Source organism: Moschus berezovskii, chromosome 21, assembly GCF_049115385.1.
Source record: "Moschus berezovskii isolate FMDL1 chromosome 21, NW_MosBer_1.0, whole genome shotgun sequence".
Lineage (NCBI taxonomy): Eukaryota > Metazoa > Chordata > Mammalia > Artiodactyla > Moschidae > Moschus > Moschus berezovskii.
In genome coordinates, this window is record NC_142480.1 from 12,851,951 (window position 1) to 12,996,129 (window position 144,179).

The window sequence follows — 144,179 nt, forward strand, 5'->3', positions numbered from 1 at the left end:
ACTGCAGCCCACCAGGCTTCCCTGTCCATCACGAACTCCCAGAGCTTACTCAAACTCATGTCCATCCAACCATCTCATGCTCTGTCGTCCCTTTCTCCTTCCACCTTCAACCTTTCCCAGCATCAGGGTCTTTTCCAATGAGTCGGTTCTTTGCATCAGGTGGCCAAAATATTGGCGTTTCAGCTTCAGCATCAGTGCTTCCAATGAACACCCAGGACTGATCTCCTTTAGGATGGACTGGTTGGATCTCCTTGCAGTCCAAGGGACTCTCAAGAGTCTTCTCCAACACCACACTTCAAAAGCATCAATTCTTTGGTGCTCAGCTTTCTTTATAGTCCAACTCTCACATCCACACATGACGACTGTAAAAACCAAAGCTTTGACTAGGTAGACCTTTGTTGGCAAAGTAATGTCTCTGCTTTTTAATATGCTGTCTAGGGTTGGTCATAACTTTTCTTTCAAGGAGCAAGTGTCTTTTAATTTCATGGCTGCAGTCACCATATGCAGTGATTTTCAGTTCAGTTCAGTTCAGTTCAGTTCAGTCGCTCAGTCATGTCCGACTCTTTGCGACCCCATGAACCACAGCACGCCAGGCCTCCCTGTCCATCACCAACTCCTGGAGTTCACTCAAACTCATGTCCATCGAGTTGGTGATGCCATCCAGCCATCTCATTTGGAGCCCCCCAAAATAAAGCCTATCACTGTTTCCATTGTTTCCCCATCTATTTGCCATGAAGTGATGGGACCGGATGCCATGATCTTAGTTTTCTGAATGTTGAGTTTTAAGCCAACTTTTTACTCTCTTCTTTCACTTTCATCAAGAGGCTCTTTAGTTCTTCTTCACTTTCTGCCATAAGGGTGGTGTCATATGCGTATCTGAGATTATTGATGTTTCTCCCAGCAATCTTGATTCCAGCTTGTGCTTCCTCCAGTCCAGCATTTCTCATGATGTACTCTGCATATAAAGAAAGCTGAGCGCCAAAAAATTGATGCTTTTGAACTGTGGTGTTGGAGAATACTCTTGAGAGTCCCTAGGACTGCAAGGAGATCCAAACAGTCCACCTTAAAGGAAATCAGTCCTGAATATTCATTGGAAGGACTGAAGTTGAAGCTGAAACTCCAATACTTTGGCCACCTGATGTGAAGAACTGACTCATTTGAAAAGACCCTAATGTTGGGAAAGATTGAAGGAGGGAGAAGGGGACGACAGAGGATGAGGTGGTTGGATGGCATCACCGACTCAATGGACATGAGTTTGAGTGAACTCCAGGAGTTGATTATGGACAGGGAGGCCTGGCGTGCTGCAGTCCATGGGGTTGCAAGGAGTCGGACACGACTGAGTGATTGAACTGAACTGAACTCTGCATATAAATTAAATAAGCATGGTGACAATATATAGCCTTGTTATCTGTTGCTGTTTTCTATCACCTCAAACTTAGTGACTTAACACAACATTTTTATTATCTCACAATCTCTGTGACTCGGGATTCTTAGCACAATTCTCAATGTGAGGAGATACTTGTGGCTGATTGTTATATTCATTATCTTGATTTTGGTGATAGCTTCATTGGTATGTACATATACTGACATCAAATGTACACCTTTAACATGTACGACTCTTGTATGTCAACTTTATTTCCAAAAAGCTACTTCTGAAAATATGTATTTTCTTTAGGCATTATGCTATGAAAAGCGCAAAGAAATTAAGCAAATATTCTTCCAGTCTTCAAAACCTATTGTCTAATTATGTAGAGAAGTCCTCATGTCGCCAATGAATGAGTACAATTCTGACTGTGTATTTATTGCTCTGCTTTGGTTGCATCCATTAGTGTACGTTAAATTGTGTTATTTATAACATTCCTGTCGTTCATCATTTGTAACCATAGGGTTGGTTTCAGATTCAGGAGTTTGGTGAAAAGCAGTGAAAGCATTCTGTAAGAGTCAATAGGCTCTGTGGAATTCATAGTAGAGTGTTGTCTATGTATTATTTAAGAAAACAAAGCCATGAGTTATATGTATAATTCAAGTTGCTCTGACAGTATGGTTCATAAAGATTCAGCATGGGGAATCATTTCTCAAGAAGATCATTTTCTTTCTTTGCTGCCTCTCTGTCCAAGTGAAGGATGACCCGGGAGCCCTGAAGGAGGAGGCAGGCCTTGGAGAGCCTTGAAGGATGCAGCCTTCTCTCCAGCTGCAGGCAGCTGGCTCAGGAAAGGCTCTCGCCTGCCTGGTTTGCATGTCCTTCCTCTTGGCAGCATGGGGAGTGAGGGAATGGAAAGAGGCTTTGAAACAGTGACCTCTGAGAAACGAATCCACATTTTTGACCAGAGGCCAGACCATTGAGCATTAACAGCTCATCATCTCTTGAGCTGGCTCATCTCACTAGAAGGCAAGCCAGGAGGTAGAAGATCTTCTCTGGAAAGCAGAGCTCCTACTGTGTGCCAGGGCCTGTGACCCTACTGTGTGTCAAGGTGGAGCAAGGGCTCCAAGGGTGAGGACACAAAGGACATGATTTCTGCCCTCTCCTTGTATTCCAAGTGATAGTCTTTAACTTTGTCTGATTCATCCATGGGTGTCCAGACTGGGGGCTCAGAACAGTTGAATAAACAGACTAAACCTGTGTATACAGTGTATTAGCCTGGAAAATCCCAAGGACAGAGGAGCCTGGTAGGCTGCAGTCAATGGGGTCACTAAGAGTCCGACTCGACTGAGCGGCTTCACTTTCACTTTTCACTTTCATGCATTGGAGAAGGAAATGGTAACCCACTCCAGTGCTCTTGCCTGGAGAATCCCAGGGACGGGGGAGCCCGGTGGGCTGCCATCTATGGGGTCACACAGAGTCAGACATGACTGAAACAACTTAGTAGCAGTAGCAGCAGCAGCAGCAGCAGCAGTTATTTATTGATGTGTAACAAATTACCCCAGATTTAACAGCTTTAAGCGACAATAAACTTTTTTTTTTTTTTTTAAATCATACCCAGTTTCCTTGGATTAGGAATTCAGAAGCAGCTTGACAGCTTGGATCTGACTTGGGATCTCTCATGAGGTTGTAGTCAAGGTGAAGTTAGGCAGCTGTTTTGTGCTGTGAGGCAGAATATATATCCTGAGGGAGAAAGAGCCACCACAGATAAAGAGGTTGACTCCCTGGCACCATGGAGTGCCCCAACAGGCCGAAATGAGCACCCTTGTCTTCTTCTACACGAGACAGAAATAAAATCCTATCCTGTTTAAGCCACTGGTCTTTGGTGGTTTTCTGGAGGAAGGTTCCAACAGGCAGAAATAAGGGAAGGGTGTCCTAAGCGGAGGTGAAAGCAGTATGAAGATAGGCCTAGAAGTAGGACCTTACTTAGCTGTCAAGATAGTAATGAGGGAAAAATGAGTTACTGCCTAAGAAAGCTGAAGTGCCCACCACAGAGAGGAGCTGGAAACACTCACCATAGCTCATCCTCCTCCTTTGTTTTTTGCCTTGAGGGCACGGAGTGCATCTTTTTTTAAAATATATTTTATTATTTATTTGTGCTGTGCTGGGTCTTTGTTGCTGCATAGGCTTTTTCTCTAGTTGCTGCGAGTAGTGGGGTGCGAACATCACGGTGGCTTCTCTTGTTACAGAGCGCAGTCTCTAGGAAGTGGGGGCTTCAGTAGTTCCGGCTCCTGGGCTGCACAGCACGGGCTCAATAGTTGTGGCACACCGAGTTAGTGCTCCGAAGCCTGTGGGATCTTCTCAGACAAGGGACAGAACCAGTGTCTCCTGCATCGGGGAAAGTGAAAGTCACTCAGTTGAGCCCGACCCTTTGCGACCACGTGGACTATACAGTCCATGAAATTCTCCAGGCCAGAATACTGGAGTGGGTAGCCTTTCCTTTCTCCAGGGGATCTTCCCACCCCAGAAATTGAACCAGGGTCTCCAGCATTGCAGGCGGATTCTTTACCAGCTGAGCCACCAGGGAACCCCAAGAATACTGGAGTGGGTAGCCTATCCCTTCTCCAGGGGATCTTCCCAACCCAGAAATTGAACCAGGGTCTCCGGCATTGCAGGCGGATTCTTTACCAGCTGAGCCACCAGGGAACCCCAAGAATACTGGAGTGGGTAGCCTATCCCTCCTCCAGGGGATCTTCCCAACCCAGAAATTGAACCAGGGTCTCCGGCATTGCAGGCGGATTCTTTACCAACTGAGCTATCAGGGAAGCCCCTCCTGCATTGGTAGGCGGATTCGTTACCACTGAGCCACCAGGCAAGTCCCAAAGATCATATCTTAAATCTCTGTACAGTGTGCTTGGCGAAAAAGATATTCTACCACGTTGTGGGAGAGAGGCCATGATTTATTTTGATTTCACTTCTCCTTTTGGGGCTATTTACTTCCTCTGAAAATCGAGTGTGATGTCCTCAAGGCATCTTTCTCAGGAGAAAACCCAGGGTGTGTCCTTTAGAATCATGGGTTAGCAACAAGTCGGTCAGAGTGAGAGGAAACCTGACCCAGCACTGGTCTGCTTGGCCACAGTCCCAACCTGGGCCTCTACTGCCACCCCAGGGGAGAGTCCCCAGAGGGGTGTGCGCCCTGCAGGAGGCTCCCGGGGCCTCAGGTTAAGAACACTCCGCACCGTGGACCCCGGCCCTCAGGAGCTGCTGGCGGTGGGGTGGGTGCTGAGGTGACGCGCGCTCCGGCCGCTTTGAAACCGCACAGTGCAGTTCCCTGTCAGTGACACTCTTGCCCTCTGCGTGACCTTGGAGAAGTTTCTTAGCCTCTCTGGGCCCAAGTTTCTTTTTCTGGAGGATGGGTGGACGCCTACCTCACAGCTGCTTGTGAAGACTGTTTGGAAGATGGCTCCCCGTGTGTTGAGTAGCAGGCTTGTGACAAATGTCAGTTTCCCTTCATTAACTTATTCTTTGTTTTTTTCCTTGTGCTGTGCTGAGCTTAGTCACTTCAGTCGTGTCTGATTCTTTGTGACCTCATGGACCGTAGCCCACCAGGCTCCTCTGTCCATGGGGATTCTCCAGGCAACAATACTGGAGTGGGTTGCCATGCCCTCCTCCAGGGGATCTTCCCAACCCTGGGATCAAACCCAGGACTCCCGCATTGCAGGCAAATTTTTTACCCTCTGAGTCACCAGGGAAGCCCCTTTTTTTTCCCTTATTGATTAAAAAAAACTATGTTTATTTTTGGCTGCGCTGGGTCTTTGTTGTTGAGCTTGGGCTTTCTCCAGTTGCGGCAAGTGGGGGCTACTCTCTTGTTGCAGAGCATGAGCTCTGGGTCACGCGGGCTCAGTAGTTGGTGGTGCATGGGTTTTGTTGCCCTGCAGCATGTGTGATCTTCACAGACCAGGGACTGAACTGGTGTCCTCTGCATTGTAAGGCAGATTCTTAACCAACCACTGGACCAACAGGAAACCCCTCCACCACTTATTGATTGGAGTGAAGAATGGATGCCCAGCTCCATGGACTCTGCAGTGCCTTCCACCCCATGCTCTTCCCCTGACAGGGGTGCCAAGATGTGTGTTTAAGGAAGTTTGAGTTCAATTCAGCTGCTATTAATTAACGCTGCCTCCTTAGACAAGGTGATGCTGAGGATCAGAAAGGAAGGTGTGGGGTCCCTGCCTTTCAGGGGGTGTCATCCACAGAAGCCTCGGCTATTAGCATTACAGTGTGTGACCCTCACAGGGGTCTGGGCCTAGGGCAGGGCTGGCTACACGATTTGCAGGACTAAGTGCAAAATGAAAATGTGTGACCCCTTGGCTCAAAAAGTGATACAGATTTCAAGACAATGGCAGTAGAACATTAAACCAGGCACAAGAACGGCTAAGTGTAGGATCTTCTAAGCATGGGCTCTGTGAATGCACAGGCCATACACCCGTGAGCCTGGCCCTGGCTTGGGGTGACGAAGCACCTTAGTTGGTCCTGGCCTGAGGGGTTTCCCAGGACAGGGGAAGGTGCCAGCTTGCTCGTAGCACCTCTACCCTGCTCAGCCCCTGGGAGCCTTGCTGGCCCTGCGGGCCCCTCAGCCCCCACCCCATCCAGCTCTGTGGCCCTGAGGCCCACATCAGCAGTGGTTCGTGGGTCAGGAGCCCCACAGGAGGTGCTCTGGCTCCTGGATCTAGGGTGCACCCTCTCTGTGTGCCTGGCCGTGCTACCCACCCCTGGACTCTGCTGCCCAGACAGCTGGCTCTGACCTCCATGCTCTGCGTCTCCTCCCAGAGGCCCCAAGGCAGCATGTGGCAAGTGGTAAAGAAAACAGTCTTCATGATCCTCGTTAAAGAACAGGCAGGCCTTATTCAAGGAGGGCCACCACCATGGGGTCTTGAACCTGTCCGATCTAAATAGAACAAAGGAAAGTGGGAGCAGGGTGGGAGTCAGTGGATGGGATACTGCTAAGAGGAAATATCAAGAATCAGAATGATTTTGACTAAGCTGACCTAGCAAGATTCCTACTGAAGGCAGGCAGTGCCGTCAAACATCACCTGGAGTCAGTGGGGGATGAAAACTGGATCAGATAGCGAGAATATCAGTATGGAGGATGGGGGAATCTGGCTAAACTGACTTATCAGGATTCTTGCTAAAATTTGACAATGCATCTGTGTGTTTTATTTGGCTTTGTTTGTTCATTTTGCTTTTTTTTTTTTTTAAATATTTGGCATATGAATGAAATCATATGGTGTTTGCTTTTTTCTGTTTAGACTCCTTTCACTTAACATAATACACCCAAGGTCCATTCATGTTGTCACAAATGACAAGATTCCATCTTGCCAAGGAGACCCGGGTTGGATCCCTGGGTCGGGAAGATCCCCTGGAGAAGGCAATGGCAGACCACTCCAGTAGTCTTGCTTGGAAAATCCCATGGAGGGAGGAGCCTGGTGGGCGACAGTCCATGGGGTCGCAAAGAGTCGGACACGACTGAGCGACTTCACTTCACTTCACTTATACATATGTATGTATATGTATATATCCATATATATATCCATGGATATATATATCCATGTAGCTCAGCTGGTAAAGAATCTGCCTGCAATGCGGGAGACCCGGGTTCGATCACTGGGTTGGGAAGAGCCCCTAGAGAAGGGAACAGCTACACCCAGTATTCTAGCCTGGAGACTTAATCCATGGGGTCGAAAACAGTTGGACATGACTGAGCGACTTTCTCTTTCCTATAGGTATATTTATCCCTCCTCACTTAATGGGCAGTTACTTCCATTTCTTGGCTACAGTACAAAATGTTGTGAGGAACCAAAAGGTGTATATATCTTTTAAAAATTTATTTATTTATTATTTTGGCTGCCTTGGGTCTTTGTTGCCGTGCACGGGCTTCCTCTAGTTTGGGCGAGCAGGGGCTACTCTAGTTGTGGTGGCTTCTCTTGTGCAGCACTGGCTGTAGGCACTCAGACTTCGGTAGTCGGCAGCCCTCAGGCTCTAGAGCATGTGAGCTTCAGTAGTTGTGGTACACAGGCTTTGTTGCCCAGCAGCAGGTGGAAGCTTCCCGGACCAGGGATTGAACCAACGTTCCACGCATTGCCAGGCAGATTACTAACCACTGGGCCACCAGGGAAGTCCATAGACATCTTTTCGAATTAGTGTCTTTGTAGTCTTTGAATAAATACCCAGATGTGGGATAGCTGGGTTGCCATATGGTAGTTCTAGTTTTAAATTTTGAGACACCTCCATATTGTTTCCCACAGTGACTGCACCAATTTATATTCTTACCAATAGTGTATGAGGGTTCTCTTTTCTCCACATCCTTGCCAATACCTGTTATTTCATGTCTTTTTGATAACAGCCACTCTAACAGGTGTGAGGTGATATCTTATTGTGGTTTTGATTTATTTCTGATAGTGATCGAACAGTTTTTCATGTGCCTGCTGGCTGGCTGTATGTCTTCCTTGGAAACATGCCTATTTGGGTCTTCTGTCCTTTTAAAATATAGGTTTTTTGCTGTTGAGTTGCTAAATTCTTTATATATTTTGGATATTAATCCCTTATTGGATACAAGATTTGCAAATGTCTTCTGCCATTTGGAAGGTTGCCTTTTCGTTTTATTGATGGTCTCCTTTGGTGTGCAAAAGCTTTTTAGCTTGATGTAGTCCTCAATGGCAAGCCACTCCAGTACTCTTGCCTAGAAAATCCCATGGACGGAGGAGCCTGGTAGGCTGCAGTCCATGGGGTCGCTAAGGGTCGGACACGACTGAGCGACTTCACTTTCACACATTGGAGAAGGAAATGGCAACCCACTCCAGTGTTCTTGCCTGGAGAGTCCCAGGGACAGGGGAGCCTGGTGGGCTTCCGTCTGTGGGGTCACACAGAGTTGGACATGACTGAAGTGACTTAGAAAAAAAAAAAACTTGAGTTACGTCTTATTTGGGGAACTTACTGAGGACTGCGGGGCTTCCCTGGTGACTCAGACAGTAAAGAATCTGCCTGCAATGCCGGAGACCTGAGTTCGATCCCTGGGTGGGAAAGATCCCCTGGAGAAGAGAATGGCAACCCCCTCCAGTATTCTTGCCTGGAGAATTCCATGGACAGAGGAGCCTGGTGGGCTGCAGTCATGGGGTCACAAAGAGTCAGACATGACTGAGTGACTAAGCATAATACAGCACAGCACTGAGGACTATAGCCAGAAAATCAGTCTCAGATTGCTCTGAGAACTGTTCCAAAGTGGTAAGAGAGGAATCAGAATGTATAGAAATGTTTGCTGAAAACAAACCCCAAACCCCATCGAGTTGAACATTAAATGATTACTGCTAATCTCATACACACACACACACACACACACACACACGCATATACACACACAAAAACTCAAGTTAATGATTTTAATGCTTTCCTACATATCAGAAGATGCAAGAATCTGGGCTCATTGAAATTACTCCTTTGATATGCATCTTAGCTACCTGGGGCCAGTATTCCTGTTTTTCTCCATCCTGAATTCCCCTTTAGCACTTGGCTGGCTGGATTGGTGTGGGCAACATTCGTGGTTTACTGAAATGGCAGACAACATTGTTTTCATCCACAAAATATTTGAACATCTCTGTCATATTTTCTCCTGGTTATTCACTGACTCTTTTTAAACCATGAAATGTTTGCTGTGATTAGAATGTGTCCCTGTCTGCGTGGCTCATGTGTGGGCATGATATTTCCCAGCCTGATTCCTGACTGTCCTTATCCCAGAAGGCTCAGCATGAGTCAGCATCTCCCCGACTGTAAGGATGACTGGGTACACTTTCTCTGTGCTCTTGCCTCCTGTGCTCACTCCCTCCCAGAATGTGGGGGCCCCTTGAAGTGACAGGCAGTAGGCCTCCCATCTCTTCAACCAGCAGTTGGCTTGCTGCTTGCTGCAGAGCAGGCCTTCAATACATGTTTACTGACTAAATCAGGGAGTGACCAAAAACTCTGTGCTCTTTCTAGCTTTAAGGGCTGGTCTAAAAGATATAGTACAGACACCCCAAAATTGGTGACCTTCAATGGTTGGTGGAGGCCATGGGCAAGTATATGAGACTGTTCTAGAAAATTCCAAATGCGTAATTGTCAAAAAGTATCAATAACTGAAGCAAGCTTACAGACACACACATACAAAAGATAATTAAAACAGAGGACTTCCCTAGCAGTCCATTGGTTAAGACTCTGTGATTCCACTGGAAGGGGAGTGTGTTTGATCCTCGGTGGGGGAACTAAGATCCCACATGCCATGGTATATGGCAAAAAAAAAAAAAAAAAGCTTGTTTCCAAGCTCTCTTTAAAAAAAATTAAAAAACAAACAGAAGCAAGTGATTCATTATGTCCTGGAGGCCTAGATAGTCCTTGAAAAAAGAAGTGTGGGCCCTCCTTTGCAGGAGAAGGGGGTGGGGAAACCATTTCAAGCAGAGGAAACAGTAGAGTCTCTGAGGCTAGGGAGAGTCATGCAGGAAAAAAGGAAGATAATGTCATTAAAATTGTGGCGGGTCTGAGGTAATTGGGAGCCATGGTTTTTCCGATAGTCATGTATGGATGTGAGAGTTGAACCATAAAGAAGGCTGAGCACTGAAGAACTGATACTTTCGAATTGTGGAGCTGGAGAAGACTCCTGAGAGTCCCTTGGATTGAAAGGAGATCAAGCCAATCAATCCTAAAGGAAATCAACCCTGAATATTCATTGGAAGGACTGATGCTGAAGCTCCAATACTTTGGTCACCTGATGCGAAGAGCTGACTCATTGGAAAAGACCCTGATGCTGGGAAAGATTGAAGGCTGGAGGAGAAGGGGATGACAGAGGATGAGATGGTTGGGTGGCATCACTGACTTGATGGACATGAGTTTGAGTAAGCTCCAGGAGTTGGTGATGGACAGGAAAGCCTGGTGGGCTGCAGTTCATGGGGTCACCAAGAGTTGGACGCGACTGAGGGACTGAACTGAACTTATGCGAAGAGTTGATTCGCTGGAAAAGACCCTGATGCTGGGAAAGACTGAGGGCAGGAGGAGAAGAGGACGACAGAGGTCCAGAAGGTTGGATGGCATCTTCGATACAAGGGACATGAATTTGGGCAGACTCTGGGAATTTTTGAAAGACAGGGAAGCCTGGGGTGCTCTAGTCCACTGGGTCGCAAAGAGTTGGACATGACTTAGCGACTGAACAGCAACAAAATGTTTGTAAGTTCTAGAAGAAGGAAGAATCAGATTTCTGCATTAGAGGGCCCCTCTAGCTGCGGAATGGAGGCTGGACCGGGAAGGGACTGAGGCTGGAGGCAGGGAGACCAGCTCAGAGCCTCGGCCCTGGATCACATAAACAGTGCCAGTGGGGCCCTGAAGGCTGGAGCAGAAAGGGAGTGAGAAGTTGCAAAAATGACCTCAAGGGAGAAAACAAGAAGATATCACTAGGGGCAGTGGGAGGAGCTGACATTTTGCTGATGACCGGTGAGATATTGGGGAAGAGCGAAAGGTGATTGGGGGTGGGAGGAGAGTTTGGTGATTTTCCCCAACTTTTTATTATGAAAGATTTTCAACATACAGGGAAAATCACCCTGTACTGTGAACATTCATATACCCACCATCTACAATATACCACTAACACTACCAAACTCACTGTATCACATGTCTGTCCATGACCCACCCAGGTATCTTAGTAAGTTGCAGACATCAGTATCTTTCACCCCTAAACACTTGAGCCAGGATATCATTACCCGGAGTTCAATATTTAAGATTTTCTCCCTATTGATAACCTCAACATCTCTGTAAGTTATTAAATATTCTCTTTATCCACCCGTTGATGGACATTTGAGCTGTTTCAAGTTTGGGGCTGTTATGAAAAAAATTATGCACATTTCTCTCTTTAAATAGCTGGATTATTTTTGGACTTTCTTGGTGGTCCAGTGGTGAAGGATCCACCTGCCAGTGCAGGGGACATGGGTTTGATCCCCGGTCCAGGAAGATCCCACATGCTGCAGAGCAACTAAGCCTGTGTACCACAACTACTGAGCCAGTGGTCTAGAGTCCAAGAGCTGCAAGTACTGAAGCCCATGCGCCTAGAGCCCGTGCCCCGTAGCAAGAAAAGCCACCACAATGAGAAGCCCGTGCACCGCAATGACGAGTAGCCTTGGCTTGCCGCAACTAGAGAAAGCCCACGTGCAACCATAAAGACCTAGCACAGCCAAAAATAAATTTTTAAAAAATTGGTTTATTTCTAATCGGACTGACTGTGAGTCACTTGGGAAGCTGAATAGTCCATCAGGAGGTGAAAAGTGCCTGTGAGGGGGTCTGGAGGGACAGAGAAAATTGTGGCTGGCAGTATCTATCTCGAGGGACAGCAGTGAAGCTGTTAATCATTGCTGTGTCTCGGAAGGTTGAGTTGGATCAATGGAATCTTGGTTGCACATGACAATTACCTGGGATTTTTATCTGCAAATAAGGGCTTCTCTGGTGGCTCAGATGATAAAGAATCTGCCTGCAATGCAGGAGACCCGAATTTGATCCCTGGGTTGGGAAGATCCCCTGGAGAAGGGAATGGCAACCCACTCCAGTATTTTTGCCTGGAGAATCCTATGTAAAGAGGAGCCTGGCAGTCTGCAGTCCCTGGGGTCACAAGGAGTTGGACATGACTGAGTGACTAAGCATAGCACAGGAACTTTTAAAACCCTAATGCCCAGGCCAACTTGATTGGACATTCCTGTTTTTTAAAGCTCCCAAGATTACTCCAACGGTCAGCCAGGATTGAGAGCCACCAGGTAGAAGAAACGCTTCAGGGTGGAATGCAGGTAAACACTTTCATTTAAGGAGCAGGTGGAGGAGATGCCAGGAGAAGAAAGGGAGGTATACAGAACTGGAGAACCAGAGTGAGCGCGTTTATCAGAAAGGACGTAATCTGCAGTGTTAAAGCCTGCAGAGTGGCTGAGAGGAACTAGAGCCTGGGGGTAGCATGGTCTGCAGACCATGGTCTGCATTCAGGGCAGAGGGTGGTATGGGAGACCTCAAAGGTGGCGGGTGCAGGCTGAATCTCAGCAGAGAGCTCACTGGTGGGGATGCGCACGGGTCAGAATCTAGTTCTCCACTTGGCTCTGCCTGTGGGACACCAGCTAGCAAAGTGAAAAAGTGCAAGTTGTTCAGTTGTGTCCGACTCTCTGTGACCCCATGGACTGCAGCCTGCCAGGCTCCTCTGTCTATGGAATTGTCCAGGCAAGATTGCTGGAGTGGGTTCCCTTTTCCAGGGGATCTTTCTAACCCAGGGATCGAATCAGAGTCTCCCATATTGCAGGCAGGTTCTTTACCGGCTGAGCCACCAGGGAATGGGCAAAAAAAGCCCAGGAGAAGGCTTGCTTCTCGCACCAGTGGACCATTGGACTGCCTGTACCAGCACCATGGTGAACTTGGAACTGCCTGGAGCAAGTTTTAGAAAACATCAAAAACAAGCTGATAGAGCCTGAGTTGTGAAATCAACTAGGAGACGAGCTCCAAGATTCTACCCTCTCCTATCCTGTCTGGGCAGTCCCAGGCCAGGCTGTTCAGGCTGGCTCTCATGGCGAGAGGACGAGAGACCCTGCACACAGCACACGTGCTCTCTGAACCTCATTTCCTACATCTGTGAAATGGGGATGTTTTCTGTTACTGTCCTGTGTTCCACTGGTTTTTGTAAACCAGGCACCGCCAGATGGACTGAGGGACAATGAGATACTGAGAATTAAGAACCTGAGGCTGCAGGATCCTCAGAGCTGATTGAACTGGAATTGCCAAGTCAGAGGCCTTCGTACCTTGTGGATTGACTCTTACACGGGAAAGAGTCAAACCCATCTAAATGCTCATCTGAAGTATAACTTCTCATCTGAAGTAGAACCTGTGGGGGAAGACTTTTTTAAAATATTTAAAACATTTTAATTCATTGTGGACAGATATTTCCATGAGTACAACAAAAATTGCTAGAAAGATGCAATAAAAAACCACGTTCAGACATAAAATTACTCATCATATTGCCATAAATGTTTATACTCTCAGTTCCTACACTCGTCTTGTGGCAGACGGACAACAGTCTGAGAGGCTGCACAGATGCCCAGCTCGCACTCTGCGTGGGACTGATCCCTTTCCGCTCACTTGTGTCCGACTCTTTGTGACCCTGTGGACAGTAGCCTTCCAGGCTCCTCTGTCCATGGGATTTTCTAGGCAAGGATACTGGAGGGAGTTACCACCTCCAGGGGATCTTCCCGACCTGCATCTCTTGCATTGGCAGGTGGATTCTTTACCACTAGTGCCACCTGGGAAGCCCCGGGATTGATCCATCTTCTCGCTCTTCAGCATGGACCAGCAGCACTGGCAACACCTGGGAACTTGCTGGAAATATAGCATCTTTGGCCCCATCTGATCCTGACGAATCAGAATCTGCTTCTTAATAAGACACCCACGTGACTCATGTGCATGTTAAAGTCTGCGGTGGCACTGAGGCAGCTGGGACTCAGGAAACATTTCAAATGAAGGAATTAACCAGAATCTCTCCCCTCATTGCAATTTCTCATGACACAAGAGCGATGGCATAACATTCTTTTCTAAAAATTTTTAGCAAGTAAGTCTGTGTGATTATATTGATCAATTATATGCTTTATTAATTCCAACTGGAAATAAACCTTTCAGTTAACCATGCCAGGATAAATACTAAATTATATTTCTATCCTCATGGGAAATGGGAACACAAAATCACTGTCAAATGAAGAGATGAAGAAAAATACACAGCCAGAAAATGTAGAAAAGCTGTTATTAAGGAGTGTTAGATGGTTAAAAAAAATGCTATTGTATTTTTACTGGCTTTTTTACATTTGTGAGACTAACTTTTAAAAACATGTAATCTGTTGTGATTTCTTTTCTCATTCTAAAGAATTTTCACATTCTCATTCAGTTTTGCATTCATAGGTTTGAAGACCCATTGCAGGCAGATTCTTTCCCATCTGAGCCACCAGGGAAGCACATTGAAGACCCAGCTTCCAACTTCTTTGCTTCAAGCCTTATAAACCTATGTCCTTGCATATTTTACTGTATTTAATATTTATTCCCTGCTGTGGTCAGTGAGATTGAATTTCCTCTGTTAATTAGCCATTTATGCTGCTTCTTTTGAGAATTGCTTTTTCTTTATCATTTTTCTATTGAAATGTTTTTGCCATTTTCTTATTAGCTTGCAAGAGTTCTTTGCCTAAGGATACCGATCTCTTCTCTGTTATGTATAGAATAACCTTGTTCTTGATGAGCAGGACCAGATTCATAATTTTCAGGGCCCAGGGCAAAATGAAAACATGTGCTACAAGGACATATTGTACAATCAGGGAATTAAAACATTATTTTAAAAGTATAAATGGAGTAGAACCTTTAAAAATTGTGAATTATGTTGTACATCTATAACATATATTGAACAACAATAATTTAAAAAAAAAGAAAATGTGAGGTCCCCTTAAAATAATCATTTAAGATTTCAAGATGGTGACAACAGACCCTGGGGGCTTTCTGAGTGTGAGGCCCTGTATGGCTGATGCCATGGGTGCCCTGCCCGTAAAGTTGGCTTTGCTGATGAGACAAGACAAGAAGGTTGGATCATTCTGGATTTACTTGTGCTTTGCTTAGGTAAATTATGTGGACCTCCTGGGTGGCTCAGATGGTAAAGAATCTGCCCACAATGTAAGAGACCCAGGTTCAATCCCTAGGTTGGGAAGATCCCCTGGAGAAGGGAATGGCTACCCTCTCCAGTATTCTTGCCTGGCCAATTCCATGGACAGGGGAGCCTGGTGGGCTACAGTCATGGGGTTGTGAAGAGTTTTACATGACTGAGCGACTAACACTTTCATTTTTCAAGGTAAGTTATGAGTTTCCTGCTTTGTTTTATTATCATTCATAATTAAAAAGCACCAACCCACATCCTTTTCAAAGTTTATTTTTCTTAATATGCAAATAGAAATGGTTTCCATAAATGGCTTTTATTCCAGTGTAAAGAATTCTTTCCAAAAATACAAATATGTCTGTGTCTATTAAAACACAACTGGAAGCTCTCTGTAGGGAAAGACAATTTGTGTTCATTTACTTTATTGACAGCATACAGATTTTCATAGATTGCATTACAATACTGACTGCTAGATTTCTTATAAAGGTTTAGTTCATATTTACTCTAGATTTGTCTTCACAATAAGAATAAACTCATGCCAGTGTTTAGTAATCAATAGTAGCAATTCATTCAAATTTAATGACAGTTTTATTAAACTAAGAATCTCATATCACAGAGCATTCACAGTGCAGGAGGTCACAGTTATTGAAAAAATAAATAGTGGGATAAATATATTTATTATTTACAACTTTTCAGCTCATGGCTCCTGCTTTGCCTGTTAGAGATGATGAACAAAGATGGCAGCATGCCAGAAATGTCTTACTCAGGTGACGTGTAACAACCTCAGAAGTTTTGGGTTTTGGTTGTTTCTAAGGGGGATTCCTTCTGGGCATGAGAGCTCTGGTTATACCTGCTATTTGTTAGGTAACACCTGAGCCCCAGGAATATCCCATGGCCCTGTGGGGCCCTGGGCTGGGTCAGGCCTCCCCTGCCTGTTCTTTGGCAGCTCCTGCATCTGTCCATGAGCCCGGTCCCATCTGGCTGACAGCCCTGTTTCCTCTCTAGGTAATCAAGGCTCTCTTTGTATTCAGACACCCAGCAACTGCTCTGGGCTGGCAGCAGCTGGATAGGAGACACCCACAGAGGGCAGGCATCCTACCAGGGAGCGTGTGCTCCGAACTGGACACCCAGCCTCCCAGACTAGCAGCTCCCCGAGGAGGCTCCCTTAGACCTGGCCACAGAGGATTAGCCACAGTTCTCTCCCTGGGCCTCCAGATATCCTTGGTCCAGGCAGGTGGAGAAAGTGCCAGGAAGTGTCCCATGGGTTCAGAAGGGCACCTCTGGAGGTGAGAGCAGGGATGCCCCAGTGGCCAGACGAAAAACCCACCAGAACATCTGGTTTGGAAAAACAGAGCTGTCTGGCTCACATCCCAGCCATTTTCAGTGGGAAGAAAGGCCTCGCTCCTGTTGAAAGGGGACTTCATGTTCGTCGGGATACTCCCAGGTATCTGGGACTTTTTGGAGTAGGGGTGTGGGGCTCTGTTGTCTGGGACCCTGCTTTATGCACAAAGGCTGACCAGACCAAGCCATGCACCCAGAGACCAAAAGCTGAGCCTACTTTCAATAGTTAAAAAACTACATTTTTCAGTGGTGGGATGGGGAGGGTACACACTTTCTCCAGGATTAAGGGCTTTATTGGCTACTACTGTGGATAAGTCCCAACCAATGTGTTGCATAAAAAGCAACTGTTTGAATTCTGGCAATGGAGGGAATAGGTATGGATAGGCCTGCATGTGTCACAGGGCTTTGAATAAAGCAACAGCACATCCCAGACCTATAAATCTAACGGTGGAAATGCCACACCAGCAAGGGCTTGACTTTCACATGGGTTCAGGGAGCGTTTCTAACTGTCAGAGCCCCCTCCCATGACCCTGGGTCTGTGTCAGGGTGTCCGGGCAGCAGATGCTTTCCCAGACTAGAAGACGGTAAGTTCTCAGCCCCTGTTATGAAGTGTGTGGTGGACACACCACTTTGACAGCTGGATGCCAACACCACAAGAGGTGATGGAAAGCCTGGAAGCTTCTGCAGGTGAAAGATGACACCAAGCACGTCCCCCTGCAATGCGTGAGGATTCAGCAGAGACCAAAGGAACCTGGGAACCACTGGTCAAGCGAAAAGTTAGAATTTTTAAAACCCCCCACAAAATAAACAAAGCTCTAATACAACATAGCTGGCTTCCCTGTTGTGATGGAAGAAACAGCTCCTCCTGGGTGGCGAGATGGGAGAAAACACCTCTTCTCCGGATTTCATGCAGGTACCATTTCCTTGAGGTTGGGCAGCATGTGACTTTGGATACTGACCCATCAGCTATGAGGTCTGGAATTAAGCGCATACTAAACTAGTGTCTCAATTTGGTTTTCCCTATTAAGAAGCAAATGCAACAACCTAAATGGACTGTGCCCTTGGGAGAACAGTTCTCTGTAGCAAGGCAAAGGGACTCCACAAGAACCAGGTCACAAAATCTGCCTCCCACCCATGTCCTTGGCCTTGGAGGATGGGCCTGTGCCAAGGTGCTCTTGCTCTTCCACCCACATGACTGACACAGTGCAGGATAGACCCCTTCTATATGTCTCCAGAAGGTCCTGAGAGCATCTTTGCACTTGAGGGGCTCATGAGACCAGCTGCAGAGAGAAAGGGCTCATAGCTGGAGGGGTGCCCAGATGCTTCGGGTGAATCCACACAGAGGGCAGGGGCGAGGGGTAGCACATTGGGTCCAGGAATAAATGGGGGATGATGCTCTTCTGGCCGCTCAAGAGCTGCCCAGAGAGCATTTTCAAAAATGTCTGGAATGAGCACCACGTGGTGACGAAGCTGCTGAGACGTGACCCATCTCAGGGATCCTGAATGCATCTGGTAACTGCCCCAAGGGGAGGAAGACTCACACAGAAATGATGTTCAGAGGGTATTAGAAGGACCCGGAAATATGGACTGCAGCCCACCATGGGATTCTCCAGGTAAGAATACTGGAGTGGGTTGCCATGCCCTGCTCCAGGGGATCTTCCTAACCCAGGGATCGAACCCATGTCTCTTATGTCTCCTGCATTTGGCAGGCAGGTTCTTTAGCACTAGCGCCACCTGAGAAGCCCATATAAAACACAGTGAAAGTGAGTTGAAAGTTGCTCAGTTGTGTCCGGCTCTTTGCGACCCCATGGACTATAGCGTCCATGGAATTGTCCAGGCCAGAATACTGGAGTGGGTAGCCTTTCCCTTCTCCAGGCGATCTTCCCAACCCAGGGATTGAATCCAGGTCTCCCGCATTGCAGGCAGATTCTTTATCAGCTGAGCCACAGGGGAAGCCCTTAAAACACAGTAGCAGGGGAAAATCTCCCAAAGATTTTCACCCTGACCAGCAAGCTCTTTGTTATTCAAGCAGCAAGCATTTGCTGAGCGCCTGTCATATATGCTGCACAACCATCTTTTCCCACCAGGGAGGGAGAGGTGAGGCTGAGAGACAGGCCAAACCCAATCCCTAAGGACCCACTCAGTGTCAGGGCGGATGTGGGGGCCACGAGCTCACTGGGCAGTGCCAGCCTGAGCCGAAGTCTCTGCTTCTCTGTCCTGTTACAGACCTTGACTCCGCTAGCGCATTGCACATCTGCGGAAGGAGGGGATGAATGGACCCTCTCCCAGTCCATCTTGTCTGTCCACCCCCACCTTAAGGACAGGGAGGGGCCCTGGAGCTCAGGGAGGGGAGATGCCAGGGGGAAAGGAGGGCATCAGGCCAGGAGGCCCACACTCTTTCTGGATTCCCAGCCTGTGTGTGGAGCCCAGTGTTTCCTGAGGGCTGAGCGCCCATTGATCCTGCAAGGCATGCAAATCATCCCCAAACAGGAAGAGGGGGGCTTCCCTGGCGGCCCAGTGGTTAGGACTTCCCCTTCCAGTGCAGGGGGTGCAGGCTCAATCCCTGGTCAGGGAGTTGAGATCCCACATACCTCCTGGTCAAAAATCCAAAACATAAAACAGAAGCCACATTGTAACAAATTAAATAAAGACTTTAAAAATCATCCATATCAAAAAAATCTTTAGAAAGAATTTTAAAAAGGAAAGCGGGCGTAGTTTCTTCCCTTAGAACCTAGACCCTGGGAAGCCCAGGAGGGGATCTTTGGTTGGGGTCTGTAGGCAGTTGACCCCCCCAACCCCTGGAGGGATGGGCATGCCCATCTGGCTCCTGAAGGGTTATTCTTTCCAGCTGCTTGGGTGTGTAAAAGCAAAAGATTGACAAAGAGAAGCAATGTGCCCTATCGCTGTTGTGTCCGACTCTTTGCAAGCCCATGGACTGTAGTCCACCAGGCTCCTCTGCGTCCATGGGATTCTCCAGGCAAGAATACTGGAGTGGGTTGCCATTTCCTTCTCCAGGGGAGCTTCCCAACCCAGGGATTGAACTGGGGTCTCGTGTCTTCTGCACTGGCAGGCTGGTTCTATACCACTAGGCGCCATCTGGAGAAGCAAGAACGAGTCCTAATAGGTGGGGTGAGGGGAGGAGGAACAGGTAATGAACAGAAGAAAACTCACAAGGTAGGTGCTTACGGAAGGTGAACACAGAGGTCGGGAGACCATGGGTTACAGGAAGGATGGGAATGAGACCATTCTGATCTTCCTTTCACATCAGTCTCTCACTGCAGCTGACCTAGAGCCTTCCTCTAGGGACAGGCTCTCAGGACACTGCATACCTTCCCCTTGACTATGCTCGGCTGGCAAAGGAAAATCCAAACCAGAGATGCCAGGAGCCTCCTGCTCCTGCTTCTATAGACATTTTCTATCTGAGTACAATGAGTTCATTTTTCTGCCCCCAATTCAAAGAGTCAAGTTTATTTTTCAGATTGCCTATTTTCATAGCAGAGTAATTACTCTGTGCTAATTAGCTTCAGGAATAAAAGAAAGGAAGTAACCCGGCACAATGACGAAAGCATTATTTTTCAAATGAAGGCCTAATTAATCAAGCAATTCTTTAAACTTGAAATGGAAAAAATATTTAGTTATGAAAGAGACTTCTTCACCTACAGAGTATATATAGTTTCCTAGCTACAGTAAATGCATAGATCTTTTAAGGAAGTTACATTGGCACATTGAAGTCATAAGAGGATTAACCAGGAGGGCTGGTCTACATACTAGAAACATTAGTTTTTGTCTCAAATTGGAACTGCAGCATATTTATCATCTTAGATGGGTTCTGCTGAGGAAGAGGCGGGTGATGAGGGTGCGTTCTCTGAAAGCTACACAAGGATTCAAAGACGGAACACCAGCAGGGCTCTCATCAGGGCCCATGCGGCCTAGCTAAAAATATTTTTTGATCTTTATCAGAAAATAATAGGTACATAGCATTGGGATCAATATTAGGATGGGAGATAGAGCATCCAGATGTCAGTTAGAAATGTGATGAGGTTTTGACTCAAACAATAAGGGCCAACCCCAAGGACAAGGACACATCCACACCTGCACGACCAAGGATGACCACACACTGGACTGGCGGAGCCGGGTGGCAGTCTGGGACTCAACTCCTGTTTGCAACTTACTAGCCATTGACCTAGAGTCACCTGACCTCTGCAAGACTGAACTTCCTGTTAAATGGGGAAAATAATCCCTACTTACATCACAGGGCAGTTTTGAGATTCAAAAATGGAGACAGATGCACTCTGAGTGAGGCTGTTAGAGGAGCCAGGTGGCTATTCTCTGTGGGCACAGAGTGGTTCCGACAACTCTGAAACCCTCAGAATCTAAACGTTTATGCTGATGAACCTGGGAGCCCCCTGGCCGCCCATTTAGCTCATTTCTCAGGAAAGTGACCCTTATCCTCAACTGGAAGACCACTGAGTGTCTAAGCAGAGAAACAAAAGGAGAAGTCTTGACTTAGTGTAGCTACTAACACTGATGAGGATCCAGAATATCAGCCTGGCGATGGGGCTGTCACGTCTGAGGCTCGTGCTAAGGAAATTGAAAGCTTAAACATGCCCTCCTGAAATTCAGGAGCCCACAGAGAGCACAGCTACAGATTCCACTGCGGGTTACAACCATTGTGTCTCGGGAAAGAATCAGCTATGGGATTTAGACTTATCACCCATGATTAATTGTCAGTGAATCACTAAAACCCTCCTTTCCTCATACCATCATGGGGGCGTTCCCCATACAGTCTTCTGTGCAAAATAGCCCAGTATTAAAAGTGCATCAGATCTGATAGACTCTTTGCAATAGAAACATTAGAAAAATAAAAAAGAACACCTCTCTATAAAATGAATTGTGCTTTCTTTTCAGAAACCACAAATGGTTTGTGTTCATAAATCTTTTTAATATATATTTGAGAGCTATGAAGCAGTCAAAATTGTTTAATGTTTCTATCTATTTTTCAATTAACCTCCCATCTTTGGCCTTTCATGCATAGCAAACTATAAGATTCAAGAACCTTAGCTCTAAAAATTTCCAAGTTACAGTTTCCATACTTGGCTCTAGCTCACCAGAGAGCAATTGGTGGTTTTGCAGGAAATCTCTCTTCTTGTCCTTAACCATTACTTCTGGCACACGCATTCCAGTTCAGCAGGCTATGAAATTTGTTGGGCATATAAACAATTGGGTCTCTGAACAGGGTGATTTTGAGGGCAGGGCATTAACAAAGAAATGACAAACCCAAACTGACAGCGCGTCCCATGCCACAGGTCTGGAATGAATGGCTGTAAAGCACTATCTCCACTGTGTCTCTGAGTTAGCACCCATTTAGATGTTAGTCTTCTACTTTCTCTATGTTCCAAACCAAACATCTTAGTGTCAACGCAACATGATGCACATAGGATTTGTTTCCCATAAGTATTACCTTTCTGGTCCCCATCAAGGTCCTTTGTATGCGATGGTATTTTTCAAGTATGATGATCTATAGCTGACATTTTATTTTGACTGTGTCATTGCTCATCCTCTGAATGTATCAGTGAAAATGAGAAGAGTATGCACTTGTTTTCTCTCTTTTGCTGTGAACAACTGTTTCTATTCTTCCAAATTTGTCCAGGAAAAGGGGTGGAGTGTTTGTTGACATGGCCCCAAACTCCCAACAGGTTGAGCCTCACTCTCTTCAAACCTTGAGTGCTTCCAGCAGGATTCAGAAGCTCTAAGGAGCACACGCTGCCCAAGGAACCCACACCCTCTAGTCCAGAGGGGCCCCTTGAGAACAACGCTCCTATTTTGCCCTTGTCCCAGGAGACCTTGTGTTCACCGACCGCCTCATTTCCGAAGCTGCCGTATGACAGAAAGACAACCCACATACAGAGGTCCTTCTGATCCAGGCGTCGGAGAGGAGATACATGCCACGTCCCTATGGCCGGGGGCTCAGAGGTCTGCGAAGCTGCTCCAACAGCGGCCCCTGAATCTTGCCTTTGTGTGGGGGCAGAACTCCGAGGAGGAGGATGACGCCCGGCAGCCCGGCCCGTGACCAGACACAGACCATGATGGCGCTTTCTTCCAATGGATGAAAGAACGGACGGTGGCGGCCGATGCAGGAGAGATCCGTGGTGGGGAGGGGAAGGGAAAAAGGACGCCAGCGCCAGAGTGTCCAGAACAGCTCCCAGGCGGGGGGCAGTGGCTCTGTTTTAATCGTCTTCTCGGCACATTGGCAGGTTGACAAAGGTAAAGACGTTGAACTCTATCATTATGGAGAAGCACAAGAAGATGGCATAGAGGACCAGCACGTACACCCCCAGCTTCCGGTCCAGCTTCCACTTGTTCAGATGGATGCCAAGGACCTAGAAGGAGACAGAGCGAGTGTTGGGCTCAGGGAGCAGAGACATACAAAAGGCACTTTTACTGGAGAATTACACATGAACGGTGAACCCCAGAACTTCCTCCAAACTGTGGACAAGACCAGAGGTGTGCTGCCGGGTGTGTCGCTGGTTTGATCAGAATGAGCCCTGTAGGCTTTAGACTCCTTTGATGAAAGGATGCTGACTCCAGGCATTCAAAGCAGCTGTCCTCAGGGGATCGGCCCTCCCCTGGGCAGGCACACCCCTTTCTGGGGATGCACAGGCCTCCCAAGCCTTCTTTAGTGACAACCAGGGTCTGCCACTGGCTCCTTCCTTTGCTTTAGAACTTGGCATGCTCAACCTTCTTCAGCAAAACCTTCAAGGCTCCTTTGGCCCACTGTCTGGACAGCTTCAGCTTGGACTGTGTGTGTGTGTGGGGGTGTGTGTGTGTGTGTGGGTGTGGTGTGTGTGTGTGGGTGTGGTGTGTGTGTGTGGGTGTGGTGTGTGTGTGGGTGTGTGTGTGGGTGTGTGTGTGTGTGGTGTGTGTGTGTGTGACACGGTTAGAATGCTTCCTCTTTCTACATTCATTTCATACTTGCCTACCTCCTTTTACTACCTTTCTTTTTTAAAATTAATTTATTTTGATTGGAGGCTAATTACAATACTGTGGTGGTTTTTTCCATACACCGACATGAATCAGCCATGGGTGTACACGTGTCCCCTCCATCCTGAAACTACCTTCTTTCTTATCCATGAATCAAGGCTCCCCAAGAGTTGAATCATAGTTACCTCCAATGCTGTGGGTCCTTACAGACAGACCAACAGGGGTTCAAATCCCAGCTTTTCCTATCCCTGTAGACTTCACGAAGGGAGTGGATCTGAGTCCTCATTAAAAGGTTTTAGAAATGTGGGGTCCACGAATAAGGGATTCCTTTCTAAGCAACAGCACTAACGGGAAAGTTATGGGAAACAACAATTATGGGAAATAGCCATTTCCTACCCCTGTGACCTGGGACAAGTTACTTAATTCCCGAGCCTTGATTTCTTCTGCAAAGTAGAAAATCATCAGGTGCTTGTAAGGATGGAATAAAGTAAGCTGAGGCATTGTTTACCACAGTTTGGGGCTTGTAAAATAAGGAGACCTCCATGTCACCAGGTGTCAGCCCCGAGGCCTGACCATCACGCCCTCGTGGCAGCTCAGATGGGCTGGGGGTAGGGGGAACGTGTCTCCTCCTGCATCACTGAGGGGAGACAGACCAGGCAGGAAGAAGAGAGGAAATGTAAGTCCCTCCTTCGGGGGACTTCTCAGCGGCTCAGGGAAAAGTGTAGTGGTGGATGCCAGCATTCTTGGCACAAACTGTGTCTGGGGGTATCTGAATTCATACGGTTTTCCAGCTTTATCCCTCACGGCCAAGGGGAAGAATTCAGGGACTGTGCAGAATCCGAGGAAACCATGCGTGTGTCAAACTGCCATTCTGGAATTGGAAAAACTCACGGTGAGAGCGACGGAGCCCAGCAGCAAGGCCACAGAGTAGACCAGACCCCGACTGTTGATCTTCACCTGGAGAAGCAAAGATACACGCCCTGAGCCTCTGGGCTGCTCAGGGCCCCTCTGTTCTGGGAGTCCACTGCACTTGGGCTTATCCTGTCCCTCCTCTGGAAGCCACAGGTGGGAGTTCACAGCTGAAGCACCTGTGAGCTCCAGGCAAACATGGGCTGCCCCTTGCAGGCACCCCCAGGCTGCTCTGGACGCCTTTGCACAAAGCGGCTGCTAGCCTGCATAGGAGACAGGGGCAGTGCCTCCCCTGAAGCTCTTAGCTGCAAGGCCAACACCACCCTCACTCCCTGCAATGCACAAGTGTCCGGTGTCATCTCACTAAGGAAGTGAGGCAAACTCACCGTGGACCCATAATTAACAACCATGGTCTGCAGCCCCCACGGTATGCCGAGTCCCACGAGGATGTCGAACACGTTGCTCCCTATGGTGTTAGAGACCGCCATGTCACCAAGGCCTGCGGGGGACAACCGACAGGTTATTCCTAACCCCCAATACCTCAGAATGTGATTTTATTCAGAGACAGGGTCTCTACAGGGCTTCCCTGGTGGCTCAGATGGTAAAGAATCCGCCTGTAATGTAGGATACCCGGGTTCGATTCCTGGGTTGGGAAGATCCCTTGGAGAAGGAATGGCTACCCACTCTAGTATTCTTGCCTGGAGAATTCTACGAACAGAGGAGACTGGAAGGCTACAGTCCATGGGGTCACAAAGAATCAGACAGGGGCAATCAGGTTAACATGAGGATAAATCCTAATTCAGTATGATTGGTGTTTTCATTAAAAGGGGAAATTTGTGCACAGGCCTGCACACAGGAGAACTCCATCCAAACATGAAGACTGCCACCTACAAGCCAAGGAGAGAGGCCTGGAGCAGACAGAAAGAACCAGATTTTTCCAACACCTTGATCTCTAGCCTCCAGGACTGTGGGACAGTCAGTTTCTGCTTTCCTATCTCCCAGTTTGCGGTAATTATGGCTGCCCTAGGAAACTAACCCAGACCCCTTTATTATTTCTCCTGCCAGGGGTGCCAGCCTGTGTTCTGGGATGACCCACTATGTGCCTCTACTTATTTGAGATGCCCACCTTCTCTGGGAGTGAGGGGGACTTGTCCTCGATGCATACATGTGACCCAGGCAATGGCACCATGAACTTGACCCGGATGACAGAGCAGCAGGTCTTAGGCCCGGTTGGTCTCCCAAGAGAGGACTCTTCGCCCCCAACCAGACTAAAAGCATCTTAGAGGCGAGGGGCCATGTCATTACCTTCCCCCTCCTGCCCCACTGTCCAGTCTCCTACCAGCCAAACAATCTTAGGAACTTAATAACTTGAGAGGTATCAAAAGTTAGAAAACAAATTTTTAATGCTGGCTGAAATCTGTTCTAACCTGACTCCCTAGCCCAAGTTTAACATGACTGTCATAATCTGGCCACAAACATATGTGGAAAGAACAAGCCTGAAATGCACATACCTATAAACATAAAGTTACCTTGGTCACTGAGCAGCTTGCACAGACTCAGACCAGCAACTGGACCTCACCTCTGTTTGACCACCTGCCCCCAGGTATTAGCTAGGCTACCTCCTCCCACCCCGCTGCTGTCATCCGCTGACCTCCAGAGCACAGTGTCTCCCCGAGGGCCTCACAGCTCCCTCCCTGTCTGCCTGAGCACCTATCTGAGTGCCTTCAAAATCCTGGCAGCTTAGTCCTACTGGGGGCAGTATCTCTGGGAAACCTGCCTTCCAGTCTCCCAGGATCTTGTGAAACAGAAACGTACAGCTCTTGTTTGGGGCCAGCTAGCCATCCCTGGTAAGGAGGCAGGCACTAGCTGGATGGGTCAGGAGGAACCAAGGTGCCCGGTTCTGGGCAAGAAGAGCAAGTGTGTCCTCAGGTTGGACTGCTGGGCTCTGTGTGTGTGCAGCTCCCTAAGGAATCTTACAGCAGCACTTCTCAGACTTTGAGAGCACACGACGCAAATTTCCATTCCCTCCAACCACAGTCCAAGAGGGGTTCCCTTTTCTCCACACCCTCTCCGGCAGGTGTTGTTTGATTTTTTTGAAGATGGCCATTCTGACCAGTGTGAGTTGATACCTCATTGCAGTTTTGATTTGCATTTCTCTAATAATTAGTGATGTTGAGCATCTTTTCATGAGCCTCTTGGCTCTCTGTATGTCTTCTTTGGAGAGATGTGTATTTAGGATTAGGATTGACACAAGTATACTGTGTGCATGCTCAGTTGCTCAGTCATGTCTGACTCTGCAACCTCGGGGACTGTAGCCCATCAGATTCTTCTGTCTATGGGATTTCCCAGGCAAGGATACTGGAGTGGGTTGCCATTTCCTTCTCCAGGGGATCATCCCGACCCAGGGATCAAACCCATGTCTCTTACATCTTCTGCATTGGCAGGTGGATGCTTTACCACTGAGCCACCTGGGACGCCCACATATCCACTACCATGTGTAAAATAGATAGCTAGTGGGAACCTGCTATAAAGCACAGGGAGCTCAGCTCGGTGCTCTGTAATGACCTAGACGGGTGGGATAGGGTGGGAGGGAGGTCCAAGAGGGAGGGGACATACGTATACATACAGTTGATCCATTTTGTTATTTAGCAGAAACGAATACAACATTGTAAAGTGACTACAGTCCAATGAAATATTTTTTAATGAACAAAAAGGAGCAAACAACTCACTGGGGTCTTGCTGAAAAAAGCAGACTGGTTCAGTGGGGCTGGGATGGGGCCTGAGACTCTGCATTTCTCTCAAGCTGATGCTGCCAGCCTGGACCACGCTGTGGGCTGCGAGACTTTAGGGAGCCCAGGATGCAGTCTCTGCATGTTAGAGCTCACTGCACGGCTCCTGCCCCGTGCAGGGGGCTCTGGGCAGAGGTTTCTGCATCCTCCGCCATAACGAATCGATGTTTAATGTTGTCTGCTGGATCCTGTCACTCACACCAGCATCACCCTGAGGACAGCTATACACTCCCACCCCCACGTCAGCCTTCCTCCGTTTCTGTCTTTCTACATTTCACTGGAGCCACTCTGAGATGACATCCCCACCTGTTCTTGTTCCTACAGAGCCCCTTTGGACTACACTGGGACCCTCCCTTCCAAGTTCTTAATCTTCTCGTATTATGACCCCTTTCCTGACCCACTAGCCTAGACTCCAAGGCCAGTTGTTTAAACGGCAGATTCTCTTGGCCCCTTGACCTTCCACTGTGTCCACCCAACCACCCCCAGCTCTGGATGAACTCATCTGTGTGTCGTGGGAGCTGGTACAACTCCAAATTCATGCTGGAACCCCACCCAAACTCACAATCCCGAACGTCAGCCAGGCTCTCAGGGCTTACTGGCTTTCCTTTTCCTCCCTGTACCGGGTTGAATAGCAGCCCCCACTCATGTCCACCCAAAAGCTGTGATTATAACCTAATTGGCCAATAGAATCTTTGCAGATGTGATCCAATTAAAACGAGATCATACTGAATTAAGGTGGGCCCTAATTCAATGACTGGTGTATCTTTGGGCACAGACACACACAGAGGGACGAACACCATGTGAAGACACAGGCACTGGAGGGAGGTAACCACAAGCCAAGGATTCCTGGCACCCCCTGAAGCTGGCAGAGAACAAGGAAGGATTTCTTCCCAGAGCCTCCAGATAAGTACAGTCCTGCCAACACCTTGACCTTGGACTTGCAGCCTCCAGGACTGGAGAATCCATTTCTGTTGTTTTAAGTCACCCAGTTGGGGTACTTTGGTTATGACAGCCCTGGGAAATGAATACACTCACCTCGAAGGTCACTCAGTTCAATTCCTCCCCTCTCTGCTGCTGTCTTCAGCTGTCCCCATTCTCCACGAGACTCCAGTCTCCTGCCAAACATACTCCCACCCTTCCCTTCCCCTCAGTTCATCTTTTCTCAGGACCAATCAGCCAACTTAGCAACCTTTCTTTCATCTTGAAGAAACAAAATATTTTCCTCCTTTCTGAACCCACTTTCTGTTTGGACACTTCTCTCCTCTCCTGTCTCCTGAGATTTCACTCCACTAGTTGCCCTTCCTGCCTCCCATACTTTGACACTACTGTCTACAAAGGAGGGTCGGTGGAAGTCCAGGCGCGGATGCTATCTCTCTGTCAGCAAAGGACAGCAGAGGAAGGCTGGCTTTTCATAACCCTTCTGTTCTGCCATCGAGGAGTATACCAGTGTCCCTTAGCCTGCTCACCCCCAAAGCACTTAGCTCCAAAGAAAATCCACCAAGCAAACCACAACATTACATAAGTTCTGGAATTTGGAAGAGGAATCAGAAAATAGTTGGAGACATAGGATATCCCCACTTGGCCTGCCTGGGACCAGAACATTAGTGCATTTGCTATAAAAATTCTAGGCTCCCACTCTGTTCAATCTCACATTGGTGATGTCAGAACAAGTTCATTTTTTTTTTTTTTGGCAACACAGCTAGTGGGATCTCAGTTCCTGCAGTGAAAGCCTGGAATTTTAACCACTAGGGCACCAGGGAACTCCCAGAACAAGTCCATTTTTATTCACCTCCACACAGGTGCTTTTAGAGGTCTAGAGGAGGCGATCTTGGTTGTAATTCTCTCCATGGATGGAATCTACATGATGCTTTCCAGTCATCACTGTTTCCTCCACGGCAGGACTTAATGACTGCCAGTCCTGAGAGCTATGAACTGTAACTCAGGCAGGGGGAAGGGCCCACTTGGTGGTGCTGATGGCTGGGGGCCCGAGGCCATCCGTACCTTGTCTCGCCACAATCAAGCTGGCCATGCAGTCGGGAACACTTGTGCCTGCTGCAAGGAAAGTGATGCCCATGATGACATCGGGGATCCCAAGGGTGTATCCAATAATAGTCACCTGCAGAAGAGGGGGGAAACATCAACTCACAGAGGAGCACCCCTGAAAACCCTTACAACTCAGAGTTTTTAACTTAAACATCGTACTCCTGTATCCAACAGAAAAATCTGGAATATGGTTTCTTTAAGACTGTCTTTTGAGTATTTTTTTTTTTCCAGATTACATGAGTAATCTGGGTTTACTGTTTTTAAAAAGTTAAGAAAAAAAGTCAAATGAAAATATTAGTAAAAATCACCTACCATTTCTCAAGACCCTCAGACAACCATTATTAACACTTTTTATAAGCCAGTGAGTCTTAGATTTGAAAATGTAGGAAATCCTTTAATGAGCTGTTAAAATAAGACCCGCCAGGCCCCACCCCCAGAGTTTTTGATTTAGGAGATCTGGGGTAAAGCCCAGGAATCTGCATTCCTAACAAGTTCCTAGTTGGTTGAGACCCTGAGGTGCTGGCTGGGAACCACATTTGAAAAGCCCTGTTTTAGAATATGGGCTTCCCTGACAGCTCAGTTGGTAAAGAATCCTCCCGCAATGCAGGAGACCCCAGTTCAATTCCTGGGTCGGGAAGATCCGCTGGAGAAAGGATAGGCTACCCACCCCAGTATTCTTGGGCTTCCCTTGTGGCTCAGCTGGTAAAGAATCCGCCTACAATGTGGGAGACCTGGGTTTGATCCCTGGGCTTTAGAATATATCCTTGACCTTCTTTTTGGTGTATGTATTAGAAAAAAATGAAATCAGATTATACTATCAACACATATTTTGTGACTATATGTTTCACACAATGATACAATGTGAGTATCTTGCCATCATAAATATTCATCTACAATCTTATTTTACACTGGTGCGTGGATCCCACTGCATAGCTGTCAAGTTCCTGTCCATCCATCACTGGTGGATAGGAAATAGCTTGTTTTAGTTCTTAAAATATCACCGTGTGGTAACACGTAACATTTACTGAGCGCCTACTATGTGCCAGGTCCTTTCCGAGTGTTTTCCTTTCACAGTCTCATCTGCTCTACTCACCACCCTCTGGTGAGGGAGGCACTGTTATTACACCCCAGGAAATGAGGGTCAGAGGGGGAGAAGTTACAACGCAGGTGGGCACCAAGTCGGTGAGCAGCAGAGCAGGGATTCCAGGCCAAGTCTTTCTGACTCTAAAGTCTGCACTCCAACCTTGCCATCATGCTTTTTTAATCGGATGATAACTGCTTTACAAAGTTGCGTTGGTTTTTGTTGTTCAGCAATGCAGATCAGCTGTGAGTGAATGTATGTGTGTATTTTATATATTACATATATAGACACACATACATAAGTATATATATATATATCCTTCCCTCTGGAGCATCGTGTTGTCTTGTGTGAACATTTCTGGGTTCTCATCTTACTATTATATCCTTAGGAAAAGTTCCAAGAAATAGAATCACTGGATTGAAGGATACACAGGCTTTTAAGGATCTTGAAGCATGGTCACATAACTCCTCTAATAAATGCCTGACACTCGGGAAATGGTGAGCAGCAGCTGAATGGAAAGCCCTAGAAACACTTGGACAACCTCACTCAAAACACCCCTTAGATGGCTCACCTCCCCATCTAGAAAATGTGAACAGCAGGACCTTTCAGGGTTGTTCACATCTCAGCTGATGGCTCCAGTCCCAGCAAATGTTTGGGTAAGCTAGTTTACTTCTCTGAGCCTCAGTTCCCTCAGCTGTGAAATGGGCTTTTAAATGAGGATTAAGAGAAAAGATGAGGTGACAGTGTGGGGGTTGTGTAAGACACTCATAGATGTACGTTTCCCTTCACTTTCAGTCACTCATCTTGCAATCTATGGGGGCACAGAAAATGTGAGTGTGATTAGCCCAGATGAAGTGTGCTTTCTAAGGGCAGAGCTCAGCCCTGGAATGAAGCCAGAGCTTGTGGACTAAAACGATACCCCTCCTAGGACAAAGCTTGCAGATGGGTTTGGAGATGCTCGACCCTCAAAAGACAGTGCTCAGTTCAGCATCGCCAGGAACTGGGCAGTGCGTGCGCTGACTGGCCTGCTCTGGGCTGTGCAAGGAGAAAGACTGAAGACACCAAAGCTACACAGCTGATGCATCAGTGCTTAATCCACACTGACCAAAAGGGAGGTCTCAACAAGCACAGCCTGGCTGTGGCTGATATGTTCTTAATGGGTGATACCAGATGTCATAAGTATAGGAGCTTGGGTTATTCTGGCAATAATGAAGATGCTTCCTTTGTTTTCCTTTCCTTATATCACTGGACTACCTGGCTAAGAAGCTGGAGGGTGGAAGGACAGAAGGAAGGTTCTGTGTGTGTGCACACAATGGCAACTCACTCCAGTATTCTTGCTTGGAGAATTCCATGGGCAGAGGAGCCTGGCAGGCTATAGGCCATGGGGTCACAAAGAGTTGGACATGACTGAGCGACTAACACTTGAACACAATCCAAGCATTCAGGGCCAGAGATGCTACCTGAGTATGGCTTATCCTTGGGACTCCAGCCTGGGATCCTCTGAACTCCTGATGCTGAGGTTTCAGAAAGGGAAGCAGAGCCAAGTCCAGAGCTGGGCTGATGATCCCCCTGACTTTGCTGGAGTCACACCTCCTCCTTGGTCCTCAGTCTCCCCAGTTGGGCAAAGGTGATGAGTCAGATGACTTATTTTTGAGCATCCCTCCCTTTGGATACTGACAATCAAAAATCGTTTTCCCCAAAAAGCCTTAGGGGTGAGAGATGTGAAGGATGGTGGGGGTGAAAGATGGTCCGGTGAGACTTCAGTGCTCCCTGGCGCCCCCATGAGGAAAGTAAGCGCCTGGCCCCTGGCACATGCTGCTTTCACAGAAATCAGGCTAACGTGGCACTGTTGTCTTTACCACTTTCTACTGTGGAAACCACTCAATTACTCGAAACTGAGGCAAGCTGAAGTTCCAAATCACAGGTAAGAGTGCGCAGCAAGGTGGTTCCTATGACTCTGGCCAAGCCACTGCCAAGACTCTCTTTTAAGAAGCAGGAATGGGGTTTGTAAGACAAGGTGAGGGGGATGGAAATGTTATTCAATGTCCTGCTGCTGCTGCTGCTAAGTCGCTTCAGTCGTGTCCTGACTCTGTGTGACCCCATAGACGGCAGCCCACCGGGCTCCTCCATCCCTGGGATTCTCCAGGCAAGAACACTGGAGTGGGTTGCCGTTTCCTTCTCCAATTCAATGTCCTACCTCACAGTTAATTAGTAGAACTGATTTCATAATACTGTTGTTTTCATTAATTAAAAAGAAGAAAAAATTTCACACATTCATTAATTTGATCTTCCCTAACTTTCACACCCACTCAAATGTCATGAAATACTTTTTTCACTTGCAATATTGTTTGTGGAATGCACTTTAGTAAAAGAAATTGCTGGATCCTTTTATCAAATGTAAGCATGGGCTGGCCTTTAACCCTACTCAGTAGTCATGTACGGATGTGAGAGTTGGGCCCTAAAGCAGGCTGAATGCTAAAGAATTGATGCTTTCCAATTGTGGTGTTGGAGAAGACTCTTGAGAGTCTCTTGGACTGGAGGGAGATCAAACCCATCAGTCCTGAAGGACATCAACCCTGAATATTCATTGGAAGAGCTGAGGCTGAAGCTCCAATACTTTGGCCACTTGATGCCAAGAGCTGACTCATTGGAAAAGACCCTGATGCTGGGAAAGACTGAAGGCAAAAGGAGAGGAGGGCGGCAGAGGATGAGATGGTTGGATGGCACCACCAACACAATGGATATGAATTTGAGCAAACTCTGGGAGATAGTGAAGGACAGGGAAGTCTGGAGTGCTAAAGTCCATGGGTCAGAAAGAGTTGGACACAATTCAGTGACTGAACAACAGCAACATCTTTGACTGTCATCCTTTTTGGGTGTGGGGGGATCTGTTAGTAGCTATTTTCAACTTCTTTTCTACATAAGAAAACACCCACACACCTTGGCATCTATGGGGATTTAAACCTCTATCTGAACAAGCTTGGAAGCAGTGTCGGCTGCATCTCATGGTGCACATGGTTGATATTTACAGTTATGATCAATTTGCTATGGTGCTAGCTCACACCTGATGCCTGAACAGAACCCTTTCATCTCCCAACAACCTGCAGACAGTGGCAATCATGTCCATTTTGCAGAGGGGACAACTGTGGCTCATGGAAGCTGAGTCACCTGTCCAGGTTTCATGGCTCCAGTGGGGAGAACCAGGATTCACAGCCAGTCCCATATGACCCCACAACTCTTCTTCTCCCACCAACCTGTTCCTCTTGGGTTAAGAGAATGTTGCCCTTGTGCCTCTGAGGCCAACACACACCTTTGCCCTGTGTGTTAGGTGGCAACAGGTGTTAGGAGGAGACGGAAATGACTGCATGGATACTACTTAAGTGTGAGTGGCTTGCAGGTGAAATTCACAATAGAAATGCAGAGGTTCTGTACCCGCTTCTCTCGCTGTTCACAGGCTCCCCAGGGGGGTGAAAGGAAGAGGCGGAACCCCACAAGATGATATACAGAGTGAGAAGAAGGGGGCTCCTGTTTGGCCCCACCTAGCCAGGGAAAGGTTTGCCCAGGGAGCAGTCATGTGGGGCAGAGGGGCTAGGCCAAAGCCTCTCTGCCTGAAGATTCTAAGAGCAAACTGAGAGGCCATTCAGGCGAGTGGTTGAGATCCTAGACTCTGGGGGTCAATACCCAGGTTCTAATCCGAACTCTAGAATTCAGTAATTGCGTAACTAGTTGTGCAACAGTTGTTAACTGCCTAACTGACCAGACAAATGACTCAATCTATAGGCCTCAGGTTCCTCATCTGTAAAATGGGCACAATAAAACTGCTTACCCCACTGGGTTGCTGTGAGGACTAGAACAGTTTACCTAAAGTTTATATCTGTGGCTGGACATAGGAAGGGGAGAAGAACATCCCTGGGCAGGGGCCATGGAAAGGGCTGCCTTGTGTTTGTCTCCCTCCGACTCCAGTCTCCACCACATTCCTCTATGGATGCTGAAAAGGAAGGGGGTCTAGTGATTAGCCCTCCAGAGTTCTTTCTGGAGAATGTCTGCCATCCCTACCACATTCCTCTTCCCATCACACCAGGGTGGCATGTCCCAGGCTGTCCATGTGAAGGTAACCTTCCCTCCCATGGACACTGTGGACCATGCTGTGTCTATCTGAGTGTCCCCGATACACAGCATGGCTTCAAATGACTCTGCTGAAACCCTTTCCTGCTGAGAAATAAGCCAAGGTCTTTTAAGGTAGGGGAGTTGCTGAAGGTGATCCAGCAGTGCGTGTGGTCACTCTGGATCCTAGCTCTCCCACCTCTGGCAGGGGCCGGGCAGGGGCTGTCCGTACGGTCCACACCCACTCCCACCACTCACCAGCCACACCATCAGGTAGGAGAAGACAGCGATCCACAGCGTGGCGACGACGAAGGTGAGCATGAAGAACTTCTCCCAGCGGGGCTTGCTGCAGTTGGGGATGGTGATGCACAGGAGGAAGATAAGCGGCCAGGTGAACACCCACTTGACTTTGTCCCCTCTTGCCTCTGCAGAGGGATGGGGTGGAGCCAGAAGGGGAGAAACACACACTAGGTTACACAGCTGCCAGTCTACCTGCAGGTTTACTTTTTCATGCCAAACACGAAAATGCTACGAATATGACTCCCAGCCACAGACTTGGCAGAATGACACACCTCCAGATTGTCAACCTGGTAGTGATCTCAGCAAAACAGTTGAGTGTTTGTTGACTGAATAACCACTGTCAGTCCAAATCCTTCATTTGACAGGGTGAGGAAAATGAGACCCAGAGCTGGAACAAATTTGTACAGGGCAGCTGGAATGGGATGTTGAATATGAATAGGCTTTGGAATCAAACGGGCGTTGGAATTCAAATGACCTTGAGCAACCCCCTCAACTCCACTTCCTCCTCTGATAATAACAGATGTAAGTGACAGCACAATAGTTGATGCAGGGAATATTTGCTATGTGAAGCAGGCATAATGCTAAGCATTTTGCATTTTAGTAGTTTCTTCATCTGTTAAAAGGGAACATTATCTCTTTCTTGATTGTTGCAAAAATGACATGATACAATGTATATAAAACACCCAGCACAAAGAACTTGGCAAAGAAGGCGCTCTAGAAATCTCAGCTCATTTGCTCCAAGATCATATACTCAACCAGTGGCAGATGCAAGACTAAAATGTGGCGTTCTGCTGACAGGTACGGAGAAGGCAATGGCAAGCCACTCCAGTACTCTTGCCTAGAAAATCCCATGGACGGAGGAGCCTGGTAGGCTGCAGTCCGTGGGGTCGCTAAGGGTCAGACACGACTGAGCGACTTCACTTTCACACATTGGAGAAGGAAATGGCAACCCACTCCAGTGTTCTTGCCTGGAGAATCCCAGGGACGGGGGAGTCTGGTGGGCTTCTGTCTATGGGGTCACACACAGTCGGACACGACTGAAGTGACTTAGCAGCAGCAGCAGCAGCTGACAGGTATGACCTCACTGACCCCTACCAAGGGAATCCACAAACAATTTAACTGAGGAAAAGTGGCCACTGAGTACAAGCATAGTGTAATTATCCTTAATAAGTGGCTTATCCTTAATAAGCCACTGGGTATTTTGAGCACATGTACACTCAAAACAGGTTTGTGGGTAATGACAATGATTTGGTGGAGGAAGGACCTCTGACAATTCTCTCCTCCATAAAAGCAATGAAAACATTAGCAAAAATAGTCTGAGTCAACTTGTTTTAGAACTCTGGAAATTAACCAAAGCCTTGTAGCCATCCAGGGAGTGTTTATTTAAGAAAATAATCTGGGTAAAATTAAGAACAGTGAACTTTATAGAGTCTTAACTTGCCTTATTTTCATTTTCTTTCATCAGCTTTGGAGAGTCTTGAAAAACCAGTAGCCTGGCATCCACCAGAAGGGGAAGGACAGGATTAGAGTTCCTTCCAAGTCTGTTCCCAGAGGACTGGCATTATCTGACCTGTCTGCTGGTTTCCTGGAAAACCCTACTTTCAAGGTGTCTCTATTTTACCTGAATCAGAGCTCACCTAGTATGAATAGCCTTTTCCTTGAGGGCATTTGTTGAAAACAATCAGAGACACTTGTTGAAAACTGTGCTGCCTGCAGTGGTGGAAAACAGCTGGACAAACAATAGGTTAATGAAAAAGCTTAAAAGGAAAAGTTGGGAATGAGATATCCCTAGAGGACTTGGAAAAGCTCCCAGGTAGTTCTAGGAATATGAAAGTTCATAACAGGCATAGGGCTGTTCCCAGGGTTATTTGTGTTCTTTGGAAATACTTGGCTTCCCAGATGGCTCAGGGGTAAAGATTCTGCCTGCCCATGTAGGAGCCACAGGAAGTGAGGATTTGATTCTGGGTCAGGAAGATCCTTTGGAGGAAATCCACTCCAGTATTCTTGCCAGGATAATACCATGGTCAGAGGAGTCTGGTAGGCCCCAGTCCATGTGGTCGTAAAGAGTTAGACAGGACTGGGCAACTGAGCATGCAGGAAAGCCTTGAGAACATCTTAATCTTTCACTTCTGCCTAACTTTGAGACTCTGAGAAAACAAGAAGTAAAGGCTAAGGTGGAGTTGTAAACTGCCTCACTGAGTGTTAAAGGAGTGCCCCCAAACACACACAGAACCCAGCAAAGAGAAGGAGACTTGTTTTGAGTCAGGCATCTAAAGAAATCTCTGTGTAATCATTAGTAGATATTTCAGGAGTCAAAGAACAAACAAAGTAGATTTTACAGAATTAGAAAAGTCACCAAACAAACAATAACAATAGTAAAGCAACAACAAACAGTCATGGGAAGGGGAAAAAAAATCTGATTTCTAATTATTACTTCATGTTATATTATTTTAAATGCCCATTTTCATCAACAACAAATTATGAGACATGCTAAGAAACAAGATAATACAGCCCATACACATGAAAACAGCAGCTAATAGAAACTATCACTGAGGAATTCTAAACATTAGATTTACTAGACAAAGGCTTTAAATCAGCTTATTTTAAAATAGCTGATTGAAAATGTGCACAAAGAAGTTTTAAATATGTCTCAAAAATAAATGAGAAGTATAAGAATGATTTCTCATCAGAGAATATCATTAGAAAAGAAAAAATTATAAAAAGAACCAACAGAAAGTTGAGCGGGGTTGAGAGGTACAATAACTTGAATGAAAATTTCACTAGAGGGGCTCAACAGCAAGTCTGTGCAGGAAGAAGAAAAATTTCAGTGACTTCGGAGATAGGTGAACTGAGATCTAGTCTCAGGAACAAAAAGAGAGTAAAGAAAAATGAACTGTGTCTCAGATACCTGTGGCACACCATCAAACATGCCAACGTATGCATAATGAGAATATCAAAAAAAGAGAGAGAAAAGGGGGCAGGAAGAATACTTGAAGAACTCCTGCTCAAAAACTTTGCATATCTGATGAAAAACATTAATATATACATTCAAGAAGAAGACACCTTCTCAAATTCACATGGAACATTCTGTAGGATAGACCATATGTTAGGTCATAAAACAAGCATCATTACCTTTCAGTTCAGTTCAGTTCAGTCACTCAGTCATGTCTGACTCTTTGCGACCCCATGAATCACAGCACGCCAGGTCTCCCTGTCCATCACCAACTCCCGGAGTCTACCCAAACCCATGTCCTTCAAGTTGGTGATGCCATCCAGCCATCTCATCCTCTGTCGTCCCCTTCTCCTCCTGCCCCCAATTCCTCCCAGCATCAGGGTCTTTTCCAATGAGTCAACTCTTGGCATGAAGTGGCCCAAGTATTAGAGTTTCAGCTTCAGAATCACTCCTTCCAATGAACACCCAGGACTGATCTCCTTTAGGATGGACTGGTTGGATCTTCTTGCAGTCCAAGGGACTCTCAAGAGTCTTCTCCAGCACCACACTTCAAAAGCAGCAATTCTTCAGCACTCAGCTTTCTTCACAGTCCAACTCTCACATCTCTACATGACCACGGGAAAAACCATAGCCTTGACTAGATGGACCTTTGTTGACAAAGTAATGTCTCTGCTTTTTAATATGCTATTAGGTTGGTCATAACTGTCCTTCCAAGGAGTAAGCGTCTTTCAATTTCATGGCTGCAATCACCATCTGCAGTGATTTTGGTCGGAGAAGGCAATGGCAAGCCACTCCAGTACTCTTGCCTAGAAAATCCCATGGATGGAGGAGCCTGGTAGGCTGCAGTCCATGGGGTCGCTAAGAGTTGGACATGACTGAGCGACTTCACTTTCACTTTTCACTTTCACACATTGGAGAAGGAAATGGCAACCCACTCCAGTGTTCTTGCCTGGAGAATCCCAGGGACGGGGGAGCCTGGTGGGCTGCTGTTTATGGGGTCACACAGAGTCGGACATGACTGAAGTGACTTAGCAGCAGCAGCAGTGATTTTGGAGCCCAGAAAAATAAAGTCAGCCACTGTTTCCACTGTTTCCCCATCTATTTCCAGTGAAGTGATGGAACCAGGTGCCATGATCTTAGTTTTCTGAATGTTGAGCTTTAAGCCAACCTTTTCACTCTCCTCTTTCACTTTCATCAAGAGGCTTTTTAGTTCCTCTTCACTTTCTGCCATAAGGGTGGTGTCATCTGCATATCTGAGGTTATTGATATTTCTCCCAGCTATCTTGATTTCCAGCTTGTGTTTCTTCCAGCCCATCTTCTCATGATGTACTCTGCATATAAGTTAAACAAGCAGGGTGACAATATACAGCCTTGACGTACTCCTTTTCCTATTTGGAACCAGTCTGTTGTACCATGTCCAGTTCTAACCGTTGCTTCCTGACCTGCATATAGGTTTCTCAAGAGGCAGGTCAGGTGGTCTGGTATTCCCATCTCTTTCAGAATTTTCCACAGTTTATTGTGATCCACACAGTCAAAGGCTTAGAAGGATTTAAATCATGTAAAGTTTATTCTACAACCTTTCCACACTGGAAAGAAATTAGAAATTAATAACAGAAGGAAAACTGGAACATTTACAGATAAGTAGATATTAAATAACACAGTCTTTATTTTTTGGGCTCCAAAAATCATTGCAGATGCTGATTGCAGCCATGAAATTAAAAGACGCTTACTCCTTGGAAGGAAAGTTATGACCAACCTAGATAGCATATTAAAAAGTAGAGACATTACTTTGCCAACCAAGGTCCGTCTAGTCAAGGCTATGGATTTTCCCGTGATCATGTATAGATGTGAGAGTTGGGCTGTGAAGAAAGCTGATCGCTGAAGAATTGATGCTTTTGAACTGTGGTGCTGGAGAAGACTCTTGAGAGTCCCTTGGACTGTAAGGAGATCCAACCAGTCCATTCTAAAGGAGATTAATCCTGGGTGTTCATTGGAAGGACTGATGCTAAAGCTGAAACTCCAATACTTTGGCCACCTCATGCGAAGAGCTGACTCACTGGAAAAGACTCTGATGCTGGGAGGGATTGGGGGCGGGAGGAGATGGGGACGACAGAGAATGAGATGGCTGGATGGCATCACCAACTCGATGCACATGAGTTTGAGTGAACTCTGGGAGTTGGCGATGGACAGGGAGGCCTGGCGTGCTGTGATTCATGGGGTCACAAAGAGTCGGACACGACTGAGTGACTGAACTGAACTGAACTGAAACGACCAGTGGTTCAAAGAAGAAATAATAACGGAAATTAGGAAATACTTTGAGATGAATGAAAATGAAAAGAGAACACACCAAAACATATGGAATGCAGTGAAATCAGTGTTTAGAGAGAGATTTATAGCTATACATTCCTATATGAAAATGGAGGAAAGGACTTAAATCAATGACCTAACTTTACACTTTAAGAAACATAAAAGCCAATTAAGTCCAAAAAAAGAAGAAAGGAAATAATCAACATTGAAGCAGAAGTATGTGAAATAGGAAAAAATCCCAGAACAAATTAAATGAAAAATTGGTTCTTAAAAAGATAACAAAATTGACAAATCTTTAGATAGAGTGACCAAGAAAAAAAGAGAGAAGATTCAAATTACTAAAATCAGAAATTAAAGAGGGATTCCACTATGAATCTTACAGAAATAAAAAGAATTGTTAAGGAACACTATGAACAACTGTGTGCCAAAGAATTACATAACCTCGGTGAAACAGAAAAAACATTCCACAAAGACAGAAACAAACTGACTCAAAAAGAAAAAGAAAACCTGAATAGACACATAACAAGAAACTGAAATAGTAATCAGAAAACTTCCCTTAAGGCAAAGCCAAGACCAGATGGTTTCATGGGTATTTCCACCAAGTGTTTAAAGAAGAATTAGCATGAGTCCTTTGCAAAGTCTTCCAAAAGATAAAGAAGGAGAGAACACTTCCCAATTTGCTCTATGAAGCCAGTAGTACCCTGATACCAAAGCCAGACATCAAGAGAAAACAAAACTACACACCAATATCCCTTATGAATATAGATGCAAAAATTCTTAAAATTCTGGCAAACTGAATCCAGCAACACATAAAAAGAATTATACACCAGTTCCAAGTAGAATTTATCCCAGGAATGTAAGGTTGGTTTGACATATGAAATTCAATCATAAACCACATTAATGGACGAAAAAGCACAATCCTCTCAACTGATACAAAGTCCAACACTCTTTTATGATAAACACTTAGCAAACTAGGAATAGAAAAGAATTTCTTTAGCTTGATAAAGGGCACCTACAAATACCCAACACTTAACATCACATTTAAAAGTGAAAGGCTGAAAACCTTCAACAAGATGAGGATGTCTGGTCTCAGAACTTCTATCGAACACTATTTTGGAAGTTTGAGTCAGGAACAGTAGGCAATTCCTCAATCAGATCAGATCAGATCAGTCGCTCAGTCGTGTCCGACTCTCCGCGACCCCGTGAATCACAGCACACCAGGCCTCCCTGTCCATCACCAACTCCCGGAGTACACTCAAACTCATGTCCACAGAGTCGGTGATGCCATCCAGCCATCTCATTCTCTGTCGTCCCCTTCTCCTCCCGCCCCCAGCCTTTCCCAGCATCAGAGTCTTTTCCAGTGAGTCAACTCGTCGCATGAGGTGGCCAAAGTATTGCAGTTTCAGCTTTAGCATCAGTCCTTCCAATGAACACTCAGGACTGATCTCCCTTAGAATGGACTGGTTGGATCTCCTTGCGGTATAAGGGACTCTCAAGAGTCTTCTCCAACACCACAGTTCAAAAGCATCGATTCTTCGGCGATCAGCCTTCTTCACAGTCCAACTCGCACATCCATACATGACCACGGTATACATCCCGCAAAAATCTGTACTTAAATATATAGAGCAGCATTTTTCATAACAGCCCCAAAGAGGAAACAACCCAAATAACCATGAGGGTATAAATGGATAAACAAAATGTAGCATCTAAATCAGTGGAATGTTTCCCATGCATGAGAAGGAATGAAGCATTGATACTACATTGCATGGATGAACCTATAAGACACTGTGTGAAATGAAAGAAGCCAGGACTTCCTTGGTGGTACAGTGGATAGGAATCTGTCTGCCAATGCAGGGCCCATGCAGCAGAGAAGACCCAGTATAGCCAAAAATAAATAATTAAAAAATTATATGGTGGTGATGTTGCACAACTTTGTGAACACTCTAAAAAGAAATTGACTTTTATACTTTGTAAGTATGAATTTTATGGTTGATAAATTACAGGTCAATAAAAAAGAAATTGCGAAGTAGGCTGGCAAAAGCAGTTTTAGCTCTGAATACCTGTGCTTGAATCTTCCTAAGGCACTAAAAACATATTTGCTAAGAAAAAACACCCAGCCTGTTTATGAATCAATAAAATACAGTTAGCTAGAAATCAGCAAATTCATTCTAGATGCTACACCTAGAAAAACGTCTGTTTTCCCAGATCTTCCTCTACATATACCTTTCTGTATTTTGTAATCCTTGCACAAACAGAAGAAAGTTTTCCTGATTAGTTTGTCCAAAATTTCAACCCACATCCCAACTCATCCAGGCTGCCAGAGAAGGAGGGCATCCCCATAAATGACCTAAAACCCTGCATATGAGGGAAGGATTCACTTTGGGGAATTGTAAACCTGGATACTTACAGGCTTAGGGGTGTCTTTGCAGGTATATATACATGCCACAGCAGAAGGATAATTTCTTATTTTCACAGGCACCAAATTGCATCTGATGTCAGTTTGCCTAGTATGGATTTCACATCTCGTTTGGACATCTGATCTGGCCCCACTCAGCCAGCAAGCCTCAAGGCCCACAATTGTTTACTAAGAGACAATGCTCCATTAGACCTGTTCTATGGCTATTTTTCAACTGTTGGATGAGACCCATTAGTAGATGGGATTGTGAAATCAATTAAGCGGGTGACATCTAGTATTCCCTTAAAAAGAAAAAAAAGTACTATATATATAGTGAGCTAAATATTACTCTGAAGACTTCTGTTTTCTTTTTATAGATATCCATGTATGTGTGTGTGTGAGCTACTAATATATAGTGAGCTAAATATTACTCTGAAGACTTCTGTTTTCTTTTTATAGATATCCATGTATGTGTGTGTGTGAGCGCACAAGATATTTATTACTGTGGGTCATGGTCCAAGAGTGGAAAACATTCACAGTGATCATGCTATGCCCCTTCCCCCCAGCCCCTACCCCCACCTTCCACTGGTCTTCAGCTTCTCCATTGTTTAATCAGGCATTGTAAGATACCAGACACGGAAATGATTACTGTGGTTTCCAGGAGCAAATGCAAGGCAGGGTGAGCAGGCTTAGGATTGGCTCATTTGAACAATCTCAGGAGGTTCTTGGGGACAGGGCTGTCTCCAGTTATCTGGTACTTGACCATGGGTGATCAGGGTGAGGGAACAGAGCCTCCTGCAGTGAGAGAGCCAGATGGGACCCTGGTTGATCAGCACCAGGAAACAGAGCCTCCTGGCATGTGAGAGCCAGATGGAGGCCGGTGATTCAGAATACTGGGCTCAGGCTTGGTTAGTCTGCATATGAAAAGTGTAATTCTGGATGGGTAGTTTCCTATCTCTAAGAACTGGCTAGCTGGAGTGATGCTCGGTTGTGCTCGGCATTTATTGTTCTTGTCTGCCCAGCATCCATTCCCCCTTACTGGTAACAGCAAGCTAATATTTTTTTTTTTAGGGAACCGACCCTTCATGCCACATCATTGTGGTTTGGAGGGCTGACTCTACTTCCTAGCTCTATGGGTGGGGTGTGCGAGTCAAGCATGGCTAATCGTGCATTCCATAAATACTTAGTGTGTTCATTCTCTGTGCTGGCACTATTCTAGGTTCTGAGAATTTACCAGGGGACAAGTCAACAACCCTTGCCTTTGAATGGCTTACATAGGTTTGGGTTTGAGTGGATAACCCATTTAGAGACCTATGTGTGGATTTTGCTGAGAATCACTGTCTATAATATCCATTATCCCTTCCTCCTTATTAACAGAACCTTATTTTGCTTTGGACAGTAGGTTCCCAGCTAAAAACCTTAATTTCCTAGGCTTCCTGGCAGGAAAGAGCGGCCATGGACAGTTCTGGACAATGAGATGTAAGTAGATGCCTATGTGGTGGGGTTTCCAGAAATGTGACTATCTTCCTGTTAAGAAGAGACAGTTTATTGACACAACTCTTGTCCTTTCTTCTTCCTCCTTGTTCCTGCCTGAAACATGAACATACAAGCCACAGGAGCCACCTGGCAAACTTAAAGACAAAACTCACCTGCTAAGGATGGAAAAAGCAAGAGAGTTCCAGAAAAACATCTATTTCTGCTTTATTGACTATGCCAAAGCCTTTGAATGTGTGGATCACAATAAACTGTGGAAAATTCTGAAAGAGGTGGGAATACCAGATCACCTGACCTGCCTCTTACCTATACGCAGGTCAGGAAGCAACAGTTAGAACTGGACATGGAACAACAGACTGGTTCCAAATAGGAAAAGGAGTACATCAAGGCTGTATATTGTCACCCTGCTTGTTTAACTTATATGCAGAGTACATCATGAGGAACGCTGGGCTGGAAGAAACACAAGCTAGAATCAAGATTGTCAGGAGAAATATCAATAACCTCAGATATGCAGATGACACCACCCTTATGGCAGAAAGTGAAGAGGAACTAAATCTTGATGAAAGTGAAAGAGGAGAGTGAAAATGTTGGCTTAAAGCTCAACATTCTGAAAACTAAGATCATGGCACCTGGTTCCATCACTTCATGGGAAATAGATGGGGAAACAGTGGAAACAGTGGCTGACTTTATTTTTCTGGGCTCCAAAATCACTGCAGATGGTGATTGCAGCCATGAAATTAAAAGACGCTTACTCCTTGGAAGGAAAGTTATGACCAACCTAGATAGCATATTAAAAAGAAGAGACATTACTTTGACAACAAAGGTCTGCTGAGTCAAGGCTATGGTTTTTCCAGTGGTCATGTATGGATGTGAGTGTTGGATTGTAAAGAGAGCTGAGCACCAAAGAATTGCTGCTTTTGAAGTGTGGTGTTGGAGAAGACTCTTGAGAGTCCCTTGTACTGCAAGGAGATCCAACCAGTTCATCCTAAAGGAGATCAGTCTTGTGTTCATTGGAAGGACTGATGCTGAAGCTGAAACTCTAATACTTTGGCCACCTCATGTGAAGAGTTGACTCATTGGAAAAGACCCTGATGCTGGGAGGGATTGGGGGCAAGAAGGGGACGACATAGGATGAGGTGGTTGGATGGTATCACTGACTTGATGGACGTGAGTTTGGGTAGACTCCGGGAGTTGGTGATGGACAGGGAGGCCTGGCGTACTGAGATTCGTGGGGTCGCAAAGAGCTGGACACGACTGAGCGACTGAACTGAAGGATGGAGGAACAGAAATGGAACACCGATGGTATAACAGAGCTACAAGACTTCCTAATCTCAGGACTTATTATGTGATTAAAAATAAATCCCTTGAGGTGAAGTCTTTGTCACTTAAATTTTCTGTTACATGCAGCCCAATGCAATCCTCAGTCAGCCAGAGGCACCACTTGTATATACACTGGGTTAACCCAATGGGATGTAAGCCTAGACGGCTGGCGGTCATCTTTGCCAGCTACCTGAGGATGAAGCCAGTGCAGGGGAAAGCCTTGCTGAGAGATGGACAGGGTCTTGTAACCACTTGAGCCCAATGTTAAGCTTTGCCTGAAGGTAGATTCTCCTGGTGAATCTGCCACTGTGGGTCCTTTGGCTTAAACCAACCTGGGTTGGATTTCTCTAACATCAAGCCTAGACTAATTTATGGGGCAAAGCGATAAGAGTTTGGGGGGCTATGGGGTGACAGTGTTTATCCTGAGGGACACTCCTCTGACACACAATGAGCCCCTCCCACACACTGCCAACTGTTGTCCTTCAAGTGCAATGTCAAGGACATCTGAGAGATGCTCACTGTGGACTCTGATGTGCAAACATAAGCAAGAGAAAGAAGAGCTGCTGGTGTTTCTTTCCTTCTTAGATTTCTTTTTTGAAGCAAGAAATCACAATTTAATTATGTGAAGAAAAATCTTTACAAATGAACTCTAACAAAAGAGATGGCTAATCATACTGGTGCAAAAAATTAAGAACAGATGCAGTTGCTAATGAAAAACTTCAAACAAAATAATGTGGACAGTTAACTACATGGAGTGGTTAACTTGTGGTATGAAGGGGTGTGTGCTACTGGACAAAGTAGATATTCGTGGGCCCTAAACTGGGAGTGTTTACACGAGAGCATAGGTCTAAGACCAGTGGGTCTTAAACTGGAATATAAATCAGAATCCCCTGGAGCTAATGATTGGGCAGCTTTGGAGTTGGTGGGGGAGGTGGTTGGAGAATCTGCGTTTGTAACAAGTTCCCTGGTGCTACTGATGATGCTTCTCTGGCTTGAGAAACACCATTCTAGACTGACTCCGTTTAAAAGCTGAGATAATAAAGATAACATAAAATTCACCACCTTTAAAGTGTATGATTAGGTGGTTTCAGTATATTAGAAAGCTATATAATTCCAGAAGATTTTCAGGACCCTGAAAAGAAACCCCATCCCTATTACCAATATTCCCCATTTCTCTTCCTCTCAAGCTCTATGAATGATCTAACCCGTCTCTGTAGATTTGCCTATTCTGGACATTCTATATACCTGGAATCATAATATGTGACCTTTCATGCCTGGCTTCTTTCACTTAGCAGAATGTTTTCAAAGTTCATCCGTGTTGTAGCATGAACAGTGTCTCATTCCCTTTTATGGCCAAATAATATTCCATTATATGAATATATTATATTTTGTTTAACCTGTTCATCACTTGGATATTTGGATTATTTCTACTTTTAAGCTACTATGAATAATACTCTTATGAATATGTATGTACAAGCTTTTCTGTGGACATGTTTTCATTTCTCTTGCATATATAACTAGGAGTTATAACCAGAATTGATGCACCATACAGTATGGTGCAGTATGGACATGAGTTTGAGCAAACTATGGGGAGATTGTGAAGGACAGGGAAGCCTGGCATGCTACATCCACTGAGTCGCGAAGAATTAGGACACAACTGAATGACCGAACAACAGTGACTTTACATTTAACCTTCTGAGAGCCTACCAGCCTGGCTTCCAAGATGCTGCACCATTTTACCTTCCCATCAGCAGTATGTGAGGTTTCCAGTATACCCCCATCCTTGCCAACACATTAGTGTTCTCTCTTAATTATAGCCATTCTACTGAGGGATGAGTGGTATCACACCGTGGTTTTGATTAGCATTCCCCTGATGACTAGTAATGGTGAGCATCTTTCATGATTTATTGGCTATTTATAAATCTTGGGAGAACTGTTGACTCAAACCCTTTGCCCATTTTAAAGGCTGGGTTGTCTTTTTACTGTTGCGTTCTAAGAGTTCTGTAGTTCTATATATAGAACTATATATTCCAGATACTAGATCCCTATCAGAAATATAATTTACAAATATTTTCTCCCATTCCAGGAGTTTTTTCCACTTACTTCATAGATCCCATAAATCCCATAAGGTTTTAATTTTGATGAAGCCTGTTTTTTAACTTTCATTTTTTGGCTACTTCTGCTTTTGATATATATAAGAAACCATGGTCACAAATATGTACACCTATGTCTTCTAAGAGTTTCATATTTTTAGCTACTACATTTAAGTCTGTCTCATATTCAGCTTCATATGTGGTGTGAATTAAGGGCCCAACTTCTTTTTAAAAAATATGGCTATCTAGTTTTCCTAGCACCATTTGTTAAGAAGATTATTCCTTCCCCCATTGAATTGTTTTGGCACCCTTACCAAGAATTATTGACCTTAAAGTTCTTTTTCTTTTAATGCTCAGTTGTGTCCAACTCTTTGTGACCCCACGACTGTAGCCCGCCAGGCTCCTCTGTCCATGGGATATTTTAAGCAAGAATACCAGAGTAGATTGCTATTTCCTCCTCCAGGGGATCTTCCCGACCCAGGCTTTGAACACATGTCTCCTGCATCTCCTGCAATATCTGGGCATATTTCTGAACTCTCAGAGGTGAGAGGTGTCTTGTTTCTAATCTTAGGGGGAAAGTTTTGTGTCTTTCACCACTAAGTGTGACATTAATTTGGGGGTTTTTGTAGATGCCCTTTATCAGATTGAGGAAATACACTCTATTCCTAGCCTAAGTATTTTTTTTCGCCCATTAAGAAAGGGTGTTGGATTTTGACCAATGCTTTTTCTGTGTCTGTTGAGATGATTGTGCAATTTTTTGGCCTTTATTCTAATAATACTGAGTGTCTTACTGTTTTTCACGTGTTGAACCAACCTTGCATTCCCAAGATAAATCTCACTTGGTTAACTGTTTATAAAGAGGAAACCCAAGTCCCATGAAGGTTAATGAACTGCCCAAATCTCACAGAAAATCAGCGGCAGAGCCACAAACAGAGCTGGCATCCTCAACCAGTGACCTCTGAGCTGGTCCTTGTCAGGAGGTAAGGGGATGCAGCTGAGGGTGGAACATTGTCCTGGGCGGGTTAATGAACAGTCCCGTCACCATTATTCAACATTTGTGTTGTGCCTAACACATTTCGGAGGCGGTTTTCACAAACACTATTTTTCATATCAACTTGGGGGAGGTATTCTCCCCATTTCATAGGTAAGGTTTGGTGAAGTTCAGCGACTTAACCATCACAAGCTCAGAAGCAGTACCGAGACTTGAATGCAGGGTTAGAGCCTAAATCTTGAGTCCTCTGTACTACACTGCTTGCCTGCCATTTGAGTCCCATGATTTCAAAGCCTGTGAAAGTCCTTTTGCTGCCCACTGGTGGACAGCATCATCAACTGTCAGATTAGAGCCTTATACCTTGAGCTCATGGCTGTGATCTAAACAGAAAAATCCTCTTAAGTAGGGGAACCATTAAAGTTTTCTTATTCCTTGGGAGTGAATGAATCTTACCGTCAATTTTTAGTTACTTTTAATACATTTTTGTTTTATCCTTAAACTTACCATTAAACTGATTGCTCTCTGAGGGGCATAGAAACTTCATGGTTAATGACAGCTAGATTGTCAGGTTCAGACTCCAGTTCTGGCATATTCTACCTCTGTGACCTTAGCAAAGTATTTAGCCTCTGGGCATCTCAGTCTCCTAAACTGGGAAATGGGGATAACAACGCTCTTACCACACAGTGCTATTGTGAGACTAAAATGAGCCAACACATAAGATGCATTTAGCTCACACTTGGTGCAGAGTATGCACTAAATTTTAGCTTTTGTTGATAATAATGATTAATTAGGTTCCACTTACTGAGTACCTACCACTGTCAAGCACTGGGTTGGGTGCTTTTATGGAAACTAAAACAGGTTTAAGACCCTGACGCTGGGAAAGATTGAAGCGGGAGGAGAAGGGGACAACAGAGGATGAGATGGTTGGATGGCATCACTCACTCAATGGGCAAGAGTTTGAGTAAACTCCAGGAGTTGGTGATGGACAAGGGAGGCCTGGTGTGCTGCAGTCCATGGGGTCGCAAAGAGACACCACTGAGCGACTGAACTGAACTGAAAACAGGTTTCAAGAAGTAAGCTGTCTAGCCCAAGGTCACATAGCTAGGAAGTGGCAGACCCAGAAGTCCGATACGAAAGCCTCTTAATGACACCACGTTGAACTCTGGAGCATGGGTTTTGCGCCTAAGGGCACTAGAGAGACGAGGTGGGGACCCTGTGGGAAGTAGGTAAGATCAGGGTTGTCACTCAGCTGAGCTGCCGAGCTGAGGTTTGGGAGGAAAGGGAAGTCAGAAGGGGAGCATGTGAGGGAAAACAAGGGCTTCAGCGAGGTCAGAGGCAGGGCCTGCCGGGGGCTGATACGGAGACATGGGCAGTCAGGCCTGAGCGCACAGGGACCAAAGGCCCAGTAAGAGACGCCCTGGCAGCCCAGAGTGGAGCCTGGAGAGCTCGTGGGGGGCTGTGAAAGGCCGTCCCCAGGGAGGCAGCCTTGGATTGGTCTCCCCCTCTCACCACAGCCTCGTACCATGGTTCCGCCTCTGGGACCCTGTTCATGCTTCCCCAAGAAGTGTTCCTCCTCTTGGAAAGGGGGAGAGACCACACATGCAGGCCAGGACCCCCCGGTCAACACAGAAGCCAGGCCCAGAGTTCCCTCAGCGGGCGCAGACCCCAAGGACCCACACCCCAGCTCTGCATCCATGCCTGCAGCCCCCACCAAGGCCAGCTTCTGGACTGGATGTCAGTGGGTCCCAGAGCTGAGGTCGGTGAGTCACCTCTCTTGTTCTAAAGATGACCCCAAGCTACGGCCAGCTCTGCACTCCACTGCAGGAACCTCAAAGCTTGGGGCTAAAGAGCTGTCTGTCCTCCGTCACTCGTGACTGTGTAACAGTGGGTGGACCTTCAACCTCTCTGAGCCACCCCGTCCTCAGCTGTGACGTGATAACTTCCCCCATCTCATCCACCCCAAGGATCTACGGGGAAACAAAAGAAAGGCAAGAAGTACGAAGCTGACCATCCTGCCTCTGAAGGTGGCACCTTGAGTCTGGAGGCCCTGGGGAGTGAAATAAGAGTCAGGAACGCTTGCTGGTCCTCCTCCCAGTGGCAGGCCCTCTCACCTTAAACATCCAGCAAACATCCAGGGCGGGGCTGTCGGTTCCCAGTGCTTACAAACCACAGCTGCCTCCTCCCCTTCCTTCCTGCCGTCCCTGTATTCCAAAGCACACACTCCAGCCTGGCAGAGGGCCCTCCTGGCCAAAGTCAACACTGGGACCAGGCCGAGGACAGCCCTCAGGGGTCAGGCAGACCTGGGGTACCAGCCCTGCCTGAGGCCCTTATTAACCTGTGTGCAGTTACCTGGGAAATGGGGACCACGCCAGACACGCAAGCAGGGCTGTGTGCAGACTCTAAGCATCAAATATAAGGTGTGTATGGCCCAAGCTCCATGAAGAACATGTCTGCCAAGCTATAGGTCAGGGCCCAGCCCCCTCCTCTCCCTCACTATGTGAATGGAAGCCACATGAGCCCCTCATCAGGTCTGCTCTGGTCTAAGTCATCAGCAAAGATTAGTTTCACTGCTTTTTTCCAGGCGCCCCTGCAGCTCCCTTGGGAGTGGACATGCTGAGCCGGCCCTCAGCAGCCCCCACGCCAACCTCCTCCTAGTGTGTCCATAGAGCACTTCCCAGACTCCCTTGCAGTTGAAGTTCTAGACTCCAATTGGGCTCCTTATTTTGAAAAACAGACTGAGGAGGGGCTGGGCCACCTTTCTGCTGCTTTTGACGCACTGCTGTGAAGCAGGACTCTGGGGATGATGTTTTGGCTATAGCAGCACATTCCTGCCCAGGAGCTAGCTGAGTGGGCACCAGGGATGCCTTCTCAGGCCTGGTGGCAGCTGCTGGTGGTAGTACAGCTGTGGCAGTGGCCTCCCAGTCCCTGGGTCATGACTCTGACAGTGAGTTCTTGAACATTTCACACACCCCAGACCCCCACCTCCTTGATTCTGGGAGAGGTGGTGGTAGCCGGTTCAGTGGGAGTCATTGCTGGTACCCAGCCTGGAGTGTCCTTCCCACCACTGCATAAGGAACCCACCTAGTAGGTCTATCAATTTCTATTTCTCCCACATCAGTGATCAGCATCCATTATCTCCTGATAACGCCCGAGGCACGTGTCATAGACCTACAAGGGGTGCGGGCGTGTGTACTCAGCATCTCTTCTCTCCAAGCAACCCTCCCAGGGGCCACCAAAGCCATGCTGGCCAGCATGGCTACTGACCAGGGGTGGACCCCTAACCTCTGGGCTGATAGCATTCTCCCTCTTAGGACTCTGGAATTCAGACGCAACACTAGGCAACCAAGTGAGGGAGGCAGGAAATAGCAGAAGTCAGTCTGCGGCCCGTGGGAGGCCACGGTCTGCCATGGGCACTGACAGTGGATTTGAGAAAAGCCAGTCTACAGCCAAGGAGCAGAATGAGACAGCCAGGCACGTGAAAGGAAGACAAGAGCCAGGAAGAGCCTCAACATGCATGGAGGAGCTGAGTCCAGCCCTGGGTGAGTCCAACTGTTCGCGGGACCCACAACACACCCCTATATCCTTATGATAACAAAGGTCCCCTTTTATCTCAAAGGAAGCTCATGTGGGCTTCAGTTGCCAGCATCCATAGACACTTCAGGCCCCCAGCACATACCCAGCTCATGACAGGTCCTAAGCCCCTTCACCTCCCACTTCCCAGTTTGGACTGTACTGGTCTGACTGTGGGGTGATCACAGAGTAGATTCCAAGGCAGGTGGCCCAGATGCCTGGCTCCATCTGGTCATTACTGACCCCTGGGCAAGCCCCGACCCCTCAGTTTTCTGCTTTGGAATACAAGAAGGCTGGTCTAAAATTCCCCAGATTGCTTTTAACCATAGTATTCAGAGACCACTCAGAGACCATCTGTTGTTAACCACAGAGAATTCAGAGGAATATTGCTTTCATTTAGATTAAAAACAACCCCCCAAAAAGCTCTCTTTCTCTATTATGCGTTAGCAGCTGTTTTTATAAACCACTTATCACCAGAAAGCAGAAATAATCCACCTGTTCATCCACTGATGGAGAAATGTGGTACATCCATACAGTGGACTATTATTCAGTCATGAAAAAGAAATGAAGGACCAACACATGTCACAATGTGGATGAACCTTGAAAACATGCTAAGAAGCAGACTCTGGGAGACAGTGAAGGACAGGGAAGCCTGGTGTGCTGCAGTCCATGGGGTCGCAAAGAGTCGGACATGACTTAGCAGCTGAACAACAACAAAGAAGGCAGACACAAAGGCCATTTATTAAATGATCCCGTTTATATACAATATCCAGAATAGATCAACCCAAAGAGACAGAGTAGCAGTTGCCAGGAGATGGGCGGGGGACAGAGAATAATTGCTAGCAGGTAGGGGGCTCCTTTGGGGGTGCTAAAGAAAACCGATTGTGGTAGTGGTTGAACAACTTTGTAAGTAGATGAAAAACCACTCAACTGTATACTTCAAAGGTGTGACTATTACGGTAAGTTACACTTCAATAAAGCTGTTATATTAAGAAATTACAGTGCTCAGCCAGTGTTTGTTCTAATTAGGTGTGAGCTGACACCTCAGGGCTCCCAGTGACTGACAAGGCCACTTCTTTGAAATCCTGACCTTAACTGACGAGACAGTGTACCAACTGTGTGATTCCTCTGGCGGCTCCCACAACCCAGGCAAGAACAAATTATTTTTACCATGAAGTGCCATGTGTCTCTGGGGGCCTGGAGCAGACAGAAATTGGGTGTGGAATTTCACATGTACGTGAGCCCATGGCACCAGCAGCTTCTCCTCTGTGTTCCCAGCTATGTCAAGCAGCTGAGAGGAAAGAGCAGGGCAGAGTTTTCTAGAGCTCCATTTCTGCAGTCCCCCTTACTGGGCTCAGAGAGACTAATCAGACCCCTCTTCTTCCAGCCAGCATGGCTCTCTAGTTCTGTGTAGGACAGAGGAAGAGATGGGGGTGGGGTGGGGAGAAGACCTCCTAGAAACTTCCCGAAATCTTCATATGGCTTGTGCTGAGTTTTCTGATGAAGAAAATGTTTAGCTGTGTCATGAAGAGAGCATGCCGGGTCCCCAAAGGCCTATAATTCAACTCAATTTAACATGGTTTCTTAACACAGACAAGTTCCTTGGCACCTATGTACCAGCTAGAAGACATCATGGACAGAGACAAACATTTTCTTAAAGATTCCACAGGAAGAATGCAGAAGAATCCACTGGTTGGCAACAGTATTGTCCCTTAAGCACACCTGGGGTGAGAATGCCAGTGTGGGCGCTGTCCCTTCTTCCTGTGTGATGGTGGACAACAAAACCTCTCTAAGCCTCAGCTTCTTCACCTGGGAAATGGGGATAACAACAGTACCCACCCTCCAGGGTGTCCTGAGGACTTAATGAGTGCGTCTGTGTGAACCACCCTGCCCAGTCCATAGGAAGCACTCAGTAAACTTTACCTCCTGTTACCATTTAAGGGCTTTCCTGGTGGCTCAAATGGTAAAGAATCTGCCTGCAATGCAGGAGATCTGGGTTCGATCCCCGGGTCAGGAAGATCCCCTGGAGAAGGAAATATCTACTCCAGTATTCTTGACTGGAAAATTCCATGGACAGAGGAACCTGGTGTGTTACAGTCCATGGAGTCACAAAGAGTTGGACATGACTGAATGACTAACAGTTCAAGAACCTCCAAGGGCCTAGATTTCTGCTCCTGACTGGACCAGCCCGGGATGGCGTTTGTAGATCAGGAGACTCAGGGTGGAAGGGTGGCTCCCCACATAATAGCTGTGTGACCTGGGAAGTCTCATAGCCTCTTGGAGCCTCAGTTTCCCTCTCTGTAAAATGGGGATAATCGTAATGCCTTCTTCTCAAGATAGCTGCAAGGATGGAATGAAAATGCACGGTACAAAGAGTCAGTGGTTAGCCTGGGCCACCCAGGTTGGAAACCCTTGTTTTCCACTTAGTAGCTGGTGACTGTGGGCAAGGCACTGAACCTCTCTGTGCTTTCCTTTCTTTCTCCATAAATTGGAGATGATCATTGTCCCCACCTCGTGTTGTCGTGAGGATTAAACGAGGGAACACATGTAAAGCTCTTAGAAAAGGACATGGCACACAGAAGCTCCAGAAGAGCCCCGTAAGAATTCCCTATTCTCCATTCAGTGCCCGACACACAACAAGACCCCAGTAGATGCAGCCTCTTATAATAATGATGGACACAAGGGCCAGCATCCCGGACACAAGATGTGATTTCCTTACCCTTATGGGGGCAGGAGGAGTCCAGTTGGAGGGCAAGGGTGTGGCCCATGGGGCAGGAGAATGTCCCATCAGCCACAAACAGTATGTATTAAGGGTTCTCCCCTGCCAGTCTGGGGCTCAGGGTCACTGGCTGGCCACTGCAGGGCAATGCCTTCACTGCAGACCACAGTTCCCATGGGAGAAAGAGTTCCTTCCCCTTCTCCTCTCTCCCAGCCAACAGCTGGCCCAGGAGGCCCAATTACCAGCCTCTGTGGCCTGAAGTGGGGAGAGCACAGCTGCACCGGGTGTAGATGTAAATCCAGCCATCAGACCGGGTGGGCACCTGAGCCAGGCTGCGGCTGGGTGCCCTTGGGGTCTGGTCTACAAGCCCAGTGACACATCATGTGGGTGGGCAGAACCTGGGGGCCATGGGCTGGCATTTCCACTACCCACACCCTTCAGCTGTGTGGTGAGGGCAGGAGATGATACATAAAATGTATTGTGCAATCATCTGCTTAGATTTAACCCGCATGCCTAGAAGCTCCCAGAGTCCATGGGTGTCCTGTTTCTACCTGGATCACCAAGGCCCACAAGAGTCTGGTACCCAAATATTTACTGACTGAAATAATCATCTTGTCTGCAAAGTACCTGAAGCCCAGTGCCCGGCACAAAACAGGTGGATAGCATAGTAGATACCAGTTCTCTCTTCCTGACTCTGGGAATTACCATGGTGCCAGACCTCCAGAGATTCTGACACCCATGAACTTTCTAGAACATTGTTTATGGTCCAAGCAGGAGAGAGCGTGAGAAGTTGGGTGTAACAGAAACCATGTGATTAAAGCATGTTGTCATCCCAGGTGGCCCTAGTGATAAAGAACCTACCTACCAATGCAGGAGACATAATAGACAGAGGTTTGATCTCTGGGTCAGGGAAATCCCTTGCAGTAGGAAATGTCAACCCATTCCAGTATTCTTGCTTGGAGAATCCCATGGACAGAGGAGCTTGGTGGGCCACAATCCATGGGGTCGCAAAGAGTTGGACATGACTGAAGCGACTTAACATGCACACCCATCATCCAAACGAACACTTACTGAGCACCCGTGTGTCACACAATACACAGAAGGGGTGCATGAAGACCTGTGTGCTGCTTACAGAGGATGCCTTCATCCCATTTTGCGGATGAGGAACTGAGGTTTAGGAGACGAAACAGCTTGCCCAGAGTCACATAGCTGGTGAGTAGTAAAATGAAGATTCCAACCCAGGACTCCTAGCCTCCAGCACCTGCCTCCCAGCCTGTCCCCAATCACACAGAAGAGCTGCACACCAGACAGCAGCCTGGGCTCACTCCTTGATACCTGCAGCCACGCTGGTTCTTTTTTTTTTTTTTCTGGCTCCAGACAATCAAACTAACATTTATTGAGCAGCCCGTCCCTCGGGCCGGCACAGTGCTGGACATGGGATGGCAGGGGCACCCACCCCCAGCCCTGAGAGCTACCGAACCCCAGGAATCGTGTGGCAAGCCCACCAACAAGGGGAAGCCGGACCCCCAGGCGGGCAGCAGAGGTCTCCCCCAGAAAGTAACCATAGGGTGAGGGGGCAGATGCCAGGTCCCCTGGGAAGGATTCGAGGAGGAGGAGGAAGAGGCCAAGTGAAGACAAGGGCTGAGACTGGGAGGGTGAGGCCACAAGCCAAGGGGTGCACAAGGCCACCCGGAGCTGGACGCGGACAGGAAGGACTTTCTCGGAGCCTCCGGAGGGCCTGGCCCTGCCCCGCCTCCATTTCAGAACTGGAAAGGATTAACATCTGTTGCGGTTGTTTTGTTTGGGTGCCCACAGGAGGCTGACCAGGCATGGCCTGTGGCCTGGAAAAGCTGCCACAGGAAGAGATGCCGCAGAGCCAGTGGAGAGGGGGCTGCCTGAGGAGACCGGAGGGATTTCCAGAGGCAAGGGCCGGGTGGAACAGAGGAACCAGCAGGGACGCCCCCACGGAAGGAGGGGTCAGAGCCTCGGGGGGCCCACGCTCGGGGAGGGTGACATGCCGGAACACGGCAAGGGGCAGAAGTCCTGCTGGGGGAGCCCGGGGCCGCGGAGGTTTTGAGGGTGGGCCTGGGTGGCAGGCAATGCTGGCGGCACGTCTGGGTGATGAACTGGACTGCGGCCAGCAGAGGCTTGTGACAGTCACTCCAGGGGAGCGGGTACAGGGCCCGGCTTCATGGAGAAGCGACATGGACACACGACAGGAACTGGCCGACGGCTCAGCCACGGGTGGGAGGGCCAAGAGGACTGCGCGTCCCCACTGCCGGCATCTGAGGGCCGACCACGGGGAACCGGCCACAGGGCTGTGGTCTGGGGGTGGGGGGGCATCACCGATCGGCAGGCCGCCCCCCTCGGTGGCCTGGGTGCCCGGCCAGGAGCCGCAGCCCTGCCGTGAGAGCCCACTAGGTCTGCAGGCCCCGCTGGACCCTCGCCTGCAGCAGCCGCCTGGCGCTCGCCTCCTCTTCCTCCATGGCCCCGGAGTGGGGCCTGGCCCTGCCTTTCCCAGGGGCAGAGGCCCTGGCGCCTGGCCCCATGCCGCCCAGAGCAAGTACCCGGGTGTCCTTATCTTGGCTGCTGGCCCGGAAGGTCAGTTTATCTCTCTTGCCCACATGGTCCAGAGGAAGCCCGCGGCCTGCACGGGCCGCTCGGGCACAGACTGCACAATAGGAAGACGCGTGGGTGTGGGGCCCTGGGCACCGGCCGCCTCGCACGGTCACTCCTCTGCTGGGCACCATACACCCTGGGGTCCCCAGGATGCTCCTACCCAGAGGGCTGCCTCCCAGCGGGCATTGGCCCTGCTGACCTGGTTACCTGTCCGCAGGGCTCTCGGGGGACTTTGTGGGCGGCAGCTGGCAGCCCACGGGGTGGATGCTGCTCTTCCTGGGCTCAGCTTCACCTCCGGCTCCATGAGGATCGGGTGTCCCTGACTCTGATCCACCGTGTGAGTGGCGGGGAGGGCACAGGCTGCGAGGGGGGCCCACCTGCCCACCTGCCGTGGCGCTGTGTCCGCCCAGGGATGACCCTTTCGCTCATCGGGGCGGGTGGGCCCCCCTGCCAAAGCAGCCCCTGATGAGCCCAGGGCAGCGGGCCGGAGCCCAGCCCTCGCTGGTCCTCTGGGCCTCCAGGCGTGGGGACAGCCTCAGAGACGCGGCATCAGGGGGCCAGTCAGCCTGGCTGCCACCATGGGGAAGGCATGCCCCTGGCTGCCTGCAGCCGGCCCAAGGTCAGCTCCCCCAGGCGTCCGCGAAGCAGCGAGGGAAAGGAGCTTGGGGCTGTGCCTTCCCTGGTTTCGGTCTCCCTCCTTCCACAGACACACAGGGACACACAACCACGAAAAGCCTGGATCAAAGGTGGCCTGGGAGCCCAGAGCAACGCACGCATGTGTCACCTGGGGGCTTCCGGGGCCCACTCACTCGGTGGACCCTCACCCTGCTTCTCTGACCAGGCCGGCAGCCGGCTGGCCACGACCACCGCCGGGTCAAAGGTCAGACTCCAGGGCCCCAGCTCCCAGGTCTTGTGCCCGGGACTCAGAGGGCATGGTCTGAGCACCTTCCTGCCCTGTTTATGCTGGTGGCTGATCAGGGCTTTCACTCAGGGGACATCCCTGGGGGTCTGTGAGGAGGCCAGGGTGACCCAGGGTCCTCATTTTTAGCCTCTACCATAGCCTGCTCTACCCAGTCGGAGGGTGGGGGGAGAACCGCGGTCTCAAGCAGTCCAGGGTGTGCCACGCTAGTTCTAAGTGAACCAGAGGGACATAGATCTTCCCCTCTTCCCAGTGCCCCACCCCTTACCCCGCCCCTGGCCCCAGCTTCCTTCCCGGCCCGGTTTGGGGAACACTAGCTCCACCCTCCCCTAAAGCCCCTCAGGGCCTCCCCACGGTCTCAGATCATTGTGTTGCCACAACCAGCTGTTTAGTCACTCAGTCGTGTCCAGCTCTTTGTGACCCCCTGGACTGTAGCCCACCAGGCTCCTCTGTCCATGGGATTTCCCAGGCAAGAATACTGGAGTGCGTTGCCATTTCCTTCTCCAGGGGATCTTCCCAACCTAGGGATCGAACCCATGTCTCCGGCAAGTCTCTTGCACTGCAGGCAGTGTCTTCACCCCTGAGCCACAACCAGAGACGAGCTGAAAAGAGGACGAGGATGAGCGGGTGGACGGATGGCCTGCAGCTGGCTCTGCGGAATCTCTCCCAGGTGCTGTGTCCCACTGCCTGGCTCCACATCCCTGTGAACCCCTGTCCACACTGGCCTCAACTTCCCTTGGCCGCTGGACACACCTAAACAGGCAGCTGCCACACAACCCCGTTCCCCAGCCCCCGCTTCTCACATTGAGGTTAGAGGAGATGGAGAGGAAGTACTTGTGGTTTCCCAGGGCGCCACCTGGAAACACTTCCGCAGGGACACAAAGGGAGCTTCCGCAGGGACACAGGAAGCCCCGGCCCATTCCAGAGGCGAGCCCTGGGCGGAAGCTCTGCTGAGGGCCAGCCCAGGGGAATGTCCCGGAGCCTCTGGCTTGAAGAGGAATGTGGGACCAACTTCAACAGGAAGTTCCCACCCGCCAGGAAAGGCGGAGCTCCCTGGGAAAGGGTTCGTGGGTGCAGAGAACCTGGGAGCGATCTGGTCCCAGACCTTGCAAGAGGACAGCATTCTGAGCTCCTCACTTCAGGAGGTGACCTGCCCAGAGTCCCTGCAGGGAGCTAGACTCGGTTTCCCACAAGCCACTTGTCAAAGGAGCATCAGATTCTGGCACCACGATGAGAGGAGTGGGGTGGTTGGCCCTGGGGACCACCCAATGCAGTCCTGCCAAACTCAAAGCTTCAAGGAAATGGAAAGATGAGTTGCCCTTACATGAGGCTGCCTCCCTTTACAGAATGGCAGCTGCCCCAAAGGGCAGGTCCCTTCCCTGGTTTCCTGCAGAGCCCTGGACAATAACCGGGGTCAGGAGCAGCATCCAGAGGAAGCGGCAGTAGCGGGTGGTGGTAATGATCGTGTCAGGCCCCACACCTGTAAAATGGGGATTCCATCCACCTCCTGGGGCTGGAGAACAGAACCCCCAAAGGGTAGCTTCTCCTCAGTCCGAACCCCCAGCAAGGTAGGCTGTTTCCTGGACTGTGCCTGCATCCTCCTCCCTGGGACCACACTCCCTCGCCTCTCCTCTCCCCAACCCAAGCCATCTCCCAAATCAGGTGCCATCTGTGAGCCTGCTGTTAAACACAGAAATCTTTTTGGAAAAACATCAAGTTTTGGGCTTGAAAATCTTGGAATTCTGCCGCCATTCAGGATGGCAGGACACCAGGAAGAAACCTCCAAGATGGGGCTAAAGAGCTCAGGCCTTTATTCCCCATCATGGACTGCAGAGGAGTATGGCTAAAGATGGAGACAGACTGGGTGTGTCTGGGGATCCTCTCACACACAAATTCCTGAGATCATTCACCTGATGGACATCTACTAAGCACCTACTATGTGTCAGGCTTGGGCACTGGGGATACAACAGTGAGTGAAACAAAGATACCTGGTGGCACGGAGCTGATATTTTAGCCGGGGAGACACACAAGGTAAAAGATATATATACAAGATACTTAAATTAGCGTGGTCAGAGAAGGCCACACCGAGAAGGCGACATTTAAGCAGAAACCCGAGGAAGGTAAGGAAGTGAGTGATACTGGTAGCAGAACAGAGCGCGTTTCAGCAAACGGCAAGTGCAAAGGTCCTGGGCAGGAGCATGCTTGCTACTTTCTGAGAAGGACAGTGAGGAGGCCCGTGTGGCTGGAGCAGAGGTGAGGTCAGCGAGGAGCTGGCAGTCAGATGACACTGGGGCCCATCCAATGAGATGGGAGGACACTCAGGCTTGGGCCAGAGCCACATCTGCTCTAACTTATTTATAGGTAGGAGGTATCGTCAAACACATAAGGTGTAACTGTCTAAAGATCATGTGTGGCTTTAGCATATCCTGTCCCAGCACATATGCAACACATGGGCAAAATGGCCTGCCCACACTGGAAGGGCTGGAGAGTCTGAGCATGTCCATAAAAATAACGTATGCGCTTGTTTTCTCTCACTGCATGAGAAAGCCCAGCTGCCCTGGGCATTTGAGTGTGGTTTCTAGGGGTTACTGGGTCACTTCCCAGGCCTCCACTTGCCCAGCTGTCCCCCACCCCAGGCTCCCCAACCCTGGGCAGTACCTGCTTCCTATAGTGGCTCTAACCCACAGTTCAGCACCGAGGAAGTGTTCATCGAGTGACTTATTGTTAGACCCTGCCCTCCTGGGTCCAGCTCTCCATCCTGAAGACCCAGGCTTGGACCCTCGGAGCCCCCAGCAGTGTGACCCGAGAGCCCTGGCCCCCAGGACTCACCAGGCATGGAGAAGGGGGACAGGAAAGCGGCCTCCACGGGCTCTGGCTCCGGGGGCTGCGGCGGGGGCTCTTGGTCCCGCTGTGGCTCTTCCAGGTTTTCCACGGGCACGTTCCCGTTCTCGATGCTCTCGTGTCTCCCGTTCTGAAGCGGCTTGCTGCTCACGCCGTTGGCTGAGTTGATCAGCCTCTGCCTCTGTATGGACAGGAGGGAAGACAGACACCCAGGCGTGTGACGAAGCTGCACCCTGTTGCTTGGTTCCTCACAGGCAGGTGGCCCTGAAGCATTTCTAGAACAATGCCCCTGGCTTCGGGTTTGCCTGAGAAACGGCTCCAGGACCTTAGAATCCAGCTAAGTTTGCACATTTCCACTCGGACCAGTATCAGCAAGGGGATCGGTCAGAGCCCAGGGTTTCTTCTTAGTGTCAACCTGACAAACTAGGCCATGACACTGGATAAAAGCAATCATTCTGCCTTTCCCAGTGGATGGTCATAAACCACCAGAAGACATTCACAGGAGAGGCTTTGCATAGTTAAAAAATCTTATTTCAGGTATATCATGCAAAAATTGCATTTACATATTGTATAATGGGCCAGTGATGGTTCATATTAAGATGTAGAACATTTCCAGCCTCTCAGACAACTTGCTAAGGGTCTCCTCTCTCCAGAAGTAATTAATGTAACCCCATTCTGACTTTTATACACAACAATTAAGTTTTTCCTGAACTTGAATTTCCTATAAATGGATTCAGAGAGTACATACTATTTTATATTTGGCTTCTCTCACTCAACCTAATATCTGTGAGGTTCATCCATCTTGTTGCATGAATCAGTAGTTCGTTATTTTCCAGGGGTTTATAGTACTCCACGGTGTGAAAAACACACAGTATGTCCTTTGTCACTTGATGGGCATTTGGGTTATTTCCTCTTTTTGGTTATCAGGAAGAATGCCACGACCGTGCCCTTTTGTGGACATATGCACTCATTTCTCTGGGGTATTTATCTAGAAGTGGGATTGTGAGATCGTAAGGTAGGTGCAAGTTGAACCATTTCACACTTGTACCAGAAACGGGTTATAATTTCAGTTGCTTCCCATCCTTGTCAATGCTTGATGTTGTCAGTTCTTCCCATTTTAGTCATTCTGGTGGATGTGCGGTGGAATCTAATTGTGGTTTTAATTTGCATTTCCCTTTTCATTTGAGCATCTTATAGGGTTAGTAGACATTTGGAAGGCTTCTGCTGCCCAAATCTTTCGCCATGTGTAATGGGTGTCCTCTGAACCAATTAGACCTCTTCCCTCCCCTGTTTCCTTATAGCTGTTGACCAAGTCTGCCTTCTTTCCACCCAAGCAGAAGCCAAGTCAGCAGGTTTCTACTAAACTGGAGAAAGGCAGAAACCACATACCAAGAAATTAACAGGTTTCCATGTTTCTGAAAATCTGTTTGCCTTTGCACAGCTCATCTTTATCTGGCTCTCATTAAAAATATTTATGCTTTAGGATTAAAGCCTTGTGGGTAATAATCATCACACATGGACACATATCTCCTTCCCAGTTACATCAGCAGGAAACCAAGAGTCAGTACACATGCCCCCAAGGCAATACTCCATAACTGTGTGCCTAACACTTATCCTTGTGGTTACTGGAAGCAAAAAGATGGGCAAAAAAGTCATTATGACTTAAAATGGAAGCATGTTATTTTTTCCAAAAGAAACAGGAATTGACCATTAACTGGCTTCAAATTGGTTTCAGGCAGGGACTCCTAAATCATGAAGTCTAAGACTGGGTGGAAATCTAAAACTTTTTTTTCCTACAAACATGTCCACAACATTTAGCCACCTAAAAGAGAAAAGTGATCTACATCTGAGACGCATGCCCAGGCATAATATTTTACTACCCAGAAAGGGTTAAATGAAAGGTCTTCCTTATAGTCAAAACAAAACAAACAAACAAAAAACCCTGCAAAGAGCTGTGTTGCAGAGAAGAACCAGTTCTGACTCCATGATGGATCTGTTTGACTTTAACCTTTGAAAAATTACATTTTTCACCTGGAGCCCACTAGGCTCCTCTGTCCATGGGCTTCTGTAGGCAAGAATACTGGAGAGGGTTGCCATGCCTCCTCTCCACCTCGCTCCGGCAAAGGGATCTTCCAACCAGAGTTTCTTATGTCTCCAGCATTAGCAGGTGGGTTCTTTATCACTGGTGCCACCTTTTGTTATTATAATCATACATAATAACATGCTTCAGGGAACCCTGGGCCAGGAAGATCCCCTGGAGAAGGGAATGGGGCCCCTGGAGAAGGGAATGGTCATCAGCTCCAGTATTCTTGCCTGGAGAATTCCATGGGCAGAGGAGCCTGGCAGGCTACAATTCATGGGGTTGCAAAGAGTTGGACACTACTGAGTGACTAATACTTTTCAGGGAACCCTGACCCTCTTCCTGAAGAGATTAACACATTCTCTCCCTAAAGGCCTGCCTCAGGGGAGCCTGCCCCTTTGATTAAGACATCACCCCTCTTCCCCAGGTTGGCCAGTCCAGGAGATTTCTGCAAGATAAAGGTCTTTATCTACTCAACTACCCCCTCCCCACCTCTGTCCTATTGAAACATTAGTCTGCCATCTTCTCAATCACTTGCTTTCCAAATAATGTCCTAGTCATTGCTTCAACACCTAATCTCTCAGTTAATTGGCCTGTCCTGTGGTGAACAGACCAAGTTTGGACTGAGCAACAGCTGTGCAAGGACAGACTTTTAAGCAGGTGGGGCGTGACTCAGTAGGAGTATGAATGGTAGCAGTGGGAACGGGGTCATGACTCTAGCTTTATGGGAATCAAGAGAGAATTATCCTTGGAAAAAGAAGATCTGCAGCTACCTTGAGGTTGCATTAAAAGAGACATAAGTTATAACACTGGTAGCTCAGCTGGTAAAGAATCTGCCTGCAATGCAGGAGACCCTGGTTGGAGTCCTGGGTTGCAAAGATCCGCTAGAGAAGGGATAGGCTACCCACTCCAGTATTCTTGGGCTTCCCTGATGGCTCAGATGGTAAAGAATCTGCCTGCAATGTGGGAGACCTGGATTCGATCCCTGGGTTGGGAAGATCCCCTGGAGAAGGGAGCAGCCACTCACTCCGGTATTCTGGCCTGGAGAATTCCATGAACTATATAGTCCATGGGGTTGGAAAGAGTTGGAAACAATTGAACGACTTGGGCTTTCACTTCACTTTCCGTTATAATAAAGGAGGTAATGGATCCACATGCTGAGAAAGATAAACCAGAAGGCTTCTATAGTCTTTCAGTTTTCTTCTAGAGTTGCTCTATCCATAGAGAATAGGTGTGTATTCTTTTTTTTTTTTTTTTGCCCTGAGTAACATTTAAAAAAAAATCTGTACTTCAGACCAGTCTTTCTCCAATTAGTCTTTCTCTAGTACTTGACAAAATATTTAGTGGAACGTGGCAGACATGGTATTTGATTGCTACCTGCCTTAAACTCCTTCCTGATAGGATCATTTGCTGCCTGTGGGTGCTGTCTGGGCTTCCTTGCTTCAACAGGTGTGGTGATAAACACCAGCCCGGCAGAGGACACTTCAGGCCCAATGCCAGGAAATGTCCTGACAAGCCAGAGCTTCCTGCAGTGCTGGAACCCACCCAAGGCCTCAGGTTCACATGGTCTCACGGGCCTTGAAGGAAACTTACCTCATTTATTATGATCCTGCTGGCCATCCGCAGACGAGTCCTGGGCCCAAATTTATTGGTGATCATTACGCGTAAGCCTGCCTCTGGGAAGGTGAACTTGGGAGGGCTGGAGCTCATGACCTCGTCCACCATCACCACTGGGTTTTTGTTGTACTGCGGCTCCTCCTTCACTATATTGAACACAAAGCCATGATTAGTGCTGAGAACCCCCAGGGCAAAACCCCAGGGCTGGGGTGACTGACATCCCCCCGAGGTGCAGACTTCTTGGGCTGTGGTCTCAGCAGCTGGTAGCCACATGGGAGCCTGGCTGCAGATCCTCCCATTAGTAGAGCGACCCACCAGGGTCTGAACCACCCACAAGTATTGAACAGATCCCCAGGGTCCCCCTGTTACAGGACCGTATACACATCTCTAGGGCTAGTCCCTCCGCTGAGTGATGACCCTCTCTTCTGGGGCCCAGCCTTGGCTAAATGCAAGGGTCTTTCAGTTCCTCGCCTAAGCCTCACGGGGCAGCCCCCCTACAAAGTGAACTGGACCCCTGCCACCTCTCACCAACGACTCTGAGGGGGACCTTTCTTCCCCACCATTTACAGAGGCTCAGACTAAACACATGGACAAGGGCCCCCTAAAGGGAAAATGCTGGGACGTAACAGAGAGCACTGGTTCTAAGCTTCCTGTGAAGCTACCTGCTCTGTCTTAGAGGAACCATCTCCACCTGGCACACTATGCTTCCAAATTTGTTCTCCATGAGGCGGTAGGAGCGAGGTCAAAGATCTGACTCACAGGCCCTGACGAGGCAGCTGAGACCCAGGAGAGGAGCCCGTTTGTGAGGGGTGCACAGTGAGCTGCTGGCCAAGACCAGTGTCTCCAGTGAAATTAGCACCCTCCAGCAGGGAGGCCACTCTCTCTGACCCTTTGCTTCCACTCATGAGGCTGAAGAACAAATCTCCTTGGACCCTGGACCTTCCCCACCACCTGTAGGAACATGTTCTGGGCTGGAGTCCCTGGGGGGCTTGACAGTTAACTCCAGAGCCCAGGAGGGTCCAGAAATAGAAACACTCCTGAACACAGCACAAAGAAGCAGGGGAGCCTTTCCCCTCTGAGGGGCTGCCAAAGCAGGTATGCCCGTCCCTCTCCACTGGTCACCAGCTCCTGATGAGTGTCCTTCCTGGATAACAGGGTAACTAGGAGCAGTCAGAGCAAACCTGCATGAGAGTTAATAGCACAAACACAAACAAAGGCACACCAGACACACACACCCTCACCCAACAGGCAGCAAGGCTCAGCAGACAGGAGGCACGTGGTTAGAACCAAAGCCGGGAGGACCATGCATTTGTGGGAGACAAATACTAACCGCCAATGAGGCGTGCATTGGACTCGTGGGTGTTTCTTAAATGCATGTGTTATTGCTTGGGTCAAAGCAGATTACTTACAATTTAGAAGAGGAGAAGTGTTAAGGAGACAAAGGCCAACAGAGATTGCAGAGATGATTAGCGTGCGGTGGACGCCGGGAGTCTGGGGCAGCATTCTTGATGGTGGCCAAGATGCCGGGGGTTATGTGAAGGAGGGTGTTAGTAGGGGGACTTCAGTGCTCGGGATCTCTGGCCTTGGGGATGGCCCCTCTCCTGGCTGAAATCCACAGCTCTGTCCCACCCTGAGGAGCAGAAGCCCTCGTGCCCGAGGCCCTGCCCTGCTGCAGGAAAACTGGAATCCCTCTGTCAACTACAAATTGGTGCCTGTGCATCTTTTATAGTTGACACCCCCGTCCTCTGGAGCCCCCACCTCCGAGGGAGGGGAAACCAGGAATATATGCATGTGCTCCACAGGCAGAGCCAGCCCTCTCAAAGGCATCACCTTAGGAACAATTGGGCTTAGGAGGAGGAAAAGGCCATGATACTTGGCTTCTTGGGCATCTCATCCTGGCACCACCCACCACCTGCTTAGCAGGTAACCCAGCCAGTGTCAGCATGTTAACCCGGAAGTTCAACCTAAGGCCAGCTCCCTTCCCGTTCCAAGCCAAAGTTGTGTCCAGGGCCAGGGAAACTTGGAAAGGTCCTACAGTGAGCCCAGCTGGTGGTCAAAATGGCCCCAGATATCGGGTCATGTGCAAGGCCACCTGACAGCCAGCAAGGAGAGGCCAGACCTCCAGCCATGGTGGGAAATGGGGTGCCCGCCTGCCTCCATCCTGGACACTTTCCTTCGTGTATTGTGCTCTGCTTTCTTGAGCAGAATTGAAGTGTGGTATAAAAAATGTGTAAAACTTTTAGGGGAAAGAAAAAAACTGTGTGCAGAACAAAACTGGAGGATGCTGTTCCCCCTAAAAGAGAACACCAGCTTGTGCTGATCTGGTGAGCTGAACTGCATGATCTTTAAGAGCATTCATGTACATAATGGCATTTTATAGGAGTAGGGGGTAAAAAGGCAATGTCTCCTTTCCTGTCAAGAGGTTGGGTTAAAAAAAGTTTGATTTTACATCTATGGGAAATACCAAAACTGCAAAACAGCAAAATTAAGGTTTTGTGTGTGTGTCTTCCTGAAAGCAACTATAAGCCAGAGATCTTTGACAACCCTGGATGAGGTGGTTTATGTGACCTGCCTGGAGACTGAGGACCAGGGGAGATGAGCTCTGAGTTTGAAAGATTCTGTGGCAACACTGTCAGAAAGGGCAAAGTCCTGAAGCCCTGTTCTCCTCAGGCCCCCGCCCCCACCCTGGGGTGTAATCTCCTGCCCCAGTCAATCTGCTTCTAGGGGACAGTGCCCTTCAGTGAGTCACAAACACTTCCCCGCTTGCCCACCCCACCCCATACCCTGTGTGCACATTGAGCCAGTATTGGATCAGCCAAAAAGTTCGTGTGGAATTTTCCTTAAGAGGGAATGGAAAATCCAAACGGACTTTTTGGCCAACCCAATCTGTTCTGTCCCGTCTCAGGTAGCCCCAGGAGGAAGGCGCCTGTGAGTGCTGAGTGAGGGGTGGATCTCTCCACATGAAAGGAGGAAGGCTGCTGGGGAGAGGGTCCCACCGAAGGAGACCCAGGAAGGAGACCTGAAGAGCACAGGCCCGAGAAGAACGGAGCAGCCACCATCCGGGGCTGCATCTCTAGGTTCCAACTTCTCCAATTCCAGGCCTACGTCCCCCAACCCTGCCCCAGCAGGGTTTCCTCCTCGGCCTTTATCTAAATGCATTCACCCTGATAAGAGCTGGAGGGAGACCTATGTCCCCTCCTTTCCTTGGCCTTAGGGGACAGTCTTGTGACTAATCTTCCAATTTTCCAGAAATTGTCCTGGACTTCGAGGTTTGGGGAAAAGCAATAAACTTGTGGGAAATCCTACTGACAAAAGTGCAAAAGTGAGGGCCACCAGAGAGCCCCTGGAAAGGCCCCATGTGGCCTCAGGGCAGCCTGAATTTGCCTGGAAGAGGAAGTACTCACATCCCTGACACACGAGCTGGGGACCAGCCTCCTCCATCAGCCACATGGGCACAGGTAGCTCCCGGGGCTGGCACCTGAGGATGCGGGTGTCTCCCACTGGCCCGAATGACTCAGCACACAGAATCTCTCCTCTCACCATGAAGGTCCAGAAGACCCCAAGAGCCCTGATCTCAATGTACAAGGATGGCCATGAAGAGCCTCTGTCTTTTTTTTTGAAAACCTGAATAGACATTTTATTTTTTTATTAATTTATTTTAATTGGAGGCTGATTACTTTACAGTATTGTAGTGGGTTTTGCCATACATTCACAAGAATCAGCCATGGGTGTACATGTGTCCCCCATCCTGAACCCCCCTCCCACCTCCCTCCCCATCCCATCCCTCAGGTCATCCCAGCGCACCAGCCCTGAGCGCCCTGTCTCATGCTTCGAACCTGGACTGAGCCTCTGTCTTAAGAAACTGTGAGGAGTGGGGGGACCCGCTTTGGAGCCACCGTGTCTGTGGAGCTAAAAATCCCAAACAGCGGCCACACTGATTCCTCCCCTCCTGACAAGGCTGTTCTGGAAACGGCTCTCCTCTGGGGCAGCCTCTCGCGTCTAAGAAACAGGCACATGGCACCGGCCTGTGCTCTGCTGGCCTCCTTCCTGGGGCCCCCAGGGGTGGGCCTGTGACCTTGGCTGCACCCATACCCTCTCCCCAGCAGCCTTCCTCCTTCCACGTGGGGAGGATCCACCCCTCACTCAGCACCCACGACAGGCGCCTTCCTCCTGGGGGTTACCTGAGATGGGACAGAAGAGATTGGATTGGCCAAAAAGTTTGTTCGGGTTTTCCACACCAGCTTCTGGAAAAATCCAAACGAACTTTTTGGCCAACCCAGCACTTGCTCAAAGTGCACACAGGGAGAAGCTCCTATCCTGACCCACCCCAGGGTGGAGGCTGAGGGGAGTGCCTAGGAGTATAGATTTCAGCCCCTATATATCTCAGCATGGGCAAACGGTCCCCTCTGAGCCTATAGGAATTAGGAATTAAAGTGACCTAAAGAGACGGTGGCTTGCCCAAGGCCATGAGGAGTAAAACACAAATACCCCTCAGGAGGCTGGTCCACGGTGCTTTCTCCTGGTTAAAGGAGACCTTTACTGACACCGTGGGTGGAACTCATCGGCAATGCCAGTTAAAGCTGTTTTTTCCCCCAGATCCTGACTCTAAGAACCTATTCAGACCTTAACACAAGTCTTGGATGGGAGAGGGCATCAATGCTCTTGGCTCCCTGGCAGAACTGCCCCCCTGGATGGAATCACCTGGTAACTGGCTGGATTAAGAATTGAGAATAGGGAATTCCCTGGTGGTCCAGTGGTAAAGACTCTGAGCTTCCCACTGCAGGGGATATGAGTTCGATTCCTAGTTAGTGAACTAAGATCCTGCATGATGCAAGGTTCGGCCAAAAAATAAAAAGAATTGAAGACAAGGTTCCCAAGGTAGTAGCTGGTCAGGCCCAGACATTTGGGGGTACTTGACAGACATGGGCTGGCTTTGGAGGCCCAGAATCCCCAGACAAGGGTCCAGGGAGAAGCTGAGGAGACCAGGTCACAGCCCCCAGGAGAAGGGACTTCCAGTGGGGATCTTGGGGGCAGGTCTGGAATTCCTCTCCAGCTCCATGGAGTCCTTCCCAGCTTTGCTGTTCCTCTGGGCAATGAGTCAGTGGTCTGTCTAGAACAGAGCTCTCCAGAACGGAGGCCTGGCATCTGAAAAACCACAGGAAACCCCACTTGCTCTGCCTTCGCAAGTCCTCAGCTTCCTATCATTGGCTTTTGACCCGGGTCAGAGATATGGTTCATTGCATGTCAGGAAAGCCAGGCAGGCCTTGAGCCTTCCTCAGGAGGCCTGGGGCGACCCCTGGGGACGTGACTGTGGACCCTGGGCTCATCCTTGTCCCATCTGAACCACAGCTTCCACGTCACTTGCTCTCCTCATGTAGGGTCCTGTGACCAAGGGAGACAGTGACAGCTTATGGTGTGTGTGTGTGTGTGTGTGGTTTTAATGGCACATTCGCCCCCTCCTGTCTGCTCAGCCTTACCTTGCCCCAGCAATGGCAGGGAAGGGTCATCAGAGCTACTATCACAGTAATCATTACCATCCTCCAGCTCACTGTTGACCGTGTTGCCGTTTGCAATGGTCTTTTGTTTGATTGTGAAAAAGGCCTGCATCTTCACATTGTACCTGCAAGTTAGTTAAGGCGGGAGGTCAGAGCTGAAGGAGAGACGGGGCAGGGGAGTGGCTGGCGGGGGGAGTGGGCAGGGCCCTCCTCCCCCTCCCCTGTGCCCCTGCAGTGAGCTTGGCCTTGGGTGATGGGGTGGGGAGCTAAGGGGTTTTTTAAAATTAATTTTTATTCGATTATATTAATAGTTGCTTTACAATGTTGTGTGAGTTTCTACCGTATAGCAAGGTGAATCAGCTCTGTACACACAGACATCCCCTCTTTTTTGCGCCTTTCTTTCAATTAAATTTATCCCAGAACAATGAGTAGGGTTCCCTGTGCTGTACAGTAGGTTCCCATTATCTATTTTATACATAGTATCAATAGCATACTTATGTTAATCCTAATCTTTTCAGCTGAGCTGACAAGAGTTTCCTGTCAGGAACCCTGGAACAATGGGGCCTGCCCCTTTTGAATGGGCTTCCTGGGGTCATAAGAGACTTTTAGCTCAAGAAAATGACTGATGCCTACTTACGCGCACCATAAGCCTGTCCTAACAAAAGCAGCTCAGCCCAGCCTCGGGAGAGGCTCGAAGCAGGCGCTCCCAGGCCTGGCCTTGCTCCTGTGGGTGCCCGGAGGCCCTGTCCCCACACCATCCGGCCAGCGCCACTGTCCCCACAGAGAGGAGACTCTGTTCCAGACCCCAGGCTGGTGGCCTCACCCAAAGGCACTCAGAGAGGAGACCTTTAAAGACAATTCTCCTGCAGTTTTGACAGCTTACCATCCATTTTTAGAAAACACGATATGTGTTTTATGTCAACGTGGGGATTCATAGTCTCATAAACCTCAGTGGTGTTTTCTTTTTTAATTATCTGCGGAGGTGTGAGGAGAAAGTTAAAAAATCTGAATTTGGCTTAGCTCATGGGGAGCTTTTTTTTTTTTTCAATTGTGGAAAAATACATCTGACATAAAATTTTCTGTTTTAACTATTTTCCATTTTCAGGCTCACGTTTCGGTGGCCATAATTACATCTCTAAGGTGGTGCAACTGTCGCCACCATCTAGTCCTCAAATTGTTAGTATCTCAAACAGAACTCTGTTCTCATTCGTCAAGGAATCATTAATGACGCCCTCCCTCAGGCACTTGGTAATCGAGCTCTCATCTGCTGCCTGCCTCTGGGAATCGGAGTCTCCTCAGCACCTCACAGAAGTGGAATGGCCCAATATTTGTCCTTTTGTGACCTGACTCCTTTCACTCAGTATGATGCCCTCAAGGTTCATCCACATCATGGCATGAGTCATACTCTCCTTTTTATGACTGAACGCTACTCGTCATGGGTAGTTCTGAGATGATTCTGACCGGGGGAAGCTTCCGGAGGGCCTCAAGGGTGCACAGCCCCCACCCAGTGTCTGCACCTGTAGAGCTACCTGCAGTACCCTCTGCAGTTGTGCAAGGTGACAGCCTCCAGAGGTGGCATTTTATGAGTCTGGAGAGATTGGAGCTGCCTGGCTCTTTTGAAAGAGTGGCATTAAATTATCAGGGGATTTATAGAGGCCGCATCAAGAGCAGCCACCCTGGGGCCAAGGCTGTGGGACATGGTGGAGAGAGGTCCTTGACTGTTATTTGTTCAGGGAGCGGCCTCACCCTCCTGCCACCAGCCACCCGCCTTGGCCCACCTGTGGATGGTGCTGTACAACAGAGTCTGAATATCCTTCCCCACCCTGGCTGCCCCAGCAGGGTGTCCCCTGGAGAAATGGGGTGGCCAAAAATGACCAAAAGGGCTGACAGAGGTTTTCTTCTGACTCTGACAAAAGGCTGCAGCAGGGTATGGAATCAGGGCTGAGACCGTCCAGGAGAGGAGAAAGGGCACTTACTTCATGATCAGGATGTAAAACACGTACAAGATGATGAGCACCAGGCCTTCCCACCTCAGAGAGAGAAAGGAGACTGGTTAGAACCAGGGAAGCCCGTGGCTGGGGGCTGGGAGTGCCTGGCACAGCGGGTGGGGCAGGGTGGGGTGTCCTGTCACCTTCCCTGACCCAGGACCCAGACCAGTGGACGAGCTGCCCAGCTCCCATCTGCCCGGCCTTCTGGCACTTGCTTGGTAACAGAGAAGCTGGGGTGGGGTCTTCTCAACTACAGGGGCTCTGCAGGACTCAGGGGGAGCTCCTCTGATCACCTAGAAAAGGGAAGAACCACCTCATCCCAGGGCTTTCCTGGTGGCTCAGCTGCTAAAGAATCTGCCTGCAATGCAGGAGACCCCAGTTCGATTTCTGGGTCAGGAATATCCTCTGGAAAAGGGATAGGCTACCCACTCCAGTATTCTTGGGCTTCCCTGGCCGCTCAGACGGTAAAGAATTCACTCGCAATGTGGAGAAATGGGTTCGATTCCTGGGTTGGGAAGATGCCCTGGAGAAGGAAAAGGCAACCCACTCCAGTATTCTTGCCCAGAGAATCCCTATGGACAAAGGAGCCTGGGGGGCTACAGTCCATGGTGTTGCAAAGAGTCGCAAAGAGTAACTTAGCACAGCACCTCATCCCAGGGAAGGGAGGGGAGTGGCCAGGGGTCATGCAGACTTGACCCTAAAGGGCCCTACGGTCACATGAGATTCCGGTCAGAGACCAGAGGAGCTGGGGGTGCAGGTGGGAAGGTGCCCTAAGAACTGCCTGAAGAGAGAGGCTGGGCACAGTAGCCTCTTGGGTAGAATGCAGGGTGGGGGCCTTTCTGGGGTGCACTCTTCCTGTCGTCCTGCAGAAGCAGTATCCAACTCCACATGTGGTAGGGATTTCTGTAGCTCAGAACACAAGCCTCTGGGCAGTCCCATGACTTAACTTGTTGGGTCATCTGAGGAATGTGTCCTGAAGCCCTACTAGGTGCCCAACATGAGCTGCAGTCATTTTGGGGAGCTCTTCCTCTGCTGACAGAGCCCAGAGCCCAGCAGAGCGACAAAGGGGTTTGTCGATGATCTGACCACTCCCCCAGAACTCCATTTACAAGTGAGGAAGAGGAGACCCAGAAGAAAGAGACTTTCTGGCTCACAGATGGGGTAGACCCAGAACCAGCATGCTCTGGTCCCATAGCATGCAGCTGCTCACATCAGGCCTCATGAATACATTCCCACAAATAATCACACACAGGATACAGATCTCAATCACTGTCAACGAAGAGAACGTTTTTATGGCTTGTGGAAGATAGTGGGTTGGCAAAAAAGTTTGCTCAGGTTTTTACCATAACATATTACGGAAAATACGATGTGATGTTGAAGCTCCAATACTTTGGCCACCTGATGCGAAGAGCTAACTCATTGGAAAAGACGCTGATGCTGCGGAAAATTGAGGGCAAGAGGTGAAGGGGGCGACAGGATGAGATGGGTGGATGGCATCACTGACTCAATGGACATGAGTTTGAGGAAACTCAGGGAGATAGTGATGAACAGATAAGCCTGGCGTGCTATAGTCCATGGGGCTGCAAAGAGTCAGACATGACTTAGTGACTGAACAACAGCAGCAATATCGTGGGGTAAATCTGAATGAACTTTTTGGCCAACCCAATACATTCATGCCTTAAAGGTGAGAGTGGAAATATCAACCTTCTCTTTAGAAGTTTGTGCCTTTTTTATCTTAATTAAGAAATATTTCCAACCTCAGTGTCATAAAGATGAGTTTTATATTCTACCCTAAAACGCTTTAATTTTGCTTTTTGCAGCAAAATCTTGAATTCATCTGGGATTTATTCTCATATTAGGTGTGAGGGATTCTACATGGATTCCTTGATTTTGCAGCATCTGAGGCTGCCCTCCTCCCCATCTCCAACTCTCTGTCTTGTCATGGTGCCCCAGCCCAGAACTGGGCCCATTACTGCGTTCTCGGTTCCATATTCCACATTCGTCGTCGTCGTGGTGAAGTCGCTCAGTCGTGTCCGACTCTTTGCAACCCCATGAACTGTAGCCTACCAGGCTCCTCCCTCCATGGGATTCTCCAGGCAAGAGTACTGTAGTGGGTTGCCATTTCCTTCTCCAGGGGATCTTCCCAATCCAGGGATTGAACCCGGGTCTCCTGCATTCCAGGCAGACGCTTTAACCTCTAAGACACCAGGGAAGTCCCAATATTCCACACTGGCCCATGTTTATTCCTGTGCAAAACATCATACTGTTTTCATTATTTTAGCTTTATAAAATATCTTGCTATCAACAATCTTTGTCACTTTGAAAGGATAGATAAAGGTATGGCTGCTTAGAATGATACCCTTTTGGGACGTCCCTGGCAGTCCAGTGGTTAAGAAGTCACCTTCCAATGCAGGGGATGTAGGTTCCACCCACAGTTGGGGAACTAAGATCCCACACGTTACGGGCAATTCAGCCGTGCACCACAATTAGAGAGCCCATGCACTCTGGGGCCACACCACAAGTAGAGAGAAGCCCGTGCACTGCAATGAAGATTCTGTATACTGCAACTGAAACTCTATACAGTCAAGAATAAATAAATATTACAAAAGAATAATAGTCTTTTTTACTTTCACAAGTTCTTATGTTTATAAAAATAATTTTTAAAAAGATTCAGTGAAACCAACAAACAAGGATACTAATGAAAAATGAAAAAGAAACGTTTAAAACTTACCACACAATTTCTTCATCATATATGAACTGGGAAGGCAAAAGAAACAAGAGTGGGGGACTGATTCACTCCAAAAGAAGAACAAACACAGACCCCTAAGTACTGTGAGGTGACGCACACCAGCTTGTTCTGATTTTCACAGAAAGCTGGCACCTCTCTCTGGGTCTGGGTTTCTCAAACGTAGAAGTGACCCTTCCTTAGTGGAAACCTTGGTCTGCAGATGCTGCAGGATGAGGCCTAGTGTGGGTCTCCAAAGAGAGCTGGTCTGGCCTTCTGATAATCCAAGTAGCCATGGGGGCCCATCTGCAGGGGTCTGCCCTCATTAATGGAACAGGGTTGCTGAAATCAAGAATCTTAAAAACTGAAAAGGTATCTCTGTATGTATGTTTGTGCCTGCATATCTATCTATCTATCCTTCCCTCCCTCCATCTTTGGTACTTCTCTGTGGGGTAGGATGGGGTAGGGTGGGGTGGAGTGGGTGGGGAGGAAAGGGTGTCATTGTCTTAAAAATAAAGAATAAGCCCTTTGGAAGCTCTGAGGAAAAAGGACCCACTTGTACCACTTGAAGGGAGGCCGGGGGTGATGGTGAGGTTGCCACAGCTTCGTTAAGAGGGCCCTGACATTGCCCAACAACTCCGCCCAGCATCCCCTATGTGGGATGCAGACAAATGATGCCTTTGTGGTCCTGGGAGGCATCCTGTAACTGCCCCGGCCAGGCCCAGTGCACACAGGAGGAGGCTGTGCCCACCAATCAGATCTTGGAGACACTGGGGTCCCTACACGTGAAGCCAGGACAGGCCAAGGGCTGCACCCTGGATCTGGGCCCACTGCACCCTCTGCTGGTTTTCAGGTGGGCAGCACACACTGGATCTGCTTTGGGAGGCCACTCGGACAGGGTCATCCTGCCTGGGCACTGCTCTGAGGCTCCCCAGACTCAAGGCTCTGAGCAAGAGGAATAGGGGAGCCTGGTATCACATCAACAGAGGGGAGCCTGGTATCACCATCTGGGGAACTTGGGGGACACTTATGGGGACAGTGTCAGTTTTTCATTACCCAGTGGAAGGCTACTGGCATTTACAGGATGAAGACCAGGGACACCAGACAGTCTCAAGTGTGTAAAATGTTTCTCCCAGAGGAGTTATCCGTATTTGACACACTCTAAATGTCCTGCTAGATATTTAAGCCAGCAGCAAAAAAATGACCTGAGGCTCGAACTTAACTCCATTTTATAAATCAAAGTATTTTTACATAGTTTTAATAAATACTGAATTTTCTAGTGAGTTAGCTATCATGCAAGTGGAGAGGGATGACTGTACTTTGCTCAGCTTAGGATTTTATCAGGAGTCATTCATAATTTCATAAAATTCCATCATCAATGTCAACACCACTCAAGGGGGGGCCAGTCCAGCATATCAGCCTGCACTGGCAGCCATCGGGCCTGGAGACTTCCCGTATGAGGGCAACAGATTACATCACTCAGCGTTCCAGCATCTTCCTGCCCAAACAGTTACACACTAGATGGATTCTTTTATTATTAATTACTTTTGTCTTTTATGATATAGTTTGGGCATATGCTGATTTGGTAAAATCATATATAGGTAAATTGTTTTACCTCTAACTTTCATTTTTGGGGGTGTGGTGGGCAGTCTCAGATACCTGACATTCAAGCTCCCCTTGTGTATGTGGCCTGATCTTAGGGATCTGCTCCTAAGAGAATATGGCAAAAGTGATGGCTGTCACGTCCGAGATTCGGTTACAAACAGACTGTGGCTTCCATCTCGGCACCTCCTCGCCCTTGCTGGGCAGGGAAGCAGTCCCCGATGTTGGAGCTGTTCTATGGACAAGACTGAGGCCTGCCCACTGCCTCACGAGGGATCTTGAAAGCAGATTGTTGCCCACAGGAGCCTTGACATAACTGTATTCTGGCTGGTGAGTACACCGATGAGAGATCCTTAGCCAGAGGACTTGGCTAAGCCACTCCCAGATTTGATCCATAGAAAAAGGGGGCAATAAATGTTTGCTGTCTTAAGCTGCTGAGTGTTGAGGGAGAATTGTTACATGGCAACAGCTAACTAATACAAAGATCATGGTTATCAAATCCAGTTGGCTCTAGATGTCCTTAGGTGGAGAACTATTCTAGAACACATTTCATACTCTGAGATCTGAGCATGCCACATGCATCTGCCCTCTTGATATGACCTGCCCTCATGCAGTCACTTGAAAACTCCTTTTGGATGGAAACTGCTCCCCTGTGGATGACATGGTCCTCGGTGTATGATGTCACCCCAGCTCTCAGGGGTTCCTGTTTCAGGCCCTCTGCCTTTTCTGCCCACATCCTTGCTCCCAGCTGCCTACCCTGAGGGCTCCCAGCTGGTTTCTCTCTTCCCAGCTCTGCAGTGAGCTAGGAAACCAGAAACTCTGCTCCTTAGGAAACAGGCTCTAAGTGAGGATCTGAAGGCCTCTGCTGAGCACATTCTTAAGCTTAACTGCATCAACCATATGATGCCTGCTTTAGCTTTTTCAAGGCCTTTCTGCCCTCAAGGTGGTAGCTGGATGTGCTTGATAACCAAGGCATCAGGTATGAGATGTTTGGGACAGGGAAGCACCATGGAGGGGTCTAGGTCAACACAACCACAGTGAGTGGCCAGCACACCCCAGGGTGGGGTGCCGTGGCTTCTCTGGTCACAGTGCCAGGGACAGGACAGCGGGGCGGGGAGGGAGCATTAACTCACGGCAATGAGCACGATGACGGACAGGGTGTAGTACACGGAGTCTCGGCACACGGCCCACCATGTCAGACGGACCACCTGCCGAGCAAAGGGCCATTAGTGTTACCAGCTGGGGAGATGGGGTACGGGGGGACACAGATGGGGGGTGTCCCATTGCCCCCAGACCCCTGCAGCTGCAGACACATGCCCTCGGAGCTCATCTTAACTGTCCACCAGGACCACAGTGTGTCTGGCTGCTCCAAGGCACCTCGCTCTCTTTGTCATATCTGGGGACAGAAATACAGCATGTTCATATTCATAAGTATTGGCAAAGCTGCCCCTTGCTCCTTCACGGTGACCACATGGCACATATACCAGGAGAAGCGCTAGAACTTTCTGGGGATGACTGGCTGCCTCCCTCTACCTCCCTTGGCCAGAAAGGGCTTTCCATGAGTCCGCCTCTCTGAGGTCAAGTCTAATGTCCCCTGTGGCTCTGAGGATCAGGAAGACATGATAGGAAATCAACAAGCCAGCTTCATGCACCCACAGGGAAGCAGAAGACAGGCCCCAAGTAAGTCCAGAGTCTAACTCACAGTCAGGGTTACAGGAAACGCTTCTTAAATATTTACTGCTGTCAAATAAACACCCCACAACCCACCCCCGAGACCAGCCAAGGGGGCAGCTGATGCTCTTTCTGCTCTCAGACCCATGGGTGGAAGGAACATAGGACATCCCTGTTACACACAAGGAAAGGGGCTTGGAGGGGACACCCCCGCTCAAAGCCATGGGGAGTTACGGGCATGGCTAAGGCTGGGCCTTGGGTCTCTCCCACACTATCCCTATGTCATTTCATGAGAAGAGAGACACCACTGACCTGCCCTGCAAATAATCCACAAACTCCGATTATACACAGGATGTTGAACACAGCAGAGCCCACGATGGTCCCGACCCCAACATCTCCGTGGGTGATGAACACGCCTGGGAAGAAAGAGGCACAAACCTCACGTGCAAGCCCAGGCCTGCCCCTTCCTCAGACCCTGGCCGGTTCCGTGTCCCCCACCCCATGAATGGACAGGACTTGTTCTTACTACCAGGAAACACCCAAGATGCTGGTGAGAATGACAAAACCAGAGGTAGAAGAGTCCTTAGGGACCTGCTACACCAATCCTCCCATTTTTGCGAACAGCTTTATTGATAATTCACGTGCTGTAAAATTCACCCATTTAAAATATCACTTTAGCATTTTCTGGTATAGTCAGAATTAAACAATCATCATTGCAATCTAATTTTAGAACGTTTCCACCACCTCAAAAAAACCCCACACCTGCGAGTACCCTACTCCACCCCACACCCCAGGGAACCACTAATTCACTTTCTCTCCACGTCTCTCATTTTACAGATGAGAAAACTGATACTCAGAGCTGAAAAAACATGCCCGCAAGAGTCTGGGCACCCAACCTGGGTTCTTCCTATATCCCGTGTCTCAAGCTGATAGGATTTCTTACCAATAACAGAGGCGAACAGCTCTGGTGTTGAGCTTCCCGCAGCCATGAAGGTGGCTCCAGCCACATCTTCGCTCAGATGGAGTTTCTGAAACAGAAGTGACCGCAGACCCTCAGGCTGTACTGCGGGCGCAGTAAACATGCCTATTGGACACTTAGGGAGAGCGTGAGGCATGGCCCTGCAGCCAGAGTCAAGCTTCAGGGCTGGTGGCCTCTCTTCGCTCATCCCGAGCACACGCCCTCCTCCACTCTGCCTGATGCTCACCCCAGAGTCCCCTCTCCCCCCTCCCCCCCCTGTCAATTTTTGTTCATTGTCTGAATGCTTAAATAGTCTCTCTTTGATGAAGACTTTTTAAAAGGGCCACCACAAGTCAGCCACTACCCCCCGGGAAGAGAAGCTTTAAACATGACTCATGCAGTGAGGATCTGAGGTCCATGTGCGTGCTTCCCCTGCTGGATAAGATGGGTCTTTTTCACCTTTGGATGCCTGGAACAGGAGCTAGGGATCATCAGGGAGTCTGCTAGTCTAGCGCCTGTCATTTCTGGGGCTCACTCAGACCTTGGGTGCCATGTGAACATCCATACATCGGGTTGTGGGATGGAGAAAACTCAGGTGCATAGCCTGGCCCCTGCATCCCAGAAGGCCTTCCCAAAGGCCATCTGGCTGCCCACTGGAATAGACCTCACCTCCTGTCCCCAGAGTTGAGTCAGTCCTGGGTAATAATTTCACTGGGGGAGCATTTTCTTCTCCCAAGCCCTGGGACAGGCCTAGAACTATCTAGGCCCACTCTGCTTGGTGAGACCATGTTCTGGACACAGAGGCCCATCCTCTGATCTGGAATTTGGGGCTGGGGGCTTTGGGTGCTTGGGAAAACCATGGAAATTCCGGGTCCCCCGAATGCCAACTTGACGGTGCCCAGCTATGGTCCTTAGAAGGCCTCTGGGAAGACTGGCTCAGAGCAGGACTTGGTCTCCTCCAGCCCCTACCTCCCAAAGCATTCCTGGGGAGCCTGGGCTCTGAAGCCACTGAGGAATCCATTCCCTGGGCCAGTACAGCCTCTTCAGTAAGCTTACTATGGAAGGATTCCTCAGCAGGGTTGGAGCTGTGGGTTTGGTGTGGGGTGAGGGCATAGCAATGACCCCCCAGGCAGAAGCCCACCCACCCTAGCCCTGCCAAAGAGGAAGTGTCACAGAGGTTTGGCCATCAAAGCACCTATGACAGCTTTTAGCAGAATCCAAACCATGCTATATCCTGTCCTGCCTCTGCCTGGGTCACTCCTTCCCTCTGGAATGACCTTCTCCTTCCACTCAGATGGTAGAACTTCTCACTTCCAAAGCCTGGACCAAATGCCACCTCTTCCATGAAGCTTTCCTCGGTTTCTCCCGAGATGCTCCCTCCCTCCTTTTGAATCCTCAGTACCTTTGATGGCTCTCACTAGGTCCCTTCCATCAGTCTTCCCTATGAGGCCAGGACCATCACCCTTGCTCCCCTCTGTGTTTTTAGGGAGATGAGTAACCTCGTCTAGCATCTCCACTGAATGTGGTCCTGTGTCCGTGGGATTCTGTCACCCCAAAGCGGGCAGGGGACCCAACCTTGTTGCTGTGACCCACAACATATTCTGGGGTGTGTATTCTGGAAAGACCAATTGACCGTTTTTCCTGAGGGCCTCCTCTGAAGAAGTGATAGCCCACCACCCCAGGGCTGCCTCTAGGTTGAACATTTAACCCTGACATCCCAGCAGCCATTTCCTGATTCTGTTCCTCCTCTGGCTCAATTCTCTCACTGACAAGTGTCTTGGAGAAGGGCATATGGTTTGATCTGAGTGGGGTGTGGGGTCAAGTGTGGAGCAAAGGGAAGGCAGGGCCTTTGCACACTTTTGCCACGTCACTCAGCACTCAGCGAACTAGGTCAAAAGCAGCCAGTCCTGCTGGAGCTCCACAGAGAATAAAGCAATGGGGGCGTGCCCACCCCTAACAATCCACGTCCAACCTGCAAATGTCCCAGCGACAGTGTGGCTTCAAATAGCTGGGAGACTTCAAGTGGATAAAGTGTGCAGTGACACCCAGATCAGTCTGCACTTGTGCATGAGTGCTAAGTTGCTTCAGTCTTGCTCGACTCTGTGCGGCCGTATGGACTGCAGCCTGCCAGGTTCCTCTGCTCATGGGATTCTCCAGGCAAGGATACCAGAGTGGGTTGCCGTGCCCTCTCTCCAGGGGATCTTCCCAGGCCAGGGACTGAACCCACATCTCTTGTGTCTCCTGCATTGGCAGGCAGGTTCTTTACCACCAGCGCCACCTGGGAAGCCCCCTGTCTGAACACAGCAGATGCTAAAAACAGAGACAGTTTTCCTTCCTTGGCTAGAAGCTGAGGGAGGAGGGGGCAGGACTGGGAAAACTTAACAAAAGAATTAAAAGGAGAAACTGTCAGGCTGCAAAGGTTAGGACCAAGGGCATTCCCTGCCATTGCAGCTCAGCGTCTTCCCTGGGGACACAGAGCCCCACCTGGTACCTGCCACTTGCAGCTGGTTTTGGCAAATGCTCCCTAACTAACCAGCTTTGGCTTAACTACCAGCACCTGCTTTGAAGCCAGAGGTCCTGGGTAATAATTGCACTGGGGGAGCATTTTCTTCTGCCAAGCTCTGGGGGAGGACACCACCCCTTAATTTTAATCTGGAGCTTCAGAGCGAGGCTTTGCACTAGCAATGCCAAGTACTTGGCCTGGCAACCTTCATTGCCAGAGTGCTCCCCACTTCTTGGCCTGGTACTGATACGCCAAGTGTCAGTCACCACCAGCCCCCAGGCTTTGCCAAAGGTCCTAAGTCCTTCCCACGCACCTCACAGATCTTCTCTAGAGATGGAACAAAGAAGTCATCACACACTATGGCCAAGGCGTAGAACATGTACAGAGCCTGCAAAGGAAACAGGGAGACAGCATCAGCCAGGACTCCCGCCAGCAATGGGCATGGCCAGGAATCCATCACGCTCCAAACCAGCCTGCTTGGGTTAGGAAAATTCCAGCACCACTGGGATGTGCTTTTCCTCAATCCCCTCACTGGCAGATGGGGCCCAGACAGGAGAAATAACCTGCTGAGCATCAGAGGGGACTAAAAGTCAGTCCACAGGGTCCTGTGTCCCTTCCTCTCTCCTTAAACAAGCAACCCTCTCTCTCCAACACACAAGTAGGCCCTTGACAGGCAAGATCCAAACCTCAAGGACCAAGAAGGAAAGTATTTTAAACCATCATCTTAAGAGTTTAAAATAATCCTCATTCTGATTTCCCCTCTTCGAGTTTTAGCAAAGGCATCATTTCCTGTCACCAACTGCCCACCTCCTGCCAAAACAGCCAACTTGAAACCTAGCATTTCCTGGGATGTTGCTTGATGTTGGTCCAGGTTAAAATACACGAGCCACTGAACATTGGGAGGCTCATGGAACAGAATCCAGATTCTAGAGCTGACCCTGGGAATTTTTTGCCTTGTGATTTTGGATAAGTCATGTCTCCAACTCTCATTTTCTTCTGTTTGATGACAGAGAAAGAACAGATCAGTAGTTTTTAGATGATGTTATCTGCAGAACTCCTCTCTGACCTGTCCACCCAACGTGACTTTACTGAGTTCATCTTGTATGCCAGGTACTATTCTAGCCATTAGGGATAAGGTGACAGGATGCCAGGAAAAGCCTCTGCCTCTTTGTGGGGGACAAATAGGCAAATAAAGTATCTATAATGGCTGGGAAACAGCATGTGGAAAGGTCCTGAGGCAGGAGTGTGTTTGATGCATTTGAAAAACAGCAAGGACACTGGTGCAGGCAGAACAGATGGAAAGTAAAGTGGAAAATGACTAACGTGAAGTTGGAGGGAGAGGCAAGGACCAGAATCTGTGGAAAGGAGATGGGACTTTATGCTAAACACTGGAGGAAGCCATTTTTTTCTTCAGAGAAAAAGTGATATGCATGCCCTATTCACAAAAGAGGGAAAGGCTGGGCTACTTCAGCTAAAATGGTGTGATATTCCAACAACTTCACAATTAATTGCATGCAGTCATGGTCAGTCAGTCAGTTGTATCCGACTCTTTGCGACCCCATGGACTGTAGCCCTCCAGGCTCCTCTGTCCATGGAATTTTCCAAGCAAGAATACTAGAGTAGCTTTCCATTCCCTACTTCAGGGGATCTTCCTGACCCAAGGGTTGAACCCATGTCTCTTGTGTCTCCTGCAATGGCAGGTGAATTCTTTACCAACCGAGCTATCAGGGAAGCCCACAAATAAAGTGGGAGATCTATCAACTGTGACCACAGCATCCAAGGCAAATGTGTACTGGAGTCCAGGTGTGGCTATCCCTGAATCTGACTCATTATCTTTTGGAGAGAAGCAAAAAGAAACAAATACTGGGGGTGTGGGAAATGTGGAGAGAAAGAGATAGGAGACACTGCTACAAATCTCAGGATCCCAGCTTAAATTCATACCCTCAGAAGCTCCCCTCTGCAGCATTTCCCAGGCAAAGAGCCTCTGGTTCCCCTGACGTCTCAGAAACACTGGAGAGAAAAGGGGGCCAAGATGGTACCACTATTTCCTTCACTTGGGCGGGAAGTTCTGAGAAGCTTCTTAGTGCTACCGACAAAACCTGGCTCCAAAGCTCAGGTTTTTTCTTGCTCTAAAGAAGGGCTCAGCGAAGTTTTTCTTAAAGTGTCTGATGAATCTTTACAGACCATACAGCCTGTCATAACTCTGCTGCTGTAGAAGAGCAGCCATGGACATGAGGGTGGTTGCCTACCAATAAAACTTTATTTATAAAAACAGGAAGTGGGCTGGATTTTGTTCTCCAGATGTAGTTGGGTAGTGCTTGCTCTAAAAGGGTTCCTGAAAAATTCCCGAAGACCTCTCAAGTTCAGAAAAAAACGTTTTGACAAGACATTGGTGAGGCAGAGGGACAGACTGTGGGACTAACTGGTCAAATCCACATCCCCTCAGTGAACAGGGAGGGCAGGGGAAAGCCAGAGAAACTAGAAAGATAACTCCATTTGAGAAATAACACACAAGACTGTCACTTGAAATTTGCCTACAATCTTCATTTTCATTAATGGTTTATCCCGTTAATTAAAACTTCACTCACCCCTTATTCTCAGGTGGCTACTATCTATGTGAGAATCCCAGCTTTCCCTTGCTTAATTATCTCTTGCAAAGATGAATACTTGGTTGGGTTTAAATATAGAAGCAGATGGTGCTGAGCAGTCAGGGAACCACATCAGGAGGAACATTTGCCGTGGTTGATCCAAAGTAGAAAATTAAACCCTGAGCACTTTCATTTCCCTGCATCACACAACGAGGCTGGCAAACTTTTTCTACAAAGAGACAGACAGAAAATCTTTTCTGGCTTTGTGGATCCCAGAGTCTTTGTCACAACTACTCAGGTCAGCCAGTGAAGCAGAAAAGCAGCCACAGATGATATACAAATGAATGAGAATGGCTGTGTTCCAATAAAACTTCATTTATAAATATGGGCAATGGCTGTAGGCTATAGTTTGCACGCAGAGAAGAGCAACTATTACCTATCATTTAGGTTTGAGCCCACTATGCCTTTTTGAACTGCTACTCGAACTCTGCTGCTGCTCACCAGGCTCATTTACTACCGAGGAGGTTTGAGAAGAAGGGCACCAAAGTCTCAAACCGCAGCTGTGTCAGGATGGTAAAACATGGGGCGGGGGGCCGTTCTGGAGAGCATTATCCCATCCCCTGCTATGTCTGAAGGATGTGACCCACGTTCGCTTGTATTTACACATCTGGGGAAGAGATGCCGTCACTCCCGATTTATAAAAAGCAGAAGAGGAGGCACAAGAAGACGCGAATCTTTGTCCTGGCTCTGGGGCCATTCACTGTGTGGCACTGAGCAAGTCACTTCACATCCTTTTCATTTCTTTGCGGTTAGAACACGTCCAGGACCTGTTCTCAGAGGCTCTTATAAGAACACGGTGAGGTCTCTGACACATTGTGCTCTGCAGACAGGGTTCCCCTGCCGGAAACTGAGGGATGTCCCACCCCAAGAGGGCCACTTACACCAAGGATATGCAGCAGGACGGCCCCGTGCTGTCGCTCGTTGTTGGAGAACAGGTCTGTGGGGAACTCATGAATCGCTGGAAGACAAGAGGACAGGGTAAGGTGTTAGTCATCCAGGAGTGTCCCTAGGGTTTGGCCATGGAACTGTGGAGGCCCCTGGTGTTGGACCTGGGGAGAGGCTGGCTATTCCTCCTCTGTTCGTGGCAGATCTGAGCTCTTAGGAAAACATTGCTGGATATAGGTTAGCCAGATATTCTAGTACCTTAGAGTTGACCATGGTTTGTATATCCCTTGCAATTAAAAAAAGAGAGCATGAAACACATCACAACCACTAGAATGGCTATAGACAAAAAGACAGATAAAAACAAGTGTTGGCAAGGATGCTGGGACCCTCATACATCACTAGTAGCAATGCAAAACAGTACAGTCATTTTGGAAAACAGTCCAGCAGTTCCTCAAAAGATTAAACAGAGTTTGACCCGGCAATTTTACTCCCAAGTATCTTCCCAGGAGGAATGGAAACATACATTCACACAAAACCTGTACATGAATGTTCATAGTGGTATTATTCATAATAACCAAAATGCGGAAACAACCCAGACACCTACCAACGGATGAAAGGATAAAGCGTGATACATCCATACAAATGGAATATTGCCTGGTGATAAAAAGAAAGTGCTGATACATGTCACAACATGGAGGATGCTTGAAAACATTTTGCTAAGTGAAAGAATTGTAAGAAGTCCATCACAAGACTACTTATTGTATGATTCCATTAATATAAAATGTCCAGAAGAGGCCAATCTATAAAGATGGAGATAGATTAATGGTTGCCCAAGGCTGGAGGGTATGGTGTTTGGGGGATGACAACTAAGAGGTACTGAGTTTCTTTCTGGGGTGATGAAAGTGTTCTAAAATTGTTTGCAGCGATGCTTGCACAATTCTAAATATGAAGAGCCACTGAATTCTATGGTTTAAACAGATGACCTATATAGTATGTGAATTATATCTCAATAAAGTTGTGACCCCAGGTGGCATTAGTGGTAAAGAACCCCCCTGCCAATGCAGGAGACAGAAGAAACTTGGGTTCAATCCCTGGGTCAAGAAGATCCCCTGAAGGAAATGCAACCTATTTCAATATTCTCGCCTTGAGAATCCCATAGATGGAGGAGCCTGGCAGGTTACAGTCCACAGGGTTGCAAAGAGCTGGACACGACTGGAGCGACTTGGCACAAAGTTGTTACCATTTATAAAAGCATAAAAATATCAAAAGATGCCAAAGAGGAAAATCAGGGGATGGTTCCTCATTCTGTCAAGGGATTCTGATCACATTCTTAGCAGAGAGCTTTCCAACTGGCTTCAAGGAACACTCAGATCTGTTACAAACACAATCCCCACCAACAGTCTTACTGAGGCTGGAGATAGTTGTCTTGCTCTGAGTAGGCTTTAAGTTCATATGGCCAAGTTCAGTTCTTAGCTCTAATATTTACAGGCTGGGTCAACAGGGACACGCTCCTGAACTTCCTTGTGCCTCGGTTTTTTCATCGGTAAAATGGTGAGATTAACTTTAATAACATGCCTTAAAGTGTTTCAAGCTCATGGTGAGTTTCAAACCAGCACCCTCACCCAGGATTCTAGAGTCCTCTTCCCTCACCACTGTCAAGGAAGAACTGAGAAGCAGCTCTATGAAGAGAAGAGGCTGGAGTTGCTTCAGAGCTCAGAGACAGATGGCCTCTTGCAAAGACCTTCTGGTCTGGACCTGTCAGTCCCTTCTCCCACCTTCTCCTCCCACCCGCAACGCATCTGTCACTCCAGGTGGGGAAGTGGTGATCCCAGAGAGGTCAAGTGACATTGTCAGGGATAGGGATGGCACTGTGGGCCAAGAAAATCTGTCCTCTGCTGAGTACTCATTCAGCAGAGCCACACAGAGCAGGGAAAATGGTCCATGGGAGGTGAGGCTCCAGGTAAGCCCTGGAAGGGGAGCTGCAGCCAAGCTGGAACAAGGGAGGGGGGGCTAGGAGCACCCCTGTATCCTGACCTCTCAGGCCCACCCCAATGCCAGGTACACTTCCACAAGTATAGGCAGCATCTCAGGTCACTGAGCACCATGTCATACACCTTTCTTTGGCCCCAAGAAAGCCCCCATGGGGTGGGTACCACCATGTGTTCTGGGCTCACGGCATTCTGGACTGTGGGGGGAGCCCTGTGAGGCAGAGAACCCTCTGCTTTGGGAATCAAACACTCAGGATGCAAGTTCCGTCCCCGACGTGCCCAAGTAGTCTGAACAACTCATCTGTTTCTTGGCCTCAAAATGTTCACCTGTAATGGAGGAATAAGTTTCTCATCATCCGTCAATCCTAAAGGAAGTCAACCCTGAATATTCATTGGAAGGATGGATGCTGAAGCTAAAGTTCCAATACTTTGGCCACCTGATGCAAAGAGTTGACTCATTGTAAAAGACCCTGGTGCTGGGAAAGATTGAAGGCTGGAGGAGAAGGGGATGGCAGAGAATGAGATGGTTGGATGGCATCACCAACTCAATGGACATGAGTTTGAGCAAACTCCGGGAGATAGTGAACGACAAGGAAGCCTGGCCTGCTTCAGTCTGTGGGATCACAAAGAGTTGGACATGTCTTAGCTACTGAAAAACAACCACTCCCAATGGTTGACCAACAGGTAAATATGCTGTCAATGTCATTTCTGCAGGTTCTCCATTAGACACTGACACATCCCCATAGCCTCACCACTGGTCCTCATCGATTCAGCTATGCTGGAAGCTTCTGGAAGGCATTGATCCACACTGTCCTGGCACACAGTAGGTTCTCAATAGACCTTAACAGTCAATTGAGAAAACAATGCTAAAATATTTGGGTGGCCAAAAAGTTCATTCCGGTGTTTCCATACCATGTTTCTGGTATATTTGGGTTTCTGGAAAAACCCAAATGAACTTTTTGGCCAACCCTATATTAACAAAAAGGGCTTCCCTCAAAGCTCAGTTGGTAAAGACTTCGCCTGTAATGCAGGAGACCCCGGTTCAATTCTGGGTTGGGAAGATCCGCTGGAGAAGGGATACGCTACCCATTCCTGTATTCTGGCCTGGAGAATTCCATGGACTGTGTAATCCACGGGGTCGCAAAGAGTCAGACACAACTGAGCGACTTTCACATATTAACAAAATGACAATGTACATCATCTCGTTAGAATGCTTTCATTACTCTTGCAAAACTCTTAAATCCCTGGAATGATACCTCTTCTGGTTCAGAGTGGACACTCAGTAAACGCTTATAAGTGCATGCTCAGTTGCTCACTCACGTCTGCCTCTTTGCAGTTCCCTGGACTGTAGCCCGCCAGGCTCCTCTGTCCATGGAATTCTCCAGGCAAGAATACTAGAGTGGGTTGCCATTTTCTTCTCCAGGGGACCTTCCCAACCCAGGGATCAAACCCATGTCTCCTGCATTGCAGGCGGATTCTTTACCCACTGAGCCACCTAGGAAGCCCCAAATGCTGATTATAAACTTCCAGGATAAAAGTCCCTCCTCTGTGAATATAATTTGGCTCTAAAAGTGATGGGTTTTCCTTTAAAACAGAAAAAAATTCTGCTTTTTAAGATATGTATCCCAATAAGACCTAGAAAACATTATTAGTTCCCCCAGACATTCAGAAAATGTTCCCACTTTAAAACAAGCAGCATTTAATGAAATATAGATTCTTTCACTTTTTTTCCCCTGTAATCAAACTTCTTTAATAGAATTGCTGCTGTCAGTTCAAGGGCAGGAGTCTGCTTCAAGGCTCGGCTCAGAGATAGAGAATTATAGAGGGAATAACTTGGCATTCTTGCATCCAGGATCTTGTTTCCAGGAGAAATGAAACTGTCTGGGATATAAGGGCAGATCAAACAGACATTTCTGCCATGAAAATTTGAGTCAGTTTTTTATTCTCCAAACCAATGATTTGTGAGCTGGTGATTTATCCAATCCTGGGCACTCTTTGAGAATTAGAAACAAGTAAGGCTGCCTTTCTGCTATAAGGACGTATCATCTGGGCTCCAGTGGGGAGGGGGATGTGGGTTATAAATGACCTTGTCCTTGGTGAGAAATGGCTTCTACTGGTTCAACCGCAGCACCTTGCTCTGTGACCCCATGCATCAGCTGGAGAGCTGTGGAGGGGAGCGAATGCCATCATGGCCTGAGTTCTGCCGGTAAAGACAGAGTAACTGGCAGAGCCACCAGCAGTTCATGACCCATCGCCCTCTGTACCTACCCAGGTCTTCTGGACACACCCTGCGCCCATGCGGCAGGCGCCACAGGCACAAATGCCCCTGTTTTCCAAATAAGACTCAGCAGGGGAATGATCTGTTCAGGTACCACACAAGCCAGGACTTAGCATGGAGACCCTCATGCAGGGTTAAGGACTACCTCTAACACGGATGGAAATCACGCAGTACCAGGACATGGAGACTTGACTTGGGTCCTGAGTCAACTACCCATAAGCTTGTGGGACCCTGGGCAAGTCATTTAACCTCTCTGTCCTTTTCGTTTCTTCTGTGGCAATCTGCTACCACACGAGGGGGTGAAAGAGTCATTGGTACTGTGTGTGGCATGCCCTGGTATGGATATCAAAGGCTACAAGCAGGGAAATGGTCACCCTGCCCTCCCCAGTTGGCAGTTGGTAACTGGGACCCATCCTCTCCCCAATTCAAGAATCAAATCCTCTAGAAACTGGCATATGGGGGGAGGGGGGAAGTGTAGAGGCCACAGAGCCAATGTATTAATAGCAGGAACTCCATCCCTCCCACCTTTGTCATCAACAGCAACAATTTTCAACTGCAGGCAGCCTATGCAGCTGCTCAGGGCTTTGTCTCCAGAAGCAGATAACTTGCAGGTTTCAGGAAGTGCCTCTGTCCTTTGTTACCTGTATGACCTTGGGGAGTTGTTGAACACCTCCTGGCTGTGACCTCATCTCTAAGTGGGGATGCTACAGACCCTGCCTGCCAGGCTGCAGTAAAGATTAAGTGATACAGATAATGTATGCACAGCACTTAGCCCAGCTAGGCTGCCATCACTCTGAGGAACATTGATGGACAGACTCCTCCCTCCACACCAGGCTGGTCCCCACTGATCCAGAGGACGAGCCTCGGCTTGTGAAAACCAAAGAGAAGACAAAGCCAGCTTAGTGGGGCAAAGGGTGAGCATGATCAGACTGGCCACATTAGGATCTGAATGCAGTTTAATCCCAGCTTCCTGAGAAAACCTTCTTCTCCCCTCTTGGGCTTGCTGGGATCATGAGCCCCTGGCCACGTTCAAGCGCAGGAGGCCTGCATGTCTGAGAGGGGCTGCGCCTGCCCTACCTGATCAAATCCTCACCAGGGAGAAGGGAGGAATCAACAGGACGCACACAAGCGGCTTTTGAGGTCACGCCTAAGCCTTTAAGCCGCAGAAATCTGGGGGTGGTGAGTGTGGGAAGGGGGAAGAGATGTGTCTGCAGGTGGAGCAGAGCTTTAGAACACCGAGGATGATTCCAGCACCATCCACACTGCGGGGTGGGGGTGGAGGAGCCTCTAGCGACCCAGCAGCCACTCCCAACCCCTCCCTTAGAAATTTTTCACTGTGGACCTCAGTGCCCATAATTGGTTTCTCCATCACTCTTGGTTTTGGACGCCCCCTCCACTGTGTGCAGGGGATTGCAGGGGGCGGACTAGGGCAAGAGGTCTTTCCTGTCAGCTGTCTTCCTAAAAACTAGAGCTTTACCCAGGCTTCCCAGGTGGCACTAGTGGTAAAGAACCTGCCTGACAATGCAGGAGACATAAGAGACTCGGGTTCCATCCCTGGGTCAGGAAGATCCCCTGGAGGAGTGCATGGAAACCCACTCCAGTATTCTTGTCTGGATAATCCCATGGATAGAGAAGCCTGGCGGGCTACAGTTCACAGTGTCACAAAGAACTGGACATGACTGAAGCAACTTAGCACGCCTCCAAACATTGGAAGGAAAACCATAAGGCCCCAGGGGACATCTGCCAACCCCTCCCCACCAAAAGCTACCAAGTTCTCTAACATAAACCAGACCCCTAGGGCACAGCTGACCTTTTTTGTTGACACACACAGTTAGATGCCATTATATTTCAGAAACCCTGAATTCATGTTGCCCTTTCAAAGCTCTGTACTTTGGCTGACATTGCTGCTAGCTGCAAAATGTATGAATTTGTTTAACAAGTATTTACTGAGCCCCCACGCGGCAGGCATTGGACTCTCTGGGAGCAGGTGGATGAAGTCCTGATGCATCTGTGAGCATCCTCAGGCCTGGCAGCTCCTCACCTTGGAGGGCGATGGGACTTCCGGAGAAAGCCAAAGCTACTCAGAAAGTGACTGGTTAGCAGGACGGCAAACACCCTGATTCTTAACAAGTACAAGTCAATACACGCTTCTTGAGAGCTGACTATGCGTCAGGCACCAGGCTAGGTGCTGAGCCTCGAGGATGGACTCTTAAGGGGCTGGTGGGAATTGGACAAGTCAACATATGATTGACAGACAGTAAAGCTTGCTGTGATAGTGAGGCATGCGGAGGCCAGGGGTTGCCGACCTGGGGGAGGTGGGAAGGGCAGCAAGCCTGTGGAGAGAGTGATGCCCATGTCAAGTTTCTCTTTTTTTGACCAGAGGATAATTGCTTTAGAATGTTGTGTTAGCTTCGCTGTGCAATGAAGTGAATAAGCTATGTGTATACCGATATCCCTTCTCTCTTGAGCCTTCCCCCATCCCCTCCCCCATCCCATCCCTCTGGGTCATCACAGAGCACTGAGCTGAGCTCCCCGTGCTTCCCACTAGCTAGCTATTTCACGCATGGTAGTAGAAGCAGAAGATATTAAGAAGAGGTGGCAGGAATACACAGAAGAACTGTACAAAAAAGATCTTCACGACCAAGATAGTCACGATAATGTGATCACTGACCTAGAGCCAGACATCTTGGAATGTGAAGTCAAGTGGGCCTTAGAAAGCATCACTACGAACAAAGCTAGTGGTGGTGATGGAATTCCAGTTGAGCTATTTCAAGTCTTGAAAGATGATGCTGTGAAAGTGCTGCACTCAATATGCCAGCAGATTTGGAAAACTCAGCAGTGGCCACAGGACTGGAAGAGGTCAGTCTTCATTCCAATCCCAAAGAAAGGCAATGCCAAAGAATGCTCAAACTACCGCACAATTGCACTCATCTCACACGCTAGTAAAGTCATGCTCAAAATTCTCCAAGCCAGGCTTCAGCAGTATGTAAACCGTGAACTCCCAGATGTTCAAGCAGGTTTTAGAAAAGGCAGAGGCACCAGAGATCAAATTGCCAACATCCGCTGGATCATGGAGAAAGCAAGAGAGTTTCAGAAAAACATCTATTTCTGCTTCATTGACTATGCCAAAGCCTTTGACTGTGTGGATCACAATAAACTGTGGAACATTCTGAAAGAGATGGGAATCCCAGACCACCTGACCTGCCTCTTGAGAAACCTGTATGCAGGTCAGGAAGCAACAGTTAGAACCGGTCATGGAACAACAGACTGGTTCCAAATAGGAAAAGGAGTGCGTCAAGGTTGTATATTGTCACCTTGCTTATTTAACTTATATGCAGAGTACATCATGAGGAACGCTGGGCTGGAAGAAGCACAAGCTGGAATCAAGATTGCCGGGAGAAATATCAATAACCTCAGATATGCAGATGACACTACCCTTATGGCAGAAAGTGAAGAGGAACTCAAAAGCCTCTTGATGAAAGTGAACGAGGAGAGTGAAAAGGTTGGCTTGAAGCTCAACATTCAGAAAACAAAGATCATGGCATCTGGTCCCATCACTTCATGGGAAATAGATGGAAAAACAGTGGAAACAGTGTCAGACTTTGTTTTTTTGGGCTCCAAAATCACTGCAGATGCTGATTGCAGCCATGAAATTAAAAGACGCTTGCTCCTTGGAAGGAAAGTTATGACCAACCTTGATAGTATATTAAAAAGCAGAGACATTACTTTGCCGACCAAGGTCCGTCTAGTCAAGGCAATGGTTTTTCCCGTGGTCATGTATGGATGTGAGAGTTGGACTGTGAAGAAAGCTGATCGCCGAAGAATCGATGCTTTTGAACTGTGGTGTTGGAGAAGACTCTTGAGAGTCCCTTATACTGCAAGGAGATCCAACCAGTCCATTCTAAAGGAGATCAATCCTGGATGTTCATTGGAGGGACTGATGCTAAAGCTGAAACTCCAATACTTTGGCCACCTCATGAGACGAGTTGACTCACTGGAAAAGACTCTGATGCTGGGAAAGGTTGGGGGCGGGAGGAGAAGGGGACGACGGAGAATGAGATGGCTGGATGGCATCACCGACTCTGTGGACATGAGTTTGAGTGTACTCCGGGAGTTGGTGATGGACAGGGAGGCCTGGCGTGCTGTGATTCATGGGGTCGCGGAGAGTCGGACACGACTGAGCGACTGAACTGAACTGAACTGAGTGCATAGGTCAACGCCACCCTCTCAATTCATCCCACCCTCTCCTTCCTCCACTGTGTCCACAAGTTTGTTCTTTACATCTGCGTCTCTACTCCTGCCCTGCAAATAGGTTCATCAGTACCGTTTTTCTAGATTCTATATATATGCATTAATATACGATATTTGTTTTTCTGACTTACTTCAGTCTATGACAGATTCATCCACATCACTACAGCTGACTCAGGTTCCTTCCTTTTTATTCCTGAGTAATATTCCATCATATATATGTACCACAATTTCTTTATGCATTCATCTGTACATTGTTTCCATGTCCTGGCTACTGTAAAAAGTGCTGCAATGAAAACTGGGTACACGTGTCTTTTTGAATTATGGTTTTCTCCAGAGTCAAATTTTGAAGGCTGTGTTACTGACCTCCAAAGTTCTTTAGTCTGCCATGTCAAGTCCTGAGAAGATCATTATTTCTGTTTTGTTGATGAGGAAATTGAGGCTCTGAGAATCTACAGGAGTCACCTGCAGTTGTAAAACCACTGTTTGACACAGGAGAGAGAAAAACCCAGGCTGGGAGCCCAACCAATGCAGGCTATTTTCACCTAAGCATTGTACCCACATCTCAGAGCTGAGGTCTCCTTTAACCAAGGAGCAGACTCCATACTTCTGGAAGCTCCGTGGGACATGGGAAGAAGTCATGCTCTCAGGGAACTCTGTTCAGGGTTAGGGCAGCCTGAATGGGAGGGGAGTATGAGGGAGAAGGGATGCTGTATATGTACGGTTGAGTCCCTTTTCTGTGCACCCGAAACTATCACAACATTGTTAATTGACTACACTCCGACACAAAATAAAAAGGTAAAAAAAAAGAAGTCATGCTCTTGAAAAGAGAAATGCATATTGTCTGTCTTAGGTCAATTCCACTTGGAGCCCAGGGCCCACCCACGCCAAGGTCTAGCCCATTAGTCCATAGATCTGGGGAAACCTATCACTCATCTCCTTGACTTCCTTGAAACAGTTAATAAAACTGACCACTTCCTGTATGTGTGAATGAACATATATATGAATGAATATATGTGTTACCTGTCTACCCATCCATCCATCCATCTTATGTCCAGTAAAATTCATTCACTGGGATGTACACTTCTATGCATCCTCAGGTCCCTGAGACAGAAGAGTTCCATCACCGTCAAATTCCCTTGTATGGCATTTTTATAGTCAAGCCCTCTCCAAGCTCCAACTTCTGATGTGTTGCCTTTTCTAAAATGTCATGTCAACGGAATTATGGAATATACAGTCTTTTGGGTCTGGCTTTTTTCATTTAACAAAATGCACTCGGAATCACCCACGCAGTCTGCCTTTCTGCAACATTCTTGCTTAGCTTCTTTGACCCCACAGTGTCTTCACGAGCACACAATCCTTTAGAGGGTCCCCTCCTCTGTGGGACCCCAAATGCTGGGGTTCTAAGGGCTTTGTCCTGAGCCCTCTTCTCGCCAGGTGACCTGGCTTTGACTTTCTGATCTCCATAGACTTCTTCCAGATCTGCCTTTCCTGAGTTCAAGATCTAATATACCCCTCCCTGGCCACCTGGTAAATACATGAAACCTGTCCCCAGTGAATGGCCCACCCTTCACACTGGTCTGGTGCCATCTTTGATGACCTTCTCCTCCCTCATGCCCTGTGATGGGTGGACAGGCCAGTTGGCACTCAGCATGTTTTGACTTCCTACCATGAGCCTTCCCATCCGGGACACTAAGTGTGGGGGTGCAAGCCAGGCACTGCATAGTTACACATACTAGTCCTACTTCACATCCTATGCAGCCTGGACAGCCTTGCAGCTGGGGTTCTGATTAAGAAGTATGTTCTGCCAATCTGGCAGATTCAGAGGACAGAAAGGAAGCAGAGACACTTCCTCTGGTAACCAAAGTTTTGGAGACCCAAGTGTTGAATGGGTCTCCTGACAATAATACTTACACTTCCCTATTTGAACATAAGATGTTCATGAGTTTGAATATTCCATTTCCAATTCCTGCTTCTTTGGCCCTTCCTGCAATTTTGTAAGAACCTAATTCCCTGAATTAAATTCCTTCCTGTTGAAAATGTTGAGAATGGTTTCTATTTCCTGCTCTAAAAGCTAATTTTGCTTCCTTGGGCCAATTCTCCACAATCATACTTCCAAACCAGCTCTTGAGTCCATCGGCTTCCTCATCTCCATCACCTGCATCCTCTCTGGCCGGACCACCGAACCCGCCTCTTGCCTGACCTCCCCACACCCATTCTCAATGTGCTCCCTTAGGCTTTCTACACAGCAGTCAGACAAGCTTTTTCACATGCATCTATGGCTTAGAACTCAATGATTTTCAACTCCTCTGCAAAGGAATGCCCAGAACCCTCTCAAGGTCCTCAAGGCCCTGTGTGGTATAGCCCTGACAGTTTCATCAGTCTGCTCCACTCTGGCTACACTGGTCGTATCTGTGAACTGCCAGGTCTTGGCACAAGGTATGTGTGTGTGCGTGTGTGCAAAGTTGCTTCAGTCATGTTAAACTTTTTGTGACCCAAAGGAAACCATAGTCCACCAGGCTCCTCTGTCCATGGGATTCTCCAGGCAAGAACACTGGAGTGGGTTGTCATGCACAAGGTAGGTATTCAGGAAATGCCTGCAGAGTCATGAGCATTTGGCCTTCCACTTCTCTTCTGACATGAACCCAGGAGCTGCTAGGATGGGCTCTGCCTGGAAGGATGACCAGGAGATGGTGTGGCTAGCAGTTCCTGGCTTTCCAAACTGCTGTCTGGATGCTGAGCCGTGATCCTTCCCTGATGGAGCGTGTTGGACAAAGATGTGCTTCCCATTAGTTGTTGATCTTTCTGAAACCTCCTAATTAGTGTATTCCCTTTAGGGAATAGAAACTGTGAATTGAATTTTTCAAAAGGAAAAAAAAAATGCCTCAAAACATGCCATTCTCTCTTCATTTTCTATCCTGGTTAAAAATAACCCCATATTCTAAGCCCTGATGTTTATTCTGAAACTATGAAAGCTAGATGGGTGGTCTGGGGAGTAAGTGAAAGAGCTTCAAATTTCTATCATTCCAGCTTCTGTGTTTTAGATATCACCCATGTGCCAGAAACCAAAAGCAAAAAAAGAAAAGTCGTGATTCCCTCCAATTCTATGGTTTAAAATAATGTTGCAAAGAATTGTATATATTTCAAGGAAAACAGTTGAAATGTATAGGTTTTATAGCATCACTCCCATGTCCCCAACAGGAGTAAAAATAATTAGATTAAATCTTTCGCTTAACCAGCATGAAAATGAGTCTAAAATCTGCTCTCTCAGTTCAGTACATTCCGAAAGAGATTAAGCACCACGAAAAATAAAAATATGATTGGAAGTTCCAGTGGAAGTATTCTTCTCTCCAGGAGAAACCACTGTGGAATTTTATGGTTGGAAGAAGTTCCAGATGCCACGTGACCCAGCTGTTCTCCACTCAGGAGGGGACCTGGGCTTACCAAAATCACCTGAGAAACATTTTCTAAGCCATCCTTGCCATCTCCACCTCCCTCCCTGCCCTGATGCTGAGCATCCTTGTCCTGCCCACTGACAATGGCTTAACCTCCCATTTTCAAGGGAAGAGAGAACATGGATTTCCAGACAGGTCAAGAGCTTTCCTCAGCATCACTGCTGGTTAGCAGCAGCAGGACAAGAGCCCAAACATACAAACAGATACTGGCCAGGCCATAGAGGACAACAGAACTTTGACTCATGTCCTCTGCAACAGCCAGTCCAGGAAGCCCAACCATAAGCCACAGTGATTGGCCCACCAGCCAGAGTAAAGGTCCAGATGTCAAGACATGATCAGCAAGGGCCAGCCTCTCTACTGCTTGTCCTGATTTCCCAACTCAATCCAACTGAATCCAACAAGAGCATTTTCCAGAAAGGCCAATAAAATATCTGAAGGGGATCAGTCATCAAGACTCCTGTTTATTACATAGCAAGGCAACTCTGAACCACTCACCAGCGGATACCACGTAGCGCTATTAAGTCACGAAAAAGACAGACAGCTTTTTCATAGGCACAACTTTTCTTAGCATGACTTCTTTCATGTACAAAACAAAAATAGCATGTTGTCTGGTCAACATGCAGAAACAGTTATTGTCTGGCTGTATATGCAGAAACCAGCAGTTTATGCCAAGTCCCAGGGACAGCGCTCTTAGTGAGCCCTCATGGGATTGGGCCAGGCTGCCTGGAGGTCTCTGATGTAACCTTGGCACTTCCACCAGATTCTGACACATAGGAGGTACCCAGATTTGTTTCCTAGGGCTGATGCATCAAAGTATCACATGTCAGGTGACCTAAAACAACAGCAATTTATACTCCTGTGTTTCTGAAGCCTGCAAATGGGAAAAACCAAGGTGTGGATGGGTTGGTTCCTTCCAGAGACTCAGGGAGAATGTGTTTCTGACTCTCTCCTGGCTTCCAGTGACAGCCAGCAACCCCTGGCGTTCCCTGACTTACAGACACATCACTCCAGTCTCCATTTCGTCATCATACAGCTTCTCCTCCGGATGTTTCTGTGTCTTCACATGGCCTTCTTGTAAGCGACCAGTCACTGGATTTAGGGCCTGCCCCCTATTCCAGGATGACCTCATCTTGACTAATTACATCTGCAAAGGCCCTATTTCCAAATAAGATCCCAGTCACAATGCTGGGCTTCCCTGGTGGCTCAGATGGTAAAGAATTCACCTGCAATGTAGGAGACTAGAGTTTGATCCCTGGGTCGGGAAGATCCCCTGGAGAAGGGAATGGCTACCCACTCTAGTATTCTTGCCTGGGAAATCCCATGGACAGAGGAGCCTGGCAGGCTACAGTTCATGGGGTCTCAAAGAGTAGGACATGACCGAGTGACCAACACTTTCACAGATGCCAGGGGCTAGGACTTCAACACCTCTATGTGGGGACACAGCTCAACACCATAACTGTGTTTATTATTTGTTGACTTGATTAACCTTTATCTACAGAACACAGAAGACCACTCTGCATTAATGAGTTCTCAAGAACAATATAATAATGGTTGTTATTGAGTCTTGTATATGCTCCCAAACCATCTTATTCACATCTGCTGCCCAACATGATTCATAACGTCCCCTTCACTCTCCCAAGTGTACCAGTTTGATGATAAATTTTATGGCTATTCTATTCGTGAAAAGTTAAGTGCCCTTTAGTAAAAGCTCATTATCAACTAGTCAAGAGAGTTCAAGTGAACCCCTGCCTATGTGCCAGGAAAGACTTCCACCATTTCCGACATAGACATTCAGTACGTCCCCTTCCTAGATGTGCTAAATCGCTTCAGTCATGTCTGACTCTCTGCGACCCTATGGACTATAGCCAGCCAGGCTCCTCTGTCCTTGGGATTTTCCAGGCAAGAATATTGGAGTGGGTTGCCATTCCCTTCTTCAGGGGATCTTCCCAACCCAGAGATCAAACCTATGTCTCTTATATCTCCTGCATTGGCAGGCAGGTTCGTTTTACCACTAGGGTCATCTGGACAGGCTCAAGCACCATCCCTGGGGAGAGACAGATGCTGGAGCAGGTTCCTGGGCTCAGAACTGCCTCCACTCCCGAGGACAAAGCTAAGGGCAGGTGAACGATTTGCCAAGAGTGAGTAGTTCAGGATCCCCCCGAGCCAGCAAGGGACTTGGAGGAAGGTTAGAATGGTCTCTCCTTTTCCTCTGACACACTCTTGTCCTGAGATCAGGGCCAGGCTATATGAGAGAGGTGATGGTTAATTTTATGTGCCAACCTGCCTAGGCAATATATCTAATCATTTAATTAAGCATAAATCTTAGGGGTTGCTGTGGAGGTATTTTGTAGATCAATTCAGTTCAGTTGTTCAGTCGTGTCTGACTCTTCGCGACCCCATGGACTGCAGCACGCCAGGCCTCCCTGTCCATCACCAACTCCTGGAGTTTACTCAAACTCATGCCCATTGAGTCAGTGATACCATCCAACCATCTCATCCTCTGTCTTCCCCTTCTCCTCCCACCTTTAAGCTTTCCCAGCATCAGGGTCTTTTCAAATGAGTCAGTTCTTCACATCAGGTGGCCAAAGTATTAGAGTTTCAGCTTCAACATCAGTCCTTCCAATGAATATTCAGGACTGATTTCCTTTAGGATGGACTGGTTGGATCTCCTTGCAGTCCAAGGGACTCTCAAGAGTCTTCTCCAACACCATAGTTCAAAAGCATCAATTCTTCAGCACTCAGCTTTCTTTATAGTCTAACTCTTACATCCATACATGACTACTGGAAAAACCATAGCCTTGACTAGATGGACCTTTGTTGGCAAAGTAACATCTCTGTTTTTTAATATGCTGTCTAGGTTAGTCACAACTTTTCTCCCAAGGAGTAAGCATCTTTTAATTTCATGGCTGCAGTCACCATCTAAAGTGATTTTGGAAACCCAAAAGATAAAGTCTGCCACTGTTTCCACTGTTTCTCCATCTATTCGCTGTTCTGTAGATGTGCATTAACAAATACCATTGGTTGACTTTAAGTAAAGGAAATCACCCTTAATAATGTGGGTGGGCCTTGTGCGATCAGTTGAAGTCCTTAAGAGCAAAAACTCAAGTTTCCTGGAAGAGAAAAAGGAGAAATTCTGTAGAGTACAGGAAACTCTACTTGATGCTCTATTGTGACCTAAACGGGAAGGAAATTAAAAAGTGAGGGGACATATGTATATGTCACTGACTCATTTTGTTGTATAGTAGAAGCTAAAGCAGGGCTTCCTGGTAGCCCAGTGGTAAAGAATCTGCCTGTCAATGTGGGAGATGCAGATTCTACCCCTGATCCAGGAAGATCCCCTGGAGAAGGAAACAGCAACCCACTCCACTATTCTTGCCTGGAGAATCCCATGGACAGAGGAGCCTGGCAGGCTACAGTCCATGAGGTCATAAAGAGTTGGACATGACTGAGTGATTGAACAACAACAAACTAAGACAACGTTGTAAAGCAACTGTACTCCAATACAAATTGATTAAAAGAAAAAGACTGCAGCATCAGCTCCTGAGTTTTTTTCAGCCTGCCAGCCTGCCCTCAGTTTTCAGACTTGCCAGGCCCTATAATCATATGAATTAATTCCTTGAAAAAAAATCTCTTTATGGATATGTACACATGTATACAGATATAGGGGCTTCCCGGTGGCACAAGTGGTAAAGAACCCACCTGCCAACACAGGAGATGAAAGAATTATGGGTTTGATCCCTGGATCGGGAAGATCTCCTGGAGTGGGAAATGGCAACCCACTCCAGCTGGAATCCTTGGGAAATATTCTTGCCTGGAAAAGCCCATGGACAGAGGAGCCTGGCGGGCTACCGTCCATGGGGTTGCAAAGAGTCAGACATGGCTAAAGAGACTTAGCATAAAGCATACAGATATAGAGTGTGTGTATCTCCTATTGGCTTTGCTTCTCTGGTGAACCTTGACTGACACACTGGATCTTGGCAAATTGGGGTTGAGATACAGAGAATGAGGAGCCATTCCTGCCCTCGATGAGGCCAAACCAGGATACCAAGGGGCCAGTCTGGCAGAGGGACCTGAAGGTTGCTATCGCCACTGGCTTGATAACCCACAGCTGTGGGTCAGAGTCACCCCACTGTGGGTCAGAGGCCCCGCCCTGTCTCTCCAGCCCTCACTCGAGAGGCTCCCTGTTTGGCCATTCTTCTTCTTGGCTTATAAAACTACCTCTCTTCCCAGACTTAATCCATGCTGGTCCCCTGAGCAGCCTCAAGGAAAGAAGCCTCTGGTCAGGACTGAGAACAAACAGAGTCTGAGGTCATCAGTTATATTCAGCAAAGCCCATTGAGACCCTCTTGAAAAGGACACAACAGCTTCTCCTTTTGTACTCATCCCAGGCAGTCCCTCGGTGGCCTTGTCAACATTCACAGCTCTAACAAGACCATTGAGCCCCTGGAGCTCAACTAATAGGGTGAAGCAAGGTGCCTTGTAGAAAGGAGGAGGCCAGCAGACTGACATATTCCTGGGGTGTTGCACATCGCAGGCGCTTAACTAAACAGTTGCTGAATGACAGACGGTTGTAATTTAGACACACAACGTCTCTATCCTAAGATCTCCGAAGATCAAAAAAGCCTGCCTAATTCTTTCTGAGTTCTATGCTTGCTCTCATCCTTAGATTCTGTCAAAAACATCTCCGATGACGAGTCACTAGGGTCTGAATTTTATTCTTGGCCTTCCTTCGTGAGCCTATGGAAAATTACTTGGCTCCTTAGTCTCCATGAAGCACTGTGAGGCTTGAGGAGGTTATGAGCTCGGTATGAACAGGAGAGTCATCGAAGCACAGAACAAACGATAAAATGAACCACATGAGTTCACTGAAACTCAGGCCCATGCTCCCCCTTCACAAATATCAACAAAATTAAGATCTGTGAGACAGTCAAGAATCAGAGAATGAGGGGCTTCCCTGGTGGTCCAGTGGTAGAGAATCCACCTGCCAATGCAGGGGACACAGGTTCGAGCCCTGGTCCGGGAAGATCTCACATGCCACAGAGCAACTAAGCTTGTGAGTCGCAACCACTGAGCCCAGGTGTCTCGAGCCTGTGCTCAGCGACAGGAGAAGCCTCCGCAGTGAGAAGTCTGCACACTGCAACTAGAGAAAGGCCCCGCTCGTCACAGCTGGAGAACGCCAGTGCGGCGACGGAGACTCAGCACGGCCAGAAACTAACTAATTTTCAAGAAAGAATTGACAGTGGTCACTGGACTGAGTCCAGAAAGTTCAGCTCTGGCCTCAGTTCTACCACTAAATGTCATTTTGACAGAGCGGCTTCAGTTTCCACCTGAGGAAGAGGAGTTACTCTCCTAATGAGACGCCTGACCCAACAGGTCCTCAGCTCAGTTCATTCATGTCTCGTCCCCTCCATGTGGGACACACCGCGTGTGGCAGGAGAGACGCTGATCACTAAGGCGGGGAAAGGAGTCTCACTTTCCGACCAGCCTCCATCACCTCCCTCTACACGTCCGCCCAGCAGTGCAGACTCCTCCCCAGCACTCCACGGACCGTTCCCGACCTAACAATGTTTCCACGCATGACTTTTTTTACTTTGCCACAGTGTGAAAGTGACACCCATTCAGCGGCAACCATCCTTCACTTCTACTCGAGCAGAGAATGAAGGTTCTGAAACCTTCTCCCGGGTCTAGAGTTGTGCTAAAGTGTGGTCTGCAAACTCTTTGTTACTGTCCGCTACAGAACAGAGCGTGAAGAAGCAATGAAACCAATGAAACACTTGCAAGTGATTTGACGTTGTGACGAACAAATATGTGATCATTTGTTGACCGATTCATTTTTCCAGTATTTTACAAACACACTTTTGGAGCATATTCAAGAGTATTGGCGAAAGTAAAGACACGTTCACCACAGGAAGTGTGAGAAGCGGCCACTGGGAAAGTGTTTCTCGACCAGGAACAGTTGTGTGCCTCTGCTCGGGCGAGCTCTGGAGATGCCTTTGGTTGGCATGCTGGGGGCAGGGATGGTACAGGCATCTAGAGTACAGAGGCCAGGGATGCTGCTAAACATCCCCAATGCACAGAACAGCCCCCATAACCAACACTGTGCAGCCCTGGAACTTCCCTGGTGGTCCAGTGGTTAAGGCTTCACCTCCCAGTACAGGGGGTGCAGGTTCGATCCTTGGTTGGGGAGCCAAGATTCCATATGACTCTCGGCCAAAAAACCAAAACATAAAACCGAAGTAATATTTTAACAAGCTTAATACAGACTTTAAAAATTGTCCCCATCAAAAAAAACCAAAATCTTAGGAAAAAAAGAAAAGAATCATACAGCCCAAATGCCAATAGCGTCTGGGTTGAGAGACACTGGTCTAGGGAGTGAAACACATTAAAATGGTGGCCGCTGTCTTTGTCCACTGAACACCGATGCCTGCCTCTTTTCTGCCTCCTATAACTGAGATGTACTCACTCTCTGCCTCTCTTGCATAGAGGGTTTACCAGTCCAGATGCTGTTATCCCTCACAGGACCCTCTCTATCCAAACTGGGTGCCCAGGAACACGCCAGAAACCTCTGCTTCTCCCCCTTCCCCCACTTAACATCACATTAAGCTAACCAATTCTGTCATTCTGTCTTACAATAGTTTCATATTTTTCTTCAGCAAGCTGCACTTTCCAATGCATGTGTTCCTATATAAGCAGCCGGTCTGTCCCTCAAACAGAAGCTGCTTCCAGATCAGACTCTGACTGCCACCCCTTCTGACAAGTACTGAGCAGGTACCATCTAGTGGGAAGGTTTGTGCTGGCGGCTGCAAGGGAGGACAGAAAAACCCAGCAGTGTTTGCAATCTAGCGGGGAGGAGAAACATGTGCCGTTTGGATGGCGACTGTAACAAGACAAACGCCGCAGGGACTGAGCTTTAGTGGAATACAGAAGAGCAAACAATTACCTCCAACTCAGAAAAGATGACTCAGGGAAAAAGTGGCAGATGAGAGAGCTGGGCTTCAAAGATTTCCTGGTCTCTCCCAGGAAGGAGAGACGAGCTTTCTAGGCAAAGGAATGAACTGGATGCTGAGGCAGGAAGGAGGGAGCCTCTGAGTCATCGAATTCTGTGCAGGCAGGACCCAGGAAGTAAGGGAGGTGACCATCAGGAGAAGCTCTGAGTGCCAGGGTGGCAATCAGCTACGTCCCCATGACACCAGCAAGCACTATAAAGCTTCTGAGCACAGGGATGACAGGATTAGAATATTTTACCCCAACAACTGGAAACTGAATTCTGTAAAGGGCCAGATAGTATTTCAGGTTTTGGGGGCCATATAGTCTCGCAAATAACTCGTCTCCACTTTGGTAGCAATGAAAGCAGGGCCCTATACACACACATCAACAGATGGGCGTGGCTATGTGTCAATAAAACTCGATGCTCATTGCAATTTGAATCTCACATAATATTTGAGAATCACAAACGATTACTCTTACACGTTTCTCTCAACCATTTCAAAATGTGGGAACCGGTTTTAGCGTGTAGGCCATCTCCAAACAGGTGGGAACTAGATTTGGCTCCTGGACCGTAGTTTGCTGATGTCTGTTTTAGAAACATCATTTGGAGTGCTGGGGAGGTGGGGGTGAGGAGCAGGGACCTCAGGCAGAAGCTGCTGGAGTCAGTTGAGGATGGAGAGGAAGGGACAGGTACACAAATACTGTGGCCGCCTGAGAAGCAGGATGGAGGTTCAAGGGAGGGCAGGAAGGACGCACCTGTGGTTTCTGGCTAGAATGACAAGAGGGCTGTGAGATGCCATGAGTATAGGCGGGTGATGATATGGAGGTGGAACGGGTCAGGAAGGCCTGGGGGCTGTGGCCCCTCACGCTGTGACCAAGAAGACAGACATGCCTGGCCCAAACGCAGGTCTGCTTGACTCAGAGAGAGCTAGATTATACCAGAGCTGGGGACTCAGTCCTGGGGTGAACGACAGGGTTGATGTCCTTGTTTTGGCCTGCTCAGCATCCTGCAACCCTTGTTCTCCTCCGGGGAACACCTTTTCCCTGTTCTTGGCCATTTGATGAGCATGGAGCTGGTCCCTCCCTAGGGCTACAAGGTCAGTTCAGAGATAGGTAAATGATCCAATGAGAGTCAGTCCCAGGAATTTGAGGGGAAGCTTTCTTTCTGCTGAACCTAAAAGTATGAAAGATGCAGGCTGTGACTTTCCGGAGTCCCTGTGTAGAGCAAGATTGGCTGGGAAGGAAACCAGCATGGAAGACATCTGGGCCCATCCTGTTGCTGCCCACAGACCCCTGGATCCAGCCATGCCTACAGCTGGCCCCAGACCTCCCAGATCAGGAGCCAATCGCTTCCCATCACTTGCTCATGCCAGTCCAGGCTGGGTCTTGGTCACTTTCAACTGAAGTCCTAAATCAGCCAGCTGCTATTAGACTGAAACCCAGGAAGGCAGAGGCCTTGATCTCGGAACTGCATGTGATAAGGTGTCCATACAAGAGGATTATTTGATGAATGGCCTCATCTAAAGCATTCACATCTGTCTCATTTATCTCTGGGCTTTGTCCCTTATACACAGCAGGTGCTCAGTGACACTGGGGCAAGAACGAAGGTGCATAACCCCAGGGCACCAACACACGGACCTGGAGGAAGCTCTCGGAAGAGAGCAGGCAGTGTGGATTTCTTGTCTTCCCCCACCAACTAAGGGTTCAGAGAACGCATGAGCTGCAGGGGCCTTGTTCTGCGCTATACAAACAACCCAGAGAGGCTCCAGCTGGGAGAGACTGGAGGGGTGCCCGTTCTCACTGCGTGTTGGGTAAGAGGCTAAATGAGAGAAGGGAATTACTTGGTCTCAGAGATGGTCAGAAAAGGGGCAGGCCTCCCACTGGGCATGGAAGATGCTGGCTATCAGCAGCAGCTCACTGGGAAAAGAGAATAAGTGGGCAACGGAGCCTACTAAGTGCTCAACCTTGATTCCAAGGCTGGGGGGCAGGGGATGTGGGCAGGCAGCTGGGGACCCTGGCCTGTGACCCAAGAGAGGCTCTGCATTATTCAGCTCAACTGTGAGTATCTATGAAATGTGTTCACAGAGAAGCTGATGAGCTGGGGTGTTGCAGGGCAGAAAGGAAAGAGATCTATCCAAGGAGTCCACACCCTCGCGTCTGAGTCCTAGTTCTGACCCTCACTGAAGGTGTGACCTTCCGTGAGTCACTTCTCCTCTCTGTAATGAGAGTGTTGGGCCCTCTTCCTCATCTGTAAATGACAGGGCTGGACCAGAGAAGTGCTCCTCCAACGGAGGGAAGGGCTCAGAGTTGGTCAAGAGGTGATCACACCCAAGTGTACTGAGTGAGCATAGGGTGAACACACCCCCACACGTGCAAGCATCAGAAATGTTTAGACCTCCACTTGGGGATGCATTTACAGTTTATTCATCAGAGTACTAAATGAACAATTACACTTGGTTATTCTGTTTTCTTGGTACGCAAAATACTGTACCTCCAAGTGTCCCCCATCTCTGCCCAGAGGCCCTGTGGGCAAGGTGGACCTCTCACCACCTTTAAATTCGGGCCTACCACTTGCTAGGGGTGTGGCCTTGGGTGAGGATCTTAACTTGCTGTGTCTATGTGTCCTACCTGTGATAAGGGCACAATATTAGTCGCTACCTCTGAGGCTTGTTCAGAAAATGGAGCAAGATGGTCTATATAAACATGTGGAAGAGGGCCCAGTATATAGCAAGGGCTCATACTTGCTACCAGGGAGGCTGGGGCAACCAGAAGGGGGTGCAGGCAGCCTTCTGGGGCCAGTAATATTTTGCTGCTTGATCTTGTGCTGGTGACCCAGGTATGCATGGTTTGGGAAAATGTATTAAGTCCACTTTCATGTATGTTATCTGTCAATAAAAAGTTCTAAAACCCAACCTACTCTCGAACAAAAAGACAGGTCAGCAGCAGCTGCAAAGCTCCCAATAATGAAAGTATTTAATGAATTTTTATTCCCTATCTTGTTCCTGAGCAGCTCCTCTACCTGCCCTGCACCTCACAGCCTCAAATGGCCTTCATCTTTGTCAGCCCTGCAGAAAACAGGCTCCCTGGAAAATGGCGCTGGCAACCCCCCACCCCAGGTCCAGTTGCTGAACAGTGCCTCCTCTTACAACCTGGAGTTGTTGACATCAGCTTGCCAGACCCCTTCGTGTCTCAGTGACCCTGGCTGAGATGCGAAAGGTCTGAGGCGGCTGAACTTGATAAGAACTGACTGGGGTGCTGTTTTCCATAGGCTGTCCTGACTCAGCCCCACCTCTGTCTGCAGAAAGTCCATCCAAATCCTCCCTTACACCCCCAATCATCCCCAAAGACTCAGCCAGATGGTCCTCAGGCCAGATTTCCTGCAGCTTCTTTTCTCTATCAGAAAACTCCAGCCCCCAGGATGTTCTATTTAGTCCTGACAATAATGCCTTGTAATCCACACATACTGGCATCAAAGTTTCCCACGTGAGGAAAAGGCATACAGTAATACATCCGCCTGAAGTTTTCCCACAGGGAAACTCCCTGTTGGCAGAACAGGTATAGATTAACCTGCTCTAAAACAAAGGAAGAGGTAAAATAAACGGTCCACCCCTAATATAATTAGTCCACCTAGAAAGCTTCCAAGGTAACATAAACTCACACGCTTGCAGAGGGAGAAAAGCTTTAGCTGCACTTTCCAACACATGGGCACTGACTCTTGCTATTCTGGGACAACCAAGTAAATAATGAAGTAAGCCACTTCCTTAAACAAATAAACCCAGAAGACTCTATTTAACCACAACAAGTACAATAATAGATTCTAATCCCAGGTCAATTTAGTCAACCCCATTTTTTCTTCCATCCTGACTCATCCCCCCTCCCCTTGTAGATGCAAAAGAAAAGAGATTTACTCTTGCAGCAAGGACAAGCTCACATGTACAGTATGAGCATCCCATTCATTACAGGTTAACACTTTGGATCACTGGAAGTCATTTCTGTCTGAAACCACACTAGAAACAAACGTAGCCCCCCCTCCCCAAAATACGTATACCAGTGGGCCGTGGTCCATGGGGTCGTGGAGTCGGACACGACTGAAATGACTGAGCACACGTGTGTATATGTATATTATATATCATGAGTATGTATGTAAATATGTATATGTGTGTGTATATATATATCTCCCTCTGCCTTCACTGATTCAGGTCACCCTGCAAACTGATTCTAATGCTGAAATCAATCCTTAATGCTGGAAACCACTGAAGTGGTTGAGGCCTATGCTAAATATTTTAATTCCAGGCACCATCTTGACCACTCAGGGGCTGATAGAAAATCTCCCACTTGAATCTTCATATTTACCACTTCGTTACAAACACAAACAACTACCACGACCTGTTCTTAAATCATGTCATTTCTCTAGAGGTGATCCAACTCCCAGCTGAAGGGCGAACTGATCAACCTGGTCTGTCTGGCTGGGAACACACAATCCCTGGGGTACGGCAGACATTTCTACAATAACCAAGCATAGGGCACAGAGTGGTTAGGTAACCTGTCTACAGTCACACAGCAAGTGGCAAAATAGGGGTTTGTACCGAGGTGATCAGCATGTCATCACTACACTGAATTCCTCTCTGCTCAGGGAGATGGACATACATAGAATCCAGGCACCAAGGGCAGTATTCATTTTTTTCCCATTTCTTTTACATTTGTGTTTAAATTTCACAGCTCACTTCTTTCTAATGCAGTCACTGAACTGAGTGTCTGACAAACCCAGAGCAAAGCTTTTTCAAACATGTTCTTTTAAAAAGGCAATTATTTCCCAGAGAAAAAGAGCTGTCAGTCAACTACATATTAATATAAATGACTCCTATCAGCTTCACCTCTTAATACTGGGCATCAGTGGTACTGAAGAGAAGGGTGGGATATAATACAGGAACAGGGATATAATTCAGAATGGAGGGGGTAGGGATGCAGTGCCCAAACGGAGATTTTCAGCGGTCTGCAGAGGAAGACATTCAGTTCAGTTCAGTTCAGTTCAGTCGCTTAGTCGTGTCCGACTCCCTGCGACCCCATGAACCACAGCACGCCAGGCCTCCCTGTCCATCACCAACTCCCAGAATTCACTCAAACTCATGTCCACAGAGTCGGTGATGCTATCCAGCCATCTCATTCTCTGTCGTCCCCTTCTCCTCCCGCCCCCAATCCCTCCTAGCATCAGACTCTTTTCCAGTGAGTCAACTCGTCGCATGAGGTGGCCAAATTATTGCAGTTTCAGCTTTAGCATCAGTCCTTCCAATGAACACCCAGGATTGATCTCCTTTAGAATGGACTGGTTGGATCTCCTTGCAGTCCAAGGGACTCACAAGAGTCTTCTTCAGCACCACAGTTCAAAAGCATCAATTCTTCAGCGATCAATTTTCTTCACAGTCCAACTCTCACATCCATACATGACCACGAGAAAAACCATAGCCTTGACTAGACGGACCTTTAGAAGGATATAAAAGAAAGAAGAGATTGAGGCAAGAAGATGCCTACTTCAAATTTTGACTAAAGGCTGGCCCTAATTGTATCCAGAAGAGATGAGGATAATTCTCCCTGATTTTTGAAGTCCTGTTTCCAGGACCTCAAACACCAGCCAGTACTCTCTGAGCTTTAGATAACCTGATGTCCAGGTGTGTGTGTGTGTGTATGTGTGTCTGTGTGTTTATCTGTCTGTGTGCGTGTGTGTGTCTCACTCACACTGTGTGTGTGTTAAGAGGTGCTCACACCCAAGTGCACTGAGTGAGCATGGGGTGAACTCACCCCCACATGTGCAAGCATCAGAAATGCCTAGACCTCCACTTGGGGATGCAGTTATAGTTTATTCATCAGAGTATTAAATGAACAATTACACTTGGCCATTCTGTTTTCTTTGTGTGCAAAATACTGTACCTCCAAGTGTCCTTCATCTCTGCCCAGAGGCCCCATGAGCAAGGTGAACCTCTCATGACCTTTAAATTCGGGCCTACCACTTGCTAGTTGTGTGTGGACTGGGGTAAGGATCTTAACTTGCTGTGTCTATGTGTCCTACCTGTGATACGGGCACAATATTAGTTGCTACCTCTGAGACTTGTTCAGAAAATGGAGCAAGACGGTCTATATAAACATGTGTGTGTCCGTGTGTGTGTGTGTCTATCTGTCTGTGTGCATGTGTGTGTGTCTGTCTGTGTGCGTGTATGTGTCTATGTGTGTCTGTGCGTGTGTGTCTCTGTGTCTGTGTGTGTGTGTCTGTATGTCTCTGTATCTGTGTGTGTCTGTGTGCCTGTGTGTTTCTGTGTGTGTCTGTGTATCTGTGTCTGTATGTGTGTGTGTGTCTGTGTGTCTCTGTATCTGTGTATGTGTCTGTGTGTGTGTGTGTTTCTGTGTCTGTGTGTGTGTCTGTGTGTCTCTGTATCTGTGTGTGTCTGTGTGTGTGTCTGTGTTTCTGTGTGTGTCTGTGTATCTGTGTCTGTATGTGTGTGTGTGTCTGTGTGTCTCTGTATCTGTGTATGTGTCTGTGTGTGTGTGTGTTTCTGTGTCTGTCTGTGTGTGTGTCTGTGTATCTGTGTCTGTATGTGTGTGTGTGTCTGTGTGTCTCTGTATCTCTGTGTGTCTGTGTGTGTGTCTGTGTTTCTGTGTGTTTCTGTGTGTGTCTGTGTATCTGTGTCTGTATGTGTGTGTGTGTCTGTGTGTCTGTGTATCTGTGTATGTGTCTGTGTGTGTGTTTCTGTGTCTGTCTGTGTGTGTGTCTGTCTGTGTGTGTCTGTGTATCTGTGTCTGTATGTGTGTGTGTGTCTGTGTGTCTCTGTATCTGTGTATGTGTCTGTGTGTGTGTGTGTCTGTGTGTGTGTCTGTGTGTGTGTGTGTGTGTCGGGGGGGATACTATTACTCATGACTGCACTGTGGTAAGGTGGTGAGGGGGAGGCTTCCTAAAGAGCCATGCTCCCTTCCACAGTACAGGGCTGCTGCTGGTATAAACTGCTGTCCACGCAGAGGACTTCATCAGCCAAACCACCAGTGTGTGCCATGCGTCACTTCTGTTCCAAAGTCCCTCAGAAGCCAACGCTTATTCTTCTCAACCCTCTCTTACCTTCCACGGGGGTCCTGGAGGCCATATGAAGATGGCAGTGGAGGCAGGAAGAGCCCGGATCCCTGTGTCATTCCCTGGAAGGCTCCCTGCCAAATGCTCACACTGAATTGCTGAACAAATGAAAAATTAAGTGCTACTGGGTAAAGCTACTGAGATTTGGGGATTTCTTGGTTACTGTTGTGGTTGTTATCTTAACATCCAAAGGAATAATATTTTCTGATTTTCCTAACATATGCTGTCAGTCTGGAAGCAACCGCCTCTGTGATCTAGAGTTGGGGGTTTTATTCATGGTCTGTGGATCACACTTAGGTGATGTGGAGGAGCTGGTATGCCCTTCATGGCTGTTCTCAAGGAGATACACCCAGGAAGTTTCTGCTACCGATATATAACTTCAGGACCATCCCAATTTAGTGGGTAGCGATACCAAATACTTCCCCAGTGACTCAATGGGTAAAGAACCTGCCTACAATGTAGGAGACGCAAGAGACGTGGGTTTGATCCCTGCGTTGGGAAGATCCCCTGGAGAAGGAAATAGCAATCCACTCCAGTATTTCTTGCCTGAAAAATCCCATGAACAGAGGAACCGGGTGGGCTCCAGTCCAAAGGGTTGCAAGGAGTCGGACACGACAGAGCACTAAGGACGCATATTAAATTAAGTTGTGAGCACACTCAGCATTCAACAATCCTGCCTGCCTCACAGAGATATTTTTAGAAGCCAGGGTAACCAGTTTTATGTCTTGCTTTTGACGTAAGGTTTACTTATTCCAGAGAACATTAATCTTGTTCAGCTTCGCCCTTGTACCTTGAAACAAGAGTATAAATTGATGAACATTATCTGAGGACCATAATCAGCAACTACCAGGTTGCTTCAATGTTATGGCACCAATGTAGCCCATCATCAAGGAAACTGGGCAGTGGACCTTGAAGATTTGAATGTCTTTAACCCATATTTCTCTTACTTTTATGAGTATTGGTGTTTAGAGGAAAGACAGAATGAGTTTTGTTGTTACTGAGTGAATTTGGCTTTTGTCGGGCCTGTACCCTAGGAAAAGGAAGGAACATTTCGTGGGGAGGGATGTGAGTGTATTAGTCAGACGAGCTGTTTAGATTCATCTGGCCAAATGGGAAAGCTTTATCCCTATCTAGTAGGTGCCAAAGATGAGGTGAGATTCAACTGCATAAGCAAGTTTATCGTAATTTAGATCCCATGGAGTGACATTTTTAACTTGGTGTATGTGAAATGAACAACATGTTACCTTTTGAGAACGCAGGTCTAGATAACTATATCTTACTGAGAATGCATTTTACCATCAATTGAGGCCTGAACAAATTAGCAGGGCTCTCAGCAGGCAGTTTAGAAGAGCACTGGTATTTAAATGTCATCTAACCAGGCTGAGCAGAATTAGGTTGTTACCGTTGTTAATTAAGATCCTAAATCTTGCTGGAATTCCCCTCTAGGAGTTTGGTGATCATCTTCAAATGCTGGATGGTTACCAAGTCTGCGGCCAGGTTTCCCCAAACTGGCTAGCCCTGGGTGGGGAGGATCCTAGGATGGGGCAGTAGCAGGCGTTGGGTGGGGGATGGGCTACCCCACAGGAAGACAAGGGTCCCTCATGTGGTAACTCCATCCAGTGTAGCCCACCCTCTTGGTGGTAATTTATGCCCAAACAGCCACAGAAATTCCCCTCTCCACATCGTGACGGTCAGAAAGGCTCTGTTTGGGCCCTATTAGGTGGGACAAGTGTGAGGGAACCTAGATGAGAAGCCCCTGGCTGGTCAGGGTCCTGGGAAGAAGCAAGGCACTTTTTCTTTCTTTTTAAAAAATATTTATTTACTCATTAAGCTGCTCTGGGTCTTCATTGTGGCATGTGAGATCTTCAGTTCCAGAATACGTGGATGTGAGATTTGGACCATAAAGAAAGCTAAGCGCCAAAGAAATGATGCTTTTGAACTGTGGTGTTGGAGGAGACTCTTGAGAGTCCCTTGGACCAGTCCATTCTAAAGGAAATCAGTTCTGGCTATTCATTTGAAAGACTGATGTTGAAGCTCCAATACTTTAGCCACCTGATGGAGAAGAACTGACTCATTAGAAAAGACCCTGATGCTGGAAAGATTGAAGGCAGGAGGAGAAGGGGATGACAGAGGACAAGTTAGTTGGATGGCATCACTGACTCGATGGACATGAGTTTGAGCAAGCTCTGGGAGTTGGTGATGGACAGGGAAGCCTGGCGTCCATGGGTCACAACTAGTCAGACATGACTGAGTGACTGAACTGAACTGAATGTGAAGTCTTAGTTGCAGCATGTGGGATCTAATTCCCTGAACAGGGATTGAATCCACGCCCCCTGCATTGAGAGCAGGGAGTCTTGGCCACTGGACCACCAGGGAAGTCCCCAGGCTTTTTCTTAGGGCGTGGAGAGCTTCAGGAAGAGGAGGAGATGTCAGTAAGGCTTTGGGGGCTCACCCATTTCATGTCCTTTCCCATCCCTCCCCTCCCATCTCCAACAAGCCCACCAGTTCTTCCTCCAAAACGGCTCTCACATGCCCACCTCCCTGACACTCTAGAGGATGCCCCCTGCCAGGCTTGCCTCTCTTCTCAGCCCTGCCGAGGTTGTGCCAGGCTGTTTCTCAGAGGCCCTCAGTGGCCCCCTCTGCCCTAGGGAAAAAGCCACCCCCAGGGTGGCACTGACCCGCCTTTCTGTCACCCAGTGGTTTCCGATGAGGTTTATTCCTCCCCCCAAGTGGCCCACTTGCATGTTTCTGCCAACCGAAACTCACAAATACCCAGGACGGTTAGAAAACAGAAACCAGGCCTATGCTGGGGAGGTGTGGACCGAAGCGGTAACAGCAGGAGCCCATCCTTCTCAAGGCTCAGCCCTGAGCCAGGGCCCAGGTGGAGGTGCTATGACAGCTGTGCTCAGAGCCCTGAGCTCAGGGTTCAGCCCTGCTGCACCCTTATTTTGGGTGCTTGACTTGTTCTCAAAAAGGAGAAGTCAGGTTGGGTTCCCTGTGGCCTCCATTAAGTTTCCTGTTCCAGACCACTCTGGAGCCAAATCCTACATATTCTATTCTTTTAATTCTTTAAAATTAACTTTTATTGGTGTGTAGTTGCTTTACCACGCTGTTAGTTTCTACCGTACAACAAAGTGAATCAGTTATATGTACATCCCCTCTTTTTTTGGATTTCCTTCCCATTTAAGTCACCACAGAGCATTGAGCAGAGTTTCCTGAGATAGATTCTCACTAGTTATCTATTTATACACAGTATCAATAGTGTATATATAGAATCCTACATATTCTATTGAAACTGAGCAGAACCTTGTTGTACCTTCCCCTGATGTCAAGTCCAAAAACCCCTCAAGTCCCCTGCCTCTTGTTTGTAGAAAAGCTGAAGCCTCCCAGGATTCCCACAGTCACAAAAGAGCAGGCTAGAGCAGCTAATTATCAGGACAAGAGAGCCACATTCTCTTTTAGTCTCTGATACACACTCCTGGGTTGCTGTGCAGACACTACTACTGTCACCAGAGGGAAAAGGCTACCTGCGTGATGATCAGACTGCAGCCATGACATAAGGTATTCCACCTTGAGCTGTACTGCGTCTATAGGGTTAGTTGCTCAGTCGTGTCCGACTCTTTGAGACCCCATGTCCATGGCTAGCTCAGTTCTAAGAACTGGACTCAAGAGAATAGGATTAACATCATTGCTCATAATACTACTACATTTTTATGGGCATCAAAAATAACTGTAGCGTGCTCTGCCCATATATGCAAGCAGGCAACTAAAAGTGTCAGCAAGGAGATGCTACTCATGTTGACATCTTCCACTCTGAGAATATGGCACCGTATGTCAGCATGAAGGAGTTACAGAAGATGGACCTTTGCCTCCAATCCCATAGAAATGGAATGATGTCTGACAGTGGAAAATTGAATGCAGCTCCTTTGCCCCTTTCCTGTTGACCCATTTCTGTCCCCTTCTAACCTTAGAAACCTAAATATAGGAATGAGATCACTAAGCAATTGGAATGAACTCCTGACTTATGTTTTCCTGAATGTACTCCATGCCTTGCCTAACCTGCTGACTCTTTTCCTAGATAAAAAGAGGATAGAAGGGTGAAGCAGGAAGAGAATGAGTAGCTCTTTACTTCCATCAGCCCCATAAACAATCTTGCAGGCAGATCATGCGGGAAAGGTAACATCTGAAGACAGAGCCAGCCGACCTGCACTCAGTGGAGAATGATCCAGAACTCAACCTCCTGCCTCAACAATTCCCTGAGATTTTTTTCCCTCCATTTTCCCTTGAAAAACTGTTACAGCTGAGCAGGATCATGGGAGCTGGTCTCAGGACCTTCTCCCCAGCTTGTTGGCTTTTCTGATTCAAGCAACTTCCCCTCCTATTGACACCTGCCTCTTGAACTATTGGCTTTTCAGTGTTAAGTGGCCAAACATAAGTCCAGTAACATTATGAGTCCTAAATAAACATAAGTCATTTGCTTTTATTTTTAGGGTGAGAAAAAACATAGGTCAGAAAAGCCTCGCTACCAAGTGGGCTTGCTCTTTAGGTTTTTCAAATCCCAATTTGCAACTTAGATAATCGCAAACAGAACTTTCAGAAACACCCCTCATTCCTTCCTAAATTTGTTGCCCTGGATAACAATTCCAGGGCTTCCCTGGTGACTCAGCGGTAAAGAATTGGCCTGAAAAGGTAGGAGATGCAGGTTCGATCCCTGGGTTGGGAAGACCCCCTGCACAAGGAAATGGCAATCCACTCTAGTGTTCTTGCCTGGGAAATCCCACGGGCAGAGGAGTGTGACAGGCTACATTCCATGGCTCGCAAAAGAGTTGGACATGATTTAGTGACTAAACAATAGCACAACAATTCCAATCTTGCCAGCCATCCCCTCGTGGGTGGACCCCAGTCCTGATCACTGCCAGCCTGATCACTGTCCCTCACAGTGTCTGGCCAGGCTGGCCTCTACAGCTTTACTCATGCACACCCCTTCCTTTGCCACTTTAAATCCCTCTTGAGCACAGACAACCCCCACAGGATGACAAAGCAACTATTCTCAGGCAAAAGGTCTTTGACCGAGAGTTAAGGAAACAGAACGGTACTCTGCTCATCACAGACAGACACCCACATATCTCCAGGCTGTGACCCCTCGTCAGACACAGATGGTCACTCCGCATGGTGACTCAGGGACTCCTTCTAATACCACAGCCGGGAGAACCAGGCGGGAGCAGAAAGAGCTAGGCACAGAGGGAGGCTAATTTTGCTGGGGACTCTGAGAACAGACACCGCTGCATTCTAAATGCAAATTTCAGATTATCCACCGTGATATGTTTCACACCATCCTCCAACCTTAGGGCAACAACCAGGGAACCTCTGGTGTGTATTACTATAGCAAAAATGGCAGAGAACTTCTCCTTTCCCCTGATGCTTCTCTATATAAACCTTATAAGCAGTCAAAAATTAGAGCGATAAAAAGAAAATTATACTTTCTACCTATCAGACAATGAGAAAACGCTATTAATGTCTTGAAGGCAGGAACCAGTGGCTTGTCCCTCTTAGGATCCCTGGGGCAGCACAGAGCCCAGCAAGGAGATGGTGCCCTATAACTCTCCTACTAACTCTTTCTACAGAAAGACTCCAATTCTTATCTATATGTTGGTAGAAATAGGGTGTATGGGGGGCAGGGAGGTGGGCCATCATGAGCAGAGGCTGTGACAGAGACTCAGGAAGCCCTTCAAATGCCCCCATTCGATCTGTTAACATCACAGCTCAGCAGACTGCTGTACACATAGGAAACATAACTCTGACCCTCAAAAAGAGACACAGTCAAGAACAGAGAAGACAGATGAAGAAGCAGAACACTAAGTTAAACACACCGTGTATAAATCTTGTCCCACTGCAGAGAAAGAGCTATGGATGTGCTAGATGTAAACTGGCTCTTAAGACAAAGAAGCTGTGGGTATACTTTTAAATACGACGTTAAGCTGTATGGTGATGCAGGAAGTCACCCTCCCAAGGTTTGGTCTCCATTTCCTCCTTGGGATCCCTGCACCCTAGTCTTTCTTTGAGCATGAGTTCCCACATCTTTCACTTTTTAAAACTGAAGGACATTGCATTTACAATGTTGTATGAGTTTCAAGTGTTCAGCAAAGGGACTCAGTTATACATATACAACCTTTTTCAGATTCTTTCCCATTATGGGTTATTACTCATGGAATATTAGCCGTAAAGAAGAATGAAATAATGCCATTTGCAGCAACATGGATGGACCTAGAGATGATCATATTAAGTGAAGTCAGTCAGAAAGAGACAAATACCATATAATATCACTTATATGTGGAATCTAAAAACTAATACAAATGAACTTATTTACATTTCGCATGGCACTTTCACTACTACACGATACCGAGTATAGTTCCCTGTGCTATACAACAGAACCTTGCTGTTTACCTATTTATATTAACATATGGTAGTGTGTATATGTTAATCCCAAACTCCTAATTTATCTCTCTCCCCCATACCTGCTATCCCCTTTGGTAACCATAAGTTTGTTTTCTATTTCTGTTTTGTAAATAAGTTCATTTGTATTATATTTTAGATTCCACATATAAGTGATATTATGTGGTATTTGTCTGACTTCCTTCACTTAGTATAATCATCATAGGTCCATCCCTGTTGCTGTAAATGGCATTACTTCATTCTTTTTTACAGCTAATATTCCATGTGTATATATGCCACATCTTCTTTATCTAGTTCATCGGTCAATGGCTGTTTAGGCTGCTTCCACGTCTTGCTATTGTAGATAGCGCTGCTATGGACATTAGGATGCATGTATCTTTTCAAATTATAGTTGTACCTGGATATATGCTCAGGTATGGGATTGCAGGATCTTCTGCTAACTCTAGTTTTAGTTTTTTTTTCTCCCTGTTGGTTGCACCAATTTACATTCCCACCAATAGCAAACAACCCACACCAAACTAAACTGGCAATGAAGTCCAACTAATAGGTAGGGATTTGCTTATAAATGGAAAGCAAGAACAGCAGCAATTAAAAATTATGAGCATTTCAAGACAATAAACAGAAGGGGCACTCGTAAAGCAAACTTCCTCCAAGTCAAGGAGATTCCAACTCTATTTGGATATATGTGTAGTCAGAATTGGGCAGTATCACCAGCTGTTGAGTGGGACCCAGACTTCTTACAGAATCCTGAAGTAGGGCTCTCAAAGGCTAGACACTAGTGAAATTTTAGTTCACAAATAAAAAATGTTAGCAAAGTGGTCCTTAATAGCTAGGTCGGGTAATAGTTACCCTTCACAGTTTCCGCAAATGAAGTTCTTGGAGTTAGTCCTGCTGCTGCTGCTAAGTCGCTTCAGTCGTGTCCGACTCTGTGCGACCCCATAGACGGCAGCCCACCAGGCTCCCCCGTCCCTGGGATTTTCCAGGCAAGAGTGGAGTGGGGTTCCATTGCCTTCTCCAGGAGTTAGTCCTAGGTACATCATTTGGCCAGGCTTTCCAGGTAGTGCTAGTGGTAAAGAACCCACCTACCAGTGAAAGAGATATAACAGACACGAGTTCAGTCCCTGCATTGGAAAGCTCCCCTGGAGGAGGGCATGGCAACCTGCTCCAGTATTCCTGCCTGGAGAATCCCATAGACATAAGAGCCTGGCAGGCTACAGTTCATGGGGTTGCAAAGAGTTAGACACGACTGAAACAGCTTAGCACATACACACACGTCATTTGTCCATAAGAACCAGAGGAAATTTTTTAACATCAGCTCTGGCCTGTCGGGAGTCCCCCTAAGTCTTCTGGTTAAGCGGGGGACTCTGTTCTGAGAACCGCTGGTCTTGAGAGCACTTGTGCATCACTGCCTTGTTAGAGGCAGTGGGGTTGGGAAGCCTGGCTTCCACTCATCGCAACTCAGAACAAGTTAAAAATAGTGCAGTCAAAGGACTTCCCTGGTGGGCCAGTGGCTAAGACTCTGCTCTCTTAGTGCAAGGAGTCATGGTTCGATGCCTAGTCAGGGAACTAGATCCCACAAGCCACAACTAAGAGTTCTCATGTCTCAACTAAGACCCAATACAAATAAATAAATAAATATTTAAAAAGTAGTACAGCCAGGATCAACCCTTAACCAAGATGTCTGAGTTCCTCAGTCAGGCAGAAATAATTGGCTGTAAAAGTCAGGCCAATACAATCCAAGAATCCCACTCCTGGACATATATTAAGATCTGGATAATACCATAATTCAAAAGGATATCTGCACCTCTATGTTCACTGTAGCACTATTCACAATAGTCAAGTCAAGGAGAAAATCTTAATGCCCATCAACAGAGGAATGGTTAAAGAAGATGTGATACATATATACAATGGAATACTACCCCCCATGAAAAAGAATGAAATAATGCCATTTACAGCAATAGGAATGGACTGAGAGATTATCATATTAAATAAAGTCAGACATAGAAAGACAGATATCATGATATCACTTACATGTGGAATCTAAAATATGACACAAATGAACTTATCTATGAAACAGAAATAGACTCACAGACATAGAGAACAGCCTTGTGGTTGCCAAGGGGGATGGGAGAGGGGACGGATACAATGGGAATTTGAGGTTAGCAGGTGTAAACTAATATATATAAAATAAACAACAAGGGAACTATAGATAGACACAGGGAATTATATTCAATATCCTGTGATAAACCATAATGTATACATACATATAACTGAATCTACTTTGCTATGCAACAGAAATTAACACATTGTAAAACGACTATTTTCAATTAAAAAAAATCAGGCCAAAAGATGGGTGCACAATTTCTAAAGAAAAATAGAAGGACAGTTTATAAATCTATCTGGGGTCTAGTTCAGAACTGTTGGGTTACATTATCCACCTGGGAGGTCATTCAGCTCCTCTCCTACTGAATCCCTTTGTTTTTTCTGCCCTACCTTCTTATCAGTTGATGTTTGGCTTTTGAGTGGGGAAGTTACCCTTTAGCTCTAGTCTCAAAGCAGTTCTTAATTGGCACCTTGCTTTCTTTGGGTGGAAGGAGCCACGAAATAACCCTGAAGCAGAAGAGCCTGGAATGACAGTATTCAATTTAGTACCTAGTTTTCAACTCTACCTTATCATTTAAAATTTAACAACATTCACAGATGTGTAAATGGTATTGCTGATATCCTACATGACTGCATATTAAGCAGCTATTTATGGTTCAGAGTAGTTTCCCAAGTTATAGGAAGAATAATCTGAATTTCTACAGAAAAAAACAAATGATACTAGTCTCTTTTACGATTGTTTTGAACAAAACTTTGTGTCGGATTATGTATGATGATAAAAGCAGTATTATAAGTGCAGTAATTTCTCATCTGGATGACCCTCGTTAACTGTTTGCAGAAGTTTGCATTTCCTACGCATTGTAACAACAAATAGACAGCCAGTGGGAATTAGTTATACGACACAGGGAACCCAAACTGGTGCTCTGTGACAACCTAGAGGGGTGAGATGGGGAGGGAGGGGACATAGGTATACCTATGGCTAATTCATGCTGATGTATGACAGAAACCATCACAATACTGTGAAGTAATTATCCAATTAAAAATAAAAATTAAAAAGAAACAGTGTTGTATGTGAAGGATGGAAAATTGGCCCAGGATTCAAATGGAGTCATCCAGGCCCAGACATTCAGAAGACAAGTGGCAGGCAGATGCGATCTCAGGATGAAATCAAGCAATGCTGATGCCACTTGGAAGAAAAGGAAAAAAAAAATTGTGATCGTCTCTTCTTTTAGTGAGCAGGAATCCCTTAGAAGAAATGGAGTAGCCATCATGGTCAACAAAAGAGTAAAAAATGCAGTACTTGGATGCAATCTCAAAAATGACAGAATGATCTCTGTTCATTTCCAAGGCAAACCATTCAATATCACGGAAATCCAAGTCTATGCCCTGACCAGTAATGCTGAAGAAGCTGAAGTTGAATGGTTCTATGAAGACCCTCAAGACCTTCTAGAACACCCAAAAAAGATGTCCTTTTCATTATAGGGGACTGGAATGCAAAAGTAGGAAGTCAAGAAACACCTGGAGTAACAGGCAAATTTGGCCTTGGAGCACGGAATGAAGCAAGGCAAAGGCTAACAGGGTTCTGTCAAGAGAATGCACTGGTCATAGCAAACACCCTCTTCCAACAACACAAGAGAAGACTCTACACATGGACATCACCAGATGGTCAACACCGAAATCAGATTGATTATATCCTTTGCAGCCAAAGATGGAGAAGCTCTATATAGTCAGCAAAAACAAGACTAGGAGCTGACTGTGGCTCAGATCATGAACTCCTTATTGCCAAATTGAGACTTAAATTGAAGAAAGTGGGGGAAACCACGAGACCATTCAGGTATGACCTAAATCAAACCCTTTATGACTATACAGTGGAAGTGAGAAATAGATTTAAGGGACTAGATCTGACAGAGTGCCTGATGAACTCTGGACGGAGGTTCATGACATTGTACAGAAGACAGGGAGCAAGACCATCCCCATGGAAAAGAAATGCAAAAAAGCAAAATGGCTGTCTGAGGAGGCCTTACAAATAGCTGTGAAAAGAAGAGAAGCGAAAAGCAAAGGAGAAAAGGAAAGATATACCCATTTGAATGCAGAGTTCCAAAGAATAGCAAGGAGAGATAAGAAAGCCTTCCTCAGCGATCAGTGTAAAGAAATAGAGGAAAACAATTGAATGGGAAAGACTAGAGATCTCTTCATGAAAATTAGAGATACGAAGGGAACATTTCAAGCAAAGATGGGCTCAATAAAGGACAGAAATGGTATGGACCTAATAGAAGCAGAAGATACTAAGAAGAGGTGGCAAGAATACACAGAAGAACTGTACAAAAAAGATCTTCATGACCCAGATAATCATGAAGTGTGATCATTCACACTCACCTAGGACCAGACATCCTGGAATGTGAAGTCAGGTGGGCCTTAGGAAGCATCACTATGAACAAAGCTAGTGGTGGTGATGGAATTCCAGTTGAGCTATTTCAAATCCTAAAAGATGATGCTGTGAAAGTGCTGCACTCAATATGCCAGCAAATTTGGAAAACTCAGCAGTGGCCACAGAACTGGAAAAGGTCAGTTTTCACTCCAATCCCAAAGAAAGGTAACACCAAAGAATGCTCAAACTACCGCACAATTGCACTCATCTCACACGCTAGTAAAGTCATGCTCAAAATTCTCCAAGCCAGGCTTCAGCAATATGAGAACCGTGAACTTCCAGATGTTCAAGCTGGTTTTAGAAAAGGCAGAGGCACCAGAGATCAAATTGCCAACATCCACTGGATCGTGGAAAAAGCAAGAGAGTTCCAGAAAAACATCTATTTCTGCTTTATTGACTATGCCAAAGCCTTTGATCACAAAAAGACTGTGGAAAATTCTGAAAGAGATGGGAATCCCAGACCACCTGACCTGCCTCTTGAAAATACCTGTATGCAGGTCAGGAAGCAACAGTTAGAACTGGACATGGAACAACAGACTGGTTCCAAATAGGAAAAGGAATATGTCAAGGCTGAATATTGTCACCCTGCTTATTTAGCGTATATGCAGAGTACATCATGAGAAACGCTGGGCTGGATGAAGCACAAGCTGGAATCAAGATTACCAGGAGAAATATCAATAACCTCAGATATGCAGATGACACCACCCTTATGACAGAAAGTGAAGAAGAACTAAAGAGCCTCTTGATGAAAGTGAAAGAGGAGAGTGAAGAAGTTGGCTTAAAGCTCAACATTCAGAAAACTAAGATCATGGCATCTGATCCCATTACTTCATGGGAAATAGATGGGGAAACAGTGGAAACAGTGACCGACTTTATTTTTCTGGGCTCCAAAATCACTGCTGATGGTGACTGCAGTCATGAAATTAAAAGTCGCTTGATTCTTGGAAGGAAAGTTATGACCAATCTAGACAGCATATTGAAAAGCAGAGACATCACTTTGCCAGCAAAGGTCTGTCTAGTCAAGGCTATGGTTTTTCCAGTAGTCATGTATGGATGTGAGATTTGGATGTGAGATTTGTGAGATGTAAGATAGGGATGTGAGATTTGGGACTATAAATAAAACTGAGCACAGAAGAATTTCTGCTTTTGAACTGTGGTGTTGGAGAAGACTCTTGAGAGTCCCTTGAACAGCAAGGAGATCCAACCAGTCCATTCTAAAAGAGATCAGTCCTGGATGTTCATTGGAGGGCCTGATGTTGAAGCTGAAACTCCAATACTTTGGCCACCTGATATGAAGAGCTGACTCATTTGAAAAGACCCTGATGCTAGGAAAGATTGAGGGAAGGAGGAGAAGGGGACAACAGAGGATGAGATGGTTGGATGGCATCACCGACTCAATGGACATGGGTTTGGGTGAACTCTGGGAGTTGGTGATGGACAGGGAGGCCTGGCGTGTTGTGGTTCATGGGGTCGCAAAGAGTCGGATACGACTGAGCAACTGAACTGAACTGAACTGAACTTCTTTCAGTGACCCTAAAGTTAAAAGTAAGAAGATAACAACCAGTATTTTTCAGATCAAGATATTAGTTTTTTACACACTAATCTCTAAATGCAGAAATCCTGTCTGATCTCTAGAAAATTATACTACAAAGAGTTTCCGATACTGTTGAAAGAGAAGAATCAGCAAAATCCATAAGGGACTGGAGAGAAGGAAAGAAGAGTTTGAAAAAGGTGCTTTCAAGGAGGGTGGCCATGCAGCCAGAGCTGGTAGTGGTGGTCCTGGCCTGGTTGGGAGCTCCGTGGGAAGAGTAGGCAGGACAGAGAACATGGAACTAGGGTCAGAAGATTTGTTCTCACTTGGGGTCTCTCAGGCAGCTAAGCCTGACGCTGACTGAAGTTGCTGTCATCTGAAGGCTCGACTGGACTTCGCATCCTAAATGATGCATGTACCTGGCTGGCAGGTGATGCGGGCAGTCTGCTAGGAACCCAGCTGGGGCTGCCAGCCCACCAGAACACCTCCAATGTCACTTGCACTTAGGTGGGGCATAAGTGGAAGTTGTGGAAGCGATACATCCTTTCAGACCAACATCATCAAGCAGCAGGTGTGTTTACTTCACCATTTTCTTTCCTTAGAGCCCTAGAGAGAGAAAGCCAACGATGGAAGGAACCCAGGTCCCTGAGTGACCATGTGGAAGATGTTCCACGAACCAAGAACACACCCTGGAGTGTTATGTAGTGAGAAGAAAACCTTTATTGTGCTAATACACTGAAATATGAGGGTCTGTTACCCTAGCTGGCATCTCAGTCTAATACCATACCACCTCCTGATCACAGTCAACTCAAGGTTCCTAAAATAGGAAGTGCAGTTTTCCCTGGTAAACCTGGTGCCTTTTGTTTAAAAAAAAAAAAAGAAAAGTGCTGCCGGGTGTAAGGTTGCGGAATGGTGTCTCAAGCTGTAAGGAAATAACCCAGACACCAAGGGAAAGTAACAGGCTTTATTGGCAGTGCGCTCCCAGGCAGAACCCACTGACCGCAAGAATGGCCACGAGGAGTTCTGCCCCGAACAAAGGCAGGGTGCGATTTTTATGCCTTCGGGGCAGGAAGTGGTATCATATAACCTGGACAGGACTAAGACAAGGTAAAGCTCGGGAATGCGAGATTGTGAGTGGTCAGCTAGACGGGGTTGGTCACTCTGGAGGTCAGGAAGGGGGGTAGATCTCGGCAGAGGGTTATTACGTCAGAAATTCCTCAGCGGTTTGGCGGGACTTTTTCCCTCCGGCGGGGGATGGAGAGGGGAAGAAGGAGCCAAGATAGCCACCGGGAAGGGGAAGCCAAGAAGGCCACCAGGGTCCAACCTTACACCGGGCTCATCTGGTGACAAGTAAATTCAGTGATTCAGATGGGTCCCCAGGAAGGCTTATGGGGCTCACAGAGGAGCCCCATCCCCCACCTAGTCTGGTGCAGGGTACACAGTACAGCCAAAGAGAACGCTTTATCATATTTGTGGCGGTTCTCATTTCAAATGTGTTGCGAAGGAATCAAGTTCCAGAAGCCATTTTAAGAAAATATACTGTCACATCTTCAGGGGAAAATCCACTGGAAGGAGAGCTATGTTTGAACTGGGGGGTGGGGGGAGTTAAAACTAAGGCAAAAGTGTTAAGAGGGTTTAAAAATATCTTAAATGGAATAAAGGCTGACAGGCTGATGAAACCGAGTAGGAGGCCGGGAATTCAGGTCCTGTTTGGCAGTAGCTGTGCCCTCCGCTCAGGGGAAGGTGAGATGGCGTGGGCATGCCTTGGCGTGAGTGGAGAGAAACGCACTTCCCTCTGTGAAGGTGGGAGGAAGCCGTTGATCTGGGCCATGGGGGCAGCGGGGCAGCACTGCATGAGCGGAGGGCTGAGCTGGGAGACACCAGCCAGAGGGAAGCAGGAATGACCCGGGAGGAGGGAGGAGAGATGGGGCGGGGATACATGGATTTTGCAAAGGATGGGCGAAGCCACCTGTGCAGAGGGGCCGGCTGGCATCTGCAGAGGAGGCAAGTTAAGAAACCAAAAAGACAGGCAGAAAACAAGTACAAGAGGACGTTTGGGACTGAAACTCGAAAGGGAATGCAGGAGCCCCAGGGTGAGGGGAGATTTGAACAGCAAAGTTCAGGAGCCCAGGGAGAACACAGGAAATGAGACCGTGCTAATGCGGCGCACGGCACCTGGGGGCTGGGCCAGGAGCACTGGCCCGATGCAAAGGAGTCACTCTGCCCCGATGGAGTTGAGCAACCTGGGCCTAATCATTACCTCTTCCTGTAAAGATCTCTAGGTCCTGCAGGCAGGGCTTCCTGGGGAAGGCAAAGCTACAGTGACAGGGTCAGGGGTCACCCAGAGCACTGATTTCCAGGGGCTGCACAGACCCAGGGTTGACGCTCTCCTTCCAGGAGCAGCAGCTCCACGGATTAGAGCAGCAGTAAGGGAACCAGACCTGGTTCAGATCCCAGCTAAGCCACTCAGCTGCTGAACTGTCAAGGTGCCTCCATTTATCCACCTGTAAAACGGGGATAACAGCACCCACTGCTCGTATGTTGTGAGCATTTAATAGATTAGAGAAGCATCCAAACGTAAGAAGTGCTTGGCGCAGGTTAGTTTCCTTCCAAGAATGGGGTGCAGGAAAAGGCTATATTTTTCTTAATTTTCAATATGGAAAAGGTCAGACATAGGAACAGAGAGAATAGTGTAATGAGTACTCATGGATCCGCCTCCCAGCTTCAACCACTATCAACTCAGGGTCGATCTGGTTTCATCTCATATTCTCGTCAGTTGTGCTGGCTCCCGCTGGCTCCCCATCCCATTTATTTTGAAGAAAATCCCAGTTATTATGGTATTTCTACCATAAATGTTCAAGTACACATATCCAAATGGAAGTGGGTCTTTCTGTTTTTTAAAGAAATGCAATACAAAATCAGGACAAATGCTCCAAAGGTGTTCTCCACTCCCTATGCAGGCTGACCAGAGGTGGGCATAAGACATCTCCTGGGCACCAGCCTTGGTCTTTGGGGGTTTGCCCCAGAGCCTGAAGTCCTTGTCCCAGTTACCTGAATGCCAGTAGCCTTGACATCCCTCGGGGTTGACAACATGAGTTCCAGAACCATCAGCTGGAACGGGTATTGACCACCCCACATGAGCAAGGACAGCTCTGATGTTCCCTCTCCTACTCCTTGGTACCCAGAGGAGAAAGGGGAAGGCTGGCATCTCCACTCTGCAACTGCATAAGTGTAGACATTAAATGGCTTGGGGGCCACAAGGGGAGAGCTCAACCCAGGCCATTGGCTAAAGTCAAGCCCAGAGGATGAGTGTCCCCAGTCAATGCCTGTGGTCCTTCTTCAACCAACAAGGCTGGAAGTCCAGCCATTGGAAGCTTCCAAGATCCAAAGAGCATGTGTCTGGAAAGCCAGGCTGGAGGGTAGCAGCTGCAGATCTCAGTACTGAGTCCTGGGGAGCCCGTCTTCCACAACAAGGACCGAGCCTCAGGTCTTCCTCACACTTCAGACCGAACTCTCTCTCACACAGGCCCTAAGGGCTCTCTCGAGGCTTTATTAGGTGAAACAGGAAAACAGCATAGGAATGGGCCCTGGAGGAGGACTAGGTGTGTCAACCCCCGATGCAGGCAATAAAGGGGTACGCTCTGCATGAAGAGTTTAAAAAGTGTGGCAGTTTCTCAAAAAATTAAACATGAAATTACCAGATGATTTAGAAATTTCTCTTCTAGGTATGCACCTGAAAGAACTGAAAGCAAAGGGGCTTCCCTGGCCATCTAGTGGTTAAGACTCCAAGCTTCCAATGCAGGGAACTGGGGTTCAATCTCTGGTCAGGGACCTAAGATCCCACTTGCTCCACAGCATGGCCAAAACAAAATTTTTTTAAGGAAAAAAAAAAAAAAAGAATTGAAAGCAGGGATTCAAACAGATATTGTAGTTCCATGTTCATTGCAGCATTATTCGCAACAGCCAAGAGGCAGAAGCAACCCACATTCCATCTGTGACTCAATGGAGAAGCGCCACGTGGTAAACACATACCATGGAATGTTATTCACCCTTAGAAAGGAATGAAGGGTTCATACACTGACAACACAGATGAACCTCGCACATATCATACCAAACAAAATAAGCCAGTCAAAAGGGAAAAAAAGCTAAATGCTACATGATCTCATTTAGAGGCATCTAGGAAATGGCAACCCACTCCAGTGTTCTTGCCTGGAGAATCCCAGGGACAGGGGAGCCTGGTGGGCTGCCGTCTATGGGGTCGCACAGAGTCGGACACGACTGGAGCAACTTAGCAGCAGCAGCAGAGTAGTCAAAGGGGCTTCCTTCGTGGCTCAGACAGACACAGCTGAGTAACACATGCAGGTAGTCAAATGTGTATAGACAGAAGGTAGACTGGTGGGCCCCAAGGAGGAGTGGAGGAAGAGGAGTTAGTGTTGAATGCGTGTGGCGTTCTAGTCTGGAAAGTTCTGGAGATGGATGGTGGTAATGGTTGCACAACGAAGTGAAGGCACTGAATACCAGTGAACTGCACACTTAAACATGGTTAAAATGACACAATTTATGTATATTTCCCATGATAAAAAACACAAAAAGTATAAATTATAAAATTTATGTATATTTCCCATGATAAAAAAAAATTGATATAACTTTAAACACCAATGATACAAACACTCCTCTCCAGAGGCAGACGGCTCCCCCTCAACCCTGCCTGTGGCCCCCAGGCCCCCTCAGCTCCTGCTGTTTCACTTCCTCCTCCAGATCCCGCAGCACAATGGGAGGCTGGCGGAGGTGGGTCCGCGGGACTGAAGCCAGACTCACACCGCGAGGGTGGGAGTGAGAACAGGAGCCTCTGCAGTGTCAAGGGCAAAGGGGATTTGCGTTCATGGACAGCTGTGAGAACACATTTCTACAGCAATGTGCAAGACTGCTCCCTCCTCCTCTCGCCCACATCTCACCACCGAGGACCACTTGGAATTTCAACAGGAACGATGAGCCCAGCCTCAACGGTGGCGTCACTCCGCCACCAGGCCAGAGACGGGCAAATCATCCCGCACAGAAGTCCCAGCTCTGCTCAGATAATCTGCTTACACAATAAACACAGATTAAAGGAAACGCCAAACCAACCCCTTTCTGTCGCTTTGGCTCCTGCTGTGGACAACGTTCTTCTCTGACTTTCCCTGATTTAACTGCCTTTTGAGGGGAGAAGAAAGGGGAGAAAGAAGCTGGCTTTAAATAACGTCGATTCTGGTTAACAGCAGGTACCACGTATCATTTAGAGGGTTTAGTGTGTATCAGGTACTGTGCTAAAGGCTACCCCATCCTCCCCCAAAAAGCAGACCCCACTGGGCAGGGTCTTGCTCGTAGCTGGATCCCTGGTACCCTGCTGGTTTCAGGCTCTCCCAAGGAATTTCAGAAGGAAAGATGATCAAGTGCTTTACAAGCATTCAGTCAATCTGCACAGTGACCTTGGGAAGTAGGTCTGATCCCATTTTACAGCTGAGAAAACTGAGGCGCAGAGGGTTTTAGTGACTTTTTCCAAGGTCATATGAGTGAGACTGAGACCCCTCTCTTCCCAACACCGTTTTCAGTCAGTTCAGTCACTCAGTTGTGTCCGACTTTTTTGCGACCCCACGGACTGCAGCACGCCAGGCCTCCCTGTCCATCACCAACTCCTGGAGTTTACTCCATTTTAGTGCTTGTCATACGACATTCCTTGCTGCCTGCTCCCCGGAGGGCCTCTTTGCTCCCACTGAGCATCTAGCAAAGAGAAAGATGAAACCATCTTTGGAAAATGCTTCCAGGAATGGAGATTTGGACTCTGAAAATTCCCCGTCTGAGGAATCTCACAGATCTTCTAGATACCCCCTCCCTACCTCCCCAAACCAGTGCAGGGCCTGGCACCCTCACCAGAGAGGTAGCTGCCTTGAAGGGACACAAGTTCTGAGCATCCAGAGTCCTGCCGCCTAGAAGCCCCTCATCTTCCCTAAGGGTTCAGCTCGGCTGTCCTCTCACCTCTTCCCACAAATCCTGGGAGGTGAGACATCAAGTTCAGAAAGCACGTGGAGGGCTGAAGGGAGGCGCACGGGATAGGCAGATACAGTCCTTGAGACATCCCAGCTTAGCCTAACCTGGAGCCAGGCGTGCACCGAGACTGCACAGGTGCCAGCTCCCCCAGAATGTGTGACAAACACCCGTTCCCGTTCCTGAGCAAGCTGTGGGAGCCAAGGCACTATTTGGAAGCCCTGTCATGCACGTGTGCTTACTCAGTGGTGTCCAGCTTTTTGCGACCCCATGGATTGCAGCCCACCAGGCTCCTCTGTCCCTGGGATTTCCCAGGCAAGGATAGCAGAGTGGGTTGCCATTTCCTCCTCCAAGGGGATCTTCCCAACCCCCGGAATCAAAGTCACATTTCCTGCATTGCACTCAGATTCTTTACCACTGAGCCACCTAGGAAGCCCAGATTCTTCACTATCTGAGCCACCAGGGAAGCCCTGGAAGACCTGTATGTGCATCTAAATGGAGCTATGCGACCTTGACCTCCAGCTGAGCTTGTTGCTGCTCCATGCAGATGGGAACTACCTCCAGATCCCTCTCAGAACACCTGGGAACTGGGAGGCACTATGTCTTAGCAGAGATGCTAAGAGTTAAGGCATGACCCAAACTGGTTAGCAAGACAGTAAGTCAAGCAAAGCAGCAGCAGCCCACACTTACTTTAAACACTTGCTATTCATCAGGCATGGTTTCTAAGTCTCACTAATGGCTTCCTTTACTGCTCAGAACCACTTTACCTCTCAGGTGCTATCCTAATTACTTTGTCGATTGCAGATGGGGAAATGATGGTTCAGAGAAGTTAAATCACTTGTCTGAAATCACACAGTTAGCACAAGCAAGAGCCAGGATTCAAGCCCTGGCAGTGGGTGCTCCCCAAACCACCGCCCCCTCCCGCCAGCTCAGTGTCTTAAATATTACTCTCCTCTTAGCACTGGTCAATCTGAGTCAGGCTTCAGAGAACAGATGGGAGTGGGGGTGGAGACAGAGAGAAGCCAGGTCCTTTCTCTGCATCGTGCGGATGGGTCACTTAGTAACCAGCCCCTACAAGCTGCCCTCTGAGCTCAGGGAGTGGGAACATTCACCCACCATTCACCAGCCGGCAGGTTCATGTCTACTGTCATCCCCATAGCCCCAGCAGTGGAAAATGCCCCCAGTGACAAGAGCTCTTGCATGCCACGGGCAGCCATTGCCAGAGCAAACACCCTCCACTCAAACATCCTTCACTACTTGACTCCAACTTCCCTTCTCAAGCCTGTCCCTTCCCTATTCCTGGGTCCCACTCGGGCCCATCTAGCAGCTTCCTGGTTTCTGAACCAGCTGCTTTTCTGGGCCTTTATCTTGCTCCCGCCACCTGGGCTGCCTTTCCCCAGATGCAGTTAACACGTATTTATAGCCTCAGGGTCTTCCGAGGCCTGCCTCGACGGCCACCTCCTCCATGAAGGCCCCCAGGAGGGACCTGCTAGGGTTCTGAACTTGCTGCCTTTTCCTAGCACCCTGAGACCGTCCTACCTGTCCTGCATTATTTACAGCTGTCTGCTGAGGACAGGTTTCTTACCCAGTTCACCTATCACCCCATTTCCTCTGCAGCACAGTCAAGAGCAGGCCCCAGATGTACACGCAGATGATGTTTTGAGAAATCAGAACTGACCTAAAAACCCCCATTAAACGTCCCTGAAAAAAAAAATCAGCTCTAAAATGTGACCACATTACACTGTTCAGCCCGCCCTTCAGTCTTGATAAATACAGTCCTGAAATTTAAAGCAAATTTTAATTACAGCAGAGGCTAAAACCTCTGCCTAAAGAGGCCTGTCATTTTCTTTTCTCATGCTACGTCCAGCATTACTTTACCGCGAAGGCCTTGCCTGCCAGACTCTCTCCAGAGGACCTACGGAGTACACATTCAGGCTTGAGCTGGGGGAGAGAAACACAGGCCGAGGAAGACGCAAAGATTCACAATGCCCACGTGGTAATCAAAAATTCATTTCACTTGGTTTTTATTCCTTTCCTATCGCATGTGAGTCAAGCTGAAGTCCTGCAATGGTTTAAAAGTGAAAGTGTGAAAGTGAAAGTCACTCAGTCAAGTCCAACTCTTTGCGACCCCATGGACTATACAGTCCATGGAATTCTCCAGGATCTTCCTGACCCAGGAATAGAACCGGGGTCTCCTGCCTTGCAGGCAGATTCTTTACCGACTGAGCAATGGTTTGATCAAGACTAATTCTGGCTTATATTTCAGAGTCACTGGGTTCTTGACCAAAAGCATGATCTCTAGCAGCTGGGAGGGGGATCCAGCCAGGGACGGCTCTGGGCCAAGCTGAAGATCTCGAAGGAGTGGATAAAGAGGGTGCCTCTGGGCCCTTTCCTGGCTATCCAGTGGTTAAGACTCTGCACTTCCACAGCAGGGGATGCGGGTTCAATCCCTGGTCAGGGAAAACAAAACCCTTGCATGCTGCACAGACAGCCAAAGAAAAAGAAAATGAAATTAAAAAAAAAAAAAAAAAGGAGGAGGAGTTTCTGCAGGAGGAGGCCCGCAGGGCACAGGCACTGGGTGTCTGGGAAGTGGCCTTCACCTTCAATCATTTATAAACACCGAGCCCATTCCATGAGGGGCACCTTGTTGATAGGCAAAGTAACTCTGACAGCTGATTCAGCCTTTGCCCTGGGGAAAAGCACCCAATGTCGCTGGGAACACCAAGTGGGAAACACAGTGTCACAGGCTCAACTATGGGGCCCTGGGTGGGAGGGGTTGGGGGGGTACAGTGGGAACAGAAGAGAGCAGAAAGCGGTCCTTGCTGCCTGGAGTGTCAACAGGAATGTTTCAGAAGAGGGGAGCTGGAAAGTGAAAGTCGCTCAGTTGTGTCCGACTATACAGTCCATGGAATTCTCCAGGCCAGAATACTGGAGTGGGTAGCCTTTCCCTTCTCCAGGGGATCTTCCCAACCCAGGGATCGAACCCATGTCCCCCTGCATTGCAGGCAGATTCTTTACCAGCTGAGAGGGAGCTGTGCCTTAAAGGCCATGGGGGTGGGGCCTGGAGACAGGGGTGGGAAGGGCACCCAGGAGGAAGCAGGCAGAGGTCAGGGCATTTTGGCTCACACCCGCCGCCTGTGTCTGCCTCCCCCTCTGTCAATTCCACAACCCAGTTTCCTTTCCCTGGTGCCCTCTGTGGTCTGCGCAGGGGTGTGTGTGTGGGGGGGGCACAAAACGAGGCTAGTAAACAGGTCCAGGGCCAGACAGAGGGCCTTAACATATGAAAGTGACAAGAACATATCTGCTGGTTATGGAGACAACTAGGAGGCGCTATGAATGAAGGGTCAGGGAGCAAGGCAGACAGGCAGACCACTGAGATTGTCCAGAAAAGGCTGGGATGGTGGGGGGGAAGGCGGGGAGTGGATGGGAGAGATTAGCCAACGACTTCATTGCTAGTGAGCAAAGACACACAGCTGGTGATACAGATTGTCTGACTCTTCATACCAGGCCAAGAGGCTCTGTGGCCTAGATCAGACGCACTTCCTGTATCCGCCACTGGGGGGCAGAGTGCCCAAAGCGGGGCCCTCTTGAGTCCCAGGGCCACTTGTTTTTTTTTAAATACAGTTCAGTTTCATTAGTTTGCACCAGTCGTGTCCGACTCTCTGCGACCCCAGGAATCACAGCACGCCAGGCCTCCATGTCCATCACCAACTCCCGGAGTACACTCAAACTCATGTCCACAGAGTCGGTGATGCCATCCAGCCATCTCATTCTCCGTCGTCCCCTTCTCCTCCCACCCCCAACCTTTCCCAGCATCAGAGTCTTTTCCAGTGAGTCAACTCGTCGCATGAGGTGGCCAAAGTATTGCAGTTTCAGCTTTAGCATCAGTCCCTCCAATGAACATCCAGGATTGATCTCCTTTAGAATGGACTGGTTGGATCTCCTTGCAGTATAAGGGACTCTCAAGAGTCTTCTCCAACACCACAGTTCAAAAGCATCGATTCTTCGGCGATCAGCTTTCTTCACAGTCCAACTCTCACATCCATACATGACCACGGGAAAAACCATTGCCTTGACTAGACGGACCTTGGTTGGCAAAGTAATGTCTCTGCTTTTTAATATACTATCAAGGTTGGTCATAACTTTCCTTCCAAGGAGTAAGCGTCTTTTAATTTCATGGCTGCAATCAGCATCTGCAGTGGTTTTTATTAAGTACGTATTTATTTACTTATTATTATGCACCAGGTCTTAGTTGCAGGATCTTTCAGCTGTGGCATGAGAACTCTTCAGTTGCAGCATGTGGGATCTAGTTCCCTGACTAGGGATCAAACCTGGGCCCCATACTTTGGGAGCTCAGAGTTTTAGCAACTGGATCACCAGGAAAGTCTCTTCCCCACTCCACGCCCACCCACCCCCAATCCCACCGCTCACCGCAATCCTTACCCAGGGCCGCTTCTAGGGGCACAAGATTCTCTAAGAATTGCTCTAGGACCAGTTTATAGAACTGACCCATTCTTTTGTGTTCAAGTAGGGTCAGATGGTCAACGCATGAGAAGATAGCCCCTGAAAAGATAGCTCAAACCTGTGCCCCCATTTGGGCTCTGACAACAACCAAAGGCAAGGTTTGCTTCGTTTTTCTCAGTTTCTGCTTCTACAGCTACCTCACAGGTTTGTTTGGGGGATTAAATGATTATATGAGATGGTATACCTAAAATATACTAGTACCCTAGTAAAACTACTGGCTAATATATATCGAGCACTCCTATGTGCTAACCAAAATTTAGGTATATTAACGTATTTAACCCTCACTACAACTCTGAGGCAGACTAATTATCCCCATTTAACAGCTGGGAATACTGAGGCTTCAGTTCAGTTCAGTTACTCAGTCGTGTCCGACTCTTTGAGACCCCATGGACTTCAGTACACCAGGCTTCCCTGTCCATCACCAACTCCCAGAGTTTACTCAAACTCATGTCCACTGAGTTGGTGATGCCATCCAACCATCTCATCCTCTGACGTTCACTTCTCCTCCAGCTTCAATCTTTCCCAGCATCAGGGTCTTTTCAAATGAGTCAGTTCTTCACATCAGGTGGCCAAAGTATTGGAGTTTCAGCTTTAGCATCAGTCCTGCCAATGAATATTCAGGACTGATTTCCTTTAAGATGGACTGGTTGGATCTCCTTGCGGTCTAAGGGACTCGCAAGAGTCTTCTCCAACACCACAGTTCAAAAGGATAAATTCTTTGGCACTCAGCTTTCTTTGTGGTCCAACTTTCACATCCATACATGACTACTGGAAAAACCATAGTTTTGACTAGACAGACCTTTGTTGACAAAGTAATGTCTCTGCTTTTCAATATGCTGTCTAGGTTGGTCATAACTTTTCTTCCAAGGAGCAAGAGTCTTTTAATTTCATGGCTGCAGTCACCATCAGCAGTGATTTCGAAGCCCAAAAAATAAAGTCTGTGACTCTTTCCCCATCTATTTGCCGTGAAGTGATGGGACCAGATGCCATGATCTTAGTTTTATGAATGTTAAGCTTCAAGCCAACCTTTTCACTCTCCTCTTTCACTTTCATCAAGAGGCTCTTTAGTTCTTCTTCACTTTCTGCCATAAGGGTGGTGTCATCTGTATATCTGAGGTTACTGATATTTCTCCCTGAAATCTTGATTCCAGCTTGTGCCTCATCCAGTTCAGCTTTTCTCATGATACACTGAGGTTTAGAGAGGTTAATTCGGAGAAGGCAATGGCAAGCCACTCCAGTACTCTTGCCTAGAAAATCCCATGGACGGAGGAGCCTGGTAGGCTGCAGTCCATGGGGTCGCTACGAGTTAGACATGACCAAGTGACTTCACTTTCACTTTTCAGTTTCACACATTGGAGAAGGAAATGGCAATCCACTCCAGTGTTCTTGCCTGGAGAATCCCAGGGACGGGGGAGCCTGGTGGGCTGCCGTCTATGGGGTCACACAGAGTTGGACACGACTGAAGTGACTCAGCAGCAGCAGCAGCAGCAGAGAGGTTAATTGGCCTCAGGTAGAGCTAGCAAGCTGTAGAGCCAGGTTCATCTAGCTTCAGAGCCAGAGGTATTACTTTTACTTATATGTGTGTGTGTATATATATATATACATATATCAGTTCAGTTCAGTCGCTAAGTCGTGTCCGACTCTTTGTGACCCCATGAATCACAGCATGCCAGGCCTTCCTGTCCATCACCAACTCCCGGAGTTCACTCAAACTCATGTCCATTGAGTCGGTGATGCCATCCAGCCATCTCACTCTCTGTCATCCCCTTCTCCTCCTGCCCCCAATCCCTCCCAGCATCAGAGTCTTTTCCAGTGAGTCAACTCATCGCATGAGGTGGCCAAAGTATTGGAGTTTCAGCTTTAGTATCAGTCCTTCCAATGAACACCCAGGATTGATCTCCTTTAGAATAGACTGGTTGGATCTCCTTGCAGTCCAAGGGACTCTCAAGGGTCTTCTCCAACACCACAGTTCAAAAGCATCAATTCTTTGGTGCTCAGCTTTCTTTACAGTCCAACTCTCACATCCATACATGACCACTGGAAAAACCATAGCCTTGACTAGACGGACCTTTGTTGGCAAAGTAATGTCTCTGCTTTTTAATACACTATATATATTATTTATACATATATATTTACAAGTCAGAGTGTTTAAGCCACTGTAAAATTTATACCTAGTTATAGGAAATGTGTCCAGAGAAAAATTTTAAAATATGGAATTAATCATAAAATGAAATTCCGGGCTATCCTTCAACGCAGAGATTACCACTTGACTTTTGGCATCTTCATGGTTATAGCATAGTAGTTTTGGTCTCTATCATTACAGCATACCCATAGGAATATCCTTGGAAGAAAAGCTATGATAAACCTAGACAGCATATTGCAAAGCAGAGACATTACTTTGCCGACAAAGGTACATCTAGTCAAAGCTAAGGTTTTTCCAGTAGTCATGTATGGATGTGAGAGATGGACCATAAAGAAAGCTGAGCACTGAAGAATTGATGCTTTCGAACTGTGGTGTTGGAGAAGACTTTTGAGAGCCCCTTGCACTGCAAGGAGATCAAACCAGTCAATCCTAAAGGATATCAACCCTGAATATTCATTGGAAGGACTGATGCTGAAGCTCCAATACTTTGACCTCCTGATGAGAAGAACTGATTCACTGGAAAAGACCCTGATGCTGGGAAAGATTGAAGGCAGGAGAGAAGGGGGAGACAGAGGATAAGATGATTGGATGGCATCACCGACTCGATGGACATGAGTTTGAGCAAGCTCCGGGAGTTGGTGATGGACAGGGAAGCCTGGAGTGCTGCAGTCCATGGGGTCGCAAAGAGTCAGACACGACCAAGCAACTAAACTGAACTGATAGGAATATCCACGTGACCTCAAGGGAGAACTGTCTACCACAGTTTTGTACCTTCTTCATTCCCCGCTCCCTGAAATAGTCTAGAGCAAATCCTGAAACAGACCAGTCTTTCTGGTTTAGACGCCTCATCCTCTAACAAGCTGGTTAATGTGTTTTTATGTATCGGCACCAGTTGTGCCTCAACTCCTGCAAAAGGCCTTCTGGGGACAATCCTTGGGCTCAAGGGTCTCACAAATGCCAGAGATGCACATTCAAGCCCATTTACGTTCAAGCAGGCCTCACTGGGCACTTCCCACGTGCCAGGCCTGGACATCCAGCATGAATGGAGAGTGAGGCTCTCACGGGTTCACGCTCCAGAACAGAGCAGCCAGCGATAAGTAAGGAAATAAACAGGGTAATTATAGAGGTTCCGGCTGTGAAGGGTAATGTGATAGGGTGTGACTAGGGAGAGAGTGGCTTGATCCTAGAAAGTCTGAGAAGGCTTCTCTGAGGAGGTGACATTTAAGCTAGCCGGGAATAGATTTCAAGGATCCTGCCTTATCAAGATTTGGGAAGAGTGTTTAGAAAGAGAAAACAGGGAGTGCAAAAGCCCTGAGGCAGGAAGGGGTTCAGAGGAAAAAAAAAATCAGTGGAGATTTTCAGTTCGGGAGCTGACCCACACACTTCAAATAACAGACATGATGATAGATACAGATTGCACAATAAGGCAAAGTTTCTTTTAAGAACCTCCATGATTTTTAAAATTATCTGTCTTGGGGATCCTACAGATTTCTAAAAGGCAGTGAATCAAAGAATACACATGGGACTTCCCTGGCAGTTCAGGGGTTAAGCCTCCAAGCTTCCACCGCAGGGGGTGTGCATTCACCCCTGGTCAGGGAACTAAAATTCTGCACGCTGCACTGTGCAGCCAAAAAATAAATAAAATTCTATTTATTAAAAAAAAAAAAGACATAATGTCTTAAAACAGGGGCTTCTCAGCCTTGGAATCACTTGGGGAACTTGGAAAAATCCTGGGACCCAGGCCATGCTCCTGTGGTGACATCATAATGCTGGGAGAGGATGGGGAATCTCAAATTTTAATTTAAAAAATTAATTTTTAAAAACTTTTTAAAGTTCTCCAGGTGATTCCACTATTTAGGCAAGATTGAAAATCCTGAGCCTAGTAGAATAAAAAGCAAAGCAAAACAATATCACTTAATTGAAGAACTTCAAAGTACTGTTATACAAATGCAATTCAGATTTTTTAAAGTGACCATCGGGCTGCATTTTGTGGTTCACTGGGTATCTATGCCATCCACCCCTCACTTGGTGCACATCCTCCTGGGATTGCTGTTTTGACTGAATCCTTACAACAGATCCCAGAAAAAGAAGCGATGCCCCTTTCACACAAGAGACAGCTAGGGCTCGGAGGGTTCACCTCCCCAGTCCATGGTCACTGGCTCACAAACATCAGCACCTCATGTCCAGCCCAGGCTCCTTGGGCCTCCAGAGCCTCTGGCCCACCGGACACCCAGCCTAGCACCTGTGTGGGGCAGGGGGAACAGCCTCACCCGCAGGCTGAGAGTTCTGGGTGCTGAGGGACCCTGGGTAGGACCCACAAGTTCCTTCCGGGGCTGATAAACCTCACCTGTTTCAGAAGTGGAATTCTGCAAAGGCCAATATTCCACAGTTGTAAAAGCAGTGCATCCTGCTCTGATGGTCAGAGAAGCCCCACTGGTGAGGGGTGGGGTGCTGGAAACCCAACCCCAGGACAGCAGGATCCCACACTGACCGAGTCTGCCGAGACACCTGAAAGCCACTCTCGTACCTACATTTACCTGCCCCGGCAAAGGGCCACCTGGCATTGCTCTGAGCCCAGCATAGGGCTGCGGTTGTCATGGCAACATGTGTCTCCAAGGGGCAGGAAGCAGGCTTCTCAGGGCAGAGCCCTCCCTGAGGCTCGGAAACGTGGCCACCTGTGACCTCCTCCTTCAGACTGACAGGGCCAAGGGTTACGAGAGAGATCATGGTCGGCCGCCTCTTAGAAAACTCAACCTGGCCTTTGGAGCTTCCAGCTCTGCTCCTAGTCCCCTTTAAATCAGAGGGCACAGATGGAATGTGGGGTCCTCTCACCTCTGGCCGTGGAATTTGTTCAGCCACCCTGTTCCGCCTTCTGTGGCAGAGGACCGACTCCTCGTCATCTGTGGATCTGGTCCCTCTGCCTTCAGGGTTTGTGTCTTCCTACAAGGAGATCCAACCAGTCCATTCTAGAGGAGATCAGTCCTGGGTGTTCATTGGAAGGACTGATGCTAAAGCTGAAACTCCAATATTTTGGCCACCTCATGCGACGACTTGACTCACTGGAAAAGACCCTGCTGCTGGGAAGGACTTGGGGGGGGGGGCGGGAGGAGAAGGGGACGACAGAGAATGAGATGGCTGGATGGCATCACCGACTTGATGGACATGAGTTTGAGTGAACTCCGGGAGTTGGTGATGGACAGGGAGGCCTGGCGTGCTGTGATTCATGGGGTCACAGAGTCAGACACGACTGAGCGACTGAACTGAACTGAACCATGTGCCAGACACACATACAGGCCATGGGGCCACAGCAAACAGGCTGAGGTCCGTGCTGGAGGGAGGGGGAACCTACCCAGTCGTGCCATGTGGCCCAGCTTCAGGGAGAGGCGAGCTCCAGAAGAGACCAGGGCAGGAGAGGGTGAGAGCAGGAAGGGCCGCCGAAGAGGGGAGACAGGGAGTAGAGACCTGGATGATGGGAAAGCAGGGCAGGCTGGTGCTGTGGGTGGGCGAGGACAGAGAATCTTCAGCTTTCACTCAGGGCACGGTTTAGGCAAAGGCAGGAAGTGGTGATGTGATCAACGAACAGGAAAGACAAGAGGCTGGAGCATAAGTGACGGGGAGGGAGGCTGAGCTGAGTGGTAGGGATGTGGGTTTCCAGCCGGAGTGCTGGTCCTTGTGGGAATGAGCCTCAGCCCCTTCAAACCAGGCACCTGCCAAAGGGTGGCACAACCCCTTGGTGCCAGGGATCCAGACCAGCCAGCCTCCTGAAGCCTCCTTTCTCCAGGGCTCCCAGGTCTTGGAGACCCTGGGGAGGCAGAGAGGGTAGGGGTACCCAGCTTCCCCATTCCCCCTCAGGCCCGAGCCTGATCCGCTTCCTGCTGTGGTCTGCTGTGGTTGGGGGTGGATGAGGCTGCCCCTGCAGCCAGAGAGGAGGTGGTCTGGGGCCTTGCTTCTGCCTTTGGGTTCAGAGCAGAATCTCTGAGAACATACGAGTCATCCATGTGAATTCCCTGGATTCTCCGCACAGCCCGGGAAAAGCCAGGCAGACGGCATCCCCTTTACAGCCGGAGACCTGGGGACCCACCTAAATAATAACGATCCAAGACTCAAGATCCACTCTGAGGCCTCCTTTCTCCTCTCAAGAAACCAGACATTTTAAATCACACTAGCAGGAATTCCCGGGCGGTCCAGGGGTTAGGGCTCTGCACTTTCACCCCCTGAGGGTGCAGGTTCAACCCCTGGTCAGGGAATTAAGAACCCATAAACCACATTAAACGGCCAAAAAAAAGAAAAGCAGTCACACTCGTCACAATACTAGGCTTCCTCTGTCTTCTAAGCCAAGGGGCCCCCAACCCTCTGGGTCACGGACCAGTATTGGTCAGTGGTCTGTTAGGAACTGGGCCACACAGCAGGAGGCGAGCGGCAGGCCAGTGAGCAAAAGTTCTTCTGTATTTACAACCACTCCCCATCGCTGGCATTACTGCCTGAGCTCCACCTTCTGTCAGATCAGTGGTGGCATTATATTCTCATAGGAGCACGAACCCTACAGCACTTGAATCATCCTGAAATCGTCCCCGCCCCCCAGTCCATGGGAAAACTGTCTTCTGTGAAACCAGTTCCTGATGTCAAAAAAGGCTGGGAACTGCTGTTCTAAGCTACCAGTTCACTCCAGTTTTAATAAAGATGTTTACTTCATGGGGGTAAGAAGACCTAAGAAGATACTGGAGTGGGTGGTCTTTTTATTCTCCAGGGGAATCTTCCCAACCTAGGGATCAAAACCAGGTCTCCTGCATTGCAGGTGGATTTCTTACCAGCTGAGCCACAGGGGAAGAAGATACTCACAATGCACAGATCTGACAATCAAGAGACTTGGATGCAAATTAATCAGAAAGAGACAATGTAACAGAAACCTTGGGGGCTTCCCACGGGGGCACTAGTGGTAAAGAACCTATCTGCCAGTGCAGGAGATGTAAGAGACGTGGGTTCGATCCCTGGGTCAGGAAGATACCCCTGGAGGAGGGCATGGCAATCCACTCCAGTATTCTTGCCTGGAGAATCCCACGCATGGGGGAGCCTGGCAGACTATAGTCCATAATGTCACACAGAGTCAGACGCAACTGAAGTGACCTAGCAGGCATAGAAAACTGGACAAAGACTCAGACGCATCACAGGGCGAAGAAAAGATAACTGAATAGCCAATAAACACAGGGGAAGGTGCCCAGACGCTCATCTGCAGAGAAATGCATATTAAAATTGCAACAAGGCACTGGAAGAGAGATGTTGGTCTGGACATAAAGGAAGCAGCCCCCCATATGCCCTGGGGGAAGCGAATAGAGGTACACTTGGGAAAACTGTCTGGCCAAGTCTGTGAAAGATGTCCAAGCACATCCCCATGACCCAGCAGTTCTACTAAACAGTCAGCAAAAATGAGAGACCATGGCTCCCAAGAAGCACATGTAAGTAAGATAGGCTGGGACTTGGCATCCTTTACCCGAGTTTGCACTTGTACCTGAACACACATTTCCTCAAGCAACAGATCACAAAGAAACTATAACATAAAAAAGTAATAATTGCATACATGCATGGTTGGGACAATTATAAACAAGAAGATATAGGACTTCCATGGTGTCCAGTGGTTAAGACTCGGCACTTTCAATGCAGGGGGCATGAGTTCGATCCCTGGTTGGGGAACTCAGGGCCCACATGCCATGCAGCATGGCCAAATAATTTAAAAAACAAACAAATAGTAAATAAAACCTATTTTAAAAAGAAGATACAAAAAAAGGCCACAAATCAACTGCTATTTCTGAGTCTCTGGGAGCAAAAGCAGTGAACTGGGCATGATCCCAGCACACAGCATCAACAAGAAGGTGGGCTAATTACCTAAGCCTACCTCCCTCCCCCGCCTCACCCGCTTATCCGACCCTGACCCTCACCCCATTTAAGGAATCAGCTCGACCCCCACTCAGGAAACAAGCAAGGGCACCTGCTACTTGTTTTCATGCCCCTGGGCTGTAGGAGCCCCGGGAAAGTCTTGCCTAAATTCCTCCTCTGGCCTCTCGCCCACTTTTGTTGATGAAAGAATCCAAGGACTGGAGTTGGTAACAGAAGGATGCTCACTGCAGCATTATTCCTAATGGCTCCAAACAGACTAAATGTTCACCAAGAGATGGATGGACCAACCAATCCCTTATTTAGAGCAGTGGGAAAGAGTGAGCTGTTGTTCCCACGACTTGGAGGAGTCTCATGGAGAATGTGAGTGAGACCAGTCAGACCGCACACACACCCACCGCCCCAAGATCAGACTCAACCACGTGTTGGACAAACCCCACTGCTGGTCCCACCGTCACTCACTCAGACCCTCTGCCCCCAAATCTCCTGCATCCTCCCTTTTAGATAGGATCCTAACATCCCCCTTCACCAAGCTAGAAACCCAGAACTCTCCCGGACTCCTCCCTGTCCTCCAAGCACAAACCAATTACGGAGCTCTGCCTGGTTCACCTCCTGCCTCGAATCTGTCCCCTCCTCCCCACCACCACCTCCATCCCCACTAATCCAGCCCAACTTCAAGGCCTAAAGCAACCTGACATCCTGACCCGTCACCTGCCCAGGTCACTCCTCCACACAGCAGCCAGGATGCCTGACCTAGAATGTGCCTGACCTGCCGCTCCCCTCTCTCACTCTCAGGATGAAGTCTGTGCCCTTCTGCACAGCATCCAGGTTCCCTTACTCTAAAGTCATGCTTCTCTCCCATCACCTGGGCCTCCAGAGCCAGTTTGGTGTTCAGCTCCTGCCACAGCTCCACGCTGGTTCATAACCCCATTCCTTTGTACATTCTGTTCCACCTACTTGAAACACCTTTCCCTGCTTTTCTTCTTCAGGCCGACTACTCAGCTCGGGCAGCACCTCCTCAGTGTGGGTGCACCCTTCTCCCTGAAGCTCTTCATCGTTAGCATGGTAGATTTAATTTGTTTTAAGGTCTACCCCCCCTCCCCGCCCCCGCCACCCACTACATTTCTGGGTGCCTTGGAGGTGATGGAATTCCAGTTGAGCTATTTCAAATCCTGAAAGATGATGCTGTGAAAGTGCTGCGCTCAATATGCCAGCAAATTTAGAAAACTCAGCAATGGCCACAGGACTGGAAAAGGTCAGTTTTCATTCCAATCCCAAAGAAAGGCAATGCCAAAGAATGCTCAAACTACAGCACAATTGCACTCATCTCACATACTAGTAAAGTAATGCTTAAAATTCTCCAAGCCAGGCTTCAGCAATACGTGAACTGTGAACTTCCAGATGTTCAAGCTGGCTTTAGAAAAGGCAGAGGAACCAGAGATCAAATTGCCAACGTCCACTGGATCATCAAAAAAGCAAGAGAGTTCCAGAAAAACATCTATTTCTGCTTTATTGACTAGGCCAAAGCCTTTGACTGTGTGGATCACAATAAACTGTGGAAAATTCTGAAAGAGATGGGAATCCCAGACCACCTGACCTGCCTCTTGAGAAACCTGTATGCAGGTCAAGAAGCGACAGTTAGAACTGGACATGGAACAACAGACTGGTTCCAAATAGGAAAAGAAGTACGTCAAGGTTGTATATTGTCACCCTGCTTATTTAACTTATATGCAGAATACATCATGAGGAACGCTGGGCTGGAGGAAGCACAAGCTGGAATCAAGATTGCTGGGAGAAATATCAATAACCTCAGATATGCAGATGACACCACCCTTATGTCAGAAAGTGAAGAAGAACTAAAGAGCCTTTTAAAGAAAGTGAAAGAGGAGAGTGAAAAAGTTGGCTTAAAGCTCAACATTCAGAAACCTAAGATCATGGCATCTGGTCCCATCACTTCATTGGAAATAGATGGGGAAACAGTGGAAACAGTGGCTGA

At 47.9% G+C, this 144,179-nt stretch overlaps 1 protein-coding gene across 1 annotated transcript; it reads right to left on the reverse strand.

Annotated features, from left to right (window-relative positions):
- Positions 1-19,134: 19,134 nt before the first annotated feature.
- On the reverse strand, positions 19,135-87,774 carry SLC24A4 (solute carrier family 24 member 4). Its single transcript, XM_088829704.1, has 16 exons — positions 87,762-87,774; positions 85,018-85,094; positions 81,802-81,876; positions 78,971-79,055; positions 78,340-78,443; positions 77,490-77,564; positions 74,761-74,786; positions 72,018-72,071; positions 70,024-70,166; positions 64,523-64,692; positions 60,838-61,030; positions 34,587-34,753; positions 29,102-29,216; positions 24,698-24,810; positions 24,294-24,359; positions 19,135-22,801 (listed from the first exon to the last, which is right to left on the reverse strand). The coding sequence occupies exons 1-16, from the start codon at positions 87,772-87,774 to the stop codon at positions 22,649-22,651; spliced, it is 1,629 nt and encodes a 542-aa protein (XP_088685830.1). The 3' UTR covers positions 19,135-22,648.
- Positions 87,775-144,179: the final 56,405 nt, after the last annotated feature.

Coding starts and splice junctions, on each gene's coding strand:
- SLC24A4 (XM_088829704.1), bottom strand. Junction 79,056..81,801: donor CTCTAGAGAAGATCTGTGAG/GTGCGTGGGAAG, acceptor CTTCTGTTTCAG/AAACTCCATCTGAGCGAAGA. Junction 77,565..78,339: donor GTGGATTATTTGCAGGGCAG/GTCAGTGGTGTC, acceptor TTTGCTCGGCAG/GTGGTCCGTCTGACATGGTG.